Here is a 143,482-nt window from a genome sequence, read left to right on the forward strand (position 1 = left end):
AGGTATTGTAACCTACTTCAGCTATTCCAGAGCATATTCATAGCACTCTGCAAACACATAGTTCAGAATTAGACCACTGGTTTCTCCTGTCCAACCAACAGGTAAAAAGTTTCAGAAAGCAGAGAAGCATAAGGCATAATGATATGGAGCACTGAACTGACATATGTCAAAATCCACTAAGAAATAACCATTCTCCCTGATGATGTCTTTGCATGAAGGGTGTGGAAAGACTCTAGGTTGTTCACCAAAGAAGGAACCTGTGACTTGGGGTCTGTTATTTAATGTTGTGTGGTCATCTTATTTTTATGTTATTGTTAGTAATCAAAGGATTAATGTGTCATCTGCTAAAGGTATTCAATAAAGCACATTTGTCTGTCAGGAAGGACTTTTTCTAAATTGTTTGAAATGCAGTGCCGCTAAAAAAACTCCTATGCATTGCAATGTCTTAGTGATACAGCAGCAACCTTCTCACAAAATCACAAATATAACATATAACAACAACCTCCACAGTTAATTAGTCAATGCAAAACTGGCTTGCTACAACCATTAGCAGTCTGGAGTGGCAACCGGAGAGGAGTTCTCTGTGTGTGCCTGCTGATGATGCAGGCATGAGTGGAGCTTTTAGCTCTCCTGTGCAATAGTCGCTCTTGCTGGTGACCCCAGGATGGCATCTGCATCCTGCCGCACCCACTCCTGCACCCAAAGTGGTGCTGCACTGAGTAAAGCTGTTGCAGCTAAATGCTCTGCTGAAGTACTTGCTCCATTTCATCATATGCAATACCTAGATAAGAAGCAGGGACATTAACTTCCAGGCCCCCAGCCCCTATACTTTGTGGTGGCCATCCCATGGCATACTGCCAGAGAAATCACCACATGCAGAACGAAAGGGTGTATCATCACACCAGGGGCTGTCTTCCCAGAACACCACGCCGTCCAGTCAAACAAGGTCTTAGCTGCGTCAACACAGTGGTCAACAAGGAGGATACTATAAACCATCATGGCTAGGGTATATTTAAATGCCACATAGTTTAATGAGGTTTGAGCAAACAAAGTAACACAACACAATATCTGTGTGCAAACTCATGGTTGCTACAGAAAATAATGCAATGTTACTTCTACAGAGGGGACCTCTGCCTTACCAACTTTCAGAGCAGACTATAAGCTAGTCCAGCAGTTATCCTGCAAACCATCCTCCCGTCAGAAAGAATTGTATGAGCGCACAGGCAATATACATTAGGATATAGCCCATGGAAAATATTTCAGGAGCCTTTTGGCGGAGATCCAGCCTCAGGACAGCTGAGCGTCTGTGGGCTGGGCTCCTCACTGCAAGCATTGTCTTTGGGCTGACAGCATCACAGCTGTTAAAAAGCACACCAAGGAGCCTTGGCAGAACACTCCACATTACTCAGTTGGTGCAAAATATTGGTGTAACATATGATGTTTTGGAGTAACTATCCGAGTTACCACTAAAACTCGATAAATGTGACGATATTCCTCCACTGCCTGAGGCTCACAGAACCATCTGTTTATCAGATATGAATGTAAGGGACTGGATCACACTCCAGAATTTTTTTGTGTTGTCCTAGTACAGGCTGCCTTAAGAAAAAGAGAAATTGAAAAGGAAATTCCTGAATAAAGGCAAAAAGTTCATTCCATATATGGACAGGAATATTTGAGGAAGACGTGCTGATAAAAACAAAACAAAAAAAGACTATAGCTACACAGATTATTGCCAGTTTGTTCTGACGAACACTTTTGGCACGTCTCATCTGATGGTGTCCAGTACTCTTCAAGCACTAAAAAGAACTGATGTAGAGACAATTAAAATAAATGGAATCTGTCTTGTGACTCCATTGGGATTTGAGATTTAAGTGCCAGAATGCTATCGGCATTTTATCACAAGCTTATGCACTTCCTAGTGAGCCTTTCTGTCTCTTGGATTTGAAGATCACACCCCTTGAACAGACCACAGGATCTCCAGAAAGAGGTAGGCAGGGAAACCTTTATAAATATATAGTAAGGGAAACGGATAGATATGGTAGACTAAAAGCATGACAAGCGTGGGCATGAATAAAGATGATATAATTACTGTATGGTCAGAATCATAGTTCTGTTTTTTTTGTAGTTGACCTCTAAACTGCAAGGGGTGACATTCTTGCCCCATTGAAACCAGTGGGATTTGTGCCATTGACTTCAAGACAGCTAGGGTTTTACCCCATGTAATTAGCTATGAAACCAAGCCAAAATCCCAAGTCTTCCTTGAACTCTGGCTGACTGGAAATCCAGTTTCAAACTTCAGAGCTCATGTTCAGCTCTGGATGTAACAGACGCAAAGCAGAGGCTGTCATCTTGAGAAACGCATCCGTAGGGGAGCTAGTCCCGCAGACAACTTTAGGGAAAAAGAAAACCACAAGCAAAAAATCTGTTTTTCATGTTGGTCTTGCTACTGCAGCTAACTGTGTTCAAGTCAGCATGCCTCTCAAGTTCTCTCCAATCCAAATGTCTTTTCCTCCTTTTTCTTGAAGGAAAGCATTTGAAGCACCAAAAGCTATTGCTAAAAATTTGCCTGTTAATGTCCCAATCTAATCAGAGAGATTTTTACTAACAAAAAAGGAAAAGATGATTTATGACCATATTTAGACGATAACCAGGTTCATGATCATTTTTATGGTACGTGGGAGTTCCCCGTGGAGAATTTTCCCATACCCAAGTCTCCATTTAATAGAAGAAAGAGATTCCTCAGTTGATGATTCTGTAACACAGAAGAACTTGGGGTTTAAAGGTCACATTTATAATATGATATGCGTGACTTTATTTGCAAGTGTAACAGCTAATTGTACATAAAGAAAGGGCTTTATTGCCTCATTGGCAGTATGCAATAAATTATTGGCACAAAGAGTACGTGCCCAGTGGCTGCAAATTCCTTTCCAGAGGGAATCCGGAAGGACCTTAGTTTCTAGAGAGAATCCGGAAGGACCTTAGTTTCTGGAGGAAATCCTCAAGTGCAGTAATTAGTAGGCAATTTTCGCTGTCCTCTCTCTGTTCTGGCATTAATCTCTCCTCTCGTGTCCACATTCATTGTATATTGATCTCAGTGGGCTTTAAACTCAAATGAAGAGCTGAGAGTAGTGGGATGAGACTACTATGGGGAAATGAGAAAAATATGCTGCAATCAGAAATTAATAATGGATTTGGGGGCTTGTCACAGACAAATGCCTTCCCCTGTTTCCTTCTCCTACATCTCCCACAAGGCAGATTTTACATCTCCCTCGAGTGGAAGTTAGCAGCATGGAGAATCTCTGCCTCAGAGTAAACCAATGTGTGGAAAAATAAGCCATCTGAAAGTTGGGATGCATCCTGGATGCATTCCTGACTGAGAATATTGTGAAATAGCAGCAGCAAGGGAGGAGAAGACTTGCAGAAGGCTCTTCAACTGATTTGCTGACCAAAGTTAGGAAACCTTGTTATAATCAGGCCCTGACAGCAAGATCATGAAAACATTTAACAATAATATGTTTCCATTATATTCACAATGCATCTAAAGACAGCTATCCACACACTGATGCCCATCAGTAGCATGAGATTATCACTACCCTTTCCCATATGCACAAGAGTAAAGACAGCAACTTTCACCTAAATGTCAGCCCTTTCGCTTTTTAGTAGTTGTGTGTTTCTGTTTAGTCTCTCTCTGGATTTTATTAAAATTGCAGTGGTACAAGCACTCCGCAAAATTTTTGTTCTGTACTATACAGCTTGATAAAGTATTTTGCAAGCAGAGAAATACAAGTGAGATTTTAATGGAAGCACAAAGCTGTATCCTGGATACAGTATGGTCCATTTACCTGTATCAAGAAGAAATGTCACACTGCTATGTGTGTGTTACCACGAGATAACACACGCCTTCTGGGAATTAGGAAACACTTTGCCTTGCTTGTGCCTTCAGCAGACCGGCAGGAATTATCTCATGGTAATAAGTAACCCAAAACGTCTAATTCCTGCAACAAAATGGCAAGGAGAAAATAAACAATTACTTCATTGTTATGAAAGATCACGTTCCTTCCTACTGACAAAAATATTAGTAATTGAAGGAGCCTTGGGAATGTATCTGAACTATCTATATGCCTGTACCTAGTGTATCGATGGGTATGCAGTTTATTATGTACACAGGTATAAATATATAGTGATAGGTACCATTTTCAGATGTGTGTAGTCATTTGAAAAAAAAGTTTATGCCTATATCTAATAAATTATGTGCAGATATTTAACTTCATAACTGTTTAACATGAAGTTACCCTTTAATTGGAATTTAGAATTGCTTTGAACATGTGGCACTATTACACCTTTTAAAATGCTCTAAATGTTAATGCTGCAAGATGAAAGTGGAGCTTTTACTGTAAGGATTTATGTACAGGTTCATAATCAGTTTTGGAAACATTTAAAAATAGCTAATTTTGAAAATAATTTCAAAAGTATGTTTTAACGGTTCTATCAAGGGAATTGTTTCTATAAATGGCAAATATTATTTTTTTCAGACTTTTATAAAGAAGCAGCTTTATTCCAGAAAAGAATACCTTTTGTCCCAAATATTTCATGTTTTATAGGTATCAGGTATTGAACCTCCTCTCGATTGGAGCGCCCTGCAGAATTCCACCACCTTGTAAAGCACTTCCCTCCATACTTAACTTCTGAGCTTACAGCAGGCTTATATGCTTGAAATTGGGCACAGACAAGCAGGCACATGTCTGTCTCATTATTTTTGTCATCTCTGGGCGATATTCTACCACTCAGCCTTGGGTTCTTTAGGAATTTGCTGGAAGCCAAAAAAAAAAAAGAAAGAAGAAAAGAAAAAAGTCAGGGAGGATGTTAATATTTGACTTTAGGATTAGGAGAGATTTATGTTAATTATTGATTTCTATCCTTTAATGTATATGATGTGTTCCTTGAGACTGACGAGATAGCTGTAGAACACTAACGAACTTTCCCTAGACTAACATTAAGCAAAATATTAACAACAAAAATTGCATTCCTTTAGTCCTATTATTGGTAACAGATCAAAGAACAAATTTGTAGCTCCATAAACATGGGCCTCAAGACACATTCCTCATATCAAGGTGCAGGAATCGGCCCCGATCATCCATTTACAAGATCCAGCCTTCGGTGCTCATTATTATTTGATAGATGACTACCACAAACATATTGCAGCCAGTGGCTCACTCATGAACTATGCATTAAGATGATTGCTTAGAATACCAGCTGCCTATAGTTTGGCCTGACTTGTCAGACGGCACCATTTCTAATCCCTGCCTGCATGACTCTTCAAACCATAGGAAGGTTTCGAGATGGTCAAATCATGCAGCTTATGAACTGGATAAACATTTGCACAAATATTTGCAAAACTTTCTTGCTGCCTAGATATGCTTGCAAGTGAAATTCCATTGATCAATGTTGTCAGAGGAAGCAAAACCACATTCTTACTGAACTCAAGACCCAAAGATATGAGAAAAAGAAAAGAGGACCCTGGATTAATATGTAGAAAATATGGCTCCACAAAAAGAAAGTCTCAGTAGCTAGGATAACAGCCTGCATGTGAGAAGATTCAGTGTTTGGGTCTCTCTCTACTGTACACTTTCTGGATAGCCTCATTTATTCTTTCCATGCTTCCCATTAGTATGAACAGCATAAGATTTCCCAAGAATCCTAAAGCAGGTGGGTAAAAATGAATTTTGTCTTTGCACTGAGCAGGTCTGAAGGGAGGAGGACTGGTAAGATCAGTGAAACACAGATGAGGATAGGAAGAGTAAGACTTCACTTACTTTCCCTCTCCAAAAAGCAATAGCTCTTTCCTTTCCCCTGAAAAGCAGCAGTCCCAGCCTTCTCTTCTGTATCTCCCATACTGCTGGGAATAGAAGGATAGAAGGCTGAGACAGTGGCATAGTCCTGCTGCAGTGAAACCAAGAGCAAAGGTGAAGAGAAGGATGGGATGGGACAGGATGGATGGGATTGGGCAGGATGGGATGGCATGGCATGGCATGGCATGAGACAGGGTGGGATGGGATGGGGAAGGCTTGAAGAGCTACTACTAGGTGATGGTACCAGCAGCTGTGTTAGTAGAAGGTAGGGATTAAGCTAGGACAACCCATCGCTGGCAGCCTGCCACCCTCCCAGGGATGCCTGCTACTGTGGGCCTGCTCTAAAGCTTCCCAATTGCATGGGATATGAAGACTATTATCAGAAAGATGCTCAGGTGCCATGGTAAAAGAGGCTATATAAGTACCAGAGATAGGATTATATCTGTTTTCATCTCGTTAAGTAATTGCTATATTAATTGATAGCACTGTTTTGAATCTGTATTATGGGGCCAAATCAGTACATTTCTCTAACCATTCATTAGTGTTTTTCTTATTGCTGGTCACAATAAAAGACTCTACAGTGAGTATGTGATTGTTAAATATTAGTCAATTTTGTTGGACTGTCTTCCTTAAACTGAGCAATCCTTTCCTTGGATTTCTCCCTTGGTATTCCATTCTCCTCCTGCTATTTACTATGCCCATTTATTGCATTGTTTTAATTTTAGACTGCTTTTCCATTTGTCCTCCACATCTTGGCATGCTATGTACTGGTAATAATAATAAGCAAGATCCATATTCTGAGCCTGCTAACAGAAGAATAAACTTGAAGCTTCTGGGTTGGCTTCAGCAGAGGTCTGGAGATCTTGCAAGGACCACGATCTTGACACTGAACGTCAAGCATGTATGCATGGCTTTTAGTGCAGGTCAAGTTTTAACATCAAGGCCTTTGTTTGTATGAAGCCTTAAACACACTAGGCTCCCAATCTCTCTCAGAGTATTAAAACAAATAAGTATTATAAAGAACAAGTAGCACTTGTAATTAATAACACAATTACAATGAGAGTGGAACTCATCACCATGCACTATTTTGATATTAGTACTATACATTAATGTTTGCTTTGGCCCATAAGATGAGTCACACAGAGGACTGTCTGCTGCTTTAATGATGATGAGGATCAGATTGTCTGCTGGGATATACTGGGATAGTGCCAGCGGGGAACAGAGAGGAGCTGCCTTACAGCCCCGGGGATTATGGCCCTGGGAGCTCCACCATGAGCCTCACTGGGAGTCAGATCCAGTCGCTAGCATATTTTCTCTAGGAGGTAAATAAAATGAATAGCTAACTAGGAATGAAAATTAGGGAAAGAAAAATTACACAAATGTGTGGTTCACTTTCAGTGATTCAAGTTTACTGTACATGCTACATCAAAACAAATCTTTGCAATTACATTTTTCTTGGGGGAAGGGAGGTTTTCTTTTCTGAACTCCTACACCCTGGTTAAAAGCTTAAAACGGGAGTTGTGCAAGGCTGTGTTGAGACTGATTAGGCAGGAAAGTGCGCTGTGACACTCCCATCCGTGTGAAAGAAAAATGGACCAGCTCCTGAAATCCGTCTTCGCCAGAGCTTGATCTTCCTCCCACTTGTTCATGTCAGCAGTCCTGACGTAAGAGCAGGAGACACATCCAGTCCTTACTCAGCAACAACTGCTATGGAAATCGGAGGGAAGGGTGCGTGCTCAGCTGCTTTTTATCCATCAGGATTTGAACTACCGTGAGTTCTGTTTCTAGTCAGAGCTGAATAAAAACTGACCAAAAGGCTTTAAGATTTGATCCAGTAGATTTTCAATGTACATCTGTGGGGTAAACATTGGCAATACAGGAGTAGTGCCAAAAGTTAGGCTTGAGACACAAATCTAACCTGAAAAATTTGCATATATGTTTCAGTTTTGCAACTGAAATAAACTTATGGCATTCTCAAAGATAGACTTGCAAACCATACTGGAAAATGATTTGGTACTCTAGTGAGATCTTCTGTCCCATACTTCATTGTAACCATATCAGATCTCTGTAAAATAAAAAAGAATTATTATCTTAAGTAAACCATTAGCTTACCGAACTTATTCTCAGGTATTTTAGCTAGCTTTTTAGTGCTCCTAAAAGGTGATGGACTTTCCAGTATTTTAGCTATATGTGCTTAATTCATTTTACATCACTATCACCAACACTGCTTAGCTGAGTTTTGAATAGGTTATCCCAGAACAAAGACTAGCATTTTCTTCCATCCCTGTAAGTGCTGGCATCATCACAGTGCATTTTCACTTGCTCTAAACTAAGTTGATGAGTTACAGAGGGGAACAACTTTTCCTCTAGCAGCAGAAGCATGCTGGGTGTCAGATAGGAACGACTGGCCATGGTTAACCCCTGACAGATTTGAACAGTGACCTAGATATCAGAAGCAGCGTATCACCTAAGAACATGAAATACAAACATAATCCATAACCTTTATTGAATATAGTGTTGCATTTCATCCCACTGCAGATATGTCATTATCGTGCTGTGGGCAAAGATGAAAATAGCATGCCTGATATTATGCATTTATATGATGCATAATAATGCTTAGCATACATATAGCACTGTTCATTCTCAAAATACTTAAAATCATGTAAAGCTCAAAAAAAAGCTGTGAGGTAGATCAGTATGCAGCTCCTATTTTTTTTTTAATAATTATTTTTCCACTAAAAACTTATGCATAAGTGCATCACATCAAGGAACAATAGATCTATGGCCAAATTCTGATCAAATTACTTTAGTGAAACTACTAATTATCTTTGAAGCCAATGGACAACTTCCAGCAGTATAATCAAAATCAGAATCTGGATCCTATTCCTACATGCCATAAAGCTGAGCTGTTATTGGGTAGCTTGGTACATCTAAAAATAAATCCTTTGGTTTATTTTTAGCTCATTCTGGAAATTGGGTTGACATTGTTTCCTACTTCTCTGGCTAACTTAAAAAGTAAAATCTGACAAAATGCTTCTTTTCTTGTTTGCTGTGTTCTCCTATCTGTTTCCAGGCACCCTCCCTTCATACGCTGGGAAAGCAAGATAACATGGTTTTGCATGACGATGGTACTGGTGGCAGGCTACGTCCCCGTACGGTCAGTTGTCATATCTCAGGGGCGACCAGGTACATCAGAGTAAGGTCCTCCTTCATCTCCCTGCACCTGACTTCAGAGTGTTGTCTTTGTGCAGTCATTTACTCACTACAAAGTGAACCCTGCTGCCGATCATTCTCAGGCAGGTCGTTTTACACTCTTAGGACTCTTTAAAGGAGACCTCTAGAGTCCGTCCTCTTTTAAATCCATAGCTGAAGTTATTGCAGCCAAGGTAATTGCCAGCTCCGGCTCAGCGGCTGTTACAGGAGGTCCAGATGGCCTTTCTGTGCTCCTGATAACCTCCGAGAAGGCGGGACGGATTCGGTTTAGTCTTCAGTCTGCTGTAAGACATGGTCAGTACGACTCACAGCAGTAAGCGGCTGTTTGCCATTTTGTTCCACATACAAATTCTGGGAGGGATAAAATTTACTTTCTCTTGTGGGAGTAATGCGTTCATTTGAACAGGCCATTGTGGCTTAACTGTTGAAAAGTCCAGGAATGCCTGTGTCAGATCTTCCCTTCCAACATTTTATTCTATCCTCTCATTTTGTTAATTATCTTTAAGGCTATTATGCCAGTTCAGTGGCAGTCAGCAGAAAATAAAATAGAGAGACTGCATGTTTTTTTGGGGGGGAGGGAGGGTGTAGGAAATCGGGGGAAAATTGTACCAACATCCCAAGTCATTTTAAGCCTCTGAAATGGTAAAATGGCTCAGTAAAAAATGAAGCCCAGTCTACTCATCAAGGTATGTTAACCAAATAAGATACTATAAAAATAAGAAATGATAGCAAGATAAAAGTTGTCCTAAACAAGTAAATAAATAGTCACTCATAAAGACACGTATGCATGCTTAAATCTTGTAGTCAGGAGTTTAGTTCAAACCTTAAGGCAAGAAATAATCTTAAAATCTTCATTTATGGCCCTTTCCTTGGTCACCTTAAAATGAGGGAGAGGAAAGACCGCTGGAACTGACCCCACACTCACTGAGGATTACATAGGGTCTCTGCAACAGCTAGAGACTTCCCTGTCACAGAATCATTTACTGGATTAACTCATATCAAAACCTGAAATCAGTCCTAGATCAAAAGCTGTTCTAGCTTGGATTGGAATATGCAGTGCTGCTGCAGGATAGCTTTGCACCTTTCTGCATCAACAAGCTCTCGTTGCGCTACTGTAGAATACATCTTTGGAAAAATGAGATCCTGCCAGGGATAGCAGCTCCATTTAGCACAGAGTTTCTGTTTCCACAGAAACCACACCACTGAAGTCTGCGGAGGGCAGATGTAGAGTGAGAACATCTGTGACCACTTAGGTTAATTGCCTTTCCCAACTCTTCCCTCCACTTCTGGTCTCTGATGGCCCTCTGAAGATCAATGGCAGATCACCAGGCATCTTGTTGCAGGCTTTCTGCCATCCTGCCCCATCTCCTGGGGTTATCTAAAGCTGGTTTTAAATCTGTGCCCAGAGGCTCCCAAAGGACTACTTATATAGAGTCTGCTGTCTCCTTTGTCCCTGGCTTCCTCTCTGCTCCTGGACCGACTGTTTACTCTCTCTGCTCCTCAGATCTACAGCTGTAGCAACAGCTAGGGAAGTTTCCAGCTTCACAGGTCTAATGCAGTGGTGTGCTATGTCTTGTGTGATAGGCTTAGATATGGCTATGATAGGAATCATGTAAGTGCCTGCTTTAAATAGTTATTTTAATATTTAACTTGCTTTCACAACAAATATTTTCAGATAAAAGGGATACCAAGGTATTGTATCATGTTACAGATATTTCAGACGTGCTAAGCTATCTAAATATACATTTTATAGAATCATAGAATCATAGAATGGTTAGGATTGGAAAGGATGTTAAAGATCATCTAGTTCCAACCCCCTGCCATGGGCAGGGAAACCCTCCGCTACACCACGTTGCCCAAAGCCTCATGCAACCTGGCCTGAAACACTTCCAGGGATGGGGCATCTACGACTTCTCTGGGCAACCTGTTCCACTGCCTCACCACCCTCAATGTAAAAAATTTCTTCCTTATATCTAATCTAAATCTCCCGTCTTTCAGTTTAAATCCATTGCCCCTTGTCCTATCACATGCACTTGTAAAAAGTCCCTCTCCAGCTTTCCTGTAGGCCCCCTTTAGGTACTGAAAAGCTGCTATAAGATCACCCCGGAGCCTTCTCTTCTCCAGGCTGAACAGCCCCAACTCTCTCCGCCTGTCTTCACAGCAGAGGTGCTCCAGCCCTCAGATCATCTTCGTGGCCCTCCTCTGGACTCGCTCCAGTAGCTCCATGTCCTTCTTATGTTGGGGACTCCAGAGCTGAACACAGTATTCTAGGTGGGGTCTCACGAGAGCAGAGTAGAGGGACAGAATCACCTCCCTCAACCTGCTGGCCACGCTTCTTTTGATACAGCCCAGGATACAGTTGGCTTTCTGGGCTGCCAGTGCACATTGCCGGCTCATGCTGAGCTTCTCATCCACCAGCACTCCCAAGTCCTTTTCCTCAGGGCTGCTCTCAATTCATTCTCCGCCCAGCCTGTACTTGTGCTTGGGATTGCCCCGACCCACGTGCAGGACCTTGCACTTGGCCTTGTTGAACTTCATGAGGTTCTCACAGGCCCACCTCTCCAGCTTGTCAAGGCCCTTCTGGATGGCATCCCTTCCCTCCAGCGTGTCCACAACATCACACAACTTGGTGTCATCTGCAAATTTGCTGAGGGTAATTTTCATTGTTACTACTCTCTGATACATAATCTGAGAATGTTAATAGTTCCAAAAAAATGAATATCAAAAAATATATTGACAGTGCTGATGCGTGCAAATGATTCAAGCCTTTCCTCCTTTGCCAATATATTTAATCTAAACTAAAGCTACAAAAAGGAAAGAAAGAAAATGAGATTTTTAAAAAGCAAGTTTGAAACCACTATTGAAAGCCACAACAGCCAAAAAAAGACAGCAGCAAGTAAAAACAAGGGCTGAAATTCATGCAGTTGCCATCGCCCCAGGTTTCGTTGTGGTTCTACCTCAGTGCTACAGTGGGTTGCTAGTTTCCTTTTTGAAACTCTTCAGATGTGGGATGAAGTTGGCTGTGGCTGTAGAGACTGGGGGCATCAAAAGAAAGATGAGATATCAAAGCTGAAGGAAACAATCGAAACTAGTTATTTTTAGCAATGATTCTTAAGAGCCAGTACAGAGATCTTTAGCAACATAGGACCGATTTATAACGCTCTTCTGTTTTTTTCAGGCCATCAGAGGCACGCCCAAGGACACAGCAAATGTCCTTACTAGCTTCTTCGGACCACTGGCAACCCACAGGTTTTAGAGGTGGTCTTCCTTCTATGAAACAGATCTGCTGGTACTGTTTTAGAGGCCTTGGGGATGTGCAAGAAAGCTCTGTAACTACAAAGTTGTACTACGATTTTATTATGGTCCTCCCAGAGATCCAGGCTGATCAGTGACAAATGCTGCTTTATGTACCGTTTTCATATGAAGTTCTTATGTTCTTATGGCGGTTCCTCAAAATGGCATTGAAACTATAAAAATCTTCAGTTACCTAGAAAATGTGAAGACTCAAACTTAATAAACAAAAGGAGGGCTAAAGATTACCTCCAGCCCCTACTGGACACAGGGGGTATGTTAGTCACTAGTGATGAGGAAAAGGATGAGGTCCTTAATGCCTTCTTTGCCTCAGTCTTTAATAATAAGGTTAGTAGTTCCCAGGTGAGCTAGCCTATGGTGTCTGAGTGCAGGGAGGGAGAGCAAATCAAAGCTCCTGTGATCCAAGGGGAACGGGTCAAGGATTTGCTTCGCCAGCTGGATGCCCACAAGTCTATGGGGCCTGATGGTATCCACCCAAGAGTCCTGAGAGAGCTGGCGGATGTCATTGCCAAACCCCTGTCCATTATCTTTGAGCAGTCTTGGCTCACTGGACTGGAGGCTGGCGGATGTTACCCCCATTTACAAAAAAGGGCAGAAGAGGATCCGGGGAACTACAGGCCTGTCAGTCTGACCTCGGTGACAGGCAAAGTCATGGAACAGGTTATCTTGAGTGCTATTAATGAGCACATACAGGTTAACCGGGTGATCAGGCCCAGTCAACATGGGTTTATGAAAGGCAGGTCTTGCCAATCAAACCTGATCACCTTCTATGATGGGGTGACCCACCTGGTTGATGAGGGAAGGGCTGTGGATGTAGTTTTCCTTGACCTCAGTAAAGCCTTTGATACAGTTTCTCATAGTGTTCTGGTTGAGAAACTGGTAACTGCTGGCCTGGATAGGCACACCCTCCTTTGGGTTAAAAACTGGCTGGATGGCCGGGCCCAAAGAGTGGCGGTAAATGGGGCTAAATCTGGCTGGAGGCCGGTCACCAGTGGGGTTCCCCAGGGCTCAGTGCTGGGTCCGGTTCTGTTTAACATCTTTATCAATGACCTGGATGAGGGGATTGAATGTACCCTCAGTAAGTTTGTGGACGACACCAAGCTGGGAGGCTGTGTCGATCTGCTCGAGGGTAGGGAGGCCCTTCAGAGAGATTTGAACAGACTGGATCGTTGGGCTGAGGCCAATGGCAGGAGCTTTAATAAGGCCAAGTGCAGAGTCCTTCACTTGGGGTATAAAAACCCCAAGCATCGCTATAGGCTTGGGGATGAGTGGCTGGAGAGCTGCCTGGTGGAGAAGGACCTGGGGGTGTTGGTTGACTACCGGCTTGATATGAGCCAGCAGTGTGCCCAGGTGGCCAAGAAGGCCAATGGGATACTGGCGTGTATCAAGAATAGTGTGACCAGCAGGAACAGGGAAGTGATCCTGCCCCTGTATTCAGCACTGGTGAGGCTGCACCTGGAATATTGTGTCCAGTTTTGGGCCCCTCGCTTTAAGAGAGATATTGAGCTCCTGGAGCAGGTCCAGAAAAGGCCGACTAAACTGGTCAAGGGGCTGGAACATAAAAATTATGGGGAGCGGCTGAGGGAGTTGGAGCTGTTTAGCCTGGAGAAGAGGAGGCTGAGGGGAGACCTGATTATGGCCTACAAATACTTGAGAAGGGATGGTGGGGAGGTGGGGGAAGGGCTCTTTACATTAGTGATGGGTGATAGGACAAGAGGAAATGGGTATAAGCTTAGTCAGGGGAGGTACAGGTTGAATGTTAGAAAGAATTTCTTCTCTGAAAGGGTTGTCAGCCACTGGAATAGGCTGCCCAGGGAGGTGGTTGAGTCCCCGTCCCTGGATGTGTTTAAGAAAAGGGTGGATGAACTACTTAGGGATATGGTTTAATGGGGGATTAGGGACGGTTGGACTGGATGATCTCTAAGGTCTTTTCCAACCTAGAAATCTATAAAATCTATGAAATCTATGAAACTTGATTACATTTAGGGACAAATTTCAGCGGAACTGACCTTGAGACAAATTCTGGCCTGTTAGATGTATTTAAATCTTTGTTTGCACATACATGATAAGAGTATTCATAAGAGGTACGTGTTCCCATTAAAATGGGGGAAAAAAAAAGCTCATTATTTTTGAGGCATAAAGTATTTGGGGCAAATTCTATGTTATTTAACTTTTCACCGAGACTACTTCCTACTGATTCTTATGGCAAAATGGGAATCTTGACTGTAACTAATAATATATTTACGAGGTCTACATATATTCAGAGTACCTATAATTTTGTCCTCTGTTCCTCATGAAAGTAAATAATCCATGGAGCCCTGTATCCGTAATTTGTAATGACCTCAGGAGTCCTTAATGCTATTGCAGTCTTATTACAGGCAGGTGGAAGTTTATTACTTTTACATATTTGCCAGGTCTTTCATTTCGTTTTCCAGAACACAGTAGATGTCCTGGTGCAATGAAAGGCAATAAAGACCAAGATTTTGCTCTATTTTGCTCACATCACAGTGGTCACCTCTTTCTGCATAATTTCTGAACCTCTCACCCTTTTGCTGTTGAGAACAATTCAGATTAGTGTCTGAATTTGCTACTACAGTTGTAGATGGGATTCAGTTACTATTAAAGTGGTGGAACATCCACCCTCCCAGTGCTAAAGTTCAAGTCAGTCACTAAATGAACGACAGACCATCCGAGGTGGGTCTAGAGGGAGCACTGGAGCCAGGACACCAGCCTTATGCTGGGCTGGAGGGACTGGGGTTTCCGTGCTCGCCTGGCTGCGCTGCTCCCATCCAGCACATCCCTGCAAATGAAAAGAAAAGCGGGTGTAAGCACCAGCCAGCTGGCTTCGTGGAGGAAGAGGCACACGGGCTTGGCTTCCACAAGGCACAAAGCACAGAGTCCGTTCTGCCTGTGTGCTGGGAAGCTACAGCTGACTCACTGCTGGAGCTCCCCTTGGGAGGGACAAGTGCCTACAAAGCTGACTGACACCTCAGTTTCTTCACTAAACAAAGCTGTCTCATCATAAATAAACATGTCATTTCTGGCAAAAAGCACAGAGAATGAGCACATTTCAGAATAATAATGGTGTAAGAGCTTAAGTCTTGTGCTCTGCATCCTCTCTCTTTGCCTGAACAACCAGCCAGGAACAAAACAACTGGGTACTCGCCCAGGCTCAAGCAGAGGACTATGTAGGTTTCTCAGAGTTTGGGGTAAAAGATCACAACCACTACCCAGAGCTTTTTGTTGATATAAGACTGTCCTTCTCACCTCTGATGTGAGGAGCCAAGGCTTCCTCCAGCCCCCTCAAAACATGGATCCCAAGCAAAACACTCCTGCTAGCTCCTGCCTTCCCAAAATGACAGCCTTTCCCTCGCTGCCTGCTGTTCGCACCCCTCCGCAGTCGCAGAGGCTGTGCTGGTGCTCCCATCCAAGAACTGCTTGTGCTCTGTGACTCATGCTGGGCACCGAGCAGGACTTAATGCTGCTTGAAGCAGCAATAACTTCCTGCGTGTTTTAGTGCAGGTCTCAGGCAGTTCAGAGCATCCTTCTTCCAGGCCATTTTTGCACTCAGCCCATTGCCAATCTTCTGTTTTGTCTCTTTGGAGAGCAGCTGGAGGCCGATGGGACCATCTCTGTGGTCACCTTCTCCTCCATGCAGCTCCTCAGTAGTTGTTCTTGCATTTTCTCACTCAGGACAGATGAGAAGCCTGTAGTAATAACCAAAGAAAATTGAACCGAGCTATTAAACGCATGAGTGACCTTACTAATGTGAAAGAAGATGATAACATGGCCAAAACAACTGCAAAGCAGATCTTCAAGTAACAAGAATTATTACATTATTACACTTTCAATTTCTGATGAATCAACATTTTCCTACAAATTACTGACCAAAACATATTCAAATTCTAAGGTAGCAAGTCTTTCCAAGGTTTCCCTTAGTCAGTGGTGCCACTGAACGCATTTAGAAGACGTTTGAGTCCTTTCTTCTCCGACCACAAGCACATACACAAATCCTTACCACGATGGGCTTGCATCAGTGGGAGTTTTGACCAAGTACGGGTTGCAGAGTCAGGCCCCACGCACAGCCCTAGACACAGTCTTGTTCTTATTTGGGATAAAAGTGAATGCATTTTGATGAGCTAAGCAACCAAACTAGGTTAATATCCAGTTTGTCAACAAACTTGTTTTGGCACGCTGGCTAAACCATGGGTGTTTACCCTGAGTAAACTCTATTTTGGATTATTTTGAAAAATGAAGGAGCTTGAAACTTCCCTTGCAGTCGGTAGTGCCAGCTATGTGAGGAGAGAGCTAGGAGCCCACAGAGGCCCTTGCAAGTATTTGGGAGGCTTTGGGCCGAGGACTAAATGGGAACTTGGTCATTCCAGACAGACAAATCATGCATGCTCAGAGCAACACAGTGCTGAATCCGCAAAGAGTGAAGCCGGTCATACTGCTCATAGAACGTGGGGATGTTCTCTGCCCTGTGTCTGCATCAGCTACAGAGGAAATGCTGTTTTCCCAAACATCTGGCAAACTTCAGTGCCGCCTGACCAGTGCTCAGGAGCTTTTGAGACTAAGGGCAACTCTTCAACCACACCAGAACTAACTCAGCCAGAACTAAATACACTATATCTAGTATATTTACCTAGAAATATAGGCATATATATTTAGATTACCTACAAATATAGGTAATAAATAACCACGCACCTCCTTTCACAAGCACGTAAGGGCTTCCTGCAGATAGACGTAAAGCCCATCAAGTGCCTCCAGAGTATTTTTCATTAAGAAAGGTCTTTCAGAAGAGGGATTGTATTTACAGCATTTATGAACACGTTTACAGCCTCAGCTGCAAAATTCTGTCGAAATATTGCCATGGAAATTCAGGCGCATTGTTTTTCTTTTGGTTTTGGTGCAGAGGAGGTTATTTTTTTATTTTTACAGGTTATTTTTAGAATTTGGTGAAGCGTTTGGTTGCTTTTATAGCAAAAGCTGCTGTCATGTAAACACTAGTAACTTCTCAAAGACAAAAATGCGTGTATGGTTCTAATTTTAAGTACATGAGGTCATCGGTTAAGTGTTCGAGGACCGCGTGCCCGTCGGACACGAGTGGATAGACGCACAGGGTCTTGTTGATCGGATTTCAGCTTCGAGTGGGTGAAGGAGGCTGGCTGGCTCAGGCGTACAGAACGGCTGGATTTACACAGATGCCAACACAGGGCTCTACGAGCCTGCAGAAAGTCTCTCCGTGGACTCGGAGCAGGGCAGGAGGCGGGCAGGCCTGCCCCACCGCCCTTCCTCAGGCTGACTCCTGGCAATGGGCGAGTCCCTGTGGCAACCCACTCGCCAAGCTGCCACGGGCCCCAGCACCCCCGTGGGCTCCGTCCCACCTCTCTCATGCAGCGGGCTACGGGCTCCCCAGGCGACCGACTCCCCGAGCCCCGCTGGCCTCCTCCTGGGGCCCCGCCATCCCGGCAGGCTGAAGGACGCGCCCAGCCCCGCGGCGGGCCTTGACCCGAGGGCATCGGGACGCCCCTTCCCCGCGGCCTCCCTCACGAAGCAGCTACACCTGCCGCGGCCCCCGTCATCCCGGGCCTGGGCCCAGCGCGCCCTCCCGGCCGGCCCCCGCCCCGGCTGGGCCCGGCGAGGCGCCACCCGCGGCGGGAGGGGCGGTGGCGGTGGCGCCGGCCGCCCGCCCTCTACGCCCGCCCGCCCGTCCTCTACGCCCGCGTTTGCCGCGCCCGCCCGCACCGCCCGGCGCTTCCTGCGGCGCGGGGTGGCGGAGCGTGGCCGGCGGGGCCGGGCCCAGCGCGGCAGGGCGGGGGCGGGGAGGAGAAGGAGGAGGAGGAGGAGAGAGACGGGGAAGGGAGCGCGGGGCAGCCGCGGGAGGAGGAGGAGGAGGAGTCGCCGCTGCCGCCGCCGCCGGATGCTGCGAGGAGGCGCCGCTGCCCCCCTGCGCTGCCGGCCGCTCACCTGAGCGAGCAAGAGGGAGGAGGAGGAGGAGGAGCCGGCGGCCGAGCTGCGCGGAGCCCAGCGGCGGCAAGGCGGGCGGGAGCGCGGAGGGTCGGCCGGGCGGGCGAGGCCATGGCGCCGGGCGCCTAGCGGGGCCGGCAAGCGCGGCAGGAGGCCCGCGTCCCGCCGTGTGCGCCCGGCTGCCGGCGGGGGCAGCCGGCGGCCTCCGCCGCGGCCTAGGAGAGCGGGCGGCCTTCCCCTCAGCGCGCCGGGCGCGGCGCCGCCGCGGCCCACAAGATGTCCACTCGGACGCCGCTGCCCACCGTCAACGAGCGGGACACGGAGAACGTGAGTGCCGCGCCGGGACTCCCTCCGCCGCGCCCTTTCCCCCGCCCGCCGCCCACCTCCGCCGCCGCCTCTCCACGGCACCTGGCGGCGGCCCGGCCTGTCCTGCCGCCCAGGCCAGGTGCCCGCGGGATGGGCGGGCCGCCGCCGTCCCCTCACCCGGCGGGCCGGGCGCTCCTCAGCGCCGGGCCGGCACCGCCGCCTGCCCGCGCCTCAGGCTCCTCCATGCGGCGCTGCCGGGGCGGGTCCGGCGCGCTGGGCTCCACGTCGCCCCAGCCCGCCCGCGGCCCCGGGCCTCCCGCGGGGTCGGCTGCCGCCCCGCACGGCGGCCGGGCTGCCCCTTCCACGCGTGGCCGGGCCGGGCTGCCCTTATATGTACGTGGCTGGAGCCGGTGGCACAGGAGCGGTTGGCTTCGCTTCGGTCCCCCGCCGGGGAGAGGCCTCCAGCCCCCGCGGGCGGCAGGCCGGGCTGCCCTGCCTTCGCGCGTCCCGGGCGCCGGGCTCCGCTGTGCCTGGGTCGGGGCACCCGCTCGTGGGCTTTCCAGCTGCCTGGCACTCGGCCCCGTCTCGCCGTCCGGGATTCAGCCGTAGTTGCTCTTTGTTTAGTTTGCACCTCGAAGACGGTCCGCGGCGTTGCTGTTGCTGTATTCCTTCCTCTGTTTTGCTTTGTGTTGCGTCTGAGAGCGGTTGTCGTCCTGTCCCTGGTACCTCCCGAGTTGATTGTTTGTATCTTCCTTTGTGCTCTGTTTAAACATCTTTGCACTCTTCCTCTGCTCCGCCCGGACTCGGTGGAGTAGAAGCACAGTGGTGTTCTGCGTCGTGGTGGTCTTCCCCCAGAAAATAACCCGTCTTGGTTACAGTAGAGGGTCTACCTGAGAAATCTGAAAATCCCGGACCATGTCTGGTCTTGACTATCAGTGGCGACTATTTAAATAGGCGGTAGTGTGGGAGGTGTGAAATTTTCATCTTGGGTGAGGGGACCGATGTTAAAAAACGTATGTTTGGAATACGTGCCAGATATTGTTAGTTGCCTTTGGGAAAGGTGGCAGAGGGTGCAGGAGGGAAAGAGGGGTCATACGAAATTTAAAGCATGCAATTGCATCCAACTTCTACTTGGGTGGAAAGCGGTCAGTAAGAAACGAAGGAAGATGTCCTGGTGGGTTGAAATGGATTGAAGATGATGCTTGTTTATATTGCATCAATCTATAGAGGTTCTTGCCAACGGTAGGAACTCATAATGTTTGTTACTGTACAAGCCAAAGCAGCAGTGTCTGCCGAATAGGTTACTGAATTATATGAAAAGTGACTGTGAGAAGAAAGTTTGGAAAACAAAGGAAACAGAAATGAGATAACAGTTAAAGAAGTGAAACTCCAGCTTGGTGTCTTATTATAATGAGCTTTCAGTATCAGTCACTCAATGGAAGTTTAATTGACATAGCAATATCAGCCTGGTTACTAGTTAAAGCTTAAAGCAAGTGAATGCGTTTGGTCTGTCCTTACTCTTCATGGACTGATGATTCCTGTCTTAGTGTCAGAATGAAAGCAAGTCCTTGAGATGAAAATGAAAGTTTAGATTTGATCATGAGTGTCCATTTCAAATGTACATAGGACTGTAGATGAGAGATAGATGACAGGAAGGCATAGGAAATATTTATGCATGTATCCAGTAACATAGTACGTAAGACTTGCAAAGTAATTTTACACAAGGCAAATGGAAACATCCTCAAACATCTTCCACTTCTATAGAATTAACTACTAACACTTTAATTGAAGTTTTCATTTAGAGAATATGCTACTTTTGAATGCTCTGTTTTGATACCTAGAGATGAGTAAGGATTATCTTTTTATTATTACTATTTCAGAGAGTGCATTGGATATCTAAAAAGCCAGGTTCATACAGGATATCAAAATACTGAAAATTGCACTTTTGCTCCTGAAAATCTTGGTATAAGTCTGTAAGCTAATGCTAATGAATATATATAATCATCCAGTCAGATAAACAGTAAAGAACCATGCAGTAATAAGTTCCCAAATCTGCACAAAGTAATTCTAGTGCTGTCATTAGTATGGCGTCTGCTGGGTTTTGGAGCACAGATCTCAAGGGGGTTGTCGCTTTTGCCCTCTGGGGAGAGCCTCTGGAGGCCCTCTTTGCTATACGTGGTCTCCTTTACGTAAGACCTTTTGCTGAAGTGGCAAACGTGGGATGGAGGAGGAGGTGGTCCCTTGCTGACTTCCCAAACAGCAGCATTCCTTGATGTAAAATGGACTCTCTAAGGGCAAGGTGAGACTCTTAATTTCCTTCTGCTCATAAACGCTAATGGACGGGGGGAGCATTTATGCGGATGGATCGTGGTGCACAAAGTTTAGCTAGTAAGCTCTGCGTAACTGAGGTGGTGAGAAGTTGTAACTAAAGGGAGAAGTTACTGGGAAGACTGAGGAGTTAGAGAGCAGTGTAAGTATGAGTGGGTTTGGCCTGGTAAATAAATTGATCTTTGTAATGCATGTTTCCAGTTCCCGAGTACGTATATTAGCGAAGCTCTCCCAAGTTCTGCAGCTAATGGTGATCTTCAGGAGAGCGCTCTTTTCTTCCGTCTCATACGCGTGGCCGTCTCAGCAATGTTGCTCCATTGTGTGGCTCTCAAGGGACAGACTGTGGCTCTGTATCCCGGAGAGAGCTGATTGATGGTTCTGAGTACAAACCTACGTACGCGTCCAGCTGTGCTTTGCACGTGGCGTGAGGTCGTTGCATGAAATCATGGTGAAATATCCTACCACCGCCACCCCCATCTCTTGGCAGCTGCTTGCAGTGCTCTTTAAAATAGAAAATAAATAAAATCTCAACATGTCCTTTTCTCAGTGAGTACGCAAGCATGTATTCTGTCATTTGAAAAAAAAATTATAATGATTTGATACAGCACCTATTATAAGAGTATACATTCCTTGAGGAATTATGGGAGTTTCTGGTGGGATGAGTGAAAAACGTGCATGTTTCGGTAATTCTTTGTGCCTTTTATGCCACGGTGCCCTTTGAAAACAGTAGAGAAGGGATAAGATCATTCAGCAGATTACTTGATAAGGTCTTATCAGAAAGCTGGAGTGAAAGGTTTGTCTGTTGTCAGCGATCCCTGTACAACAGGTGGAGGGAGAACAGTGGTTGTGAAACAGTCAGAATGTGTGTAACTGATAGGTCTGCCTTATAGAAATTCACACCTTTTTTTTTTTTTTTCTTTCTTTCCATTTTGCTATTCTTTAGGTCTCCCAGTGCTATGTTTAACTTTTCTAGCATATGTCCATAAATATTTTTCATTGAAAATGTTATTTCTCTTTCATGGAAACTACGTTTAAGGAAACAAGATATAATACAATTGTCAAACACTTATTCCAATTGAACGGTTTATTGGCAAGCTTGGGGGAATTAATGAGTGGAGACAGTATAGTAAAGATTATTTTCGTGTCTATTACTGGATTTATTTTTTTCAAGTGAGGGGTAAGAGTAGTATTCAAAATAATAATTTCCTGTGTTTTTATTTTGTACATGTAACTATTTACAGCTTCCTCTTGATACATTTTACGTAGGCTGTGGTAGGTAATGTTTCAGTGGGTTCAGACACTCGCAGTTGGGGTTAGTTTGGGTGAACTGAGCTTCCCATCTCTGCTAAGACTGGAGGAGGAGAAGGACAGGAATCAAAAGCTTTGAGCTAGAGTAGCTCTTTTGTTTTCATTGAGTTGGTATTAATTGAAGAAAGAGGGACTTTTATGTTTTTACCTTCATACTGCATTGTATTGTGTCATGTCATTGAATTGGGGAATGTTGTTCCTGAATTAAGGGAAAAGAAAAGAAATACATTGGTAATATATTCTCTTAAATGTTTTTGAAGAGTTCTGTATAAGAAAAGACTCATAAAGGTTCAACAGTCAGCTGTGTACTACTTGCGTTAGTAAAATTAATAGAAATGAGAGTGCTGTAGTTTGCCTTTTCTGACATAAGCAGCTCTTAGTCTAGCATAAGAATACATTTTTTTTTTCTATAGTAAGTGTAATTTAATCTTTTGAAGGTATTACTATTTACGTGTGTTGTAGCATCACCCATCTAGCTAAGTTTTAAGGTATTATTTTGCCTGGTGCTTTTCAGACACATGCAGGTTGGTTAATTCTGCGGCAGAGATTGTGCATGTTTACAGCAGAAGAAGGAACAAACAAGGCAGGAGTCCTGGACGATAGCACTGGCCGGAGTCAAGGAGCAATGTGGGAATTGTGGTTTGCCTTACCTAGCCAGTGCCATATGAGAATGATTAAGAGATGTCATGGCAGAGGGAATTTTAAGGAAGTATAATAGTGACCTATGATCATGTGATTTGCTTCATTATCATACAAATAATTATAATTTTGACACACACACCCATCTGCTGGCTAGCAAGGGAAGGGTGATGTCTCGGATGCCAGCTACAGTGGGTGTGGTTAAGGATGACTTCCTGATAGTGGAGGCAAGTAGACAGCTGCATTTTAAAAAGGGAAAAAAAAATGAACAGGGCAAGAGATAAGAGGATGGAATGGTCAGGCTGCAGTAATAATAATTATACCATGTTTAATTTCTTTCTGTGTTTTTTTTTTTCCTTCTTCTGGATTTGCTTTTGCACAATAAGAACACATGGTTTTGATTTGGATAGAGGGGGCGTGGGAGAAAGTATCTGACAAGAATTCTTTCGTTCAGTGCCTTAAGCAGAAGAATGGCCTAGTTTCCAAGCCTTATGGGTTCAAGAGGACAGCTGTATCTTTCTTATCCACAGGAGATGGGCTTTAGCAAAGTGGAGAATGCCTGTGTTTTTTTCCTTGTAAGATTATTTTCTTTGATCATAAATACACCATTAGGTCATATGGTTTTTTGAATGGTAAGAACGAGGTATGTTCTCCTAATCTTAATTTGAAGGTTTGTGTTTTCTCTGTGCATGCTTTTTTTTTTTTTTTTTTTTTAGTTTGGTTTGGTTCGGGTCTTGAGCAAGCTCCTATGTTGTGGGGAAAAACACATATTTAGCTAGAGCACTATGCACGGAGAGAGCAAGGTTCATTTTGTTATGAAGTGTGTTACCCATTTTGAAGTTAGCCTTTTGTGTGAATCAGAGAGTCATGGGACAGGTGATATAAACTTCAGTTTGATTTTCCTTCTGTAAAGAGAAATATTTTGGAACAAACAAGTGAATGATTCTATGAAAATGCAGCTTCGTGCTTCAGTGTTCTTTCTAGTCATCGTTAAAGAGTATATAGTGTTAAAGTCCAGAAAGAGTTAATGCAGCTTGGTTGTACTACTTGTTTCATTTCATACTTGGTAGGTAAACGTAAAGTTAGACTGTTTGCGGTTGTCATTCTGGAAACTGTACTTAGGTGGTCAGTGGAGTTAAACGCTGAACTGGAACAAGGAGATTATGCTCCGTGGAGCCTTGTTATCGGTGGGGTCTCTGCCATCATGATTTTTCTGATCACGTGGACTTACTGTTTATATTAATATAGATTTTTTAAATTTTCTAACTCTGCACTTAAAATGTTTTCATGATCAGTAAAGGCAGGATTTTTTTTTTCCCCTGTGGCACCTTCTTATGTTTGGAAATTAATGTTTCTACTATAAACGTGGTGAGTTTCTACCATCACAGTTGCTGTAGTTTAGCAGAGGGAGCTCCAGCTAACTTCTACTTGATATCAGTAGTTTAAATACAGAAAAAGTAGTAACTTCATTTTTTGGTTTAAGTGCAGATACAGTGATTTCTGTAAAATTACGTTCTCAATCAGTGATTTGTATTTGCACTTGCAGAGTTGTTTTCTTGGTCTCAGAATTTAGTATAGACCTAGCCTTAATATCTTACTGAGGTTTGAGAAAGAACTTAACATGCTGTATTCCAGTAGTGCAGATCCGTTGAGAAACTATCCTGTAAAAAAGAGAGATGATTTTACTGTTAATGTGGAGCTAGAAATCTGTGGTGCAACTAAATCCCTAAGATTTCTTACCAGTTGGTCTACTAACAACTGGAGAGTTTGAGCAAACTTTTCAAATGTCATGATATCAGAGAGAAAGCATTTTATTACTTCTGTTTAGATGTTATCTTTTAGTAGCTTTGACTTTTTTTTTTTTCCCCTCCTCTTTAAATTATTGTACGTTTATGCTCTGTGCTGCCCTCCAGGTTAAATGTACCACTTGTAAGTTGCTGCAGACAGTGACATGTTTCAGACTTCGCTTATTTGTGTTGTGGTCATGACACGATCTATTATTTTTTTTTGTTACTGGAAACAAAATGCTTGCTTTTTGTGGTTGTTTTTTTTTTTTTTAATCTTTCTGGAATTTCAGAATCACAAAAAAAATATTTTTTTTTATGACTTCGCAGTTTTTTCTGGGTCTTCATTCTCTACTGTTTATTTCCCTCTAGGTAGTGGTTGAATGTTTCTGAAAACAACTATGATAGCAGGAAAGTTCCACTGAAACATTCAGACTGTTCAGTGTAATCAATATAATGCAACTAAATCTGAATTTTAATAATAAGCTCTTTCTCCACATCAACTACCAAGTCTGTTTAATTGTTAACATTTTTCTACTTTTTTCACATTCTAAATTAACTTTTGCTTTGTGTGTTCTCTCTGCTCAGTGCTAAACTGAGCTTTAAATTGGGCCAGTTGTATTTCATCTAAGAAAGAAAATTCCTCTTTTTTTTTTTCTGTGAATAACTTAGTAAAATAGTAAAACCAAAAGACTGCTGAGGTCTCAAGTTTAAGGCTTCATAGCTGTATGTGATGAGGCAGCTTAGACAGTTTCGGTGAGCATCCTAATGAATCTAAGGTTAAAAAATCCAAGAGGATAAGACAGTCCTTGTTCTTAAGGCAAGTTTTCCTGTGTTTGTTTCATCTTTTTTTTTTTTTCCTAAGTAGTGACCAAACATGCTATAGCTATCATGGTAAAACAGTTAAAGGCAGAAGCATTGGAGAGTACTCTCTGTGCTTATCATAATGCTGCTCCTTCTTGAACTGAGACAGCAGTTGGGAAAAAAAGATTTGGTTGTTTGGAGTTGGTTTTTGTTTTTTCAGATGAGCGTTTTGTCAAGGATTTCTTTATGTATGCTTTCAAAGAAAACACCAACTTATGCTGGAAGACATATGTTCACTGCCATAGTAAGGTGTCTGCACAGTGGAACTCAGCTGGGCTACAATTAACCTTTAAAGCAATGAACCAGACGTGCTCATGGGGCAATGCCACGGCTTAGGCTGTAATAATTGATCAATAGGATGTTTTTATGTAAAACCCAAAAGGCCAGGTTTTCTGTGCATCTCTGTAGAATGGACGATCATTATGTTGTTCTGAAATTCTCCATCTCATCAGGACAGCTGATCGACAGTCACTTTACATCACTGTGGAAAGCAGGCTCTCTTCTGCTGGAACGAATGCATTGTCTGTGTGTTTTGAAGTTCTTGTTTTCTGTTTTTTTGTTGTATATGGATCCAGGAAAAATTGATTTTCCTTCTTCTGTCTTGCCATTCCTGTGCTTGTGGGGACACCTTAGGTGTAGGCTGTAGGTGTCCCAATGAGAAGTGGTCTGCACTCCATTTGTCTGGTTAGCATTCATGTGGCCTACGATCAAGATGACTTTTGTAAATACTCCTGCTGAGCTGTTCAAGATTTAAATACTTAGTACCAATGACTCCCAGCCCTTTGTGTGCAAGCTGTTTCAAGTTTGCAACGTTTTATAAAAATGTAAGACATGTTCTAGAAACCTACATTCATAATGCAGTAATATAAGGTGTTTTGAAAAAAAAAGGATTATTTTTCTTTAAGCTCACATTCTTCAAAATACTGGCAGTATATCAGAAAGAGGACTCTTGGTTACAGTAAGCTTTAGCCAGTTTCATTGTTTTAATTTCCAAGCTGTATGCCAAATCTAAAGAAGCACTTGCAAAAAAAAAAGGCAGTAAAACATTCTTTAAATTGTTCAGTTGTTTTGAATGCCCGATAAGTATAATACCCTGATATGTGTGTTCATAGTCTCAATGATTTCTCAGGTAAGGATTGATAAACATAGTTGAGTTATATTGAGGAGAGAATGAGACATGTTCATGACTTCAAATCAGTGTCTGCCTCGTTCACCATGACCCTAGTGGTGTGTTGGCAGTAAGTAGACTAATAACCCGTTTTACTTTTAAACACGTGGCCTGTAAAATTCACAAAAGTAGCAAAATAAGAGATGTTAATCAGAGCAGAGAATGATACCCAAACTTATTTATATTTTAGTTGATTCAACGTGAGGAGCTTTGTCCAGTTGTGTTGCAGAACTGTGTTTTAAACATACATAGTTGTGATATAGATAGCTTGAATAATAAGACAGAACTTTATTTCACCTCTGAGGAAAGCACTTGTGTAGTACATCAGTGTTCACATAGCTGAACATACTGAGTTACTGGATAGCCCATGGCAGTCTTTCGCAAGAGCAGATGATGATAATATTACTGGTGACAAAGTCTAATTGTTTTTGTACAATAAAGCAATAGTAGTGCATGATAACTTTTAAAATCTCGAGCAGAGACAAAATTAGGCAAGATTGTTGAGGAGAAGTGATATCTTTCATTAGACAGATGTGGTTAGAGAAAATAGATTAGATTAGGATAGATTTGGCTGCAACAGGGCTTGCTGTAAAGGCTTCTGCCCAAGGCTAACCTCGTGGTAAAACCTGTAGTGCTTCTGCTCCGCCGTGCTTCCGTAGGAGGACCCACGCCTTACTCATGGTGCAGTAAAACACGCACCTTCTTGTAAGTGGAGGTACAGCCTTAGTCACTGTGAGAGAGTGCTATTTTCAGCTCTCTTGGAAGCTTTCTTCCTGGCTTCCTCCTTTCCCCACTGTTGGTTCGTATCTTTTTCGTCTTAGCCTGATACTTAGGAAGAAAGTAAAGGAAAATTTAAGTATAACATCTTTTACTTTTCTCCAAGCAGCCTCCTTTTTCAGAGGGGAAAAGGCCATTTATTTGTAATCTTAATGTTAAAGGTTGCTATATAGACCCTTTTCTTATTTAATCCCTCAAATATTTGACCAATTTCATTTTAAACCTGATGATAGACTATCAGCCTGCTGTCACAGCACCTTTATCCTTATGTACTTCTCAATATCTATCTTTCTGAGATTCCATTTACCCATGTTCATTAAGTTGCTGGCCATTTAATCCCTGTGATTTCCTATCCTATCACATTCTTGCCCCCCCACCTTGTTTTCCCCTATACTTTGCTTACTAACATGCGTTTGTGCTTGAGCTTGCGTACTTGTTGCCAACTTCCTTATGCTTCTCGCTCTTTCTGGGACCTTTTCCAGTTTTGCTCATTTAATGACATAAGCAAAGCCAATACAAAGCTTTAGTAAAAGCTATGTAGTTGTAGCTCCTGTTTATCCTTCAAGTAATATCCTTTTGTATGAATCCCAAGGAGCATTTTAGTATGGGAATAATCTGAATTGTAAAGCTAAAGGGAGTGCAGAAATGCTTTGCTGTGGGAGGGTTTGGGGGCCGTTGTTTCCGTTTTGGGGATTCTTCTTGAAATTATTATCAAAAAGGATGGTTACAACTTTAAATACTCATCAGTTAGACTATATCTTCCTCACTGTGCGTTTCCTTCCCTCCCTCCTAGTAAAGTTACTGTTCTTGCTTCTTCCACAGAACAGCAGAGAGTAACAAAAGATTTATAATGATTAGTTAGAAAGGATGTACAATTTTATAATGTCATTTGTAGAGAGAGATTTTCTTTGTAAACTCAGCAGGTACGTGAGGAATTTAATGTGAGAGAATTGCAGAGTTAGGGAAATGAAGTGTTGGGCGTACTGCAGTACGTGTAACAGCAGTGTAAACTACTTGCTTGTGCTTAAACAGTAAATATCTGAAATTCCTTTTGAGAGTGCATGCTTGGCTTCAGTTGTAAGTAAGTATCTTTCTAATTCTTAGATGTTTCTGTCATTACTTAAAATAAGCAGAGGCATAGCTCAAAAATTCAGAGAATCTTGTGCATTAAGAAGAGTCTGATTATTTTTTTTTGCCATGGAAATTACCTTAGCCTGTTAAATGCTACGTTGAGCTCTTACAGAGGATATGGTTGTTTTCCACAAATGGATTACGTGTGTAATGTATTTACTCATATCTCTATTCCACATAATATTATCGATCGAAGGTAATAGAATTGTTTAAAGCATTTTGGTTTTTATTTAGTAATATTTTTTCGACAGCAATCAGATTTTCTTCCCCCTGCAATTATTGTAGTAATGACTGTCTAGCAGTGGTCAAAAAAAATCAGGAAAATGTCATTACTTGGTGAAAGACGAAAATAGTATTTTCTCCTTAAGATCAGACTCCAGAAGGAATAACAATTGTCTTTAAATACAATCAGCTATTAAAAATATTAATAATACTGTCTCTGAGTAGTCACTACCAGGTATACCTATGTATAACAGCTTTCCAAATTTGCTTTTCTTAATTTGATATTAAATGAACAAGGCTGCCTGCTTTTTAGAATTCATTCTTCCAGTGATGGACATAAGACGCACATGAACAAAGAAAATTTATGAAAGCACTTCACAGTGAAACTCTTGCTCCATCTACTGCATAGTCTAGAGAAATCTAATCTACAGAAAGTTGGTATGAGCAGTGAGGATTGATCTAATACAGATTCGGGAATTATTATTATTAGAGAAGATGTGCCTGCAGCAGTGTTCATAGTCAGGCTAAGGGAAATCTAATCTCTTAACCTGTGCAAAGCAAAGTAAACTGATAAAATAAAACCTGCATTTAAAAATCCTTTTTAAGAGAGCTATTCTTGCTTATCCAGTGGTTGCAGAAGTATGGCGCTCATATCAAAATAAAATTTGATGTTTTCTAAATACAAGATAAAATATTGATTATTATTGTTGTTATTATTACTTTGTGTGACCTTTTGTAAAACTTTGTGTTTTGGTATTGTATACAAACCTTTTCATCATTACTTGTTAAATACATTTCTTAATGGTGTGTAATATTCTGTTTAAATAGAGTAATTTTCAAAACGAGTGGTGTCAAGCCTTCTGGAGTAGCATAGAAGAGACAAACTAGACTCCTGTATCCATCTGTTTGTTTTTATTCCCTTCACATAATAATTACTAACCTGGAGAAGCTGAATTAAATATAGCACTTGGCTAATTACACTAAAGTTATTATGATAAAGTGAAATATTAATGGTGCATGAGCCATTTTCCTAATTTTGTCTTGATTTAATTGAAGATATTTCTACAGCTAGCTCAGTGGGTGACAAACAGAAAAAGAAGGAAGCAAACTAGAAGACTGTTCAAGTATATTAGCAGGTAGTACAGTTGTTATATATTGCAGTTAAGTTTACCTCCAGATGATTTTCAAGAAAGGGTAGAAAGCTGTGCCTGGTTTCAGGTCAGTTGTGAGTGGTAGGAAGATGGTAGAAAATGAATAGATTCTTTGTTAGCTGCTTGGTAAAATGACAAAGATGTTTAATGCAATAGCTCTATTTCCTGGGATTGGAAGGATTCTAGTTAGTTCGGTAAATTAAGGAACAAAATTACAGACGGAGTTTCCAATGAGCCTGTGATAATTTAGTGATCTCAATGTTGCGTAAAGGGATGTGTGGTTGTCTCATACAGTGCTGTGGCTTTCCTCATCTCTTATAAGGCAAGGAGCATCTTAGGACTGTGGGTGGGAGAGGGACACTTGGCAGCCTGATGGTGGAAGAGAGAACATAACGTTGCTGTCTGACCCATCCTAAGACTTGGAATAATTTAGTGATGTTCATTTGAAATCTGCAAAAGGATGACTCTAAGGTTTTGAGGACAGATTCCCAGTTGCTGGTAGGGAGATTGATAGTTGCTGTCACCTGCTGCCATTGTCCTCGGGTTCACATGACTTCTCTGCTTTCCTGACTTTCCCTTCTTTAAGACTGAATTAAATTAATTCCTGTTCTAATATGAGAAAGCATCTGATTAGGTAAGCCACCTCAGTTGAGGATTTCCAGACTTTAAGACACTTGGCTCTAATGTTATCCAAACTGTTTCCATGTCCAGCTCAGGACAGAATCAGGAGTTGTCACTACTAGTAGTGAGCTGGAGGTCACCATTGCTGCTACTGGTTATTTGCTGTACCTCACCATCTGGGAAAGTGGTCTCGAAATGCCTGCCTTTGACAGCTTGCAGGCTGGGGTACTGTCGAAAGACCTTAGCTGGGGATCTGGGATTCCTCACCCAGTGATTGTCAAGGACGGGAGAAAGTCATACTACTTTTTTTCTTTTGTACTTTTTTCTTATTCTTGGGTTGGCTGCTTGTTTTAATGACTGTATCATTTTGAATACATATTTGGTTTTGTTCAACCTTTTAATCATAGATTCTTTGGCTTGTATTCTTAAGCTTTACCCATGTATATATATGTACATAATTTCTTCCATGTTTTCTTATCTTTTTATTTTACTGGGCTGGGTAAATCCAGCATCTGTTGTTTTTTTGTTTTGTTTTGTTTTTGCATCCTGTGATGTTTTTTCTTTCACTTCCTTTGCTGACTTGTGCAACATGGACTATTTCATTTGCTGTGTTCATTCTTTTTCTTGTGCTTAGCTTTTACATCTCAGCTATGAACATAAATGGTTTCTCTTTTTGGTTTGAGTTCAGTACGTTGGCAGGTATCTGCAGTATATGTGTGATCATCAGTATTCATTATCTACTGTATAACTATATCTGCCTGTTTAAAGCATATAAAGAAATACATTTTCTAGCTGTACTACATACTTCGCAAAATCTTTGAGGAATGTTGCTGCTGTTTGCCTTCTTTTTTTCTTTTTTTTTTTTCAATTTAGCTTCATAATTGCATATATTTTTAAAGTGCTAAATTGTGTTAGTTTGCAATTTTAAATCGAAGCCCAAAGGTTAAAGTAGCTGATTGCTTGAGTTTAGAAATAAGGGGCTCTGAGGAAATTGTAGTCTGAGCTCTGTGTAGAGCGCACTCTTTGATCATAAGATATGAGCTGGTCCAAGGGGCATACAGTGTTTGGACAGCTTAAAGTTAAGCATAAATGTGTGTAAGGTTGGGAATATATTTGCCAAGTTGAAATGCGGTGTAGCATTATCCACATAAAGGTAAATAGTTACTACAGCCCTGCTGAGAACACTTTATTTGATCTTTAATTAACACTTACATGAAAAACAGGACAGAGAGCACTCCTCAGAAGACTGTCTTCATTTTGCTGTTTTTTTTTTTTTTTCTTTTCTTTGAGTTCACCATGCCCCACTACAGCTGCTGGCTTGGATACATCGTCGTAATCTTAATCTAGATGTAAAACATGGTTTACACTTTCAGAAGACTAACTAAGTTTAGTGATGTCCTTATAACTTTATCTGCAGCTCCTACTATCAGATCAGACTCTGCTAGACTGGTCTCAGTAGACAAAACCATTGTAACCGAATGCTGCTTAAGTGCAGGCTCATTGGTAGAAGTGTCCTACACCATCTAACGTGCTTCTTTCTCTTAGGAAGGCAGCTGATTCTCCTGTGCCCAAATATGCATTACTCCTCAGAAAATTAACCTTTGTATCAATGTTTATGAAAAAAATATGTCTGCAGAATGCTGAGTCTGATTAAATCCTGGCTTAAATATTAAAACTGCATCTTCTTGGCAGATGTGGTCCAGTAGGCACTCTGCACCTCAGTCCTCTGAGGCAAGACTTATTAATGACATCAGAAGGCCCTGCTGCAGAGAGATGGATGTGTGCATCAATTAGGATGTATTGCTATCAGGTTGGATATTTTAATTGATCATCTCATCACTCTTTAGAAGCAGGTGTTACTTCAGAAAGTTAGTAAGACGTTGAGGTAAAGCAGTTTCCAAAATAAGATGGTGATCTGTCTTAATAGATTCATCATTGGATCCTCTGAATTAATCCAGTAATGAGGATGTAAAGACTTTAGAAATACTGTCCAGCTTGCTAAAGGAGTAACTTAATTTTTTCCTTTATGTAGCAGAAATGTTAAGGGTGCTCTGCCCATGCATGTCACTCCTAAAGGGAAGCTCCTTAAGCTCTCGTGGTTTGCTCTTCTGTCTCACACAGCCAGTGCAGGTAAACAACACAGATAAGCAAGTCTACCTATTTGTTTGTGGAGGTTTTGTTTATTTGTTTTCCTCAGTTCTTCTGGTTTTCTACCTTGTTATGGAATGGGAATAAGTATCTCTCAGCTAAAGTTTCACTACTGCTATTGATTTGCCTCTGGATTATCAAGAAAAGTGGTGTGGTCAGTTTTCTTTTTCGTGTTGTTTCTGTCCTGATGGTGTGATTCCATGAGGGTTTAACATGGAGCCGCTGTGGCCCCATCTTCCCTGGGCCAGGTGTTCTCCTTTCTCCTTGGGTCTGCGCTGGTGCTTGAGAAACTGCCCGGAGGTGCACATACTCAGGGAGAGGTGCTGGGTTTCATCTGGCTTGGCCGCCCACCCCGCTGCACCAGTGGTAGTGCAGTTGTAAGTGGGTGCAGGCATGTAAGCAGTGTTGGGTCGGCATCAACAGCCATCATGCCACACGTGGACTCTTCCAGAATTGTTTTAGGTATGCAATGGGAAAGGAAAAAATTCCCATTTCATAACCTTTAAGAGAAAGAATGAGTTGGTACTCAGAGCGTGGTTCCAGTGAGCTGCGTGTATGTTTTCCCTCTGTAGAAGAAACATCAGCTGACCCAGAAGACTGGTTGTTTGATCATATCAGAGACACTTAGCTCTATAATCTGGACACTCTTTTGTGAGTAAACCTTGCCTCTTGCTGCCATTCTCCTCGTCTGGAGAAAAGCCTCAGGTTTCCAGATGGTAGTCTCCAAACTGTAGAAACAGCCTTTCCCCCTCAGTTTTGAAGTTCAATGTTAAAGCATTTTCCGTTTCTTATAGTCCTGCAAGCACTTGAGAAGCTCCATGTGCTTGACATGGTCTTGAACTGTAAGTTGTTTCATGTCTCTCTTCTCTTGCCTTTCATCAGGCCGGTTGAAAAATGACCTGGCTGCATCATTTATAAGTGCAATAAAAACTCCTGCCAGTTTCCTTTGCCAGAAGTTTCGCTTTCTGGGTGTGTTCCTGTTCTTGTTTGGTTGGTTCAATTAATGATCAACATTAGCATTTCGTTTTCTTTTTGTTCTGCTGAGAGTTTTTGAGAAAACTGGGTGCTGTGGCACTCTGCAGCTGCCGTAGCTGCCTGCGTCTCCGGGTGCTGGCAGGATGTCCTGGGTGAGCTGGGAACATGCTGGCGGGTTTGAAGATCTCATGAAATAAGTCAAGAAAGACTGGTGAGGTTAAACTGATCACCTCCTGAGGAAAGAGCAATGGCTGGCAAGAAATGTTGAAAGAACTCTGTGCGAAGGGCAGTGTTTAAATGCATCCAGGAGGCAGCAGGAATAGCGTTTCTCTTTCCTTCCCCTTCCCATAAGTGCGTTTTTTCAAAAAAGCAGGTTTGTGTTAGGTTTCATGGGCAAAGGATGTTAACGATTTTATTTTGACAAGATAGGAAGTGTTTTACTCTCTTACTTGGTAGGGCTGACTGTAGCTTCTAGTACTATACCACATGAAAAATAAAAAGAAGAAAATATAAGAGGATTTTAGGAAAAACCTTTTTTTTTCTTCTCCCCTCGGTTCCACCTGTGGTTCACTGCAGCAGGTTTTAACTGGCTTGTCTCAATTTTCACTGAGGCTACAGGGAGAGTTCAGTTTTGTCATAGCAATTAATGGAGGTGTTATAGGCTGACTGTCCTGAATTAGCCCTGAAAAATCTTGTTTGTGTGTTTGGGATGAGTCAGGAAGGAAAGTGCCAGGTTGAAATAACTGTGCCAATTCTGAGTGAAATGGAACAAAGGCAGGAAGGTTCTGTTCTTCTGCACCTGCACGCCTGGCCAGGCTGAGGGCTTCTGGCCCAGGGAGAGGAGGAAGCGTGTTAGCTGAGTTCAGGTTACATGACCTGATTTAATGCGATGAAGGTATTTGTTTTTCTGAAATGTTTTGACTGACTTATCAGGGGACCACTGATATTGGTTTTTTTTATCCTTTAAATGAAAAGTATCCGTGATTCCATGTGATAATGAACTCCACCTTTCCATATGACATTACTGCTGTTTAAAAGAAAAAAAAAATACAAAAAATGGAGCGCAAACTTACTATAACATGGACAGGATTTATGACAGGTGAGTGTCACCACATGAAAATTACAGGTATTTTGAAGAACTTTGTGTATGAATTTTTGAAACTTATGTTAGCTGTGTATGGCACTGCACTGTTAGATCACGGGCTCTGTTTTCTGTCCTAAATTGCTTAAAGTACAGAGCTGTAAACATTGCACCTTGTGTAGTTTGTGATGAGAAAAACAATTCTGTCTCGAAGGTGGCAAACTTATTTCTGATATGTCTCAGAGCTATGTTGAGCACTTAAAAAAAACAAACAAAAAACTCACCCAAACAAAACAAAAAACCCCACCAAAACAGTTCTAAGGGGCTTACATACCGTAGTAACAAGCACAGCATAAGATTTCCTCAATGCTCAGCCTAAGTTTACCTATCACCAGCGTATATGTATGCTTTTCAGAAAGGAATCTTTATTGTGTATTGACATTAAGGGATTGTATTTCGCCTTGCAATAGAAATGTTTTACTATTTGCTTCGAAGTTGTTTTTTTGAAATGCAGAATATTGCAATTGGGAAGGAAGGGAAAGATACAAAAAAAAAAAAGAGGGGGAGTTATTTTGTTCAGTATCTTTACTTGGTACTATATATTGAACTTATAGTTTAGATTGTTTAAAAAAGTTTTATATAAGGTGCTTTTCAGAGTTACAGCATCAATTGCTGAAATGTTTCTATATGCTTGACTGAGGCCGACTTCCTCCAAAATCATTAGTTTTTATTGCTGGTAGCTTCAAGCTTTTGCAAAAGTTCATGCCTGGAATTCCTACATATTTAGATCTGATATAAACAGAAAGATGTACATGCATGTGTTTGATTATCTTCTTTGTGCGCTTCTGGAAAGCCCATGTAGCAGGCTTGGGGTATGGGGACAAGTTAAAGACAAACATCAGAATTTTGTCTGATTCTCTTCTGTCTCTGCCATGCATTGACCTTAGTGTCTGATTTAAAATCTGGGTATGTTTTTTCCCTCGCTCTGTATGTGTGTTTGTTTCTTGGATTTTTCTGAGTCCTGCATATTAATCCTGTTTCAGTGGAGCAGGTTGATTGCTTTGGGTTTGTTTTTTTTAATAATAAAGTTGCTATCATGCATTCCCAATCTAGTATGCATTTAATTGCTGATAAAAAGTTACGAAAAGAATCATGTGTTCATACGTTCAGTCTTTTTACTTGACCCCTCCAAAGCACTTTTTCACGTCCGAGAGATGAAAAAATTAGAGTAGATAGCGCTCCATTAATGTTTTAATTACTATCAGAGGTGCTTTAGTAATTGTAGTATGATGTGTCAAGAATAAGCTGGGAGTTTGTGCAGATGTGAGGGTTACCTGGAAGGAGGAGTGAATCCCCTTCTTCTGGCACTAGCCAATGGATCAGGTACTACCAACTTGTTCACCATGCTTCATACCTGAACCTCTGGATACGTTTGAGATGTGATGTAGAAGAAGCTGATCTGAACATCTTTGGTCTCTACATTGAGGTTTACCAAGATCTTTCAAAAAAATGGCTCTTCTAGTTTGGTTTGTTTTTTACTTCAGTAAAAGAAAAAAGACTTGCTGGAGGAGTTTGATAGCAGCTCCTACGTCCTAAAGGAATAGTTACAGACAGCAAGCAGTTAAAACACGAAAACAACTGGACATCCAGGACATCGCTTCTCGTCTTTCTCCTCTTTCCTTCCTCTGTATTGTGAATCAAAGCTCTTGCAGATCAGAGCCATTTAGAAGACGGTCTTCTAAACCCTTCAGACTCCTTCTGTCTGGGCTAGCTATTTTGATTACTTGGCGAAATCATAGAATAATAGAATGGTCAGGGTTGGAAGGGACCTCAAAGATCATCTAGTTCCAACCCCCCTGCCATGGGCAGGGAAATCCCCCACTACACCAGGTTGCCCAAAGACTTATCCAACCTGGCCTTGAACACTTCCAGGGATGGGGCATCCACAACTTCTCTGGGCAACCTGTTCCAGTACCTCACCACCCTCAATGTAAAGAATTTCTTTCTTATATCTAACCTAAATCTGCCCTCTTTCAGTTTAAATCCATTGCCCCTAATGTGGCAGCTGGTACAAATGCTCGTGTGTATGGCACATGCTTGAAAACATTTGGAGTTGTGAATACAAAAATTGGCTGCTAGAAACTCAAGTTCAGAACAGGAGATAATATTGAGAGAGGAGGTGTGATGATGGGCCTTTTCTAGCCCCATGTGTGCGTACTTTGCTTTCATGGGCTGACTGTACCAAGGAATTTGCCATGCAGTAATTCAAGAAGGGGAAAATTCAGGACTAAGACACTTGCTTAATCAAGTGAGGTGTATGTGTAGGCAGATCAATGTGTGGAAGTTACTCTGTTACTCAGAAGGACTGTAGAGGCCTTCAGTGTTGTTTGGTTGAGAAGGACTATGTGGTTTGGTGGCCAGAATAGTTTTGGGGACTTTTTAAGACTAAGCTGAAAGAGCAGTTAATACATGTGATGATGTAAGTTTTATTACAGTGTATAAGCCATGGGAACGCTACCCCAGTGGCTAGCTAAGTGCCTAAAGGATGCTGAATAGGTAAAGTACTGGAGCACGCGCTTTGTGTCTACTTGTTGGGGTTAGTTCTTCTGCACTTTCTTAAATGTAATGTGTCTGGGCATCGTGTCTTCTTGCTTTTGTAAAGCTGCCTTGGGTAAACAAGGAAAATGATAGATTTGAGCCTTGGGGAAGCAATGGGTCAGGTTAACTCTTTGGTGATTTTTAGTGCCATTGACTTTCTGTAATAACTCTAATGGATTGTGTCACAAACAAACCTAGTTAGGAATAATAAGTGATAATTGAGCTCTCTTCAGTTGCAATCAAAAATTGAATGCTAGAATTACTTTTTTGAGATTTCTGAAAAGATGATGGGTTTTGTTTTGTATGGGTTTTTTCTTGTGCCTTTTTGTTGGGATTTCTTTAAGACTTACCCGATGTGCAGTACCTAAATGGCCGTTCTAATACGCTCTTTCAGCGCTAAACTTTTGTTTCAGCTACACCTTTTTTTATTAAAATTGCATTTTATTTTAAGAAATGTTAATTTTATGTGTTGATTCCTAGGCATTTTATTTAATTCTGACATAAACTGAACATACAGGAGTCATGTTTATGATGTGCTAGTAAGGCAGCGCTTCCCACTAAATTATATATCCATATTAAGATATATTATTAAGATATCTAGAGAAATATCAGAATCCCTAATTAAAATCCTTTGTAGAAATGCAGGTTGTTAGTTGGAGTTGGTTTTAGATGGCAGTGAACTTCAAGGAGAGTGGTGATTTTTACAGCCCCTTTGTTTCCAGCACCCCAAAAAATTTCTCAGAATTTAAAGACTGTTCTTCTGAAATGGCATTTTTAAATAGCCACGTAGTAGCTGATGCATAATGAATGAATGCATTGTAATGGACCAGAAAGATCTTAAAACTACGTAGCCTGTCTTTCTAGTCAGTGTGGATATTGCAGGCTTCTGTGGAATTCAGCTTTAGCATTGTTTGGAAATAAGCTCTGAGATACTGTTACTTGACCTAACTTGATTTTATTTTTTTTTTTCCCCAACATCTCTAACCTTGTTATGTTTCGATTTCCTTGAATGCTGATTTCTAGAAGTTGATGAGTTTCTAGCTTAAATTCCTCTGTACTTTCCAACAAAGCAAGCTGTTTATGTGCAAAAGAAAGGCCAATTGCAAGATTTAAGAAGAATAATTTGAATTTCATTTAGTGCTGTTCAAATTCAGAAATCATATAAGTATGTGTGTGGCTCACAAACTAAGAAACTTGACCTTCTTTATGCATGTTTTCTGTCATCCTTGGGCATAGCTGGGGAGAACGCTTAACTCTGAAGATAATCTAAGACGGAATAATTAAGAGACTATCTGGAGGGGCTTAGTTTTTCTGTAACAAAAAGGCCAAGTTCCAGAATCATCATGACCATGAACCTTGTTACTTCCCCCCTACCCCCCTGCCCTTCGGATTTATTCTGCATTGTATCATCGCTATGATTAAATAACTGATTTCCCTGTTAAATTTGCATTAAAATGATCTCTCCTGTGAAGCCATCTTTCCCTTCGCCCATGGCACTGGTTTTTCTTGCCTATCCAACTGATTATCTAAAAGATCCCTTCAAGTATCTACTGAAAGTAGGCTAATCCTACAAAGCGTATGAGATTGGCAATTGATATTAGGCTTGCTAATGCTCCTGGCAGGCATTGTATTTCAAGTAGTGAAGATCCAATTGTGTGCACAAACAGGCTCAAAGACTTTCAAAACTTGCTCGTGCAGCATCGCGCTGTAGCTCTGGATACGGTTCTAGGTATGGCCGTAGCATTCATTATTAGCACCATACAAATACTGATCTTGTGGGGTGTTTTCTTAGGCAAGACTTTTATTTGGGCTCTGGTTTATCACATATACGGCTAGTGTCTGATGCTGAAGGAATGTTTCAAAGCCTCTTTGCCTGGAGCTGTCCTTCTGATCCTCTCTTTCCAAGTTCACAGAAAGTATTTTAATTATGTGCTTCTAAAGGATAAATACTATTGCTAGCATGCTATTTTGTGGTTGAATAAATTTGTCTGATATGCAGAATCTAAACATGCCTGGCTTGCTTGGTTCTGCAGTAATTTGGAAAACAGTTTAGCAGTGAGGGTAAAGTCATATTTTTGCAGAAAGACTCGGGTAACGAAAAGACAAACAGAAAATTATATTTAGGACCGTTCTCCTGGCCGTAGTGAATAATTAATAATGCTGGAGGTGATGTAAGCAGAGTTGTGCTACATTTGGGAAGAACATTCTGGTTGTGGTATACTCCTTGTTTTTTCCGGTTGTGTCGCAGCTGTTTGCTAGTTTTCCCAATTCTACCAGTGCTTATATCCTGAAATAACTTGCTCGGCTCAGTGGGACTGTCTGTAAGCCTGGGAGTTTACAGGAGGGGATTGACTTCAGTCTATAATAAATGCACATTGAAGTTGGAAGCACTGCTTTGAATTCCATTTTGTATAGGAAAATAATTACTTGCATAAGGAATGACAGATGAGATCAGCATAGACCAACGTTGGGTTGGGTATTGGGAGAAACAGTGAAACCTCCCGCTGCCTTCTGGCTCTGGTTTCAGTTTACGGTCAAAAATCTAGAAGCCTTTGGTCTGTAAAGAAACAGGCTCAGTTAGTGCTCTATACAAAGATGTCGAGATAGCCACTTTTGGATTGAAGCAGTGAATAATGTGAAAATATTAAGATGTCCCGAGTTTTCTCGGTGCTTTATACTTAGCAGGAACTGAGTGAGCTGGGAGTAAGCGTGCCTTTCTGTTACAAAATCTAAAAACTGGTCTGAGAAGACACTGTTTCTGCCTACAGTATTTGCCTGCCGTAAAATCTGTGACTTAAAAGATTAGAGGCTAAATTTTACCTGTTAAACATTTGGACCCGTCTGCCACTAGTGTTAGGAAGCATTTGAAAAACTGGAACGCTTAACAGCCCTTTGACATCTTCTGTTATTTTGGTTTCTCCTTGGAACGTTTCCAAGTCCCATCTGTATCTTGCCCCTTATATACTTGGAAGTTGAAGAGTACAGAAGCACTGCAGATTTCAGTGACTAACATTTAATGTGGGATAATGTGTTGGCATGCATTAAAAATAACATCCTTTTAGTTCTTTAGACTTTATGGAACTTAAAATGTATTTATGAGATATCATGGGGTTTTCTTTTTAAGAATAGATTATTTTTAAGTAAAGATGTAGATTGTTCGTTACTTGAACAAGGACATCTGTGTCTTACAAAAAGATGCAAACAGATTTGAGAAACAAAACTGACTTGAAAAAATAAAATAATACTAAAATAATGTTATTTGAGATGAAGAAAGTTAAGAAAAAAATAATTTAGTGAAACCTTTTTTCAAAATATGCCAAAATACAAGTATTTTTGTACTGCTTATTTTTAAAAGACTAAATTTGGTTATGATTAGACAAGTTTGTTTGCAACATAGTGGTGTAGTGTGTAGTTTGGTGTTGTTTGATATTAAAAAAAAAAAAGTCTGTAATGGTTTGTTGATTACTGCCTAGGTGTCTCTAGTTTTTACTTTTGGAGCTGGTAAAATCTTTCTGCAGACTTTTTTCTTGAGACGTGCATCAAACTCTGCCCAGAGACACTGTGTTCTGCTTAGGCTACCATCCAAAGTTATCAGTTAAATTGTAGAAATAAATAAATTACTCCCATCTACACCTTTTTATGCTTTTAGTCTATTCTGCTACAACTGTCTAAAATCCAAGTAGCTAAATTCCCAACTGTTTCACCTGCCTTCCAGCATACCTCTGTGGATGGATACACCGAACCGCACGTCCAGCCTATCAAGTCAAGTAGCAGACAAAACATCCCCAGATGTAGAAACTCCATTACATCTACCAATGAAGAGCATCCTCACATTGGAAATTATCGCTTACTGAAAACAATAGGAAAAGGAAATTTTGCCAAAGTGAAACTGGCGAGGCATGTGCTTACTGGAAGAGAGGTAAGTGTAAAAAAGAAAAAAAAGACTGTGTTTATGTTCTCTTTGACTGTCTTTGTAATGAGTATTTCTGCTATTCTTTTACCTTTCTCTTTGGAATAGAAAAAGTACAGGGGGTTTTTTGTCATTATAAAGGAAGATACAAAGAGGCTGTTTCAGGATATAGGAAAAGTTACCTGAGGTGCCTGAGTTTTCTCCCTCTAAGAACTCACTCCTGTTTTTAATATGTAACTCTTTGGTGAAGAGATCAAAAAGTTTATTGTGCATCAAGGGGTATTTTGAGGCTGGAAGGTTGTCTGTTCATCCCCAGGCATTTCCAAAACCCAAGTCTATGATAGATAGATTTCTTTGATATTGATAATCTATTGATAAATAGATGGAGCCTTGATACTGAAGTCTGTTGATAGATCCTGTGTTTGGAGGGCCTGGTTTTGCAGTGGACAGGATAACACTGTCCTGTCCAAACACTGACTGAAGTATAAAACTGATTCCTTGGTCGTACCATCTGGTGGAAAAGTTCTGAGCTCCTGCTGGTAGATCTTAATAGGTGAGGAAAACTTGCTTGATGAAATGCATAAAAGCAGACATAAATGCATGTCTTAATGCTTTTTGTTACAGAGAGTGCGATATATTTTTGTTCAAACATTTTTCTGAGTTTAATAATCCGTGGTGTTTTGTTTTTTTCCAAGGTTGCTGTGAAAATAATAGATAAAACCCAGCTAAATCCTACTAGTCTGCAAAAGGTAAGAATATACCATAACACCTGAAATTCCATAAGCAGTTGAACTGTGATCTTTTATTTACTTGAAAAAAATATTTGGTCCCTTTATCTTGCTAAACAAACATCTTTGTGTATGCATGACCTTGGGAGACAGTGGTATCCTACTGTCTTTGTTATAATGTGCACGTGCAATTTGTCCGAAGGTAGTTACTCTGTGTGATTCCTATGTAAGCGTTGCTGCCTTGCTCTTCTGTCCTCCTCCAGCTTTATCTTTGCTGACGATAAAATTTGTATCTAATTGGGTACACAAGTAGTTTGTCTACATACTAAATCAAGATGTAATGCTGGAAAGGATAGTATTTTTCTTGGATTTGTCTTTAATGTAGTAATTGGTTTTGGGGGACTTGTAAGAGCACCAATTTTTATGGCTTTAACGTGAGAGGTTTTTTACCTTTGTTTCTATATTCTTTCAACTTCAATGAAGTATTTGTTAAACTCAAGGGACCTTTGGCAATTACTCTTTGTGTATAGAATTGACAAAATGACTGAACATAGCTGGAACATTCTTGTTTCTTTGTGCCTGTAGATAGAAATTCAGAAGTTCTTCATAACCATTGTGACAAGTGTTTTAACAAAAGCCTTGGTGTTTTTTTGTTTGGTTTGGGGTTTCTTACTGTGTAAATATGTGTATGTTTGGTTTTGGCTGAAGCACAGAAACGTTGTATTGTCTTACTGGAGATTTCCTGTTATAAAAAATATGGGCTATTTTTTGTTTAGGAATACTAGACTGCTGCTGTTTGTAGCTGTAGAATGGGAGAAAGAGGGTAGGGGTTATTGCTGTCCTTTTATCTCTGGCTGCCGTTACATTTATTTTGTTGTGTGACTTTGGTTATGGGGTGTTATAAAGAACTTTGCTTTAATTTATTTTTTCTTGGATTTCTTTTAATTCTCTATTTGCTTTAATTTCTCTTCTGTACTGTTTTTGTTTGAGTATGGGTTCTTCAGGATTTTATTTTCTTTTTTTAATTCAACCTGCTGTGCAGAGACCATGCAAAAGCTTTGCTATCGTTAAGTCCTATATCCTATATTAAGCAAATCTCTTTGCTAATATTTGAACTAGTGAAGAGGGACCCGCAGAGGTAGTACGCGACACAACATATTGGCGAAATCCTGTGCTGCTCACGTAGCTTGTTTCCTACCTAGCTTGATATTTGCACTTGGAGTTAGGTGGGTTTGTCTCATTGTTGAGCAATGAGAGGGTAAAAATGATAAAACTTTCTGGAAAACTAAGCATGAAAAACTTACTTCTGGGATAATCGCTTTAATGATAAATAAGCTGTATTTCACACAAAAATAATCAATAATAATTCAATAAATCATTCCAAGTATAGATGAAACTTTCATAGCCTACAAAACATGCTGTCACACTGCACAAGTAGTACACAAAATGCTCACGTAATAGGACATTGCTGCTGTTAATTTTTTTTTTTGAGTGGGAAGCTGATAACAAGAGAAACAGAAGCAGCTTATAGCAGAACTAAGAATGTAAGTTAAATTCAGTGATTTAACCACAATTCCATTCCTCTTCGGTATCTTCTAGAAATGTTTATTCCATGCATAATCTGCTTACACTGGGAAGTGTGATAATTTGTTGGTGTAAAGTTTTCCTTTGTGACATCTTGATTGTAATATTCGGAAAAAAATAATCTTTGTTTTGAAGCTCTAAACGTCTTCAGCTTCCTACAATTTTCTGAGAATTTTGAGTGAAACTGAATATTGATTCCCTGAAAGCTTTTAAGTGGGCTTAAGCACAGTCTTTGCACGATCGCTCAAGCAACTGTAGGGGTTTTTTTTTAAAGCAAGTTCATCAGCATGCTTAGAATTACTTCTGTTAGTATTTTGATAGGTCATTTGTGTATTGTACATAAAACAATAAAAAGATTTCTTGTTCTTTTCTATGAAATCAGTTATCTTTATTTTCCTTTCTACACTGAACTATTACATAAAATATGTGATTCTTTATGATATCATTGCAATATGAATTTTTATAATTTGGTCTACTACTGTGCATAGGACTGTTTTCTTCAAGAGATAATGTTGGGAATGGGAAGCAGTGATAGTAGTATTGTTTTAGTAGGAACAGACACTTTTCTAATGAATGTTTATGGCGGATTACTGGAGTATGTTACTGCCACAGAAATACCACTCCTGAGTTTGAGCCCATCTAAATTAGAGTCATTGAGAGGACGGTCTCTAGAACTTCAAAGCTGGTAAATTGCATGCAGGTCAGCAAAACTTTTGGGCCCTCAATCACTATTGATTATTAATCAAACAAGACAAATATGTAGTGATCTTAGGCACACAGTCATTCACAAAACCATCCCCTTTCCATTCACTGTCATGTAAAGGATACCAAGTGCAAGTAGGTTTTGCCATAGCACTTGCTACTGACCTAATTAAGTAAAATGAGTTGAGGCATTGTAGCTTCTCATGCACTGCTCTGTTTTGTAAACAGAAATATTTGAGCACATACTTCAGTTGCTGGAAGTGTCATACAGGCTGGGTCTGTAGTTAGTCACGGGTGTGAAAGCAAAGTGTTTAGTTTGTTCTTAGCCACTCTCCAGTGTTATTTATGCCATATAGCATGGACAGGGTACTTTGCAGACATAGTTATTTTAACTGAAACCATCAAATGTTAGGAGAAGACACAAGTAAGCTGACCTTGTGAATTTTGCATCCTTGTGCATGCAGTGTGATAGTCTTAAGTTATATTTCTTGTTTCGGGACCTTCACCTCTTTAAACAGACAAACAATGTTGAGTTAAGAGCACTGCCTTTTATTTTGTTTTCAATTTTTTCAGTATGTGAAAGGGACCTGGGGGTCCTGGTGGACAGCGGGATGACCATGAGCCAGCAATGTGCCCTTGTGGCCAAGAAAGCCAATGGCATCCTGGGGTGTATTAGAAGGGGTGTGGTTAGTGGGTCGAGAGAGGTTCTCCTCCTCCTCTACTCTGCTCTGGTGAGGCCGCATCTGGAATATTGTGTCCAGTTCTGGGCCCCTCAGTTCAAGAAGGACAAGGAACTGCTTGAGAGTCCAGTGCGGGGCTACAAAGATGATTAAGGGAGTGGAGCATCTCCCTTATGAGGAAAGGCTGAGGGAGCTGGGTCTCTTTAGCTTGGAGAAGAGGAGATTGAGGGGGGACCTCATTAATGTTTATAAATATGGAAAGGGTGACTGTCATGAGGATGGAGCCAGGCTCTTCTCAGTGACATCCAATGATAGGACAAGGGGAAATAGATATAAGCTAGAACATAGGAGGTTCTGCTTAAACATGAGGAAGAACTTCTTCCCAGTAAGGGTAACAGAACACTGGAACAGGCTGCCCAGAGAGGTTGTGGAGTCTCCTTCTCTGGAGATGTTGAAAACCCGCCTGGACACGTTCTTGTGTGATCTGATCTAGGTGGTCCTGCTCAGGCAGGGGGATTGGACTAGATGATCCTTTGAGGTCCCTTCTAATCCCTAACATTCTGTGATTCTGTGGTTCCCATCTTTCTCAGTGAGCACATGTTTAGAAGACAGAGCTGGCTTTTTTGTGAACTTGCTGTCTTGGTAGCAACATATTATGCCTACTTAGCTTTTCCCACTGTCATGATTGTAATTTTTTCCCAAATGTAAGTATTTGGATTTCGTCATAACTAGAATTTATATCAAAATAGCTGTTCTATTTTCTGCATGTCTGCTACGTTGAAAGCGTCTTCTTGTACTGGCTTCACTAGGGAAGTTCCTGAAATAGCATTCTGTTGCTCTTCTGCAAACTGCTAGTGGAGCAGAAGGTGCTTTTTTTCTTAATAGACTTGATTAGCAAGCGGCATTTCTGTTGGAGCGTGTTCAGAGGAGGGCCACAAAGATGATCCAGGGTCTGGAGCACCTCTGCTACAAGGATGGTTTGCGGGAGCTGGGATTGTTCAGCCTTGAAAAGAGAAGACTTCGGGGGACCTAATAGCTGCCTTCTCATACCCAAAGGGGACCTACAGGAAGGCTGGGGAGAGACTTTTTGCAAGAGTGTCCACTGATAGGACAAGGGGAAATGGGTTTAAGTTGAAGGAGGACAGATTTAGATTAGATCTTAAGAAGAAATTCTTCAGTACGAGGGTGGTAAGACTTTGGAATAAATTGCCCAGAGAAGTTGTGGATGTCTCCTCCCTGGAGTTGTTCAAGGCCAGGTTGGATGGAGCCTTGAGTAGCCTGATCTAGTTGAGAGGTGTCCCTGCCCATGACAGGGAGGTTGGATTAGATGATCTCTAAGGTCCCTTCCAGCCTATGACATTCTATGATTCTATGATTTCAGATTTTCCCTTTTTAGGGGTCAGTGGGCTTCTTTTTATTCTTTAAACATATCTAAAGCCTCACCCTTAGGTTCTTTGTTGTTAAGAAAAGCAGAAGAGAAGTGGAGAAGTAGTAGAAAATTTGGAACAAATTCAGCATTACCTATTGAAAGCTGTGCTTTTTTGCAACACCCTTTCTCAGTAATGATTTAGAAACTAGAGAAGCATTCAAGCACATCTTTCAAAGCAAGAAAAAGCCTTGGTTAACTCAGGATTTTTATTTTGATTGTAGTGACTTAAAATAGTAGATCTCAAACATAGATGTCAACCTGACAGCAAGTAGAAGTGTTAGCACTGGTGTGACAGAAGATCTTTGTACTTTCTGCAGTCTGTGACCTGAAATATGAAACTGGAAAAGCAGGAATCAAATTTGTAAGCCGTGTGCCTTTTCCATAGGTACAACTTCTGCAAATTGAGTATGGTGCTGGCTGTCCTTTACGATAAGTGAAGCTCTTGAGGCTACAACCCGTTTTCAACAAGGAGATGTTTGTTCAAGAGGTTTTTTGAATGGTAGCACTTTGTTAACAATGAAGAGTGGTCTTACCTATGTGTGGTGGGGTGGGGAGAGAGAAGTCAGGGAGCACTTAGACCTTCTGAGAAAGCAGTATGCTGCTGCTCAAGAAAGTAGAGGTGTACATACATGAATTCTGAAAGCACTATTTTATCAGTGAAATAGATCATTATATAATCCTGCAGCTCACCTTGTCAAGAAAGGAGAACTAATCTCACTGTTCTGTCCAGATTTCTATAAACTTCACAAACTTGACTTTGTAGGAAATAACTGTGGTTCTGTTGCTTTAATGCATCTCTTCCTTTGTATATCTAGAGGTATCCTGGGTGTTACTGAGGGGTGTAGTGGCTCTTCTTTAAATGTATCTCTATTTGTAAATACGTAGGTATTGACATAACTAGTGTTAATGACCAGCATGCTTCTGCAACAGGTGAGGAGATTTATCCCAAAGTGATGCTCCATGGAATGCAGAGTTGCAATGTAAAATAATGTACTCCAGTACCTGAATACTGTTAATGCTTTTATTGAAGTGTTATCCATTGTTCAGAGGTTTTCTAGATTGCTTCTCTCTTGCGAGAGAAAATTGGAGGAGTGAACATTGGCATTTTCTTAATTTGTATAAATGTGCATTTGTACTGGACCAAATAAAATCCTGAAAACGCACCAGGACTCCAGAGAACGGTTAGTATGCCCAGTTTCCATCCTGCTCCCCCTCTGCTGTTTGAACGTCTGTATTGAAATAAGGTTCCCTGCTCTTTCTCCCTACTTCACGTTTGAGAGACCCTTACACATCCCCTTGCACCATATGGGCCAGGTACTATACAAAGTGTAATGAGACTGTGTGATCTCTACACAGTGCTGTTCCATTATTTCGGTTCTTTCAGCCTTTCAAACTATTTCTTTCTTCCTGGGTTGGAAGATATCTGTCAGGCCAAGCAGCTTTAGCAGAGCTATGTAGCAGTATCATGGAATATGGAAGCTACATCTGTCTAATTTGCAAGATGCCTATACCTGAGTTACTTCAGAAAAAGATCCGAAAATGTTGTTTTCTGGGTAAACAACTGCTGGAAACTTGTCAGAAGCCGATAACAACTGCATAACATGACCTCTCAGAGGAACATGGATCTCCCCATGAAGAAGGCAACGTTGTGTGCTGTAGTTTCAGTGGTGGGCAGGCCATTGGGAGAGGTGTTTTGCAGGGAGTACAACCACTTACAGTTTTTTAATCTTTTCTCAGAGCAAGCCATTTAGTCACCAGGTACCTGCAGGTAGATTACAAGTCAAAATCTCCAAACAAATAAGAAGCCAGCCTCAGAGCCACTAACCAGCAAGAAAATACTCAGTTCACCTTGTGTCTTTGTTGAGTTCATTTAGAATTTGCCTTAGAATAGCTGCTTTCTTTCAAAAGGTTGAGACTAACTACTTCCTCTTGATGTGCTGGTGGTGACTACTAGGACTGTGTATCTGCTTTTGTATGAGAACATACGCTTCTGTTTTCTGAAAAATGTCTATTCAACAGGTTATATGATACAAGATGTAAAAATTTTGTTGGTGTTTGTATGTCTGGAATAATCATACTTGGTGACATCTTCTATTTGAAACCAGAGCAAGTAAATGTTACTTTCATGTAACAAAGTTATCTGCATCAGGCTAGAGGCCGATAATGTTCTGTCTTGAGGAAAGTAGATTTTTATGTCTGTTTCCAGATAGGCTTTTTCCTTAATGGAAGAAAAAATTACATATTATGCGGAATAAAATTTCATGTCACACTGAGATCAATTTGAATCTTAAATCAATTAGTAAACTTCTAAATTCCGTGAGAATATTGAATAGAATAATGCATTTTTTTTTTCAATTACTACGTGCTTCACATTACATGTAAAATTGTGTTTCTTAATGATCTTTATTCTAGATTTGAAATTATTTTATTTATAGAAGTCTAACATTTTAATCCTGTTTATGAAGACGTGTTCATTGCTGTAACTTTTATACCAGCATTAATACTGTTAAGTTACGAAATACCTTTCCAGTCTTCTGTCAGGAATTGCACTTTTCCAGATACCAGCTTAGAAGTTCTTCTGAAGCTTTACCATCTATTGGTTTAGACTTATAGAATCATAGAATGGTTTGGGTTGGAAGGGACCTTAAAGATCATCTAGTTCCAACCCCCCTGCCATGGGCAGAGAAATCCTTCACTAGACCAGGTTGCCCAAAGCCTCATCTAACCTGGCCTTGAACACTTCTGGGGATGGGGCAGCCAGAACTTCTCTGGGCAACCTGTTCCATTGTTAGCTTCTGACTAATTGATACTGATTTAGATGAGAAACTTTTTCTTGTGCAACAAATTCACATACTTTGAACAACAAAAAACGCGCGAAGAACAGCCTGGTATAATGTTTTTTTTTCATGGTAATAACTGACTGTGTGAGGAAATGAGCATTTGCTAAAGTTCATTCTAGTGCATAGTATTACATACCCATGTTACATTTTGAACACGAGCAAATTGCATCATACTGTTCATGTTTTCTCAGAGAAATGCTTTTGTAGTCTTCGCTTCCTTCTGAAATTATTTCAATTATGTTTATAAGGCAAGTGTATAGTAACTAGCTTGAAACACTTAAATACTGTAAATCTAGAACTTGAATAATACTACTTGATCAAAAGATGAATTTCAAAAAGATGTTGCTCTATAATCTTAACTTGTAGAATAAGTGCAGGGTTTTAGAAGTGTTATGGCTTAGTTGCACAAATGGAATAATAAAAAAAAGTAAAAATCAGTGTTGTCTAAGCAAAAGAATTTTAATTTCTCTTAACTTGTAGCCTCAGCCATCATAAAATAGAAACTAAAGTGCTACTCTTTAAGGACGTGTTCGGTCTCTGGCTTTCATCGTTGTACCTTTTGGCAAAGGTAGCATCTGAACAAATGGGACTCATTTTTAAAATGGAGAATGAGAGGTCCTCTGAGACATCAGACAAGCAAAACAGCAACAGTGCACTTCTGTATTGAGTCAGGTTTATCCGTAATGAGGATTGTAGTGCTAAGATGTTTCCAAAATGTCTAAGCATTACACTGAAGCCAGTGAGCTTTTCTTTCTTCATTTCTGAATCCCCGTTTGGCCTAATACAGGACTAAAGAGCATGCAGCACAGTAAATAGATTTGATGATGGGCATGTGCTGTTCACTTTAACTAAAACAGAGCAAGCTTATCAGTATTGACAGCCTCAAGTATAGAGTAACAGAACTAGGTAGTAATTTTGGATTCCTTTTGTTTCCCTGCTTCTCTTTGAGTCCCTAGGTTAGTCTTGCTTCACCTCTTATTTAATCAATAAACCCATGAATGCTAGAAATTTAAGAGTGAAGACCAATCGTATCTGGTTTAAAAAAATAATAAATAAAGTAAACCTACCATTGTCTTAAGTATATACACATAGGGCTATAAGTTTGTTTTTAATTATGCAAGTCAGGATCATAAAGCAGGCTTTCGTCAATCATAAACCTTTAGCCCTTGCTGGGGAGGAGAGGGGACATTGCTCTTTGTGACCCAGTGTAAAGTTTTGTAGTTGTGAGAAAAGTGAACTCGCCCGCTTCACCTCTGTGGAGCATTAGGACTTGGGGACGTCAGGATTCCTGGTACCTAAAGCATCTGTGTGTTTGACTTCACTGTAGTACCGCATGTTATGTTTGCACCCGCAGTTGTGTATGTGTTCAGGGTAGTTAGCTGAGCTTGCCAGTGACCGAAGAAGTCAGAGCAAAGAGCTATAAAAGTTACCTGTGTCTGTTTGTGTAAAGCTTAAAAATTAGTCTGGTTTTGGTATGTAGTTGGTAGTGAATTTTTTATATAATATGTAAGATGTAGATTACATTTTCTGCAGTTCATTGCACTATATTTGTCCATATTTTATGATAATGCTATTTTCTGTGGCTTATGCTGCTCCTTTTTGCCATCTAAAATTGCACATCTTGTGTAACTTTTCCCTAATAAACACACTCTAAGAAAATTATCTTGCTTCCTTGACAGTTGTTTCGAGAAGTACGAATAATGAAGATACTGAATCATCCCAATATTGGTAGGAGCCCTGCATTTCTGCAAGCTTTTTCTTTGTTATACTGTTTACGTTTTACTCTCTTTGGCTTTGTTTGAACGTACTTTACTGCTATGCTTTTGTTCATTAAACTTTTTTGAAGTAATAGGACAGTGAGCATTCAGAAAATGCTTCATTGTCTCACCTCCCTTATTGACTCTGCTTGAAACCAGCATTTTACTCTGAGGAGAAAAACTGCTTGGTCCAGGAAAGCCTTAACACAAAGTAGGAGATGCCGAGTTCTCCGGTCTGTTGAGGGCCTCAACTCCTCTCTTCCATTGAAATCACTCGAGGCCAAAAAGCATGAGTTTCTTAGGTGAAAGTAGCAAAACTCCATTAGTTCAGTCTAGTAAAGACTCCCACTGACTGATATTTCCACCAAATTAGAATTACAAAGTATATAATTTTCCCTTTCTGCTTTAGTTCTTTCACCTACCCCACAGCTTCAGGGCCCTACTTTGTGATGACAATTCTTCTGGCTGAGGAGGGCTGGACAGTCTTGTTCCAGAGACAGTTAATGGTCCTGAATCGGCCAGAGGGCTTGTTGCATACAAGGTATGGATGAGGTGTACAAGTTATTACATGCTAGGCACTCCCTTCTCATCCCTTGAATTGTTTGTTGCTTTTCCAGCATTCTTAGCTTCTGCTGTTTTTTGTTTTCTTTGGGGTGGCGGTGTGTTTGTTTTAAATAAGTGGCTACTGTTACAATCTGAGGAAAGTCTTTCAAACTTAACCTTTCTGGTAACCACTTGGTTTTTAGTTGGTCAGAATCTCAGATTTCTAACTGGGAGCAGTTCACTAGCAAAACAGGGAAGGTTTGTATGATCTTAAAGATGTCTGTGTCAAACACTAATTTCAGCATGAACTTGTTTGTACAGTGTGCATAAACTTCTGAGAAAATTGTGAATTAATATGCTTTATTATCAACTGTGATTTAGAAATTAATTTTGCTTTTTTCCCCCTCAAAAAAATGCTAACCTAAAGGATATAAAGTTTTCGTATGGTGTAATGTTGTCATTGGCCGTAAATTATACTCACTTCATGAGTGCAATTTTTTTGTTTGTGCTGTGCTTTTGCTCCCTGCTGCAATCTCTCTCTCATTCATTTTTCTTGCAGTAAAATTATTTGAAGTTATTGAAACTGAAAAGACATTATATTTGGTAATGGAATATGCCAGTGGGGGTAAGTGGATTCTTGATTCTGTTTTAAGGATAAACTGAAATACAGAAAGCCATGTCAGTTGCATGCCTAGAAACGATCTAAGGATTTTATGGTTGATGGGTTATTTCAGTCTGGCCTTCACAACAGTCCTAGCAGACCCCCCAGGACAGACTTTTTGCTTCCATCACATTGTGTAAAGTAACCTTTTAGATTTGTGCTTGAGAGTAGTTCTGAGGTTTCTGCTGGAAAATCAGGAGATAATCTGATGCTCATTCTGGCGAAAACTTGACTCAGTGTTTATCTGCTATATTTAGGCAAGCACTGGTGCCTCGTTTTATCTTGAAGATGTGTGCCAAAGCACTTGGAGAGACAGGTCCGGGGGATGGGAATAAGGAACACAGGAAATGGGACCAGCAGGATCAAAAAGAGTGAGAGGGATAGTGGGTGCCTGCTTGAGAAGCTGCTTACCATCTGAATGGGAAATGTTTGAAAGTGGGAAGGGAATCCATCACAGGGCTAGTGATCAGCTAGGAAAGGCTACTCATCAGACAGTGCAAAGATGAGGATCTGAAAGGCATTTGAGCAGCTTTATTAGAAAGAGAACAAGAAGGTAAAAAAAAGAAGTAATACATATACTGTTAATTCAAGCTGCTGGAGATACCCAAAACAAATCCAGTACCAAAGTTGCCTGTTTCCCAGTGTGTCTTATGTGCAGTATGAGTGTTGTTCATTATTAAAGTAATTTTTTGTTTGTTTGTTTCACAGTGTTTTCTAAGTAAGTTTATTTTTAAAATTGAAGAAGCCTTAGTATGAAGTGTTCCTTTTTTTTTTTTTTTTTTTTTACTATTACATGTGTGGAATGTTAAATCCAATGCAAACAGTAAAAAGGGATTTTTCATGGCTTCTATGTCCTTGCCCTTCAAGAAGCAAGGGATGAGGGGGTGCTTTGTTTTCAAGCATGATTTGATTGTGTGTGACTTGTCAAAAATAAAACCTGGGCAATAGGGTTGATGTTTTGTCCTTGTCATGGTCAGGAGAAGTATTTGACTACTTAGTTGCACATGGAAGAATGAAAGAGAAAGAGGCTCGTGCAAAATTCAGGCAGGTATGCAATTAACACTTATTCTTTTCTTTTGTTTCTATTTATGGTGTTTTCATATAGATATGATTGTAAGCCTACTTCTTTTACTTTAAAAATATATTCATTGTTGTGATAATGTTTATTAAAGCTGGAGTGGAAAAAATCCCTGTAGAGAAAAGTATCTGCTTCCTACTTACTATCTAAAAATAGTAAGACTGTTTTACATTCTTTTTTTAGTGGATGTTCCCAAGAGCCACGTTTTTTATTGTGACTCACTTGAGGGTTTAGTCCTTTTCTGAATATTTTAGAATTTAACAGGTTCTATCTAGAGATCTTGATATGATATGTATTGCTGTGTCATGTCACACAATTTTGTATGACGGGTATTATGTAACAGGTTTTTATATTCTTATTACAAACTTTCTCATCTTAATATGTTCCTTAGCCTGCTTTTAGTGATTATTTTGTGAAAAGCTTTAATTAGATAAATAAACAAAATTTGGTATTTTGCAGAATTAAGGTATATAATTAACATGTAAAGAAACTGCTTTTAACTTGCTGTTTCAGACTTGTATTTTGTTATACATGCATGAAAGATGTATAGGAAAACGTTGAATGAACTATTCTGTTAAGAATTAATTGCAGAGGTATACTGCACATATTTCTGAAGATAAAATCTGAGATGGTACATCTGGCTGTTGGGTTGGGGGTGGAATAATTTCCTTTTATAGCTGCTGTTGGGTGATCTGCTTTTAAAATAGATGTTTCTCCTATTACCTTGAAGAGTATGTGTTAAACGTTAAAATGAGCTGCTTCTAGGGACTTTTTAGTTTTAGTATCTGAGCTTTAATGAAACTTGCATTAATATTTGCTAAAATGAAAGCTTTATTCATTTCTTGTGTTCTACTGAATCATATCAGGAGCCAAAATTACTAAATTATGTACAAAAACTTATAGTGAGATCAAAATAAAATATTTTACTGATCACCTTGGTGTTTCAGATTGTATCTGCTGTGCAGTACTGTCACCAGAAATGCATAGTTCATCGTGATCTTAAGGTAGGCTGTTACTTATTTTCCTTTTTGCTGATTGAGAGTATAGACCTGATATTCCATTCTATATGCTTATCCTTTCCGCTGCCTCTGCTTCAAATATGTGAATGAGGGAACTATCACTCATATTTTATTCTCAATTTTCTGAAGCACAAAAATAATGTAGCTTGCCTGTTGGAACAGGGGAGAGACAAAAATAGAATGTGTGTTACTTTCATTCCTGTTTTGGCTTTAAGAAAAAGATGTGCTCTCCGAAGAATTATACCTGCTGGCATGTAGATATGTACACACTGAAGCTGCAGAAGTTCAATGATACCAGTCAGCACTACTTAATTAAAATATTTTCAGTTAAAATATATTGCAAGATATATAAACGGGTCTTTTCTTCGTGCTTCATAGGAAATGTGTTTTGTTTTTAAACCATTTGAACTTCTGGTTTGTACTCTAGTGTTTAATTCAGACAGAAAAATAAATCGAAGGTAAGCAGAAATCAGTTGAACTTCCTTTTTTTGATACTTTCTAGTAAACTAGCTGTATAAACATACCAGACCATGTTAAAGAGTTCAGCAATTGCAGGTGCAACGTAAGCCTTCAGTCTGAAGTTGTCTTTGTGCCAAGTTTAGATATCATGGGACTCGGACACCAGATCTTCACTCACTTACAAGTTGGCTTGTGCTCTTGCTTGGATGTCTTTGTATGTTTACAAAGAAAACACTGGTGTAGGTTCTTTTTTTCTAATGTATCTAAATACTTCTGAAAAGCTGAGGTTGAGTATTTCCTAAGGGTTTTTTTTCATCAGTATCTTGTGTCTTAACTTTCTTATAATACACTGCAGCGTGCTCTCAACCTCTTCTTAGAAATCTCTTCCCTAATACCTGTCGATCTGCCAGCTCCTGCATGTGCATATGATGCTGGATAATACATCCTTTTCTGCTGAGTCTTCCCTGCCCCAGGACTATTGTCATCTGACAATGGAGGTGCCTGGCCAGCACTCTGAAGTCAGAATGCAAGGAAGGAAAGGGCTGGATCTCATTGAAGACTTGATTTTAAAAAATTCCTCCCTCTTGCGTGGTGGTGTGGAGCTCAGGAATGTTTGTCAAGCTTCCTGAAGTTTACTGCAACCACTGTTGTTGAGCTTTCCAGAAGGCTACACCTAGGAACCTGTTGGCTTGGCTGGACAAGCCGCTCTCGCTGGTTGTCTCAGCCCTATACTTGGCTGGGAGTAAGGAGCCAGCTATCTCCTTGTGCTTATCTGGCACCAGCTTGCTCAGCCCAGCTATATTATAGAGTTTTACTGCATTAACCCCTGCAATTATTTAGCATTCTGCATCTCGCTCTTTCTTCCAGAGACCATTACAGCCTCCACCCCTCATTCATTTCGTAGCTCCGTAGCACGCACACAGCTCACTGCATTGGCCACAGGACTACTCAAAACTGCTCTCAGTGTTCATGTGGGATCCCTTTTACCATCTGCCACAAGTACTCTGCTGCTGATCTTCCTATTTCCAAGACAGACAGGCAGGCTCCAAAATAATTTCTTTGTTTGCCTTTTTCTCTCCATTTTCTCTTGGATGGAGTTATGCTAGACTCATTTGAGAAGTTCAGCGTTAGGTGTGATTGAGAGCCAGTCAGCCTAGCCAATGAAAAATACAGTCCCCAAAGAAAAAAAGGGCTAAACCTGTGGATTGGAAGAGATGTTCTCACTTCGTCTCTTCTTTCCAAACGTTACGTGTCATCTCTGTCTCACTTAAAACTCTTCTCATGGAGCTGCAGAGGAAAAGCAACTTAAAAGTTGTGTCTGCATTCACATCTGCTTCTGTTGACGTTTTCCGTGGTATCAGCACACTGACCAACTGACATGGTTAGAACTGCAGGGCGGGGATCTAGCACCACTTTTAGAGATTTTTCATAAGCCTTTTTGGCTTTAATAACAGAAAGGGTAAACTCCATCAAATGTAAATTACTTCAGACTAAACTAGGAAGACGTGGAAGAAGATGTGCAAATTTGTCCAGGCTATTTTGACAGAAGAGAAGGGAGTGCAAGGCCCGTGGGATCTTAAACTGTCTCCTTTTAATTTTCAGTGATTATAAACAGCTTGCGTAGAAAGACCTCTAACCGATTCCAACTGCTCATCCTGTGATGCCCAAAACTTATCTTACCTTTTCAGTGACTGTTAATACTCTTTTTTTTTTTTTTTTTTTTTTTTTGCTCTGAACATATAACCAACAAGAACACAGTCTTTCTATTCAGGATATTAAAAAGGGGTTTTTTTTTGGTGTTTTTGTTTGGAGTAAGGAACCTAAAAGCATGGGGTACTTGGGTAGCAGAGTACTGTTGAACTAGGAGGACTATTGTAATCGCAGAGCAGCTGCACTGACAGTGATGTTTTCACCACAAGGAGAATGAAGTCTTTGTGCAGTAATGTAGAAGACTGTCAAATCTGGAAAATATCTCTGTGAGTCTGTCTGCAGGCACATCAGCTGGAACCAGCAGAGACTATGGGTTGTGAATTGAGAAAATAAAATATTTTCCAGGATAGTTAGTTTGTAAAAATGGACTGTATTTTACTCCTGATAAAGGCCACATTCTGTTGCACGGTTATTGGCTTGATATACTGGTACTTAATGGTCTCCTGTTCTGTTCATTGAGTGCAAGTGAAATTATTAAAAATAAAACAAAATGAACAAACCAACCAACCCAAACATAGTCATGTTTACCCTTTCAATCAAAGCAACTAACAAATTGATTGCTGCTTCTCTGATCCTGAACTAAGATATGTTTTTATTTTCTGGGCTCATTTCTGAGCACAGCATCCGACGAGAGAAGACTGTGTTTGCTACAAAACCGATATTTGGGAATTAGGTAAATCCTCAGTTCTGGCTAATGTCTGCCCTCCTGTTGAAAAAGAGGGATTCCTTCACTGCTCAGTGCTGCTCCTGTGTTGCTGATATGCAGATCAGTTAGTTAGATGAGTAAACATTGCCCAGTTCTGCTGCATTCCTTGCACAGCATCCTTGCATTTTGAGAAATGCACTTTATTTTTTTTCCAGTAATGCATTAGCATTTCTCTAACCTTGCTGTTTTAATCTTCTGATCTACCTGTGATACCAAGTACAAGGTACTGTTTACTGACTCTCCAGGTTCCTGAGTACATGCATCTGTGTATATGTGATGCATTGCATTCACATGATGACCGCTGCACAGGCACTAGTATTCTTAGATATGTAGAATACATGCATGTTTTCATACACAGTGTAATACTTCAGTGTTAAACACCTTGGTGGTGTTACTGCTAAAGCAAACACTAATAATAGAGGAGAGAATTTTTTGGTACAGAATGCTAAGATACAGCACGTAGCTTGAAGTGTTTCATCTTGTAAGCAGAAGAAATCTTCCTTTAAAATCTTAAATCCCTTCTAATGTTTACCCCATGAGAATGGTAGATGATGTCTGGGATTAGATTTACACTCCTTGGCATCAGAAGTTGGCATGAGCTTGTCAAAAGCTGAAACTGCTATTCTGAGATGTCTAGCTACTTCAGTCTAAACCTGAACTAAGTTATTTCTTCCAGAAACTAAGGTCTTCATAGTTGATTCATTAGCTGACTTTCAAGTCTGTTTAGCTGCTTTTAACAGTTATATTTTCCTTAAGTAAATGTAGATTTTCAATCTTTTTAATGTATTCAGGGGGATTAGTTTCTTTTGTTCTGCAAGAAAGATACAGATGGTGAACCATTTTAAAAAAATAAACATTTTTGCATTTATTGATAAATGATACACTGTAATATATTGATGTTATTCTGATACAGAAAATGTCCTTTTCCTCTTTTATTTTTCTCTTAGGCAGAAAACCTGCTACTTGATGCAGACATGAACATTAAAATTGCAGACTTTGGTTTTAGTAACGAATTTACAGTCGGTAATAAACTGGACACGTTTTGTGGAAGCCCGCCTTATGCCGCTCCTGAACTTTTCCAAGGAAAGAAATATGATGGTCCTGAAGTGGATGTGTGGAGCCTTGGGGTGATTTTGTACACGTTAGTAAGCGGATCATTGCCGTTTGATGGTCAGAATCTAAAGGTACAGTTACAATATGAAAGCTTGGTGTTTACTCTCTTTAAATCTTGTATGTCATTAGTAGGCTCACCTTCTAAAACTTTATTTTATAGGAACTGAGGGAGCGAGTACTGAGGGGGAAGTACCGCATTCCATTCTATATGTCCACAGACTGTGAAAATCTACTTAAGAAGCTACTAGTACTGAATCCAATAAAACGAGGCAGCTTGGAAGTAAGTAATTTCATCTTGGAGGGAAAAAGAGCATTTTCAGATTAAGAAAAAATAAAATACAGTAATTACTTAAGACTTCTTTATTTTTCATGATAGATACTTTCTTCTTGTTTTAAGGGCCCAAAAGTATTGTTAGAAAAAAAAATAAAAATGAGAAAATGTCCCATAAAGAGTGCAGGTTGAAAATAGAAAGTGTTAATGAAGGAAAGTATAACCTTAATTGCAACTGACTATAGACTATCATTTAAGAGCATTTCAAAGTGCAAACTGCTTCCACTTGTTTTGGTCGGATAATGGGGCTAGTTCAAAATGTGTGGAAAGCAGGACAAGACTGTAAATATCTTCTGCTTGTAGTTTTTCAGAAAAACAAAAACAGTAGCAGGCAGTACAAGAAGCATTTTTGACTTAGGTATGAGTAAGTTTAGCATGAGTTCTGAAAAAGGATAAATAGGAGGAGATAGAAAACGATGTGGATTTTTTTTCTTTCATTTAGTGCCATAAAACAGATAAACACTAAGAACTCTGAGTGATAATCCAATAATTGCTAGCGATTTCTGTTCACTCCTTTCTTTCCTCCCTTAGCTGGAAAATTAACATATATATGCTATGTCTGTCAGCTAAAATCAGTTTTGAGGATTTCTACTGAGTTATGATTTTTTTGCTGTTAGTACATTTAGGTTTTCTCTTAAAGGGATGCAGAGGGTATCTGTGCATAACTTGTAAGGTGTCTAAAATGTTCAGTGTTTTTAAGAGGCTGTTTTTGTTCAAGATTGCTGTATTGGTATGTACTTTCTAGATGACTTGAGCTGATACTTAACAAATATTTTGTGTAGAGCTGCTCTAAATGCTGCTCTGTTCTATTTTGTGAATTCTTTAACAAACAGAGACGTTTTAAAGTAACATCTGCTTACCATAGAGATGAAAGTAGAGCAGAAGAGAAATAGAATGGTTTTAAAATAGTATTTGCATGAGTTAATCACCAGTGACTTTTGTTTCATCTTTCTGTGCATACTTGTGCAGCAGTGGATGGTGTTCCACAGAATAAATCCCATTGAAGCAGCTTTTTATTTGTAATGGCATGACTTATGCTTCCTGGCATGGATGCTACCTGTGTAAAGAAGTATGCATTTACTGAGCTGTCTGAACGCAACTTATTTCAAGCTAATGCTGGTTTGTGACTTGTTATAAATAGTTTTAACTTGAATAAAACCTGTGCTGAAGAGAAAAGTGAATGGTGGCTTCTACTTTACTGATATTCAGTAATTATGTTGTATTTATTACTGTCTAGAGGACGTTATGATAGGAGCCTAGTCACTTGAAGATGGTGAAAGATCACTTTTCTTCCTGCGTTGTGTTTAAGTTTTAGGAAAACAGACTTTCCTTTTATTGAACTTTGCTCTGGATTTTCAGCAGTTTCTCTTCAGATCTAATTTCACTTTCATTCTAGGTATTGTAGTGTTAGGCAGTTCTTCTAAAATTCCCTCCTGTCCCTGGAGAGAGGTGTTGGATAGCAGCCTAGTTGGAATGGTGTAGTCATCAGATTGTGTGGAAGAGAGCTGGTAAACATTATGTGTGACGGAGGGTCTTGAGCCAGTACCAAAATAATGATGATAACAGGCATTGATCAGTGTGCTAATCTGAGGGAGAGAAACATCACAAACTTATTTTAAGATGAATGTTCCTGAAGTCACGTATTTGTTGAATTAGAAAGCTATGGTACATCGTTTAGAAAGAAAATACTATTTCTTCTGTCTGACCGCTTCTAAAAATACTTCTAGTAAATATAAGCTTTCATTCTAAGCTTCTAAAAGTGGAAAGACAACATCATCTCTTAGGTGGGGAGGATTTCTGTTTGTGCTTGTCTTTTAATTATTTGCTCAGTCCCAGCCATACACCCTCTTGGTTCCCATGCATGTTTTTCCTGGACCATCCAATAGGATGTTTGTCAGTGACATTAGCATCAAACCTGAGATTGACACAGGATCAGCACCATATGGGTTAGGCTTGATACTTTTCCTCTGGTAAGGACCAGGCAAATTTTTATTGAAGGGATGTGTCTAGAATTTTCATCATTGGAGCAGGGACAAAACATTTTTAGAAGCAAGAGAATGTTGTTGTTAAACAGTAAATCTTCACAGGAAGAGATGGGAAAATGTGCTGTCAGAAATCATGTGGATTAACTATCAGGATTTCAACAAATTCCTCCTCACCCCATCTTCAGTTCTTTGCAAAGCAACACTGTGGAATTCTCACAGAGAAGATTTATGCTTACAAAGAATATAAAGCATGTAATTTTGAGACAGGTCTTGAGTTAGGCCAGATTTTTATGAGATAGTTTTCCTGAAAACTAAAGAAAACCTCATCAATAATATCTAGTTGGTTGAAATTCAGTTTGAGTTGATCTTTAAGAAACATAGTTTGTGTCAGATCTTTAAATACCCTGACCAAGGCTACTGCTCTTTTAATCAGTTGAGTGGAAGCCCAGCTGAACTTACACAGATGTAATATTGATCCTGGAACTGGATCATTTATGTCACTTCAAAATGCTTGATTGTAAGAGCCTGTTTAAAGAGTTGTACAATAACTCAGTAAACCTATGAGATCATGTATTTAAAAGACAGAAGCTAGCAAAAGTTTAGATATTTAACAGATGGAAACCTAGAGCAGATTACATTGAACGATATAGATCCACCTACTGAAGAGACATGAAAAACTGTAAGTGGGAATTGTTGAGTTTGCCTGTTAATTCAAGAAAGATCAAGAAAGGGAGGTAGGATTTGAACAGTGTTATTCCTGTCATCCAAACACCTCATCCTGCTTAAACTTAACATTTAATTAACAGTATCTTTAAAAAAATCATAATTGCAGATACTCTTTGGGGAATCTATCATGTTACTGCAAGGCTACAAATACGTAAGCAATGTCTATTGTCAAATTAACTCATGCTCTGTGTGCCAGAAATGCAATATAGCAATACGTGTTCACAATCCCTTCTCCTTTATCCCCCCCAAAAGCAAAAAAAAAATCAATTATGTGTCAGAACTTTGAACAAATCTTTAAATCTTATTGTCAGCAAAATGTTAACTGGCCCAAGTACAAAGTTCTGTATTCTTCTAAGGATACAGTTATTTAGGTCTGTAATTTGGCAGCAGCACTGCATACAAAGAATTTGATTATATCAATGGAAAATTGAGTCTTTTGCTCTTTGTGAGAAATTACTTCATTTGGTGTTTGCGAGGCATATTTGGAGCCTGTGGGAAACTTGACTTGCTGGCACTCATTTCACTCTTCTGTCAATCTGGTGAGCAGTATTAGCATCTGTCCCTAAAGAGGCATGTGTGCTGGTTCTTTGGGAGGGAAAATGTTTTAAACTGTTTTAAAAAAGATGTAATACATCCCTAAGGAGAAATTGCAGTAGTGGTGGTGGTGGTGGTTAGGGATTCCAGGCTGATCGATCCAGGCCACTGCAGAAGGAAATTTTCTGAAGAATGCAGGAGAAACTTTTAAACTAAATTATCTGTACGACTTAGAGTTGAGAGGCATTTCTCTCTCCAGCCAAACTGTGAATATATTTAGGTCAAGTGCAGTGAGAAGTTCCATAGGAAAAATGACCAGTTGGCACCACGATCTTGAAACAAATGACTGTAGGAAGCATTGACATGCTCCTGAAATATTCCTTGGTTTCTAAACACTTCCTTTGTTATTATTTGAAGGTGTTATTTATTGTGGTAGAGTTGGTATTGTAGTAACATCTAGGGATCTTAACCAAGATTAGGACATGAGCGTCAGGCACTCAGCAAGACGAGATTAGGAGACAGTGGAAGTGAAGGGTATAAAATGAAAGACTTTTGTGTGTCAGAACTGCAGGGCTTTTTTTCTCTTCAGTTTTTCTGGTATTTTGGGCTAAGGTGGGGTTGTGTTGTAAAAGGTAGGGGGGAGTGAACTGATGGAAACAAAAGAATGCGAAAGATAGAAGAAACTATAAGATGTGAGGGAAAAGGTGTGAAGGAAAGAGCAGCATTGAGATTATTAGAATTTTAAGGTTTTTTTTCCCCAGACCAGCTAGCATGGATTTAATCGGCTATGGTAAACAACATACTGACCTAAAACTAATTTCTTTTTTTAGCAAATTATGAAGGATCGATGGATGAATGTTGGCCATGAAGAAGAAGAACTAAAGCCATATACTGAGCCTGAACCAGATTTTAATGACACTAAGAGAATAGGTAAGACTTTTACAAGGATGTTGCATCCAATGTACATAGGCAATTTTATCTTGTAAGTCAAACTAAACTCTTCTATCAAATTTGAGACAAAATCTTATCGTACAAGTAAAATGTTTTCTTTTTATTTAAATGAGAAATTTCATTACAATGCCCTCATAACTACTGTTGCGACTTCACTGAGCTGAGATGAATCTACAAGCACAGCACAAGACAAATAAAATTACAGAATTCAACAGGCAGAAGGAAGCAAATTTTGTTATGAGGGCAACATTTTTCATCCGCTGTGGTCAGAGAAAGATACTGTGTTGGCCCTGTAGCTATTCATAGTTTCTATTTGCCAGTGTTTTATTTGTTTGTTGAATAACATTTAATGTTGAATAATATTGGACTATGTTGAGTAACAGTTGAGAGTTTTCAAGAAGAAATTAACAATGAAAGAGGGAAGTTGTAGCCTTTGTGGTTTTGCATAGCAAAGATGATGCTGGTTGAGATGAATCCTAGTTACCTGTTAAATTATAAGGTTTTTTTCTATTTTCGTTGTTAAGTTGTCAGTAAACCCAAGCACTTACTCTGCTAATGTATCTAGCTCTTTTTACTTTTAGACATTATGGTCACAATGGGCTTTTCAAGAGAAGAAATCCATGAATCTTTAGTAAACCAAAAGTACGATGAAGTCATGGCTACTTATCTACTTCTAGGTAGAAAACCGCCTGAAGTAAGTGCTACCTAATGTACATCTTCTATTCTGGCCTCTATATCTAGCTGAGTTGAATGTTCTGATCGTTGATGTTTTTATGAACTGTTTTGTAAATTTAAAAAAAAAAACTGTGATCAATAACATTGATATCTTTCCATTTTCTTATCTTCTTGGTTAGCTGGTTAGTTCCCATATGAAGAAATAGATTGGATATAGTATCTTCACATACGCTTGTAAATATATTGAATTTCTGTTTTAAAAAGCTAGCTGTTAATTTGGAGTGGCATGACTTCTAAGTGCTGAGTCGTCTTCCTGTCATGTGTGTTTATAGTTAAAATCTGAAATAGTTAATTTGACTAGAGCAATTATTCTTCTAACTGCTAAGATGTGACATCCTTGATTTCTTAGAAATGTACTCATCCTTTCTCATTCATACACTATATTATAGTATATTTTATTATTTAGTAAGTAATTGCATCATAGCCATTAATAAATTTGTGATAGAAAATCTTTTGACTGTTTTGGAACTGGAGGGATCTGTAGATCTTTTGGGACCGCAGGGATTTTCAAGAAATCAAGCTGAGACCAAGGCTTTCTTTTTGAAGGAATTTTTTTTTCCTGCTGCTTTACTGACCTTCCTTCATTTCCAAGATAGTGTAGATCTGATACGTGCATCCTTGAATGCATTTTCCTACAACATCTCTGAACCAGAATTCCCTTGTGATGGCAGAGCATGGAGGAAATCTGTCTAGAATTATTTTCATTTAGACTGCTTGGGCAAGGATATTTGTGTTTTCTACTGCTCTTACTTAAAACTTCTGCTTCTTAGATATCAACAAACCAGTGGCTGAGTTACATACCTTTATAAAGATGTGTTGAAGGCCGTGAAGAATCCTTGAATCAGTAGTACTTGCTTTTTTAGCCCCTCTGACTCAATCCGATGCATTTTGAAATTGTTCTGAAGCTTATAAATGCTCTTTAAGCAAAAAAAAAAAAAAAAAAAAAGGCAGGGGGAGCCATTCTTTGGATAAGGTTTTAAAATAGCACGTTTTTTCTTGCTGTCAAGATTCTTCTAATTTTATTTTGAGCATTCATTAACTTCTTAGCTTTAGCTGTGTGTTTTTAAAGCACATTAAACACAGATGAAGTCATAAAATTCATCTTGAAGAAAATTAAACTGTGGATAAAATTTCAAATTAAAAAAAATGCCTTTGATTAGAACTCTCTGCTTTATTATGCCATAAAAGTACCAGTAATGTTAAATTTTATTTATTATTTGAAAAACTGTTTTTCCTGTAGTTTGAAGGAGGTGAGTCCTTGTCCAGCAGCAACTTGGGTCAAAGGTCTCGTCCTAGCAGTGACCTCAACAACAGTTCTGTGCAGTCTCCTGCTCACCTGAAGGTCCAACGGAGTATATCAACTAATCAGAAACAACGGCGGTTCAGTGATCATGGTGGGGATGACATTCCAACAAGTAAAGTAACATAAACAATTTAAGTCTGAATGTGCAGTGTTTTGTGAACCTGGCAGATCCACCACTCTGTGCATTTGTTGTGTAGCTCATCGTGCTCCGCTGTGATGCTTTTATTTGTATGAACGCTTCTATGGTAAATCCGGGTCAATGTAATTTACAGATTTAATTTTTTAACTTGTTACTCGGTTGACTCACCGAGTAAGAGCTTGAGGATGTTTCCTGTTCAGGAAGTAATGGCAACATATCCATCTGGATAAACTCAAAGGCAGCAAACCATTGTGTTTATCAGTATGCTTGGAGTTGGGGCCAAATTGTTTGTTTCCAAGAGACAACAATTTTACCGAGTATTCAGGAAACATTTTCAGGTGAAAGAGATTACCTCAAATCAAGTGCATATTTAAAACATTAAATGAAACATGATTTTTTTTTTTGTCTCAGAGAACTATCAAATTACTAGAAATATTTCTAAATGTTTGGCCCTTTTCTCTGCCTAATTTACATTGCTATTTCTGATTTTTTTCCCCCCTTTTTTTACTATTCTTCCTCCGTGTTAGTGTGGTGGTGTTTTTTTCAAGAAAAGTAACCAATATTGTGAAGATTATCAGCTTGATCTGATTTTATTTCAAGGGAATGTAAAATTCTACTGATGCAGGATTTTCCCCAAAGCATTTTAAAGAATGATGAGGGAGAAAGGATTGTAGTTTTTTTCAAGTGTAAACATGCTTTTAAACACAGTAGTTCTAAGGTTTTCAGAGGAAAAAGATCTTTCACAGCGTTTAGAGGTAAAAGATATGTGGCATAAAGTACTAAAAAAAGTAATTTGAAAAGTATATTCTACTTCCTTTTTTTCATAATATTGCACAAATTGCATGGATTTAAAATGAGAATTAAAATACTCTTTTAGATTTTGCATATTGATCTGAAATGGGAACTAATTCTAAAGTGCAAATTGGTAATGAAAAGAGAGTAGGTAAAAAGAATGTAGGCTGTCAAAGCTCAATTTAATAGGTTGGTGTATCTGCTGAGTTTGCAGTCATAGTTGTTCAAATGCTTTTTTTGGACTTGGGGAATTATATTTAGACTATTTTGGCCAAGAAAAATGCAGTGATTATTTTTAGGTATTTATTAATACCGTTTTTACTTGGCAGTTGGTCCCTCAATTCCTCCTGCTGTGTCATACACAAAAAGGGCTCAGGCAAACAGTGTGGAAAGTGAACAGAAGGAAGACTGGGACAAGGATGTCTCACGCAAACTTAGCAGCGCTACAGTGGGATCCAAAGGAGAGATGGCTGCAAGTCCACTTGTGGGTCCAGAGAGAAAGAAATCAACTACAGTTCCCAGTGTGAGTGTGTGTCCTTTTGGCTTGTTACATTTATTTTTCCCTATTTAAACAAAATCTACAGCATAAGGTTACTATAGCCATAATGGTTAGTGAAAAAGCCACTAAGTCTATTTCTGGTGACTTTTACTGGCAGACAGAAATAGACTACAGTAGATGTCTTTTAAAATAGATGTTTCCCTTCCTCTCATGACTTTACTTTTTCTAACAGCAATATAACAGTAAGCACAAGAATGTCTGCACTTGGGCAAACTGAAGATCCATCAAGACAAATAGTGGATATTTAGGGAAGGAACGTTAAGAACAGAGCCAATATGGTGGAGTGCTCTTGTTCTGGTTTATAATGCTTATGTATCGACAGGAAAGTCTAAAGACTTCCCACGTCAGAGATTTCATTTGAATAATGCTACGTAATATCACTCATGAACTTTTCCTCTGTAGAATTGTCTGTTGAGCTTTCTGAAACCACTTCCACATTTTGGATTTCAGAAATGGGGTGAGGTGAGGGGGAGCAACCCACTTGTTCCCTGGTGTGTGTGCCTGTTGGTGTTATGAGTTACATCCTGGTTCTTGTATTAAGAAATTATTAATTTTGTAGTTCTTCTGTTATGATATCGTTCATAGTTTTGTAAACCACTATCATATTACTGCCTCAGACATCTTTGTTCCAAATAGGAAAGCCTGTCTGTCGTAATGTGAAAGTATCTACTTTGCCTTGTGGAAGTTCCTGTGCAGTAGTACCGGCGTTACAGGACACACATGTTACAGGAAGAGTATTGCATAGCATTTAAACAGTTACTTAGGAGCAAGAGGTCATGGGGGCAGGACGGGTGAAGAAAGAAATATGCATGAATCGTAATTTAAGATTCAAGTATACTTTTTGCTATTTAAGAGACGTGCTGTAATAAATACAAAAATTCTGGCCATCTTTTAGTACAGTAGACAGGCAGCAGGAATTCTCATTGTCCTTTGGGATTCTAAGTGCTGGGCCCCATCTTTCATATTCAGGGAAGATTATAGGCATTTCTGCTAGAATTCTCTTTAAACAAAATAAATGCTGAAGTTCATTTAATTCTTAGTGTTCTGTAGGCTGTCTGCAATATATCCACAGATGCTTTAAACATTTTTTTTCAAATTTTAAGTAGAGTTTTACACACACGGAGAGTCTTAGAAATTATGACTGTATGCATTGCATGCTGGAGCTTTGAGTCTTCTAAGATTAGATTTCATATTTGAGCTTTCCCAAAACTATATTGCCCCAAAGCTGATCAGAGTCATGTATGATACAAGCCGATATGTCAAAAGCATTTATCTGCTTTGTGAGAACTAATTAAATGGAGTATCTTTGCTATGAAGAACAAGAAATTTATTTACGTGCTAATGGCAACTTCACTATTTGTACATTTTTAACTGTTACTATTTTGGGGACTTTAACAGGCACGATTAAGGAATAGTGGTGTCTGGTATTGCAACAGTATTTGAGGTTGAGCAGCTTACACAAAAAAAATGAGTTTGTTTTTTAAAACACATTTAAAATGAACAAAGCTAATGTGGATAATTTAAAATTACTTTTGTGTAACTTTGAGGGTAATATGAGGTTGGGGAAGGCAGGGTTTCTTAAAAAAAAAAAACATATCACCTTCAGTCATATTAGTCTAACTTACGAGAGTTTAATTTCAAAAACAGTCACTGCAGGTATTAATCTTCCTTACAAATTGGCTTTGAAACAGTTTATTCAGTAGTCTCTGCGGGGTGATAGTAATGCTGAAAAGCTGTAGGTGGAGACCTGAACACACAGTAAATCTTGCAGAGTTCATCATGTCCTACAGTACCCAAGTTTAGTGTATTTGAAATGTTTTGGCAGCGTGCATCAGAATGTAACGTTAGCACTTTGCAAACCTCTCCCACCCCAAATTCAATATGTACTGTATTAAAAACTGAGAATTGTATGTTGTGTACTGAAAGTAAGTCTTCAGCAGCTACTCTGTGCATGGCAGGGAAGGAGGAGAATGTTTCTAGGTATTTTACAAAGTATGTGCAAATTGAGATTAGTTAACAGAAAGAAAATCCCATCAGTATTTGTTGCTACAAGACCCGTTTGCTGTGTTATCTGCATCATAATTTCTGGATTGACTGACACAGATCAGTAATATTTTCATTTTTCTCTTGAAAACTCTTTTGACAGAGGGCAACAAAGTGTAAGGCTGGAGCTCTAGTTGGCAACTTAATCTGCACAGGGAAGCCTTCCAAACAGCCAGATAGATGTTGAGATTCCAGTTTGTTCCTTTGATCCCAGAGACAAAAAATTCACTAACACATTATGTGGGAATTGGATAATAATACTTAGTAAAGCAAGTGTCAGCAAAATTACATTTCTCTACGTTTTCTTTTAGCATACTCTTGATACAGTAATGAGATGGTGAATGAGCTATTGGAAAAAATTATTTGTGTCAACAGATTAACGTAGTGCATATTTGAAGACATTAGGAATATACATAAACAGCTGCCATTCTGTTTTGATTTGCTTCCAATGCTTACATTTTTGTACAACATAATATACAGTAGAAAAAAGAATTTAATTTTAGTCTTAATTTTCTTCTAGAATAATGTATTTTCTGGTAGTGGAATGACAAGGAGGAACACTTACGTTTGTGAGCGTTCTTCAGATCGCTATTCTGCAATACAGAATGGAAAGGACAACAGGTATTCTCCAACTTTTCTTGCTTATTAATTTGGGTACAAGAACTGAGGCATAGAAGCAGCAGGTTATGCAATTAATCAATACCATTATGAAGCATAACATGAAGTCCAACTGCCTGTTTTCATCTCTTCTTCCACCACAGTTTCTGTGTTTGTGATGAAATTTGTGACTAAATGTTTAGATCTGCCTTTGCCTCTTTTTATGGAATCACATTTATTACTGAGGGTTTACTTGTTCCTCAAAGTAACTAGGCTCACAACTAAGTAGGCAATTCGGCTGTGGAGGCTTCAGATGGATCACCCTAACATGTAGCCTGATCCTTTTTCATTTCTCTTAGTAATCACTCAAAGTTGAAATTGTTAAGACTTGTCCATCCTTTTTGGTATCGCTTTTTGACCTAAATGATATTTTAGTCGTAACGGTAACCAGTTTGTATCAGTATGTGGGATGATAATTGCACTCAGTTTAGTGTGTTTTGTTAAATGCCGTTGTATTTGACACTGCGACAATTACTGTTTTCAAAAATATGTTCTTTGTTTATCCTTGGTGCTAGTTAACCCTACTGAAAAATAAAACATTGACTTTAATGGAGAGTAATAAAAACTGGAGGTTTTTAGTTTAAAGCAATAGATATTACTCTTAATTAAACTATTTAAATAAAACTGTTAAGGTAAAATTAACAAAAAAATCCCTAGCATGAAATAACATTGTCTAGTAAACTGGTTTGGTTTTGTTTTCTGTCTTAGTGTTTGCATTTTTTAGTTATGCATTTAATTTTGGAAATAGGAAAAGTATAGGGCTATTGATCTATAGTAAAATAATGAGCTATGGAACATGTAAAGTACAGCCATTTCAAATGCTTTAAGGAGGTATGTTAAAAAGCAGAAAGCTAATATTCAGTATTTAATTAATATCAAATTATTAGATGGGTGCTTTCAAAAGTGTCTTTCTAAATTTTTGTGTAGAGTTTAAAACATTTGAACAAAGTTTGTAACAATCCTTTTTTAAAAAGAAAGAAGATAACAGACCTTTTTTAGATTTAGGGTTAAAAGATAGACTAAAAGATTTTTTTCTAATTTCACAAAGATGGATAAAGTTTTTCTTTCAATAGATTCAGTACCAAAAACACTATAATGAGAAGGAATTGTATTTCAATATTTCATTTCACAGTTTATAGTTAATTGTTTTTCTATAGCATTGGAAAGACAGATGACTTTTAATCCCTTTGTCTTTCATGAGGGCAATGAATATGCTCAGCTCTTTGAGTATATTCTGAAAAATGATGGAGAAGAATTTTCTTTTGAGTTCATATGCTCGGCTTTCTTACAATACCTTGTGTTGCAGTTGAGTTTGGATTTGGTGTAGCTGAGCATCTTGTGTCATCAGATTATTCATCCAAAATCTTTACCTCTTTGCTACAGATACTATTTAGCTTTGGGACTGTCATAGCTAATACATTGTTAATGCAGTTTCATTTGTGCTTGTAGAAGCAAAGCTGTAGTTTGGCTTAAGTCATTTGACTTTTGTTTTAAAAAATTAATAACACAGTAGTTTTGCTGCTATTTCCATCTCTTCCTTGCCACTTAGGTGAAGCAGAAATAAAAGTACCAGTAGAGGGAACTGTGTTTTGAAAGGGTTGGCTCAGCCTAGCAGTGACTGGGATAGCCCAGGTCCTTTAAAAACAGAGTCACTTCTAACTGATAATGTGACAGCAATTCCAAGTGTTTCAAGTTTTAGGTGTTTGAGTTTTAACTGAAAATAAAGGTATTCACTTCACAAAAGGAGAGTTTATTTCAATCAATCTGTTTGTCTTTTGCAAATTTCTTTTTCAGTATTTTTTACTATTGCCATGTATTCTTTGTAGTCTTTCTTCATTACTTTAAAGCTTACACACACATTATTCAATCTTGGGAGGAATGAAAAGGACTGATTTAACATTTATGGTGATTTGGTTTATGAATGGACATAATTTTCTCAGAATTCTGTAATCTCTACTTTAGCTGACTAAGGCAGTCTGGTCACTCAGACTTCTGGTTATTTAAACAGCACTTGCTATGTTCTGAAAGAAAAAATGAGTTGTTATTTTCCCTGTTTTCTGTGGGATTTTACACTAACCTTTCTTTTCCCTTTTCATTTGTCCATCCCTCCGCCTTGCTGCCATGGTAAAAGCCTAACAGAAATGTCTGCGAGTAGCACATCATCTGCAGGCTCTGCAGTAGCTTCTACTGTATCGACACGGCCTCGACATCAAAAGTCTATGTCTGCCTCTGGTCATCCTATAAAAGTTACACTGCCAACCATCAAAGATGGCACTGAAGCTTACCGACCAAGGTAATAAATTGATTGTCATTTCTTTAACGCTGTGCACTTTAAAAACATTGTTGTTCAGTTCCTGATATACTTCAGTACTCTTGCAATCTATTCAAAACGGTCATATCGTGTTCTGTTTCGCAACAGTAGCTCGCTCAAGTAGTGTGGGTATTACAGATGATTTAAGCTTGATTTTGTTCATCACGCATGTTTGCATACAGTTAAAGTTGTTCCTTGACTGCCTCCCTCTGGAAACTTCTGGAAAATTTAAGTAGTTAAAAAATTTAACTAATTTAGACAGGATGGTATAACACAGGCTACCATAAATTCAGATGAAATACTGAAATGTTAATCTCTTGGTTCTGTAGATTGCCAGGCTCATTTCTCTCTAAAAGCACCATAGTATAGTTGCTCCTACTATTAACTGCCAAGTAGCATTATATGTTTTATCTGTGCCAGATGATTACTTCCTAAGAAATATCTGTTAAGTTTTTGGAGTGCTTGTGTGTTAAAGGTTTATGATGAACATGTTTTTCCGGAAGAGGGCTGGGAGCACTTTCAGATCTTACTACAGACTTTTCTGCCTTTTTCCTTTGTCTTATTATCTGTGTATACTTTTTTAACTGCTCTTAACATTCGAGATAATTTGATTTTACAATGAAAATATCACTTGATTATTTCTAAGTATGAATCATAAAAGCAAATCAGTAGCAGATTCAGTTTTTTAAAAAAAAAAAAAAAATCAAGAGCGGGGTTTTTTTCCTGTCTTTGAGAAATGGTTGTCATGTAGGAGGGTTGCTAGCATAGTCTTTCTCTTTATTTATGCTTCTGTTTTCCCAGCAGTGCAACTCAAAGAGTGCCTGCTGCTTCCCCATCTGCTCATAGTATTAGCACTACCACTCCAGACCGAACCCGCTTTCCTCGGGGGAGTTCAAGTCGAAGCACTTTCCATGGTGAGCAGCTAAGGGAGCGGCGTAATGCCACTTACAATGGACCACCCGCCTCACCATCACATGAAACCGGTGCTTTTGCACATGCTAGAAGAGGGACATCAACTGGTATAATAAGCAAGATAACTTCCAAGTTTGTTCGCAGGTTAGTACCTCGATTTTTAAGAGAAAAAAAAAAAAAAAGCCCAGCCTTATAACTAGGGCCATATTGCAAAGTCATTGAGAATTTCCAGTTTAAGTCTGAAGTAAATGTAAATTTAGTTAGAATGCTGCTTGTTTTGTGTGTTCCTTCCAGAATCTGCCTTGTTTTACTTCTCTGTGTATATTGTAACCATTATGTGTGACCAGCTGTTTCGCTACTTATCTTAAAGGAGCAAGAGAATGCCACTCAAAAGGGTTTTTTGCTCATGCTTTGCAGCTAAAATACAAAGATGCTACAATTAAGTTAAAATCAAATGAACTTAAGTACTGAAATCAGTGACTTAAAAACAAGTCATTTAATGTTAATATTTTACTTTTATAACTGGGTGCAGTTTATTGCAAGGGCTATATTTATAACCATTTTATTGCTGTGCTTAGAGGAACTAGGTATTAACAAATTATTTCAGGGACTTCTAAAATCTGTGAATAAATGAGAAGCTTAGAAGTGGGCAGAAGTCTGGATGTCTGGAAATACTAATATTTCAGTATCATGTAGCCTCTCATATCATGTTACCACCTTCTTCAAATCTAAGTTCAGGATTCTGAAAGAAGAAAACCCACGCATCCTGGAACTGCATTCATTCTTGTGATGATGCTAACAGTCATCATACTGTGAGGAAAGGTGCTTGGAAAGATTTTCAAATACACTTTAATATCAAGTGACTGTTGACTTAGCAGTCAACAATAGCTTTCCCAAAAGGGGACTTAATTTTCAGTTTGCGTCTTTCCAGCAGTGGTTTACGTATAATTCTTAAGCCTACTTATGGATGCGTCCCCATACAGCATTATTGCCAGTTTTGCAACAGAATTGTGTCTTGGAAGCCTCTATTTTCTTTGCAGAATCATGCTGTTATGTACTGAATTCTATAATTTGGGGGAGGGGGGCGGGGAGTCAAAGCTGAGTTAAGCTAGTAGTGACAAATTTGTAAGTAAAATATCGTTAACTGTGTAAGGTGATGTTACAAGAGAAGAGAGAAAGAAATCAAATGCAGTGATTCCTCATAAAATTGATTTAACCTAGTGAGCTGATAGTGTGTCAGTTTGTGTCTAAGTAATACCTCTTACGGTGATGTAAAAGAAAAAAGAAAAGTATGTGAATGATTTTCTTTTTTCAGAAACCTGAGGATACAGGACTATGATCCTCCATTATTGGTATCTCCAGCACATACATAGTTGAGGGGAAAGAGTTTGTTCTCTGGTTTTAAAAAGAAAAAAAAAGTTACAGCAAATTTAATCAACTGTGTTGTCAGTGTAGATTTCCAAATACGAAAGGTATTTTCTGTTAAGTAACTAAACAATTTCAAGAGCACAGGCTGGTTTTTTGCATTATAGCTCATTGTTTTTTGCAAAGAATGGTATCTTGAATTTTTATGAAGAGTCAGATCAAATAATTAATGTTTTCATTATACACAATTAAACTACAATATTAAAATAATATTGTAAACTATGTATTTAGAATTAACATTGTAAAGTGATGACTTTTAAAATGATCTTTACTATAGAACATTTTATACAATTTCCTCTTATGTTTTATAGTGCTACAAATACGTTTTCCAATAGTGAAGGCCTCAGAGTTTTTGTTTGTTTTGTTGCTTGGGGGGGTGGGGGAGGTGTTGGTGTTTTGTTGTAGGGGTTTTTTTTAAACTTTGAGTTGTTTGAGACTTTTAGTGGCTGGGATTACAGGGGTGGAGGTTCAGGGGAGTTATTGCTGTTCTTTCAGTTGGATCACATAACTGCATGCCTTTTAACTTCTGTACTGTTCAGGAAATAATGGTTTAAAGCATACTTTGATTAGAACATGTCATGAAAGACTTTTTTACTATCTTTTGGCAAAGGTAAATGCCTTTTCTGGTAAGTATATAAAATAAGTGCATAATTAGAATGCTTAATGAATAGGGTATTGAAGTATTTTGTATCAATGATTTATGTCAAATCATACTTCTCTTATATTTGTTACTAGATAGAGTATTTGTGTTTTGAAGGTATTTAATTAGCTAATTGAAATTGGGTGCTAAAATGTTTGTAGAGTAGCACTAGGAACATACCTAGGTGGCTCATACAATCTGTGGATATTTTTCAAGTTGCTTCAGACTAAAAAGGCACAATACAGAACAGTTCCTTGGTAAAGTACAGTTCTAATTCAACAAGATATAAAAGATACGTTTAACCTCAAACTCACCGGTAATCTTGCCAAGGTCAATGTAACGGCTGATTTGCTTAAAGTTAAGCAGATGCTGAAGTAACCTTTCTGAACTGGGCTCCAAACATTTGGTCTCACAAACTCTTAGGCACGTCTTACCTTTAATTACTTGAGTGTGCTTAAGCATGGGCATGTGCCGAAGTGCTTTCAGGACTGAGGACTGAAGGCCTGGCCCAGAAGGGTGCAGAGCGGAGCCCCTTTGGACCACCTTGATCTACTGCTCCTCTGTGCTTGCTGGAATTACATGTGGCCATTGCTCTGTCTGCAGTAGGTTGAGAACAACGTGTTAATTTTAGCATCAATTAAAAAAAAAAAAAAAGTTAAACAATTACACGTCGGAGCTGAAGGAAGTTAAGGTATCATAAAGGGGAATTATAATTACAGCTGTGAAAAAAATACTATTAAACAGTATTAGGCTTGACATTATTATACTGATTATTTTTTTTGTTCAGTAGCTATTTAACATTGTTCTAGATGTAGGTTTTCTTAACTTTTATTTTTCACCTTTATCATTGAATCTCAACCTTAACTTTGTTTTGAGGGATCCAAGTGAAGGCGAAGCCAGTGGCAGAACTGACACCTCAAGGTGAGGAGCCACTATTAATACTTCGCTCCTAGGTCTTTCGCATCAAGGTTTAAGTGATTTCTTAAAAATTTTAATCAGGGTGTAAAATAGCATAGTACTTAAGTAATCTTCATTTCAAAAATGTTTTTTATTTGGGGGGAGGGGGTTTTGGTGAGGTCCTTTATCCCTCATTTTGCTTTCTTGCAAAGTATCTAATATAAAACTTCATTTAAGCATATTCCTTTGAATAAAAAAGCCCCCTGTAGGAGTTAACCAATCATTTAGGCTCTTAAAGTCATGTTTTGGCTTATAAATATTTAGTGGTGTTTACTTTTGGTTTCAGTGGAAAATGTAGCATACTTTGTATGTGTGTGAATGTATGTATATATTAAATTTTTACTATAGCTACATACTGTGTTCATTACTAAAGCTAAAGCTGCTGTTTGCCAGAAGTAAACACCTTATAGTCCCTTAAAAAGAATGTCACTTTGCACTGAGAAGTAAAATAAGTGACATTCAGACAAAAAGGGTGGTGACTGCTAAATATTGAATTTGTATGGCAACTGCTGTACACAAATCTATAGATGCTTTGTTAGTAATAAAGCATTTCTTCATATGCTCATTTTCCAGTGTATCTGCTCTCTTGCCATGTTTCAGCATTTGGTTCTGCATTCTTGGTGTGCTTAGCACAGTGCATAACTTTTTATTTTTATGCTCTCTAATGAACAGGCATTGTAGTTTGCATTCTAAACTGGTCACTTACAGAAAGTATTGACTTAGTTTTCAAAACAGAAAGCCTTTATTTAAAAAAAAAAAAAAAGCAGCACATTCTTAACAGGATACATTGTATAATACACAATGCATTTTATCTACGTTAGCCCTTTTCAATTCAAAGTCTATTAGCTGTCGAATTCTTGATGTGGAAAGGGAAAAGAGATTAATGAAATGTTCAAATGAATTGTGAAGTTGCTTTCAGCTCTTGCTTTCATTCTCTAGCTTCCTCTACTTTTTGTCATCCTACAGTGTCTGTTTTGGGCTAAAAGTCGTTTGAGATCTTATCCCTGCCATGCTCTATCCCTTAATATTGATGTAGTTCTCTGGGGATCACGCGGAAAGTTAAATTAAAAATGCTTGTTTTGACTCCTCTCTGAATAGTGACAGTTATAGACTACCAAAATGAGAACAGCACCTTTCCCCAGTGACAGATGGGGAGGCATCAGGCATCTTGAGTACCTGGGACAAGAACGGAAATAGTTGGCCATGGAATTACTTTAAAATAATTAGTGCTGTTTCTCAAAACAATGGAATAAGTAATCTGTTTGGTAAAGAAGCGCCAGAGTAAGAACATTTATTGGAAATTACTCTCTTGAAATTTTGTCCAAGTCATTGTATCGACTAAAACACTTTTGTGTCTACATGTCACTGTTTTTTCTGTGAAAAGCTGCTGGCTGTTTACTCAACTGGTTGACAAACAAGCTGTTTACAACCAAATTACAGCACAAAATTCTGTTTCATCAGTTAAAATAAAGCACTTTATTATAAGGTTTTTTTACACAGAGAGAGGTCAAAAATACATTATAGATACAAAAAGGAAAGATGGAAAAGAAGGGAGGGAATTAACTGAAGACTTGTGAATCGCAGGGTGGGGTTTCTTCCTCTGCTGCTTTTTACAGTATGATTTATGCTTCAGGATTGTGTCCCTCAACTTCAGTTTTGTTGGTGTATGGCATGCTCCAGATCATGAAACCAGCAGAACTTCAGTCATGCTTTTACATAGATTTCACTTTCTTTGGAGCAGTATGGAGTAACGTGTGTCTGCTGCAGTTACCATTGCACATGTCATCAGAACGTTTTAAAGCAGGGGTTTCCAAACTTGCTTTTGCTTGTGTGCCACCACTGGGATCTGTACTGGTGCTGGTGGCAGCTCCCAGCACTGTGCCGAAGCGCACATGAGTGTAGGAGATGGTGCACAACCGTTCCAACAGTATCCATCTAACTCTTTGAATTAGCTTGCGTGTGACTAGCGGTGTGTCAGTCACAGTTTAGAAACCCCTGTTCTAGAACTATATTTCTCTTCTGTCTCTTGGCTATACTGCTTTTATTTTTGACTGTTCTGTATGTCACCTCTTCCAGGAGTGCTTCTGGGGAGCCAAAAGACAGAGAGAAGGAGGATAGCAAAGATTCGAAGCCACGCTCCTTGCGGTTCACGTGGAGTATGAAGACTACTAGTTCTATGGACCCGAATGATATGATGAGAGAGATTCGGAAAGTGTTAGACGCTAATAACTGTGATTACGAACAAAAAGAGAGGTTTTTGCTCTTCTGTGTTCACGGTGATGCACGACAAGATAGCCTCGTTCAGTGGGAGATGGAGGTCTGCAAACTGCCACGGTTGTCGCTCAACGGAGTTCGTTTCAAGAGAATATCTGGGACTTCTATCGCATTTAAGAACATTGCATCCAAGATAGCAAACGAGCTTAAGCTGTAAGCAGAACCTAAATTTTTTTGGATCAGGGAAGATTCATACATGATCTACACTTTGAATGTACTGGTTACGCCTAATGTGATTGGCCTGTGAAACTCCCCATGTAGAAATTGCCCTTATTGCAATAAGGTTATACATAGTTATTCAGAATTGTAAAGTTAAATCCAGTATGACCTATATTAAATAACTGTAGCTAAAGAAGTTATGTTCACATGTACAGGTAAGTATATAGAGCATTCTGTTCATTTTATGTTCATAGAGTTGTATAATAAAAAGATGACTGCTTAAATTCAGATCTTGTATAGTTGTCTAGATTTCTGCACAGAAATGTATGTTTGATGCTTTCAGTTGGAAAAGTTCTTCCCTATCATTTACATTTTTGGTGGTTTTTATAAGTCTTACCTCTATCATGCGTTTTTTAAAAAACTTGTGTCCTGAGTCAAATGCACAATAATAGTTTTCACGACTGTAGCATGACCATTTTTAATTATTTAAAGATTGTTCATGATTTGAACCAAAAGTCGATGAATAATCGGCTTTTGTTCTACACGAGACTGTTCCTGCTTATCTTTGGCTCTTATCCTTGTTATTGGACAGTGTTTAGTTGGGGGAAAAATAATAAAAAAAAACAAAACAAACAAACAAAACCAAACAAACATGTTTACAGTGTTGGCACTTACAGTTTAAAAACTTTGTTCTGCCTTGGGCCAGCTCAGAGCTGTGGGGGAACACGGTAAGGGAACACAGGCGTAAGTGATGTTCTGTCTGCAAATTACAGTGCGTGCTCCCATGGCCCACTAACAAATGTAGCACCAAAATGGAGAACCATTAATTATTTCAGTTGAATATCATGGTGTAAAATATCACTGGTTTGCTGCCTTCAGAATACTATAAATTCCATTTTATGGAAATATATTAATATTGGGACTGTTTAATAGCACAAGGTAATCTGAAGTGTTGACCAATTGTATAAGTTAATAATACCACCTCAGGAATTAGCTTGGCTTTTGGAACATGTGCCCCCAAAGAGTACATGCAATTCCACATAATATTTTACAGCTAAACATACATTGTTTATAATGATAAATTGTTGGTTTATGCTTTTGTGGTTGTACAGTTTGTTCCCATGTAACCTGTTTGTGTTTAATATTTTACCAGATTTCTTGTATTTATTCCACATCATTATGCCTGTAATGTGCAGCTTTGTAATTAGGCACTTGCCTACAGAAAAGAAAAGAAAAAAAAAAAACACACCACATTTTTTTCCTTCATAATTAATGATTATAAACTATGTAAAACCACTAGTACTGGTACATTTTAATACTTGTTATTTTGTACTGAATTAACCATAGAGGTTGGTTGTGCAATGTTATTTAATGTCGTAATTACTGTAATATCAACATATGGGCCCCATCTGCACACTCTCGTGAAGAATAGAAAGTTCATTAAGAAATTGTCACTTTAAAAAATAAAACTTAAAAAAAAAGCTGTGGTAAACTCTGTAACCCTAAGTTAGAAGGCTGTAAGTGTAGTAAATGTGCCATTCTCTAATGGCTTCTTGACCGAGATGGACTTTACATACTGTACTGTGATGTAGCTTTCCTATGTAACGGTTATGTTCGGAAATGGACGTGTATTGTTGCCTTAGAAAAAGGGTGGTGTTTGGAAAGAAAGAACTGTAGCCCCTTTTCTTTTTTTTTATCTGATGTTCATTGAAACAAAATCTGATGCAAGTCATCTTGATTCACTGGTGCACTCTATTAAAACTTACTTGAACAGTTCTCGTACTAAAATACTTGTTGTTTGCCCTTCATAAAAGCGCAATAATTACTGCAGGTAGCAAAATAACCTAAAGGTGTACAGGCTTCGTCTTCTACGTTGCGTGAATTCAGGATAAGCATTGCATCGGTTCTGTGGTCCTGCACTGTCCAGAAAGTATCAGTGGTTTAGCCCTTCTTAGAAAGGGATATCCAGGAGCTATGCCGGAAATTCACCAAAAGTCAGGCTTAGGAGGGGTTTGTGCATCTGCTCAATTTACTCGTAAATGTCCATGAGTGTTCAATTGTCCTTGAAAATACACCACTGGAACGTAACGGTGATGTTAGTCCAGGATCTTGTATGAACTTAGACATGAACCAAAACCCTTTGCCTTTTGAGAAGGTTCAGTGGGAAAAAAAAATAGGTCATGTTGTGAGGCGGTAGATTAAGTACTTAGGATAGCTTCCCACTTTACAGGCCGTGATTTTACCCGGCTGACTTTGCCCTAGATTGTTGCTGGTTTTCAGTGCTTCGTGTAACCAGAGATGTATTGGTGTTCCACAAAGCACAGATAGCATTCCAAGAGGACAGAGGTTACACATTTTGGTTCAACTTTCCCATAAAACGTGGCACCCCCGAGTGCCAACTTAATTTTTCTGTATACGGGCAGTTTGCAAATGATGTGATTTCCAGTAACTGCCAGCACTGTGTAATTTCCCTGATTCCCAGACCCTGCTCACCTCCTTCCTGCTTTTGCCTTGTTGGAAGACGAGCTGTGAACCACATTACACTCTCCATAGTAAGTATACCAAGTGCTTCAGCGAGGGCACAATCCGAGTGCGAAAGGTGTAGCTGCACCCAAACACCTCATTTGGCTTTCCAAATCTCCTGTTCCTGGCAGGAATAAGGCAGGAAGATCTGAGAAAGAGACTTTTTCAGAACTGCTGGTTTTATTGGCAAGGAGATGGTACTTGGTATAGAACTTAGCAAGATGTTGGATACTGAATCTATCCATGCCTGGTTTTTGAGTCTCTCAACAGCTGCCTTGTTATGTAGCTGTTACATGTAAGTTACTCCTTGGGTAAGATTGGGATGAGAACATTTGGATCTGAAATGCAGCCTGACTTTCACGTGGGAGCACATCAGTGTGGCGTTTTATCAGCACGGTTTTAACTTGAGAAATCCGAAAGACTGTTAAATGCCATGTCATGTTCCACAGCTCCAGGAAGGGATAGAGATGTCTCAGATCTCCAGAGGGCTTATGTATTTGATTGTAATTCCTTGGCAGAGTTTCTAGGGGCTGCTCGAGGTGAGGGGTAGAAGAGTGAACAGTTGGACTACCGCATGGTTCTGCTGTTCTGGGTTGAGGTTGGCTTTTTTTGCGTTCTTTAAAGGTATGCTGAGTAGTATACCTTTAAAGGTGTATATGTAGTACTATACAGTACTTCCAGACTGAAGATCCCTTTTTGTGTAGTCCCATTTAAAACACTCAAATGTATTGTTGTGGTTTAGGCCAATCCGGAAACTAAACTCCACACAGCTGCTCACTCACTCCTTCCCCAAGTGAAGTGGAGAGGAGAAAAAAAAAAATAAAAGGACTGAGGGTCGAGACAAGAACAGAGAAAGCACCCACCCACCACCCGGGCAAAACAGACTCTGCTTGGGAATAAAATAATTTATTAACAAGTTACTTGAGAGGATAAAAAGAAAACAAAGCCAGATCTTAAAAACAACACCTCCCCCCTCCTTTCCTTTTCTTCTCGGCTCTACCTCCTCCCCCAGCGGCACAGAGGGACAGGGAATGGGGGAGTGCAGGTCAGTTCATCCCATGTTGTTACTGTCGCTCCTTTTCTTAAAGGAGGAGGAGTCCTTACATCCTTTTTCCCTTGCTCCAGTGGATCCCCTACTCACAAGAAAAATATGCAGACTTCTCCAGCGTAAGTCCTACCTGCAGGATGCAATCCTTCCCCATTAGATTGCTCCAGTGCAGGCTTTTACCACAGTCACAGATTCTTGCGGAGTTGTTGCCACTCGCTCTGGCGTGGGTCGTCCCACGGCCACGGACTTTAGATGCCTCTCTACCTTGTCGTGTGTCCCGTTCTCCACGACTGTCCTCAGGCTTAGGCATCTCTTCTCCAACGTGGCTTCTCCATGGGCTGCAAATGGATCTCTACTCCACCGAGCCTGACCTGGCTGCAGGGGGGCTGCTGCCATCTCGCCACCGGTTGCAGGGGAAACTCAGCTCCAGCACAGCTCGTCCCGTTCCACCTTCACTGACCCGGTGTCGGTGTGGCCATTCTCTCAGGTCTTAGTCCTCTCTGAGTGAACTTGGCCCAGTGGGCATCCTGGGAGCGAGGCGCTCCCTGAGTTCCCCTGGTGGCTCTGCCATCGCCATCCTCAGCGGGTGGTGCCGGCCTGGTGCGGGCAGCCGCCTGGCCGGGAGCCAGGGAGCAGGAGCAGTGCCCTCCTCCCTTCTCTCCTCACTCCTGGGCAAAGCACCTTTTCCGGTTCCTTTGTCCCAATTTAAATAGGGCAATTGGCAGAGGCGCCAATTGGCTCAACCCCGAGGGGGATGGGAGTCCAATCTGGTGGCCAGAACCGGGTCTGACCCAGTTCCGAAACCAGGGAAGTCACAGGGAGCAAATCCCCTCTCCTGCCACCAGAACCCTTTTACACAAACCCATCACATATATGTAGGGCAATGAAAGGACTATAAACGTTTGCTCCCACTTCTGTGGATGAAAAATAATGCGTGAGAACCAAGTGGCGTCATTAACACCATGTAGTTACACGATACTAAAATTCCATGAGCTGTCAGGCCCGAGACTTTTGATACCCGGTGTCATACACCTAAGAGGTACCTTGGACCTCTTAATCTCGGAACGTGTTGTGGTTCCTCTGCCGCCGTGCAAGCAGAGACAGTAAATCTCCACTGAGGTGTGTTCTCTGAGGTTTTGACAGTTGAACTCTGAAAAATAAACTTGCAAGATACAAACCCAGTGTGTGGGAATAGGCCTGTCCCTCTTGAGGAGACAGGTTATCTTTTGCTAACCTTGCACTTGCCTCGTTTAGGGGCAAAGTATACATTCAGTAATGGATCTATAAATAGAAAACCCAGACGCAAACACTTTTCAAAGCCCCAGAAAAATACTTCATGCCATTTTTTTTCTTTAAAATTTTTTAAGGCGGCTTGAGGTTAACGAGATGAAAGATCCCATTCGACAGCTGCTTAGAGATTACTGATGATTTATTTCTCAATGCTGCTACTTCGTCTTTCAAACCATCTAAGGAAGCAGAACATTAGAATCTACAGCAATGTATCGGCGCATGCAAAATTTAACTCCCATACCTTGCTGTTTCAGGCTCTATCACAGGAACGCTGTTCAAATAAGTACCTAGGAGAGGACCTATGGTGCTACTCTGTTCCATTGTCTCTGCAGCGTTCAGGCCATACCTGCACCTCCAGGATGTAGGCAAGTTCAGCAGCCGGCTCCAGGAGGTGGGAGAGAGAACTGGGTGGCTCAGAAGTGGGTCCCACAGGGCTGCCGCAGCTGAGGCCGGGAGGAAGGAGGCGCTCCGAGGGCAGCCCACGATCTGTGGCAGGTGTCCATTTGGGACTGGTACTCGGAGCATGAAATCCAGTCCTTGGTTTAGGTCTTCACCTCAGCCTTCAGGAGATTTAAATTAAAAACCTGACCATGCTTAGCAGGAGTGGTGATGCCTTTAATACAAAATAGGGGAAGAGAGAGAGCACTTTTCTGGTAGCGACAGACCTGAGACCTAGCTCACCTAGCTCACGCCTTCCACCCTTCAGAGGACTTGCCAGGCTCTCCATTACACAGCTTTCTGACTTGAGCTGAGGCGATGGCTAAACAATGTTCCTGGAGCAGAGAACTATGCTAGGTGCAGGATTTACTTGCTGAATGTTAAGGGCACCCCTAGGAGAGACACAGTTTCAAGGCTTTGTTTCTTGGTAAGAAAAATCCACAGTAAAGGATTAGTCTCCCCTTATTGCATCTGCTTATGCGAAATACTGGTACTGCTATCAAATGTTGGTAAAGAGACTAACTGGTTTAATAAATGATACCAATCCTCCCTGTACAATTTTGCTTTTCCTGATCTACCCCAGCTATACGAACGCCACTTAGGAAGTGCCCTTCCTAAACTGCAGCCCACCCACCTGCAGAGGCGCATGCCTGTCAGCCCCCCTGCATCTGGGCAAAAAACTTTGCTTTTAAATGATGGCCTCGCTACTTTCCCCTTGGCCTGGGGGAGCAGAAAGGAGCCCTGCCCATACGTCGGAGATGCTGTTCACCCGAGGCTGGAGGTAGGAACACCTTCGACAAAGGGATTACGAGGGAGTTCGGCTTTTTTTCAGGCGGGTTGCCCAGAGAAGTTGTAGATGCCCCATCCCTGGAAGTGTTCAAGGCCAGGTTGGATGAGGCTTTGGGCAACCTGGTGTAGTGTAGAGTTTCCCTGCCCATGGCAGGGGGGTTGGAACTAGATGATCTTTGAGGTCCCTTCCAACTCTAACCATTCTATGATTCTACGATTCTGTGAAGCCTGCTGCTGGCACGGAGTGGTGCATGCGATGCCAGGGAAGGAGCCGTTTCAGTGTTCCTGTCGCAGGAGGTCCCGGTGTGGAAGCCGGAGCAGCCCGGGTGCACTGAGGGGGGATGAGTCCCGCGAGCGACACGGTGGGTTCCCCCTCTCCTGAGCTGACGGGGGGCGAGTCCCGGGCTTCCCTCGGCAACTCCCCGCTTCCCCAGCAAGGCGAGACGCGGTTTGCCGCACCGGGGCCGGTACCCGACGCCGCGACCCCGCCAGCCCTAACCCGGCTACCTCGGGCCGGTTTCCGCGGCCACAGCCCGTACGGCGGCGGGGGCCGGGGCGCCTCTTCCCGCAACCGTCCCGCCCCGGGGAGGGGGCAGCGGCCGCCTCCGGCCACACCTGTGGCGCAGCGGCGGCGGAGGAAGCGCCCGGAGGTCCGCGCAGACGGGCCGGCGCCCGGCGGCACCATGACGGTGGGTGCGCGGCTGGGCGCCAAGGCGAGGGGCAGGTACTCTCGCCGCGGGCCCGGCGACGACCAGGTCTCCATCCTGTCCGGTGAGGAGGAAGAGGAGGAGGAGGCGGCGGCAGGAGCTGGGGGCAGCGCGGGGTCCCCGCGGGCAGCGGTGGCAGCGGCGCCGGAGGAGGAGGAGGAGGGCGCTGGCTCCAGGAAGGTGCGCTTCGCCCTCCTGCCCGACTCCTACGAGCCGCTGGTGCCGCCGCGGGCCGCCGGGAAGCGGCCCTACGGGAAGCGGCTGAAGAAGTACGGCAAGGTGAGGGCAGAGCGCTCCCGGGCCGCCCGCCGCCGCTGCCCGGGGCAGCCGGAGCGGGAGCCCTCGTGGCGGGCGGCGGGGCGGAGAGGCCGGGCGGCGGGGACGGGCGGGCAGCGGGGTCTCGGCGGCGGCTTTTCCGAGGGGCTTTCGGAAGTCCCTGTTGCCCTTCGGGCATTTGAGGCGCCGATGCTCAGCTCCGAGGCGGGGGTCTGCCCGCTGGTTCACTCGTGCTCTTGCCAGGGAGGAGCCGGTCCTGCCGGGGAAGGCAGGACACCCACCCTGCCCTGGATCAAAGAGGAGAAAATCTGCCGTTTCGGAGTGAAAATGACACTAAGCTGGTCCATGTGACGGGTACTTGGCCTTTCTTTGTTCTGCCTTTCTCTCGGCGTCATTGTTTTGACACTATTCCTTAAAACTTCCAGTTAATTGACCTGCCTTTTTTTTTTTTTTTGATTCTATCTAAGTGACCGAAAGAAAGGATAATAACATCCCTCCAGTAACACCCATTTGCCAGTTTACCTTCTAGTTGTCCCCTGAAAAATCACTGGTAGGAGTTAAAATTAAAAAAGCAACAAGTTCTTCATTGTGTAACTACCATTTTGGATCAAAGTTGTTTTGCTTTCCTGTGTGGAAAGTCACAAGTCCTGCAGTCCGGTGGTTAATTTCGTTGTTTCGTTTTTCGGTTTTGTTTTGGTTTTGTGTTTTTTTTTTTTTTTACCCTGGAGGATAAGTGGTGCCTTTAATTACAAAAATGCTATTTGGAAGAATTCAGTTATTTTTCTGTTACTCAGGTCACTTAAATACAGCTCAGGTACATCTTGGTTATTTGTAGCGAAAAACAGTTTCAATGTTTGCAGGAAAAACCTGTCTGGTGTTGGGAATCCTTTCCTACCAGGGAGATTACAGATGTCGGTACGAGACATGACTTAAGTCTGCTACATTCTTGAAAAAATGATGGTTTTGGTAAAGATATGCTTGCTATGTCTGACATGCAGAAAATACGAGTTAGCTTGGCAAAATTACTTTTGAAATTCACAGAGTTTGCAGATGACAGCATAGTCATGAGCTGCCTCACAAATACTACTGTTTCGTAAAGAGATGAATAGCGTATTTCATTCTTTCATGATGGATTTGATACTTTGAGTTTCCAGCACCGTGACTTCCAAGTCACAGTAACCACATGTAGTATGAAGTAGTCCCCAGTCTGTAGGCTTGATTTATACAGAGCAGTTTTCGGAGCACGGCCGTGTCGCAGCAGCTCATAATTTTGCTATTAGTGCTATTGCTATATGTGCAGTTGCTATGAAGGTGCTTATAACAGTGTTCAGAGCACAGGCCAGTTCTTGGATGCTGTGTATTCCCTTTTATATTGGTCAGACAACATCCTCATGGGGAAGGTTTGCCAGCTTGGCTTTGGCACTAAAGGACAACTCATGAAAAGTGTTGGTGAGGTCCTCTGGGTAGGTGAGTTGCACACGCTGCAGGAAGGAGGCAAGAAGTCACCAGTGCAACATAGTAGGACAAAGGCAGATACAGGAAGGGAAGGTCCTCCGTCTCCTCCTCTGTCCCTAGGCTCAAGCTGCCTTTTTGCTTTGCATCTTAACTCCCTTAAGTAAATTTCTACAGGAGTAAATGCAGCAAAAATCAGCTATGCAGTGGCATCGTGACAGCTGAAGGTTTTCATGTGCCAGTACCGCTGTAGTCCAGCTTTAAGAAATCCTAGGAATGTAATAGATATTGACTGGATTTCACCAATTTCATGATATTTAAAATTATATCCTCTGTTTCGGTGTTTTCCATATTACAAGAGATGGTTCTGATCTAGTCCCACACAGCCATGAAGTGTTACTAACAGTTAATTCTGATACTGCTCCCAAACTGACCACGTTGTATTAATTTCCCGATCATGACCAGCCATATGAGCAAAAGCTATCAAAAGTGAAATTAAAATTAGATTAAGGTTTTTTGTTTAAATAATGTGTAGCAAGTTATCTCTAATGCAGTGCACAGATGAGTTCTTAAACCTGTACAGACTGAAAGGGGTCAAAACGTTCTTATTTTGACCAAAGAAATCTTGTTTTGACAAAAAGCAATGAAATTTCCATACAAGTATTCCTGGTGATTTACTGCCTCCTTGTTCAGCACCAGTTTTAACAGTTTATGTGCTTTTAAGGATTACCAACAGAACATGTGTGTGTGGGAAACACGTACCTGTGCAAGCTAGGTGTGAATTTAAGCTGGTTTTATTCTTGAATAGAAGCCCACGTAAAAGCCTGGCTTCCTGTGGAGGCTGCATCCGTTCAGTTTAACTATACTCTGTGGGTGTGTATTTCTATATAAAAATAGACGGTAAAATGTCGTTCCATGCTCAAGCCCTCACAAGCTGTGGGAGAAGTTCGTTTTCTGGGTTGGTGACATTGCCTGTCGGAACGATTTTATGCGAAGATATTTTCTATCCCCTCTCTCTCTCTTTTTTTTTTTTTTTAATCCCCTTCTCCCGTCTCTCCGCAGAACGTCGGCAAAGCTCTGCAGAAGGGATGCCGCTACTTGGTGGTCGGCCTGCAAGGATTAGCGACGGCCTATTCCGCTCCCTTTGGGTTGGCAGCTCAGGTAGCATCCTTCATCCGCTAGCGCAGCTCCGCGCACCCCACCGGGGAGGATGCCAGGCTGTTGCTGCTTTCTTAGGATTAAATCTGAGACCCGCATCTGAGAAACCTCTCGGCCGATCAGTCCCAGCTCCAAGCACCTCTGCCAGCTCCTTCCCCCGGACTGAGCGCTCTTCCCTGCAAAAGCTTCTAGCGCTTTATAAAATCAGATCAGGTCAAAGAAATGCAAGGATGAGGAAATTAATCTTCAACTAATTGAGCTGAAGTTTGTTCTCGGACATGAGTTGGTTTTCTAGAGTTTTGTTGCTATGTGTGGAAGGGAGCCAAAGACGGATGGAAAAGCAAGTAGATGAGGGAGAGAGGAATGAAGGAAAATAGAGGATATGAGGGCAGCTGGGGATGTGGAGATTCGAGTCTGGATACTGAGAGGAATTGTCGAAGCAGTGGAGGAAACAGCTAACAAGGGATCAGGAAAAGGTAGTCTTTGGTTTTCTGATGTCTTTTTTATTTTCCCCCTGAGAAGGTTAAGATGATGAGTATACTTAAAAATATACTTGGATATAAATGGAGTATCGTCTGAGACACAGAGACCTTTGTTGCATTGCAGTTGTTTGTGTCACAAACACTGGAAATAATGAGCCTTTAAATTTCAAGACTGATGTAAAAACCCAGAAAGAAAATGAGATGTGTTTGTCTTCTAATTTTCAGGCATTAAAGGTTCACTGTAATTAACATTTTAAATTTTTCCCCTGCTACTGTGAAACTTCCAAATACTTCTCTCACTGAGAACGGAGTTTATATCTGACATACCTGATTCTGGAAGCCGGGGCTGCAAGAACACCCAGTTCTGTGGTGTTCACTGGAAAAGAAAATGGATTACCTGCTGCATCTGAAAAAAAAAACAAACCAACAACCATACAGCATTTGGTATAAGAATTTACAACTGTTTTGTATAAGAATGGGGCCAAATAACCTGCCAGCTCCATCTTCATTTCCGTAGGTGGAAGTTGTAACTAGAGAATATCAACATCAGATGGCTGAGCTCAATGGTGCGGATGGAGCAGCTTCCGTGTCACACCTCCAGGGATATAAATCTTGTCTTGATGACACAGGAACGAGGGGGTTTGTTGGCCTTCCAAATTCTGTGGGTTTTGATTTTTTTTTTTCTATCAGTCTTTCTTGGTAGCAGTAAAAGATTTCCCTGCTAGCACTTTCTCTGTATTATAGATCTTTCTAGTTTTGATAGTGGTTTTGTAATCAAGGAGTTGACTTATATTCTGAAAAAAAATGCTGTTGCATTTTGCATTCTGGAAAAAAATGCTGAAATTTGCTTTCTTTGTCTTTTTGAATGAAGTGGCTTGCATGTCTTAGCAAACCAGACTGTTTCTTTTAAATGCAGCAAATGAAACAAAAGTGGATTTTTTTTTTAAAAAATGCTCTTTTCTAACTGTACTGTAAATAAAAATAATGTGATCCGTGTCTTGTGATTACCTACACACACAAGTAACGCACAAAGGAGGCGTTTCTCAGCAGTGGCCCGAGCAGCGAGGGGAAGCTGCAGTGTAAACTTCCCCATGTTGTTCTGCCCGTGTCCTTGGCGCTTTTCTAGAAGAACACAGTTGTAGCCCAGACTGCATGGAAATGGTCAGGAAAGGCAAGGTGTGGAGATGAAGCTGTAGAGGATCCAAGGTTGTACAATTTGGGGTAGGAATCACCACAAAGGGATTTCGCTCATTGATTTCTTGCAGTTAGTTGTTTCTCTTGAGTTTCCTTGTGAGGACAGACCTGTCCCTCCAATCTGCCCCACCAGCGTGCTGGAAGGTATTGATGTGACACACAACCGCTGTCTTCTGCAGTAAGAACAGGGCTGTCCTGACACCCACATGCCACACCAGCTTGCATATTTTGGGATTAACTTCAAATTTTGTTACACCACTCTATGTTTTACAGTGCTTTTACAGTGAATCATTAGAGCTTTTTTTTTTTTTAATGACTAAAGCAATGCAGGGGACATTTGTGTCTCCGTGTTTCTGTGTGAAATGAGTGTCCATCTATTCATCCATGTGTCCTCTGAATAGCAAGGCTGCTCCCTCATTGCAACACCCAGGTTTCAACCTATTCAATGCAGGCACTTTCCACAAAGGTAAACATGAACTTTAGCTTGTGGAACCACTCAGCAGGCAATGGTTACCACTGACTTTTGCCTGCTGACCTATGGTCTCTGCTTGCCTGGTGCAGCTTTATGGGAATAACCTGTTTGCTGTCCATACAGAACCAGAACCATATCTGTGTGAGCCTGAGAAACTAAAAGCTTGATGCATATCGGCAAGTCAGCTTCTGCTCAATGGTGTTTCTAAAACAGACCAAAAACAAAGAAAGAAGAAAGAGAAAGGAAAAGTAAGCAAGTAACCTATGCTTTTGCTATAGAACAGCTGGTGATTCATGCCAGCCTGTTTTCCCTCCTCAGAATGAACTGATGGTTCTCATCCAGGCTACCAATTAGTGCTGCTTATCAGTACTCCTTGAGCAGTAATTCACTCCGGAGCTGGTGGAGCAATCTGTGAGGCCAAGCCTTGGCCTGAGGCTTTGCTACTCTCTTTACCAGCCCAGCTGACACAGCTGGGTCTGGAAAATCTGAATTCTGGGGCGTGAGGCTCATTGTTCAGCAGGGTGGATGGCAGAGGGCTGCAGTTCCCGCCAGTCACGGCAGCGTCCCTGCTGTGCCAGGTCTACGATGCGCACAGGTGGGAAAGGGCACATCCTGCAGCGCTGTTCCTAAATATTGCCTCAGGGACGAGACAGAAGAGAGGAAATATTCCCGACTCAGCGCACCAACAAGAAATGGCAGCCCCCATCTGAAGCAGAGCTGTTGTGCTGGAAGTCCACAAGTGACTCGGAGGAGAGCGAGCCGTTGGTGATGGTGAGGTGACCAGGCTCTCCAGGGCAGCCCTGACAGCCTGCCAGGGCAGGAGGGCAGGCTGGGATGGACTCAGCTTCTGCACAGGCTTTATGTGCTCTTGGCAAGGCTGGCCTTGGAGGAGCCACCCCAGCAGGCTCAAGCCATGGGTGCAGCCAGGCTCTTTTATTAAAATGGGCTTATCTGCAGCCTGTTTCCAAGGTCCTTTTAGGAATAAAATGGACATTTTGACCCTTTTGTTGGCAGAGGTGGGATGTGGTGGATATTACTGCTGGATGACGTGTTCCTCCCTTCGGGAACTTGCTTGGCATTGCTCCCCATCGCTTCACCTTGCAGGTTTTTATTTTCAGTGATGTCCTACTGTGGTGTCTGGGTCCCTTCAGAATTCTCTCCGCTTTTCACCATGTTTTATAACAAACAGCAGAATAAATAAGTTCAAGAAGCTGAATACATGAAAGAGAGGCAAGAAGTAATCAACTTGTCCAGGCTTCTCTCAGGAATGAACTCCACTAACCTGACAGCCTGGCAAATCACTCTTAAATTAAATCCCTGGCCATTCCTAGTGCCTGCTCAGTGAGTCACAGAGCAGAATAAAGCTTATTTCTGCTGTTTTTGCCAGAGTGTTTAATTACTGCTCTGGTTTGCTGTAGGCTCTGAGGAAATGGCAGCGACTCACAGCTATTGTCCTTTATCCTGCAACATTAGCAGCAAAGGAAGCACTCCTGCACAGCTTGCTTTTGAGGTGCTGTAGCTGAGGAGAGCTGTATCACATCACACCACATCACTTCGGTGCTTCCAGGGCTTTGCCAGTCCCAGGCCAAGGTTCACTTCAGGGATGAATGATCTTTCTGTCCTCTGTCTGTCTGTAAGACTGGCAAGGGGGCAGGTTTTGTGTTGGGTTGCTGTAAAACCAGTTGTCTCTTTTTCTGTATCCTGAATCCCTTGTTATCTGGACACTGGCCTTTTCTGAGACAAAACTGGTCCTAAAATGTGTACCAAGTTGCTGCAGTTACCTGTACAGAGTGTGCTTTGGAAATCCTTTTTCTTCAAGGAGCAGTGGACAGCCTAAAGATCTTGTAAATTACTGGAGGTAATTGAATTAAAAGAAAGTAAAGGAATAAAATTCTCTCCTTCCTTCTTGTAGGAAGTAGTCTCAGGCTGCCAAGCCTGTTTCAGAATAAAGTCTAGCCTGAAGTCAGAGAGGGTGGTGCTCCTTCCTGAATCCTGCATCATCTACCAGAAGAGGTTCAGGACTCTGGGCTTGTTTAGCTGGAGGAGGGAAGGCTTCAGAGAGACCCCACAGCAGCTTTTCAAAACTTAAGAAGGGGTTGCCAACAAGATGGAGCCAGGCTCTTTACTGAGGTCCACAGCCAGACAGCAAGAGGCCATGGTCATAAATTGAATGTAGGGAGTTTCCAGCCAGATACAAGGGGGCAAAAACCACTAATAGAATAATTAAGCATAAGAAGAGGTTGCCTCAGGAGGCTGGGAGTGTCTGGCCTGGGAGGCTTTCAAGGCATGACTGTACAAAGTGCCGAGCAACCAGGTGTGAATTCAGCGCTGACCTTGCTGTGAGCAGAAGACTGGAGGAGAGACCTCCTGGAGTCCTTCCAGCCTGGGTGACTCTCTGAGGCTGAGTGGGATCTTGCCATGATAAGCAGAAACCTTATATTTACCGAATATATGGAGATGTCAAAGACAGATATCCTGACCCTTGCTAAAAGCACAGATGCTAAGAATCATAGAATCATGGAATAGTTTGGGTTAGAAGGGACCTTAAAGATCATCTAGTTCCAACCCCCTGCCATGGGCAGGAACACCTTTCCCTAGATCAGGTTGCTCAAAGTCCCATCCAACCTGACCTTGAACACTTGCAGGGATGAGGCATCTACAACTTCTCTGGGCAATCTGTTCCAGTGCCTCACCACCTGCTGAGTGAGGAATTTCTTCCTTATCTCTAATCTAAATCTACCCTCCTTCAGTTTAAAGCCATTGCCTCTTGTCCTATCACTACACCCCCTTGTAAAAAGTCTCTCTCCAGCTTTCTTGTAGGCCCCCTTTAGGTACTGGAAGGCTACTGGAAGGTCTCCCTGGAGCCTGCTTTTCTCCAGGCTGAACAACCCTAACTCTCTCAGCTTGTCTTCATAGGAGAGGTGCTCCAGCCCTTGGATCATCTTCGTGGCCCTCCTTTGGACCTGCTCCAACAGGTCCATGTCCTTCTTGTGTTGGGGACTCGGAAAATACAAAGCTTTGCTTCTGACAACGAGGAGGATTTGCGAAGTCGGCAGCACACGCTGCCTGAGGAACAGTTTGGCCTCCAGCGAAGTTTCCACTGCATCGCACGATACCCGCTGAAAGGCAACTGTCCTTTAGTGCCATCTCCTGGGAAAAAATCAGATTTCCAGCTTTGTCAGTCTGCCTCCTTGTTCTGCCTCATCTCCTGCAGGGATTTCCTGCCCTCCCCTGGGCTGGCCTCCTGGTTTGTCCAGACACATCTTCGGAATGTTGGGTCCCAGCATTGTCCTATGTGTCTCTGTATACGAGTTTTTCTACCCAGTTGAATCATGAGCCTCCTGTTTGCCAGCGTTTCAAATGTAAAGCCACAGGAACGTTATCCTTGTATTGATTTGTTTTTTCCTTCAACACCCAAACATACATTACACTTTGCCCTGAGGTTCTTGCTGTGCCTTAAAAGCATTCATTAAGGATGCTTCACTGGAGGAGAGGGGATGAGCCACAGCCACATCTTGTTTCCGAATCTCATCCTCTGCTGGAGAGATTACAACTGCTTAAGACAGGACGTGTAATTTCAAACGCAGGAGGTACGGAGGTCAGCAGATTGGAATGACCTCCCCCAGGAGTTGCCTTGGACCCCAGCTCCCACATGCCATGTGTACTTGCCTCCTCATGCTCTCTGTATTCCCCTATTTCTGCTGCCCATAACACAGTCCTTGCTCCTTCCTTTCCTGGGACACTAAACTAGCATCAGATGCTTTTTCATCTGAGCCTGAAGTAGACTGGGGACTTTCCTGTCCTTGGTGGATCCCATCCTCCCCTGTGCTGGCTCCTAAACCATAGCTGCAGAAGTGGGTTAGTCCTTATGCTGCAGAATAAATGCATTGCTGCCCAGTAAAGCCTCTCCTGTGGTCCCTACTTGCTCTCCTAGATGACATGCAGCAATATCCCAACTATTCAAATTCCTAAAGCTGCCTGACTGATATTAAATTCACCTGGAGAATCACATTTACGGAACACTGGGATAACTAGTAATGTCATAAGGTTGCGTTAGTTAATACCAGGCCAAACTTTTGCCTGGAACAACCATTTCTGTATTGTCCTGGTGAATTTAGAGAAACTTAAGTTTAGCATTTGACTGGGGAAAAAAGACAATTTTCAATTGATCTTCCTATATGACTGGACAGTGAACGAAGTAGCCTGCCAACCTGCCTGGCTTTTATGTGTTTATGACTCTCTCTGTAGGAAAAGCCTCACAAAAAACATCCCTTTATTTCATTCCTCTGGCTCCATTAAAAGGCATCCATTTTTAATTCTATCATCACCAATTATTTGCCTGAAATTTTTCCGTACATGAATTTCACTGAGCTCATTTCTAGTGCATGACTCACTGAACTCTGATTTCCTTGAAGATTATAAGAGGAAACAGCAGTGCTTTTATCCTCTCCCTTCTCTCTATAAAGGAATCTTTTGAATTTATTGTTTGTTCTAAGTTTGGAAGAAGGATATAATTTGTGTGCATGTAATATAATTTTTATCATATCTTGCCAAAATCAGCAGAGGATGGCTGCATTCTCAGCCATGTCATCCCCTCATCCCTGCCTTTTGCTGAATTACCAGAGAGTCACTGGAAAAATACCTGGCACATCCTTGGTGTGGGTATTTAACCCCTGTTCCTTCACTGAGACAAGCTCAGTCTACATTTAGCTCTATCCTGACACCATATCACCTAACCTAGGCCAGCATTTTGCTGTCTTTGTCACCAGGATGTTTTTCGCAATGTCTGTCCGAATCTCCCCCTCTGCCCCATATTTTATACCTTTCCAAACTACAGCACTGTGCACATATCTGAAGACCTACATGATTCCCAGTCACTTGTCTTTTTTAGTTGAAACAAGTCTTCAACTCTTTCCTCATCATTCACCTTTCTTAGACCTCTGATTAAGCCGCTGGTACAAGACAGTCCAGGTTTGCCTTTAGAAGAATCATCTCTACTTTCCCACTGCATCTGAAGGCAGATACATCATTAATTTTACATAAAATTTGTTCCACCTGAAAAGGTGTCACATGGATGTTTCTGAGCTGACACCATGCTTTTTGAACATAAGCCAGTGTCGCCTGCTTCCACAACCGAGACACCCCAGCCCCAGTTTGCTGTGGGATTGTCGTGGTTTTAGGCTGTAAACCAGCAACTAAAACTCACACAGTCTCTCCTTCTCCAGAAAAGTAGAGAGGAGAGAAAAAAAAAAACAAAGGGACTGAGGGTTGAGACAAGAACAGAGGGAGCACCCACCAACCATGGTCCTGGGCAAAACAGGCAGAGCTTTTCTCAAAGCAAAACAGTTTATTAATGATTACTTAGAAGGACAAAGGGAAACAAAAACCGATTACTTGAGAGGACAGAAAGAAACAAAACCAGATCTTAAAACTGACACCTTCCCCCCCACACACTTTCCTTTTCCTCTCAGCTCTACCTCCTCCCCCCAGCAGCACAGGGGGCAGGGACTGGGGGAGTGCAGGTCAGTTCATTCCATGCTGTTACTGCTGCTTCTTTCTTAAAGGAGAAGGAGTCCTTACACCCTTTTCCCCTGCTCCAATGGATCCCCTACCCACGAGGAAAAATCCACAAACTTCTCCAGCGTGAGTCCAGCCCACTGGAAACAATCCTTCCCCACAGATTGCTCCGGTGTGGGCTTTACCACAGTCTCGGGTACTTAGGGAGCTGTAGCCACTCGCTCCGGCGTGGGTCATCACGCAGACTCCAGATGCCTCTCTGCCTTGTCGTGCACCCCAACACGACCATCCTCAGGCTCAGGCATCTTCTCCCCACGGGCTGTGAGTGGGTCTCTGCTCCACCGAGGCCGTCCTGGTTGCAGGGGGGCCGCCTGCTATCTCACCATCAGCCGCAGGGGAAAGTCGGCTCCGGCACACCTCCTCCCGCTCCATCCTCACTGACCTGCTGTCGATGCAGCTGTTTCTCTCAGATCTCAGTCCTCTCCAGGTGAACTCAGCCCAGTGGGCACCCCGCGAGTGGGGTGCCCCCAAGTTCCCCAGCTGGCTCCGCCGCCGCCATCCTCCATGGGCGGCGCCGGCCCGACGCAGGCAGCTGCCCGGCCGGGAGCCAGGGAGCGGGGGCAGTGCCCTCCTCCCTTCTCTGCTCGATCCTGGGCGAAGCACCTTTTCCGGTTCCTTTGTCCTGACTTAAATAGGGCAATTGGCAGAGGCGCCCTATTGGCTCAACCCCGAGGGGGATGGCAGTCTGATCTGGTGGCCAGGACTAAGCCTAACCCGGTTCCAAAACCGGGGAGGTCGCAGGGAGCAAAACCCCTCTCCTGCCACCAGAACCAGCCCCCATCCACATCAAACCATGACAGGGATTGACACTGCGAGTCCTCCCCCTGGTCAGACACATTTTAAGCAGCCTGAGGCAAGGACCTGGCGGCACAACTGTCCTGAAGTTTGATGAAGTTAAAAGCGATTGCAAACATGGCAATTTCCTGTTGAGTGCAGGTTTACTATGCCTGCTCTGGCTGCAGCAGATAAAATCCTTTCGCGTGAGAGGCTGTGGATTGCCACAAAAGAGGTACCAATGTTTTGTCTGAATGGCTCTATTCACATTGCTTTGTAGCAGGAGGAGTTGGTGGCTCCTAAGTAAGCAGAGGTGTGCCTGGGATGGAGGATTAAACAAACCTGCTGGTCAAGCTATTTAGTGGAGTCTTTTTGAGAGATGCCTGGTGTAGGGGTGAAAGTGGCTTTTCTCAAAGGCTGCAGTATTAGATCTGAAACATTAAGCCACAGCCATGCTCTCTGCAGCTATTTCTAATTTTACATTCCTTGTATCACAGCAGGAGGGGAGAGATTATGCAGATGCTGCCGCCTTCTGTTATTCCTCTTTAAGCTCCTTCATGCCATAGTCTCCAAGAAGTCAGGGCTGAATGTAACAGCTGCTTTCTGTGGCTGATCTGAACAAAATCTCCTTAGGCTCTGGGCTGGTGGATATAGAGAATGAAAGTTTAAGGTCCTTCTTGGATTTAGAAATATTTTTTTTTCTCTAAATTAATATGCAATCATTTGCAAAGGTGAGTTATTTCTGAATTTAGTTAACAAATCCTTCAAACTGAAAGAAGGTGGTTTTGTACACCATCGTGCTGCCCATAATGTATAACTAGGGAGGCGCTGTAGCTATTCACAACACCATCACACTATTCCATACTTCTCCAAATGCTCATGCTGGTGAAGTATATATACACTCCAGACCTATTTTCTCTGGCACCCAGAAGAAGGGAGCAAGCAATAAATCACCCCATATTTTTTCCTCTTTTTCCAAATCCTGTCATTCTGATGCCTTGTGGACTGAAGTTCAGAGGGCAAAAGCTTTCTGCATTTTGTGATTTACACAGTGGAGAATACTGCCTGTGCCTGAGAAATCACAGGAGATAGTCACTTTTGCCTTAAGCTTGTGAAAATAAGCATCCATGTTCGTCAGGAATGCCCATGCTTTTTAAAAAACTTGTGGCCAGCATAAATACGAATATTTTTTCACTTACTGCATTTGATGCATTGCTTTTATTGTTAGATTCTAAAACCAGTTTGCGGTTTTGTGTTTCTATCCCTTTAGTACTTACATTATTTTTTTTTCATCTAGGCTTGTAAGCACTGCTTATCAGACAGTGCTTACTAATTAGACAGTCATTGCAGTTTTGTTCAATGTTTGCTAATACGTTAGATGTCTGGTTCCCCTTACAGCATTTTTCTGCTCCTGTGGGTGCAGTTGCAGATTAAAGATCTCTGTGTGAATTCAATTAAATTACAAAATATTGACTCCGTGTTAAATTGGAAGATTAACAGTTATCAAAGAGCGCACAAGTGCTCTCAGTCTGCTCAGCAGGGCTGGCTCTCCTCCTGTGTCTGTGGTAGAGTCATAAAAATCATCACCAGTAATTGCTTTTGACTCAGTGGGCCGACGATTTGAAGGTGGTGGGGAAGGAGGGAACACCAGGGCTTCAAACCAGACCCAGCAGCTCAGTGTGTGTGATCTACCTGGCGTGATGGGGAGGGATCCCAGGGGTATGGAGGGCGGGGTGTCTCACCGTGGTGAGTGGTCACAGCCCACCTGTGCTGCAGCAGGGCGGCACGTGGTGGATTCAGGCTTGCTGCCAAGAGCAATGGTGCAGGGAAAGCCCGCATGTGAGGAGATCAGCCCTGACGGAGATAACCCTCGAGTCTTCCCTGTGTAGGTCCCATCTCAAGCGCACCAATTCTGCCTCATTTCAGACCTGCTGTTTAGGGTTACAAGTGGGAGCAGGAGAGGAGGGCTATGCTGGTGAATGGAGGAAGAAATCTGCAGCGCTTGGCACAACTCTGTGTCCTCCCAGGTGTCCTGGGAGGCTTACAGGGACTCCCGTGATCTTGTGGCCAGACAATGTGACAGGACTGAGCAGGACGGAAAGGAAGCAACCTCCAGAATATCCCCATGCCACAGACGCAAGACAGGTAACTTATCTTGTAAAAAACCCTATTTGCTCAGTGGAGTAGTGTAAGAAGGGGTGTCAAATGATGTGGAAGGTGAGCAGGTGGCAGAGTGCCTTGCACACAAGCTAACAACAGCACAAGGCTCTGCTGATCAATAGTTAATCTCCAGAACAAACTGGGCTTGTGCCATGGGCAAATCCAAAATAAATAGTAAGTACTGTTTATCCTTAGTGTTGTTGCCTATTTGTAGGGGGAGAAGGATGTTGTTGCCTATTTGTAGAAGGAGAAGGGTCTCAAAAAACATGACTGGCAATAGGGTGTGATTTAAACTGCAAAGTGGTGAACAAGAGGGCAAAGGGATTGCACTCCCTCCTGCCCTTTCCCAAAGCTAATGTTATCAGAGACCTTCACCCCAAAATCTGTCAGTAAAATAACAGGGAGAAACTACTCAAGCTGGCCAGGAGACCACTCAACTAACAGTAAGCATCCTGATGAGGGATGCAGATGTTACTCTCTTCTGCACCACAGCTGGTCAGGTAGACTGTTAGTGTCCCAGCACTGCTGCCTGCCCAGCACTCCCCACTCCTGAAAGAAGCAGGCAAAGACATGTGCAACAAAATCAGGTTTATTTCCCTTCTCTGCTACAGCAATTACTGTGCCGCTGTGCTCAGGCAGAAGATATTCATCTCTTTGGCTCTATTTGCTTCATGCTTTCATGCCCGCAATCATACCATAGGCCTTTTGGCCGAGGGCTCCTCCGTGGGCTCCCTGCTTGTCCATGTGGAAGATCAGGGCTTTGGAGGTCTTGCCAATACAGATGGATCTGCTGTCACTGCTTTTGCATCTAACATCCATCATGTTGTCTTTATCCACCAGCAGGTTGTCACAAATCACACTGCACTTTTTGCCAGCTGTGGTGATTCCTGTGAGCAGGAATGTTTTCTTATCCTAGGCCATAATCAAGCCTACTTCTTGAGGCAAAATGGCTGCAAGGAGCCTTCTGGCTTGACTGCCCACACGCACTTGTTGTCAGAGAGGCCCACGACAGACACATCTTCAACATCCCTGTCCACCTGGATGCCGTTGATGTACTACTTCCAATACTCCGTTATGGCCCGGCTGTCCGAATCTCTTGGAAATGCCCGACACTGAGCTGCTCCATCTTCTGCCTGCTGGGACTTTGGTCTCAGCACGCTGATCCTCAAAATTTCCATTTGTGAATTTGACCTTGAGATCCCTGCAAGCCTGAAGGGAGAAGCTGGGGGCATTCGAGAGGCAAGGCTCTGGCTGTGCCTGTGCCGACAGACCTGTGGCAACCGCTGCGTGTGCCACTCCAGCTGTTCCTCAACGCCACGTTTGCCCTGCAGCTGCGTGTCCCGCAAAGCGGCTTCCCTGCGACCCTGCCAACCCGAGGGAAGCTCTCGGAGGGGTTTGGCATCAGGCAGCTGGCACAGGCACACACCCCAAGGCAACCAAACAGTGTGGAACCCCCTACCCCAACCTCAGGCGCCACTTGCCATCCCCCACCCCGGCTCTTTGCCTCCAGCCACCTGTTTCCCTTTCTCCGAGTCGACCCGAACGGCTGAATTTCGCGTACTCGTGTATTTCGACACGGTTCATACTTTTCTTGCGACGTTGCTTTTAACAAAAGCCCAGACGTTAAAAGAAACGCATTCGCTGCCTACGTTTGGCCAAGCTGGTCACCGACGGCGCGCACCCGCTCCTCCATTTTCCGCGCCGGGATCACACTCCGCTTCCCAGCAAAGCTCTCGGCCCGGCGGCGGCCTCGGCCCGCGACAGCGCGCAGGGGCCGGAATCCCCTCGGGCCTGCGGGCCGCAGCGGGGCCCGCTGGGCGCCGGGCGCGGCGGGGCCGGAGGGGGGCGGCCGCCGGCCCTTGCACCGCCCTCGCAGCGAGGCCCCTCCAGGCGCCGCCGCCGCCGAGGCGCAGTCGCCATGAGCGGGGCGCGGCACCCGCTGGGCCTGTGGCTGCGGGCGGCGCGGCCGGGCTGGCTGTGGGGGGCGGTGGCGGTGCTGGCGCTGGGCGCGCTGCTGGGGGGCTGGCGGTGGGCCGGCGGGCGGCGGCGGGCGGCGAGGCGGCGCGGCCGCCTGCAGCGGGTGGGGACGGTGCTGAACCTCTTCGTGTACCCGGTGAAGTCGTGCCGGGGGGTGGCGGTGCGGCAGGCGCAGGTGACGCCGATGGGGCTGCGGAGCGGGGAGCTGCGGGACAGGTACGGCGGGGGCGGGCGGGGCGGGGCGGCGCGGTGCGGTGCTCACGGCCGGCCCGAGGGCCGGGCCTCCCTTGGCGCCCCGCGTTTGTTTGATGGCTTCTTCAGCGCCTCCGCAGGGGCACCTGCTGTGCTGGTACCGCCGCGCCCGGCACGCCGCGGGGCTGCGGGAGCGCCCTGTGCCCGGTACCGGCGTGTAACGGTGCTCGAGGCGTTTCTGTCCCCCGTCGCCCCTGCAGGTTTTGGCTCGTGACCAAGGAAGATGGGCACATGGTTACGGCGCGCCAGGAGCCGCGGCTGGTCCTCATTTCTGTCAGCTGTGAAAACGGGTACTTGACCTTGGATGCCCCAGACATGGAGAAGTTGTGCTTACCCATAAAGCTCCCCAGGAAAAATCCTGTGCAGAACTGCAGGTACTGAAGAAGAGGTGTGTCCCGTCGTCCTGTCCTCCCCCCCGTCCTGTCCCATCCGGTCCTGTCCGTGCCCCCCCAAATACTGTCTCTCACATGCTTTGCTTTTCAAGACTGTATGAGGGTTTGCGTTTTGTTATGCAGGAGTTGGAGGGCGAAACTTTCTGCCATGTGTTATTCAGGAGGCTGGGATTAATTATCATAACCAAAGCTCTAGTTTTAATCTGCTAAACTAGTGGAAACAAATCTCAGGAAAAGGTGACACAATATTAAAAGACGATACATTATTCATCTGCCAAATGAACTATGATCTTCAGTGTTCATGGACTGTCATGTTTACTCATTCGTGTTTGCTTCTAATGTTTTCATTTTGCTTGGGTGAGCAGTTGCATCTCAGAGCCTCAGTCATGCATATTGGCATTTCTTGCTTACTGCTAGTATATACATCAATATTTTTGGACACACAGTGGCCGTTTGGAATTGGTGAGGTGTTGAGGCTTGCATTTCCTCACTGCTATCTGTAGGCATTTAACTGAGGTGTCTAAATTAGTAACTGTTGCCAGAGGCATACTCTGTGGTCGCAGAGGAAAGATGAGGATCCCAGGAGCAAGTCATTCCTTGTACGCAGCATCTCAAAGGGGTTTCAGGTGAACAGGTTACAAAAGTAGTTAGTTATCTGTGTGCCTAGAGTTATGCTGGATGAATTCAGGGCTGGTTATTTTATCGATGTATTGAAATCTCTGCTGGAAAATTGCCAAGGGAAAGCAGAAAACCTTTTCCCTATTAAAATGTCAGTTAATATGTAAGATGCCATTGCAGTCACATCCAAATGGAGGAGTAGACCCTCTTTTGCTTGAAAGTACGGCAAACAGGTAGGTTTGTTACTGGTCATTGATGTGACAGTTTAATAACTGTAAATTATGTTAGCCCATACAAAGGTACTGAGAAGTGTTTTTCCTTTGGATAGCAGAGATGGTTAATGTACCAGCTGCTATAATTAGAAGAGTACCAGAAAAGAACTGCATTAGCTAGCTTTTTTTCATTGCTATGGAAACCCTTGATCAGCATAGCTCGGTATTTCTGTGTATACAAGGCAGGTGCAAGTCACAAATCATAATAGAGAAATAGGACAGTCTTTTAAAAATAAGCAAAAGTTAGACACAGGTAAATAGACTTTAAAAATTAGCAAGTTGTCAGGTATTGTAGGTGGTGTCGTATGATGTGAAATTAGCAATACCTGTAGTTAGATATTGCCTTCACTTTTCAGGAGGAATCCTATGGTTTTGTATGACTCTGCTGTGCTTAAACTATTTGCCAGTTGTCACCTCAAGGCTGATTCCTTCTGATCCATTCAGCCATTCCCAAGTATGAGGTTTGGGAATAGTACTATATTCAGGCAAATGAAGATTTGGCTTTCGCTCTGAGGTTCTTCTCTTCCAGCTGGTGAGCGGGAGTCGCTGCCTTACTGCCAGGAACGCTCTGCCGACAAGGCCCTTCTGCACAGACTTGTATTTATTCTGCCACTGGGCGAGCACGATGCCTTCAGATGGGCGCTGGCTCGTGCCCGGTAGTTGGGAGCTAAAGCAATGCACTAGTGCGTCTGGCGGCAAAAGGCTGCACAGACTTTAATCTTCAAAACTGGTAAATTCAGTTGCAGAGTTTACTTGGATATTTTAAAAGCCAGTATTTTGGGGAGTTAAATGTAAAACTGAAGCTATTGTGTAGGCACAGTTTCTGTTTTTGCAAGTGTTAGAGGGTTTCTGTAGCCCTCTGGTTAAGAAGCCTCCTAGGTCTTCATTTGTGCCCTTTGTCAGTATATGTTGCCTTACTTAAATTGCATGATCTTTTGTTCCCGTGGATCCATATATCAGCGAGTGCTCAGGATAGATCTGCTTCGTGGGTGGAAAACAGTAGCGTTGGAAGCTGTTAAGACCCTCACCTCTGTTGTCATGCCAGCCAGAAGACACGCAGGGACTGAGGACGGAGGGAAGAGAAAGACAGCTGAATGCTGTCTGGGGCAATGGCATTTAATCCCAGCCTGTGCCATAGAGTTGATACAGGGATCCCAGCAAACAGAGCAGGGATGTTGCTGCCGGCACCCTACTGATTCACCTCTTCCCCTGGATGAGTAAAGGAAGGCTCGTAGGAGCTGGGCTCAGGCTAGATAAACCGCTTGGTCTTTTCTATGCTTTAAGCTGCCCTGGGTGTGATTGCAGAGGTAGAAGAAGCTGCAGTGTGTTTGGGTCAAAGTCGCTACTTTGAAGAGCGTGGTAAAACTATTTGTGACTGGTGTTGAAGTTAATTGGAATGATAAGTTGAGGTTTACTTTTGCTTGCCAGGAAGGTGTTCTTTGCCTGAACTTGTTTGTATTCTGATGCCAATGGCTTTTTATGTCCCATGGACTTTGCTTCCATTATAAATCTTTAACCTCTCAGCACTACAGAGTAGCTCTGTATCTAAGTTTGAGCTTAAGAGTTCTGCTCAGCTCTGGCTAAATTTTTACAGCACTAAAGTCTGAAGGAAATCTTCCTTAACAATCAGGGACGTTTACAATTAATAACATTTGTAAATGTCAATTACAGTAACTAACCACATCCTTTCAAGCTGTCTCGTTCATTTTTGGAAATTAATTGCCATTCAGCTGATTTCTGGGTAGAAATCTTTTGGCATTGCAGTCGCATGCAAAAGCAGGACTAGACCCTTTTTTTGCTTGAAAGTATGGCAAACCAGTTGGTTCGTTACTGGTCATTGATGTGACAGTTAGCTCTGGGAACCTAAAGGCTATTTCATGGCTCGTTCTTTCACCAGCTGGTATCCTGTGGCCATGTCCATGTTACTTAGCTTTCCAAACAAGGTCACCACAAGGAGGCTGCACACTGGGAATGATCCTTTTGCCAAATTCAGAAACCAGTTTCCACTCGTTATCATCCAGGCAGTTTGTTTGCTGTATCTTACTACTACTGTTAGAGCAAGTTGTTTGCCTTTGAACAATAAACGTGCTTGAGCCTTTCCAGCTAACTTGCTGATGTGTCCTGTGACCCTTCAGGGTGTTTGGGCTGGATATCCAAGGCAGGGACTGTGGAGATGAAGTGGCTCAGTGGATCACCGCTTTCCTGAATTCAGAGCCATATCGACTGGTGCACTTTGAGCCTTCCATGGTGCCAAGAAAGTCAAAGGACATCATAAACCTTTTCCGAACCACGGATGAGGTAAACGAATGTTGTTTCTCTCAGAAGTACTTTCTTTTAACCGTTTGCCACCCACCCACCAAAACCTGCCCGTTCGGTCCTTGGTGATTTGGCCCAGTTTAGCAAGATGTGTAGTCATGTACTTAAACCACGTGAATATTCGCCTCTTCTATGACGAAATGACTTGCTTAAATTTGACTTTAAATCTGTTCGAAGCTATTGACCGTTCACAGCTAAAGAGTCTGATATTGATCTCCAAAGAAGAACTATTACATTGCAGAATTTAATAACATTCCTCTTCTGCCTCAGTGAATAGAAAAAAGTTACGTTTTTAAAGGTATTTTGATGGTGTGATCTGTGTTGCATAGAAAACCTCTGCTCTCTGTTCTCTCTGTTCTAAGTTTTTTAAGCAAATGCAGATTGTGAGTACCTTGCCTTACTGATGTGATGTTACTATCTGTAGGGCATCAGTGTTTTGCTTGTTGCACAAAGAGAAGGTGGTACATTCAACTATGGACTTCTATACATATGTATTTATTATGTAAGGGCACTGAAACCAATATGGAAGACTAGATTTCAGCAAAAGGGGTGTCAGATTAGGAAGGGTGACATTCAGGAATCATAGCATGAAAAGAGGGCAGAAATTTTTGTATGCTTATTTCAGCACTCATCTTCTTTTGGTTGTAAATGTATATATAAGAGAGGGAAAGGATAATGTAAGAGAAAGACAGGAAGAGGGCTATACACTGAAATTCTTGCCAAAATTTATCTTCTTTTTTTTTTCTCCTATTGAACTAGCATATATAGGAGTTTTCGTTTAGTACTGTTCATTGGCCTTGTTTGCTAAATTGGCAGCCCTCCCACTTCCAAACAGACTTAGACTGACGAATGAACAATTGCAATTTAGTATTGCTATTCTGTATGTGAAAATCCCTCTGGTGTTGTGATAAGATAGATTCATTATATAGAAAAGTCCAGTTAGTTGATTATAGTCAACAAGAGAAGTTCAGCAGGTCCATAAACGTCTTTAAGTACCTTTCATGACTTAACATGTTTTACTGATATACTTAGTTCCATCTATAACACCTAGAGTAAACGCCTGAGACATTCATACAGTATTATTTTGTGAGAAGTTGTGGTAGCTTATATAATTTTGGTTTAATTCTATAAGTAGAGGTTTAATTTTACAATTTGAGCAAATGAAACTTGGCACGGTTACTAAAATGGGAAAGGGTGTGTTGTTTTACTTGAGAACGTACTTCCAGGAAAACTAAAACCTGAATGCAGCAGCCTAACAGTCAGGCTAATATGTGGCCACTGGTCCCAACGTATCTGTCCTTTTGCCATTCAGTAATTTTGCTCCTATGTTCCTACAGCAGCCTTAGGATTTGTTTGTGTTTGTTTATGTAGGTTGCCTATCCTGACTGTAGCCCAGTCCTGATCATCTCAGAAGCTTCATTGGAAGATCTAAATAGCAGGCTGGAGAAGAAAGTTAAGATACAGAACTTCAGACCAAATATTCTTGTGGCCGATTGCAGTGCTTTTGAGGAGGTAAAATAGCTGTCTTAAATGTCTTTGTGAAGGCTTGGTTATGTTTCTTTGTAACTCAATTTCCTTGTGTGATGTAGCCTACAAGGATGAGGAAAGCTGCTATTCTGTGATTTTTACAACTGAGTTCCAGAGAGATATGGTTTCTGCTTACGTCAGTGCATATGAAACACTGAGGGAGGAGACAGGTCTGTGAATGCTTACTTAGCTTAGCAAAGGATAAAATATGTGTATTCAAATGGCAGGCTGCTACTGAAAGCTCATCTTTAAGTGTAAATTAGGGAAAGCTATGCATGTTATAATTGATCAATTAATGACACAAAGGAACAGTTTGTAAATCAGCTGTGTGATGTTTTATAGCCTTTGGCACAAGAGTAAAACTGACTCTTGCAATACTGCAGTCTGTCACTGCATCTCTGGCAGTATTCTGGTAGTTCAAAAAACACTATCTAGAAAGGTATCTTGTTTTGAAGTGAACTGGTGATAAGGGCTTTTAAGTGTATTTATGTCGTGTTGCCATTTTTCCAAAGGATTTGCTCTGGATAGATCTGATCATTTCCTAGATCTAAGAAGTTCCTAAAATGGGAATGGGTTTTTGTCTTCTAAGAAGGTTTGCAATCAGAAACTTGTGTAGACAAGAAGTGAAAACTTATTTCCACTAAAGATTTCCTTTCTGCAAAAATGATGATTTACCAGAGGTTACAGATCAGATTATCACACATACAGTAAGAACAAGCTTGCTTTAGGTTCCGACAAGCACACGCTGCAGAACAGGATTTACTACTTGTGTATCTTTCTTTCCAGATATAATTACTAGTGGATCCTGAATTGGATGAAAGCAATGACTGTAGAGTTTTCATTAAAATAGTACCATAATGTAATTATTTTGAAGTTGCAAGTAAAGGTGATCGTCTGGAATGGTGCTGCCTTTTCTAGGAATGACTTTGCTACTCCTGGAAAAATGGTTGCAGGTGGATAAGCCTAATCTGTGCATAATGTTCCCTCAGGACACGTGGGAGGAGATTCTTATTGGTGATGTGGAGATGAAGGGGACAGTGTGTTGTGCCAGGTAAACGTTTGAGACTGTGATTTTATATAGAAGTATAGAGATTTATAATAAGAAGCCGTTATTGATTCAGCACTCTGTCATTGCAGATGTATTTTGACGACTGTTAACCCAGACACTGGGGTCATGGACAGGAAGGAACCTCTGGAAACATTGAAAAGGTTGTAAAAATACCAGTGCTTCTTAAGCTGTGGGAGTGGATTTAGGATAGATCCGAACAGATGTGAGACTAGTGTTTTAAGAGTGGTTTGAAGTATGTGTGGGACATAATAATGCAGTGTAAAGGTCTGTGTATATTGGCTTTCATTCTACTTTCTGCAATTCTTTATGGTAAGAAAATTCAGGAAGTTCTCTCTTCTTACTTGCAAACTTTACATTCCCTGTCTCTTTCATCTCTGCTAGGGTGAATGCCTGGGATAACAGGTATTTAAAGTCTTTAAAGGTCTAACTTTGCAACTTTGGCATTTCTTTTTATAAAGTCTTTTGTATGTGTATTATACAGGATGTGTGAATACAATCAGGCTTTTTTTCTCCATTTTATCTGCTTGATTCTCTCAATTGTAATATTTATTTCATTTCTAATCTATGGTAACCAAAACAGACATCACTGTTCATATGTCCTCTCCCTCATCACTAGTATTTTGATGTTTAGAATTTGCTACCACTGATTCTAAAGAAGTGCTCTCTCTCTGCAGTTACCGCTTGTGTGATCCATCCGAGCGACACATACACAAATCTAGCCCTCTCTTTGGAAGATACTTTGCTGTTGACAAAACTGGAACGATTCAAGTTGGAGACCCTGTGTACAAGATGGTCGAGTAATGAAAGAGACTTTGATCAGAAGATGCCTTTTCACTTTGATAAGCAAATTGTTTTCCCATTAACACAGTCACCAGCATAACTTTTTCTTATTCCTTGCAATACTTTTTGTGCTATGTTGCTTTGTAAGGTGCAGGGAGTCTTTGAGGCTGTGAAGTGTCAGTCATTTCAGATCATGTCATCTATTAGCATCTACTAAACCACATCTTTAGTTTTTCTGGAGGCTGTAATAGAAGAAACTCTAATCCAAGGCAGACTTCACTGAACTACTGTGAGTATCACACCTCCTAAAATTTGATGTCATCTTGATATCAGAATCAAAAATTATGTACAAGGGCTTTGCATCGTGTATTAGATACATTCAGTGCCTATAAAGAACCACAAAAACAGTCATGCCAAGTGTAAAGTAATATGTTGATCACAGAGCTGCCTTTACAGGTGAACAGGAAGTGCAGATGGCAAGACTCTGTCTTTGATTCCACCCTTCTTTGGTCCTAAGCATCTTACCCTACCTATGTCTGGAGGTACTTTTTTGCGGTGTTTCTTATCCTGCAGTCATTTCCTGAAGATTGCTACTGTCTTTCAAGATTGGAGCAATATCAGAAAGAGAAGGGTTTGTGAGCTGACTAAATGCTACTCTAATCTAGAGGCGGGAACACTGGCTAACGATGTGTAAGACTGAGCAATTCATTTAGTTTATGACCTTGATAGAGTCTGAACCATCAATTTTTTCTCCTGTTAAACATACTACAACAGCTAGGCTGTGGAGTAGTGATGCTACTGTATCAGTAGAACTTCCAGTTTGACTGAAAGAATTAAGTGTTCATTGGATCAGAGACTTTATGCACATTGGAGAGGAAGAAAAGCAACAGCTTTTCTGGAGTGATCTGATTCCAAGCCTGCCCCATTCAAGCTGATGTCCAGGCCAATGTTACAGGGCTCTGTGCTCATGCGTAGTTCCTCTCTGGCTCAGTGAATCTCTTGCTATAGAAAGTTAAGCTGCTAAGCAGATGCTTGGGAAGCTGGGGTTTTAAACTGGGCATGTTAACATCCTTACTGGTAACGCATTTAGATCTCTAGTTGCCCCCTGCCCCTATTCTAACCAAAAAGTCAGCCGTTTATATGAAGCTGATAATTATATTTTCGGCTATATTTTATACTGCATAAAAGAAGTAGAGGAGGAAACTAGTTGGATGATAGATAGGATCTTTTCTTTAAATATTATATGTTGAGGTTTTTTAAAAAAAACAAAAGTGGACTTCAAGACAAAAACCAGCCATCTTGACTGCCGGTTGCTTTCTTGTAGATTACTAGATCTACAAAGTGTTGAACTAGCCAAAAAGAGGAATCTGAAAGCGTGAAGGACAAATCATGACCCAATTTGGTGTTTAGATTCTTTGTTTTCTGTTGTGAGTATGAAACTGGAATTTTGCTGCATGTTCACAACTCAGACCTGTGAAATGAAGATTTGTTGTGCCTTTCAGCAAATTCAGATGGATGTACGTGGCCAGCCTGAAGCAGGCATATGGGGAAGGTAATTTTCTATTATTTGTGAACTCAAGAGCTGCTGCGAATATCCTTTTCGTTAGCACAATGCTCTGTAAGTACTGAGTTTTCATGTGACAGACAAGCGCCCAACTAGGACTGCAGGTTGCATGTTGCTGCATCAGGCGTAACAATGCACAAACTAGTGGTTGGAAGTGAGAGAAAAAGCATCCTTTAAAAAGGAAAATAATCCTGAGGATCACTTTTAAAAAGCATATGTTCAAGATCCTTAATATTAGAAGCTGAAACCTCGTGGATTTCCTAGTGGTATTATTAAGCAAAGACAGCCTGCTGACCTGTCAGAGCAATTAGTTAAGCGTGTGTCTCTTCATTAAGGCAGAGAAGCGGAAGGAAAGAGAGCTGAATTTTTGCCTCTAGCCAAACATATTTTTTCACTGTTTTAGCACTGTGTTAGAAGTTATGTAACACAAATTGTGTGATATAGATCATGTTGCTTCTCATTAGGCTATTGTCGATTGGGCTAATTTGGAAATGAGGCTGTCTTTCCAATGAGAAACTGCATCTGCCTTTCTGTTAAGAAATCGCCATAGATCCAAAACCCTGATTTGTCCCTGTAAAAGCCCCTTAGAAGAATTTGGCTATAGTCCTAAAACAGGTACATGTCTGAGTACAACACATTTCACAAATGACAATTAAATCACTTGCATGGTAGAAGAGGAGCATTCGGGAAGTGGAGAGATCAATTTATGAGTGTTACAATGTCATTATCTTCATGTGAATGTTCAACTGCTGTAACTGCAGGAATTGTATTTGATTTTGCTAAAGCCTTTTAGGAAATTGACTGAAAACATGTCAGAATATGCTGGTTTTGGCTGATAGACTTAATTTTCTTCACAGTAGCTGGTATGGGGCTGTGTTTTGGATTTGTGCTGAAAACAGTGTTGATGATAGATGTTTTAGTTGTTGCTGAGCCGTGCTTGCCCTGCATCAAGGCCTTTTCTGCTTCTCACCCCACCCCACCAGTGAGCAGGCTGGGGGTGCACAAGAAGTTGGGAGGGGACACAGCCAGGACAGCTGACCCCAACTGACCAAAGGGATATTCCATACCATATGACATCGTGCTCAGCATATAGAGCTGGGAGAAGAAGGAAGAGGAGGAGAAGGACATTCAGAGTGATGGTGTTTGTCTTCTCAAGTAATCATTACATGTGATGAAGTCCTGCTTTCCTGGAGATGGCTGAACACCTGCCTGCCAGTGCGAAGTGGTGAATTAATTCCTTGTTTTGTTTTGCTTGTGCGCATGCAAAAAAATGGCTTTTGCTTTACCTATTAAACTGTCTTTAAACTGTCTTTATCTCAACCCACAAGTTGTCTCACTTTGGCTCTTCTGATTCTCTCCCCCATCCCGCTGCAGGGGAGTGAGGGAGCGGCTGTGTGGGGCTTGGTTGCCAACTGGGGTTAAACCACGACACAGTCATAAAATAATGTTTTTTAAATTGTGTACTTAAAAATGTTAATTGCTTTTTTTTATCTCTAGAGAAAAGAAAACAAAAGTATAAACTTCTATTGAATGCAAACTCTTGTTAAGGTGTAAAATTTGTGAATCTTCTTTTTTCTTGGTTTTCTGTTTCAGCATTTTAACTTTTGCTGCTGTTTCCAGGACCTCATATATAATTAACAGTGGTGATTTTTTTTTTAATCTTACCTCTAAATTCAGGAAAATATGCAGTTGACCAGAGGAAGCCATATGCATAAGAGAGCAGAACCATCACATGTAAGTGGTCTTCAGACTCAATTCTACAATCCTTACAATCTTGATGATGAAAAAGATGTTTACAGTCTATCTGCTTTTCTCCACAGACACAAGAAAATGGGGAAAAATTGATTTTAAAGTAGGAAAGTTTAATACATTCCAGTCAATGCAAGGTCATGTTTTCTATTTCAGGTATCTAAGTATAAAGCCAAAATTTGTTTTACAGCACTTACTTTACCAACATAATTCTTGCAGAAGGCTGTGTGAGAGAAGGACAGTCCTTGCAGGCAGAAATTTCCTGGTTGCTTAAGATTTGAGGTGGCTACATCTTCAGCCAAGACTGCCCTCCTAAAAAAAAGAGAAAGATCCGTGCTTCTGTGTCTGACGGATGAAAAAAGCCTTCCAAAGACATTGCTCCACTTCTCCATAGGAAGAGATTTCTGGCCCTTGACACTCCAAATGGCAAAGGTTTCAAAAAGGGCTGCTACGGGGTGTTCATTTCTGGTCTGTTCTAGCACCTTAAATTGCCTGATTCTCATTTTGAGATCCCTAAGAAGTTCCCTGTACTGCGCAGCTGCAGGGCTGAGGACTACACCTGCGAAGTCTTTGTTTCTTTTGTACAGAAGATTCTTAAAAAATAATGCAGGCATCAAACCCACACGTGTATCAGTCTTTTCTTCAGCTGGAGGACAGGCAGCATTTATACCTCATAAAGGTTCCTGGTTTTACATATTCTACGTAGCCATTGTGTTGATGTTAACAGTCTCTACTTAGAATGTCACTATTACTTGTAATTATTTTTGTGTTTTATCCAGAGGCACTGGTGAAGTCAGTAAGGGTTTCAGACACTGACTCTTCTAAAACCAATCTACTTACTCAGCATGACAATATTTGGATTCTAGAGCCAGAATCTTCACTTTTATTGACTTTCCTCATGTGGGACAAGGGTTGTCACTGTAGATGTGCTTCAGATTTTCTTCACTTTTATTTATTGGTGTTCATTTTCAAGTGTCTTGAAACAGTGCCATGCCGGCCTGCTAGCTGGGCTGTTCTCTGGGCAGTGTGTGGAGGACACTCACAGTGGAGAGGGGAGTACTGGACGCTGCTGTGTGATGGCATCATGTTGCGTGGGAGCACACAGTTCTGCTCAGTGCTGGTAAAGCAGAGATTAACTCTTCTTGGCCCCTCAGCTGCTAAATGCATGTTTGGAATTGTATAACCAGGATATGGGCGGTCAAGCCTAGCAGCGAAGCTTGGACTGAACTAGTGGTGAAGGTGGAAATCAGGTGCCGAAACAAAGACTGACATGAAGCGAAGAGAGCTAAGGAGGTGCCTATCCACAGCGAAGGGAAGGATGGTGTCAGCATGGCAAGTGGCGGTTTGCTTGGTCAGGTGGACCAGGGAGCAGGAATGGTTGGAAGAGGAAAGGAGGTGAGCAAGGCTCGGGTGTGTAGAGGGTGTGTGTCAGGGCTGGAGCTGCAAGAGATGGGGCTGTGAATCGAGGCAGGAAGCTGGGTGGTTACACGTTCTCAAGGCATTTCTGTGCAGAGAGATTGAAAATGAACCTTAGTTGTGGGGTAGGGTCAACTTCCAATATTCATCACAGCCACTTGTAGCCTGGCCTGAGAAATGCCACACTCTCCAGTAGGCAACAGCTCATCACAATGACTTAAGGAAATCAAATCAAAATTGTAGCCTGAGCTAAACAGCAGATAGAGACCGTCTTCTACCTGTGCAGACCATAGACACAGAGAAGGCTGTGGTACGTCATCGTGAAGAGTTGGAGTGGGAACCTATCTCATTTTTCTGACCCTGTGTAAAGCTAAAGCATCTTCCCTTTGTTCTTGGACCATCTTGCATTAGGCACCTAGCTGACTGAAATCTCACTTTCCTCCAGGATCAGTATTGCAGAGCAGAATTGCTTCTCTACTGCACAAAATTGCTCTGACAGCTTATCACTGCTTGTTTACCAGCTGTCTGTTCTCGCTTTCTTTAGGGGCTAGATAATAAGTGCAGTGAAACTATCATACTTCATTGATGTGCTAACCCTCATAGCCTCTTTGCTGTTGAACTCCAAAAAGCAGCTGTTAATTGAGGTTTGTGTTCCAGAGATTATGAAGGATGGTGATTCTTCAGTCATAGCACGGACGATTACATGCACTGACTCATGAACAGTTATTTTTGACAGACCTACCTATATCACCTTGGCATAAATAGAAGGTGATGGCTAAATCCCTTGATTTTGTTAAGATTTCACTCATAGAAGTGTAGGACTGAAAGAAACCAGCTGAGTCACAGAGTGTAATCTTCTCTAGCTGCAGAAAACAAAGCAATAGACATTAAATTCAGACTCAGAGAATACCTGCTTCATCTGTCTTCACATACTGTGGGCCACAAGGTACTTCCCATTATGTTTCGAAAGCTTCAGATTTTTAGTAAAAGATTGAAAGACACACTGATAGTTGGACTGCAAGAAGATCATGAGAGAGATCAAGAGTGCCAGCAATGTCCTAGATCCTTTCAAAGGTAAAGACTGAGCTCCTCAAAATAGAAATCTTCCACTGTGTTTACGGTTGTGCCGTGTGATGGTCGATATTAACTCTCCATTCCTTGCGTTCATGTAAGGTAGAGCAGAGTATCAACCTCTTTCCAGTTTGCTCAAGAGATGTGACATAAACTTTCGTATCCCTCAGTTCTTTTTTATTCTTTTATTTTTGTTTAATAGACCTAAAGCTGTCTGATAAGAGTTTACTGCATCTCAGGTTGGGTGACTTTTAGGAGAATTAACTCTCTTCCAGCTCATGTTCATGTGTTAAGAAATGAGAGTCACAAACATCCTTACTAGGGGTGTGAGGTTTGCTATGTAATTAAGCGTGGAAGGGCACCAGAAAGCCAAATAGGTACATCGATCTAAACTTAATTGTAAAAAGTTTGGAAAAATGCCTGAACCTTTCAGACTTCTGTGAGAAGTATCTGCTCAGCCCTGGAAGTGCTTGTAGGCTGAGCTTACTTGAAACGCAAAGGCATGTAACTTGAGTTCTTCAACAACCAGTTAGAAAAAGTGAAGGCTCTTGGGCAGTGTGTCTGATGGAGCAGAAGGTCTGTGCTGAACCTCGGTCTGTGCTGAACCTCACTCTGTGCAACCCCACGTGCAAGTACTCTCTGTAAGTGGGCAAACTGTACCGTGTTGTGTGACCCATACAGCTACGCAAGCAGTCAGCTGGCATCTCCCTCATTGCGGGACTCTTCATCTGCTAAGTAGGGTGGCAGTGTTGGCTGTTCCTTCTAGGAGGACCTATTCTGGGAGCAGCTGCACTCCAGGCAGCCACTGTGACTTACCAGCCCCTTGGAGGATACTGAGAGCAGATACAACTTGAGCAGCTTGCTAGGACTTTTGTGGCACTGCTGAGAACCTGGCTCAGTCTCTTTTCTGGACTCAGCTTGGCCTTGTGGAGTCTGTCTTTGGAAGCAGTGGCGGCAGTGCTGGAGTCAGCCTTGTGCATCGGTGAAGGGGTAAGCAGCGTATGTGCTTATTTTAAGATTGCCAACAAGAGCAAAGTCCATATGATTTCTTTAATTTGAACACGTAGCTGGACCCAAGGGAAGACAGGCAGCGCAGCAGGCAAGGGAAAGCCGCTAGAGTAAATAAAAAAGATTAGCATGCTTTTCCCCTCTTTATTCTGTTGCATTTACCAACTGTAGAGAAACTGCAAATATGGATGACATGGCTAAATATTCTCCTTGCACGGTGAGCCGAAGAGTTCAGCTCCTGCACCTAGAGAGGTTAGACGTAGCACTGTGCTTCCAAAGCGTGCCTGCAGCTCTAGTGCTGCTGGAAATGCTTTGGAGCCTCGGTGCCCATGGCCCTGGCTGAGAGCTTCTGAGACCCAAAGGCCACAAGAGCTGCGAGCAGGGTGTGTGCGAGGCAGGTCCCAGCCGGGGCTTCTTTGGATGCTTTGAGTGTAGCAGGTTTCCTCCAGAGCAGCAGGAAGCTGAACTCTGAAATAAAAAGGGACAGCCTGGTACACTCCTTTTCCCATGGTATCTTGCTTCCACACAAAGCCTTACTTACTTTTGACGCAGTCAAAGTACACATACCTGTGCTACGTAACTAAAGCACTGCCATTAAAGCTTTTTTTTTTTCATTTGCTTTTCAAGAGGGCAACATAAAATTATCACTTCTTTATTTGCACAGGGATGTTAAAATATGATTTCATTTAACTTGGAAAAACCCACAACAACAACAACAACAAAAACCCTAAACCAAAAAACCTCTGTATTTGGGGTTTTTTTTTGTTACAGAAAAGGTTTCCCACACCTCATCTCCAAGCAGTAGAAAAGCTGCATTGCTGATCAACAAGTGGAGTCTTTTACTTAGTATGTGTAATTATGAAGGCATCTACCAGCATCTCTTTACTAAAAATGTATTTTCCTAAAAAGCTCTGTCAATTTTAGCATCCTTACAAGAGCCTTGGAATGCCAATGCTTGTCTTAGATTCCTTTGACCTTTCTGCAGCCCAAAAATAGCTGTTCCTACCCCACCGAACCCTCTACATACATAAATACATCTGATGCCAGCTACATTTGAATAAAATAGACTATATTTAATGCTATTAGTTAGCATCACAGATAGTTCCTGCCCTCCCTGGTCCCCCTGGGATTATTTGCCTTTTTGAAATGCAGTAAGTTTGGATAAAGTATGTGTCTCTGGCATGCTTATTCCAAAGGGGCCTCCCACAGATACTATTTAATAGATCTCTGCAATAGACGTCAGTGTATTTTATCTATGCATCTAGAGGGAACTGTCACAGTGAATTTGGAGCTGAATTAGAAGACATGAAGATATATTAAATTTTAAAGAGAGGAAAGAATGCCCACGGGTGAGTCTGAATACAGCCACACTTATACTAAGTTTATTCATTAAAAAATCCTGACATTTGGGCAGTATTTATAATAGACTTCAGATAATGCTTTTGGTTTTATTTAGGGTTTATCTGTGGTGTGTCAATCTGCATGTTCTCCCAAAAATTACAAAGTCCTGAAATTCTCCACAAAAATCACACAAAACAAGTGTGTTTTCAAAATTGATTCGATTCCTCCTGTCCTTCCTCAATTCCATTATGGAGTAGAGCAATATGGACATTGCATTTCCTTTATAGTGTGTCAATGTGTGTCTGTATATATATGTATGTATGTATATAAGCATATTTATGCTTGGATGTATAAGAAATCAACCTTTGTTTCAGAATGGCGTGGTTTGCATTTAGACTCAAATACTTTGTTTTGTCAGGCTCCCCTGCCCCAAACAAATGTCTGAAGGCATCTCAAGTTGGCAAGATGATCAGCTCTGACCACTTTATTTCCATTCCTGATTGCTTGCTTTTTCCCATGAGAAAATCCTTTTGAACGACATATTTAACTTGTGTAAGGGAATGGAAACTCCATTCCTGCAAAACATGAAGGATCTCTGGGTTGCCATTCTTATTTCATGCTCACCACAACCTATTACAGAAGTGTGCATGGTTTCTTTATTTTCTTCACTGGCTGGTTTCCACTGAAAAATGGAAGCCTCACTTTTGGTGCATCTTCTGGACTAAAAGTCTCCTAGCATCAGTGAAATGAAGCAAGATGGTACACAGTGACCCAGCCCTGATGAAGTTGTGATAATTAGCCTTTGAACCTTTAAAACTTAGGGGTTTATTTATCATAGAATGGCATAGACTGGAAGGGACCTTAGAGATCATCTAATCCAACCTCCCTGTCATGGGCAGGGACGCCTCTCAACTAGACCAGGCTACTCAAGGCTCCGTCCAACCTGGCCTTGAACACCTCCAGGGAGGGGGCATCCACAACATCTCACAACTTCTATTTATTTGCTTATTTTTCTTGGCTTAGTTTTCTTTCTCCTTTCTTTCTTCATCTTTAGTGACTGGAAAGTGAACTGATGTCAGGGACCTTAAAGGGAGCATTTTCTAAATGTCCAGCCTTGGTGCTCCCTGCTGCACTTCAAGTCCCTCTCTGTCACAAGGATGGTGCATCCCTTAGTGTATTTGAGTACTTGGTCACCTTTTCTGCAGATAGAATGTCTTTCCTAGACCTACAGCAGCTCTTAGTCCAGTTGCTCGTGTAGCCTTTCAGGGTGTAGTGCAGCCAAATGGGAAGCAGGCGATGGGATGGCATTTGGCCTCTCTGCTCGCCTTAGTGCGTAGTGAGATCATGGAAAGGAAAGATGGAAGAACAACTATCTTGCACACTGATTGTGCCTGTGCTGTCGCAGAAGCTTTTGATTAATGTATCACCTGGCTTTTCCGTAGATGCATGCCAAATATATAACCTCTTGAAGATGATATACTGAGGAAGAAAGATGCAAAATCAATTTGGGATATAGGACGTCCCAGGCTTACTGGGTTAGAGTGGATGTATTTATGTCTAATCCCGTTGGTGTCAGGAGTTCTGCTTCTCTGTTTTGAATCTTCACCCTGTATTGAAAGTAAAACTCTTGGCAGTCAGCAGTGCCAAGAAATAAATAACTAACCAAGAATCTCTCTTCACACCTGTCCCAAGAGAAGTTTTGTGCATGATTATTTTTGTTTCGGTTGCATTTGTGACTGGAACCAGTCCCTGCCAGTCGCATGGCTGAACAGCAGCCTGTGCTTTAGGGAGCCTTCCATCAATTGCATGGGACAAGCCCAAGCCAGGTGGGAACACAAGGGTGACAATAAGCACACAAAGGTTTCACGCAGATCAGCTTCTTGAAAATGCTGTGCACACTATCAGTCTCTGAGAAGGAGTAACTACCTTAGGCAAAATCTTGCAAGCTGCTGCTCTGCTTTAAGATGCCCTTGCAAATTCTGCAACAGTGACTAAACAAGTGGGAAAACAATCACCTAAGAAGTGAATCTCTAGGAGCCACTGTCAAGGCATGCATTTGTGACATCACAGAAATGATGCTTCATTCAACAAAGCGGTTCTTTCAGGGAGTCTTTTGTGAAGTCAGGGCAGGGTTTATCTGTAATAACCTGTGATTGCTAAATTGACACATGAATAGTCAAAATAACCAAGAAGCTGTCTGTGAACACGTGGGTATGTGATGACTGGGCAGCACACTCTGAGTGAGGGTGCTGCCATAATGGTGCTCCTAGGGTGGGCAGTACCGGTGAGGGGGAGAGAGGGGGCTCCTGTTTTCCAGAACATGGCTTCTTGGAAATGGTTTTCCTTCTTGTATGCCTTCCTTTTGGCCAGAAGTTCAGTATTTTTAACATCTTTCTTTTAATGTCCTTTTGATGGATCAGAACAAATGGAAGAAAGCACTCTTCATAGGTTACAAAAAAACAGGTGCACTTCCACTAAGTTTTGGAAGAGCATTAGGGAACCACTACGTTTTGGAAGTGCATTAGGGAAATCCTAACGCAGCTGCGTGTGATGGAGGTGACACCAGCAGGTGGTGGAGGTCACTGGGAGTCTCCAGTCTCTCTCGGTTTTCATCTCAGTGATAACAAGCTTGGGAAAACGTTGCTGAGGGTTGTTTCTGTAGCCAACTTGGTGGAGCAGGAAACTGCTTCAGAGCCAGGAGTCACTTGTAAAATACTCCGGTGGCTGCCCCACGAAGGGCTTGCAGTGCCTCGAGCACGTTAATCGTTAATTCAGCACCTGGCAGGCTCCAGGCCTCTTGCAAATCCCACGGGGAATGGAAAGTGGTCCTCTCGTTCTCGGAGAGGAGCAGAGTGAAACGGTAGGTGAAATGCATGATAATGACAGTCGTGCTCCTGTCAGCCTTTTGCAGTCAGAAAGCGGTGGCTCCCGGAGGGCTGCCAGGTGTTTTTCAGAGACAGGCAGGAGCCTGTGCATGCCATGCAGGGATCCTGCAGCTTCCAGAAGCTCCAGCATGCTGGCCAGCAGACAACACATAACCCAGGTCCAGGAGCCCTATGGTGGTGCTGGCCCAGAGACCCGAAGGCAGTAGTGGGTGAAGGCTGGCATCAGGGCTTTGCTAAGTTGAGTTCAGAACAGAGGTAACACATGAATCCTCCTGAGGACTATCTCTGCTTGGTGTTTGGCTGTGCTGTATGGACCTTGGGTTGTTGCTCCAGGGGATATATTTGTCTTGTCCTTGGCTTTGGGGTAGAGACACCTTTAGCTCCTCTTCCCTTCAGGTATGGATTGTAGCTGTCTCCTTTTCTGAATTGAAGGCTGGTGATAATGGTGTATTGTCTTTGCGGGTAGCTAGGGCTGATCCACATAGAGTTCCATTTTATTTCTTTGAGGAGGAGGGCAAAAGGCTTATCTGGGATTTAATGCTGCCTGCTGGAGCAAGAACTGGAATGGCTTCTCTGCAAGGCGTCCTATCCTCCTGACTTTACTGCAGCCCAAGCAGTCTGCTGTCATAACAAATAGGATTTACGCAGACATGTATGTATGGCAGCCTTCAGTTTGTGCGTAGCTGAGCAGCAGAGCCCATCCAGGTTAGACATCGGGAAAACGTTACTGAGTGACAAAGATGGGGAGAAGCCGGACTGGATTGTGCAGCCATCGGGAGAGGCTTGGCTATTGGAGATCTTTAAGGGCAAGTTGGGCAAACTTTGCCCAGAAATAACGTACATGGAGCTGGTCATGCCTTGGGGCAGGGATTAAATTGAATGATTTATCACAGTCCTTTCCAGTGCCCTTGTTCTGTTTCTTTTGCTTTGCTACTTCAGTCTGTAAATTCTTTCTGTATGTGCTAGTGCAGCAACTACCCTAGTGATGCCCTCTCCCAAGGGTGCTGGCAGCATAGACGTGTCATGACCTCCCTCTTCCCTGCTTATAAAAACATGTTTACCTGTGCTGATGAGCTCTCCGAAATAGAAGTGGTCTTTGGGGCATGTAGGTAAAAGGAATGCATAGGTATAGGACAGCTGGCAGGGCCTGGAAAGGTGCTTAAAACATTGTAGCCTATGGGTTCAGCCACTCACGTTACAGACCTGGCATTTTAAACCATTAAAACCAAATGCTAATTCCTACCTATGCTGGAATAAATAACTTTGAATAGAAAACTGTGGACGAAGAATAGACAGACTAAAGGTGATTTAGATTGTTACTGAACTCTGCTTGCGCCTTCTGGGAAAAACAAAGCACAAAATAAAACAACCTAGGACATGTGTAATCTGTGGACACAATGGAAAGCTGAATTAGCCTTGCATATCCAGAGAGCACAACAAACCTATGTGGTTTCACTTCAGTTTTCATTTATACTTGTCAAAACTCATAGCACAATATGGTACATTTTCACCCTCGATTCCACTGGAAATTGCTTTAGAGTGACTCATTCCTTATTTCTGTTCTTTTTGTGCTTCCTGACATGTTCCACCTTTCAGCAGCTCGTCATTTGAATACATACAGCCTTAATCACTGGCATTTTTAGTTATCTTCTTTGCACTGTTGAAGTTAAGGGTTTGTAAGCCCTAAGAAGCCATGCATCCAGCATTTCCAAGAGTGAGACCTGAAACTGAAGAATCATGCGGTGAGTAGGATTTGACTTGAGATCTCAGTGAGCTACAGCTATCTTTGCCTTTTGCCTTTCTTCAAGATATTTTTGTTCAACAATAGTGCAGGGATTTGTGCTGCTTCTTCAGAGCTCTGTTTTTTTTTGTGTGAGCTGTTTAGCCTGATAAACTTACCACACAGGAGCATCGCTGTTTCTGTTACCATGTTATTTATATACAGAAATGCAGCACTGGAAACGAACCACTTTAGCTGCGAGACCTGTTCCAGCTGAACTCCATGTCCAAGAAGTCCTGATGTGGTCTGCTGCCATGTACCTGCTCACTAGGATGTCTGTGTGGATAAATGAGAACTGTGTCCATCAGGGATTTCAGTGCAAATAAACTGACCTCTGCCTGGTTTTTACCATCTTACAAAACTCATAAACTTCTCGCAGATAAAAGAATTCAGCGTGAGCTCTCTAGCTCGTCTTAGGACTGTGCATGAACTTTAAGCTCCCATAAATATAACAAAACGTAGGTTTCCAGGAACGGGAATCGTTAATTTGAGGGACTGATGTCCTTTGCTGCATCCCGGAGGACAGATCCAGCTGAGGATCCTTCACTCTTGCCTGAAGAGGCTTTGCATTTGGCAACGCTGGATCCTAAATCTGTGCTAGCTCTACAGTTGTCAGCAAACTATTCTCCTACCCCTATCCTTTTCCAGATGTTCAAGAAGTAAAGCTGCATTTTACTCTTATTGTCAGCTGTTTGACAGTGCTGCTGCTTTTTAAATAAATACAAAAGTTAAGATCTTAAATCACTGATAGAGTATAAATATACTTTAAAACCACATTTAAATAGAGTTGCTGTTGCTCACCTGTCAGGGCTCTGTTGCTATTATTGGAGCTCAGAGCACCCTTGGCTGAAGGTTTCAAGGAGCTAGCTTTGCTTCCCTTCCTATTAGGTGTTTCGGTATTACTGGAAATGCAACTCTTTCGGCTGGGATCTTGGGAAAGAGCTCCCTCTCCTATGTGCTGCTTGTGGTGTGTCTACAAGCACAGCCCTGATTGTTTTACTGTGGAATTGCCTGCCCTAGGTGTCAGAGGAAGAAGTTTTGCTGTTGCTTCCAGAAAAAAAAGGATCAAGTCTTTAACAGTTAAAGATTGTATGTGCTTTCCTTATTTTACAGCATTTCAATTCATTCATCGAACCCTAGGAAAAATGTATAATAAAACTGGTGAAAGAGGCCACCCATATTAGGCAACCTGTAGCCTTACTAAATATACTTCTACTACTACTTACTTACCAAATATACTTCTCTGCTCCTTGCAAATCCAGAAAGCACCCAGTGAGGGGTTTCCAATGATGAGCTGGAAGAGAACGCAGAGCTCTGCATATCCACAAACAGGCATAGCAAACACATTATACTGCAATATATTTTACTCTCTTTTGTTGCTGCGGGGGGAAAAAAGTGCTGACTAAAAACTGTGTTTTAAGAGTTTCTGCATTTTCTGATGGTGAGTTTATTTTTTCCTGGTACTTGAGGCACAACTTAAATGATCCTTTTGTGAATCATCTTAACAAATTGGTTTCACTTCCAGTGAGAGTCTTTCTTAAAGCATCGTCTGCTTGGAGATGGATTTCAGTGTGGAGATGCCTTCTTGAAAACTTCCCACCTGGCTGCAGAGTCCAGCAGAGGAGTCTGGAGTTAGCAGGGCTGAACCACCCTCAAGAGATGCCCCCGTCTTTCTCCTAACTACAAAGAAAGCAAAGACAATCTGGTACATGATGTTGGGTGGGAGGAATCCAGGCTCCCACTTACAAACTGAGCAAGGGAATACACTTTCAGCTAACTGACAATATTTTTTTCTGAATCCACGTTCCTGAAATAAGTATCATATTCCCTTCTGATTTGGGTTTTGCATCGCACAGATCTCTGGAAAAATATTGTCCCTGTACAGATCTTATGACTTGCCAAACTTTATTTATTCTTTCCTGTCATATCACCAGGTCATATATTGATGTTCGATCTTCAAGTTTCTTTACAGCATGAGCTTACTTCTTCTAGTAGCCTAACAGAACTGAAATGAGTATGATGCATGTTTCAGACAATATCTTTTGTCTGATCAGCAGAGTAATGAGGCAGAAGGAATATGACGAGGAAGGCAGTCTTGTTTACTGTATTTTTTTTAGCAGACCAGTGTAACTAGAACACATTTGGGTTAGATGAGAGGAGTGGGATGGGATGGCTTTGCTTGCTTTTCTGTGCCATTATAGTTTGGGGAATGTCCTGAAAACTATTTTCAAGCAGAAGGAATGTTGTAAAATGGCTGCAGTGAGTCATTTTGTCATGAGCATCACTACCTGTGTTGCAGTAGTATTTATTCATTTGGTTTCCTCATTGCCTGTCTGTTCTCCCTACGCTAAACTGTCCGTGTGGTTTTACTTCATTTTGGCTCACCGGTACTTGTGTGGTTGTTCCTTGCCCTTGCTCTCTTTCCTAATAACACCCAGGAGTTACAGTAGCTGGTAACGCATGATTCTTGCTCAGGCTCCCGTTGGCTTCAACAAGACCTCGCTTCTGTGTGCTTTTCCTAAAGGCACAGCTACTCTGGTAAGTGCTAAGGTGATGAAGAGCAAGTGCCACAGTGCTGGGCTCTGCAGCCCTCTTAGGGGTGCCGAGCACATCCTCTCTCAGGATCTGGGGACCTGGAGCTTGCTGTGCCTCTGTGCAAGCGCTGAGAGATGTGCCCTCCCGCCTGCTTGTAAGACCCTAAAGCGATAAACGTGACTCTATCTGTGAGTGCAACCACGTGCAGAAGAAGAGAGGGAAAAGGCAGCGTGATTTATCACTCGGATATTTAAACAAGAAATGCTATGTCAGCATTTCAAATCTAGTGATTCTGCTACAGGATCAGCTTTTATCAAAAAAAGGGGCTGGAAACTGTTCTGAGAAAGAAATTCAAAATCAGGCTTTACATGAGGCCATAGACTTGGGATTTCCCAAAGTCAGGAACGAGCACGCAGCGTGGTGGTAGGTGTGGGTGTCAGTGCCAGTCTCCAGAAATTAAGAGTATGTTGGGCCAGCAATTGTCTACCGCTGTATCGCTGATGTGCCATGTGTAGGCAGCCCTTTCTTGAACTGCGCTGCTGGAAGAAAGAGCGGTCAGAGTGGCAGAGAGGTGTAATCATCTGGGTATGGGAAGGTGAAATAAATCAAAATATTATTTCATTTACATTACCCCTAGTCAGCCTTTTTAGGAAAAGAAAGTGAAGGCAGCAATTTAACCTTCATGCTTGTGTAGCTACATTAGTGCAGCATTACTGGGTTCCGTTAACTTATTAGAATTATACTAGAAATAATATTATTCCATCATTGTTACCACTGAAAATGAATTAATATATGAGATCAATTTTCCAGCTAACTGCATAAAGTGGTATACTATCTGAGGCAGATAGGACTGTAACTCAGATATTCAGAATGTGGAGACTCTTCTGAGGGTATGTGACCTAGGGAAGGTTCAACCATTTATGACTACTCCATCCTTTGATCTGAATAAGCAGCTCAGACCTTGTGCAAATGATTAGCATTTCCAAGAAGTGTGTATATTTACACTGCATTTCATGTGTAAGAGCTCAAGGCAACCGAAATGCTAAAAAGTTTGTTTACATCAGATTATTTTTACTTTTTTTAAAAAGGAATATATACATGACTTCATGTTGTGGTTTTCATTTTGATCAGCTCCTGATCTTTATGTTGTATGTATTTTGTACACCTCCACCTCTAAGCTCAGGTATGCAACCACAAAAAAAACCAAACAAACCAACCACAATTCCCAGGTGACAGTCACACACTTGAAAGAAGAGGTGATTGCTCTTAGAGGTCTGTCTATCAAAAGCAACACTGACTATATTCCTTCTACACAGGCTTTTGTATTAGATGGTTAAGTATCTTGAGAAGTAGCTCAGGGTAATAGAGATAAATGTATTGGAAGGGTGCTGGTGCACATTTTATCTGTCTATTTTCTGGACATAATTCTGTGACAGGAATCATGATTTCCTTCTTCTTCTGAATTTCCTCTTTGCAGTGGCTAACGCAGAAGAGCCGTTACTCTTGTTCACTTTTTATTTTGTTAATGGCTATCTCTTCGTTTGTGTTAGTGAAAGTAGATGGGTGGGATTTTACCTACAGGCAGCCTATAGCTTACAGGATTGGCATAATCGTTTAAGGGAGAGTAGTGGAGCAAAATGGATGAGGCCTTTGTTTAGACAGGGATTCTGTTCCTAAAGTGACCCCGCGCAGCCTTTCTGAACCTCCTGGATTTTCTCTCTGACGTGGGAGGATTTGGGAGGATTGATACTCGCTTTCCTCACAAAGTGGGAAGATAGAGCTGTGCTTGGTAGTAAACTGTCTGAAGTGTCCGTATCGTTAGGCGTAATTGAGGGAAGAAGAAAAAGTAGGACTCCTGGGTCCCCTCCAAGCCTTTCCCTGGCTGGCGAGGCACTCCAGCAATCCCAGCTGTTCTTCCAGTAAGTGCTAGAGTTCGCTGGTTTTATTCGGTTGTTTTTATAAACAATGGAGGAGGGACAGTGGGTTCAAGAAACGTGTGTAAGATGAGCAGACAAAGCCTCTTTAGAAGTGCTAAAAAAGCATACAAAAAGTGAGACTTTTTGCAGTGGGTGGATTTCACAGCGGTGCCACACCACCTCTCAAATCCTGTTGGGACTCTCGTCTTGCCAGAATCTGAATCCTTGCTACAAACCCTAGAAATACAACAAGCATTTTAAAGGTATGCTGTTAAAACTGTAGTTTTTACTGCCTCTATTTCTAGAAGTAGATGAAGGTCAATGTAAAGGGTGAAAGGTTTCCTAAAGTATGCACACATTTTTTGCATTCAGTCTGAAAAAGAAAACAAAATTAAATTGAGGCTGATTGATCAGGGTAAGTATCTAAAAGGTTAAGGCACGATTTTTCATTTGCTAGCAATTTTGAAAAACCAAAATCTCCAACTCTGTAATCACTTCTTTTTGGTATCACAGATGCCATCTAGCCTGAACACAATGGGGATGCCAGCATGAAAGATTCTACCATTTCAGGTTTTTCTGTTTTGTTTCATCTGGAAATATTAATGGTGTTCAGATGTAATCCTGTGGATTCCCATGTATAAACATTTTTATGCTGTCTCCATTTATCCTAAGCTTTAGTGTTCCTCATCAGCTTTATCATGTAGAGGAAACTGTTAAAAAAATCCCACTTTTAGCTCCACTCAGATCAGTTCTTTTTATATGCTTGCTTTGCACATGATTACACTGTGTTTATGTCCAGATTTTCTCAATTCCTTTTGTATGGCAGTTTTCCCTTGTTTGGATGGGTCTTGCAAACCAAAAAAGGCAAAAAGAGCATCGATTAAAGAGAGTTGAAAGTGTGATATTTAAACCTCTTTAAATCTTTCTCATTTGTGATTGAAAAAGATTTCAGCGTAACAACTTTGTTAGGGTCTAGGGTAAACAATCACTACAAAATAAGAAAAATGTAATTTAATCAGTTAGAGCAGTTAAATTACATGTATTAATGTGACCAAAATATGTATATTTGTCCTCGATATGCCATGTATAGGAAAGCTTACTTGGGATTTCATGTACTGAATTTTGAGCAAGAGCTAGATTTTGGTTGCTTGAACGTCCTGTTCTCTGCCTCAGTCTCCCATCTTATCATCACCCCAGCCCTGGATCTTTGATATTTTAACACCTGCTGGGTCTCAGGTTGAACTCAATCAATTAGTCCATATGTTGTTGTTTATTTCAATAAAAATACCAGATTACTTACAGAGAAATTAAGCAATGTTTTCAGCCTCGGAGCATGGCCTCATGGGACAGCCAAGGACAGCTGTAAAGTTCTTTGGTGTTTTTTTTTTTTTTTAAGAAGTTCTGGTTAATGTCAGCTGAGAAAGCTCTCAGTAAACAAATGAATAATTGATTGCTCAGCTTTCACATAGCTACTGCGTTTCTGGGCTCACATGACTCATTTGTGAACCATTCCTGTCGTCCTAATGCCATAACATTGGAGAAATGATGATTGTTTCTTGGAGGATTCTTCTGTGGACATAGTTGCCAAGACCAAAGCTGTAATGGTTTGTTATTACGACCTTTGTTATTCCATTAGGCTCAATAGCTTTAAAAAAAATGATGTGTGCATACTTTAGGAAAGTTTTTACCCTTTACATTGACCTGACATCATAGTTTATACTACAAAATGTATTAATGACAAAGTAGTGTTTTCATGTCAGGGGGACAAATTTTAACAACTATAATCTGCCCTTAGTCATCATAAATACAAATGTATTGGTAAAACAGACCTTGTTAATGCAGCCAAGACAAATGCTAGACCATATTTCAAATCAATTGAAGCACTAGTCTATACACTCCGCAATTTTTTGTGCAGCTTCAAATACATTATTGTCAAACCACTCTTAACATGCGTTTTCCAGTGAGTATTGTAGAACAGTAATGACCCATCAGATGCAATCTAGGTTGTTTTTCTTGATTGCTTGAAGATATGTAAATGTCTTTGACGATATGGAAGGGCATAGGGAGCATTCAATTAATATAGTTTTAATTTTTTTTTAATACTTGAAAAATCAACAGTAAAAAAACCTTGTGAGCATGACAGTACTTGCAAATTGTCTTGTACAGTAAACAGTTTAATTTGCAATAAATTCTGTGCATTATAGTTAACTGAAGTACACTCTGTTCAGTACCCCCTGCTCGCTACAGTGATGACATAAAGTAGGCTCGCTGTTTTTCAATCGCTCTATCACTTCAAAGCCGATACACTGCCCACAAGTGCTCCTTTCTGATTCTGCTTCCATAAATTCATTGACTATATGCAAAAAGCAGGTTTGCTTTCTTCCTCAGCTTACGCCCTTCCTTGGGCTCAGGGGGCGGAATGAGACCCTGGGAGAAGCTATGAAACAGAAGGGCTACCTGCTTTCTTCTGGCTCCTGTTCGTGTTCTCTAGCTAGTGTTTGAGCAACTCTTGTCATGTGGATAGATCTGTTCTGAGAGGTCCTGAGGGAATGCATAAGGAACTCCTGGTCCCTGTTTTTTCCAGTGCCTTTCTGGAGGGAACCTGCCTGTCAGCCTGCCTTTCTCTGACACCAGTGTGCTACCTGCACAATTGAGTCTCTCTTTGTGGAGGCTTTGCTGTAAGGCATTTGTGCAGAGAAAGGAAATAACGAAATTTCTTTTCGTAGACTTGCAAGGAAGCAGGTTTGAGGCAAATCTGGGTATCTGTGCATGGTGTTGGGGCAAAGGGAAGTTTCTTTGCTCTGCTTGCTGGAGATGTTGAGCTCACCAAAGAGACATTTACAGGAGAAATGCACCAGAAGGTCTCACTCTTGTTAACAACTGTACAGAATAAATGTTTCTATTGCTTAAACCAATGTTGCAGTAAGGCAGTGAGAATAATTGTCCTGTCCAGAAAGTAAGCTGAGGAACAGGTATTTACTGCTCAAAAAAGTGATGAGTAATTCCTAGTGTCAGGGAGCAAGAAGAAATTTAGCTCAGCATCTCTCTGCAAGGATGAAACGTCCAGTGCTTGTTGTTATTCTGTGCAAATGGATAAGAGCACAGATTTAGAGACTCATCTTTCTGGTTTTAGACCTAAATCCTTGTGGAAAACAATATGCATCTTAGAAATCCGGGATGCAAAATTATCATGCTTCTGCTTGGTGCTGTTTAACTGCTGAATTAATCAAGTACAATTGCTTAAGGCCTTGGGGGAAGGATGTAATAAATCTTGGGAGTATTTGTTCTGGTTTATGGCTGGGAGAAGCCGCGTAACATTAAATCAGATGTCAGAAACGTTTACAGTGGCACATTTTCCTTACTCGGGGCATCGTGGCATGCGTCTTGACAAACTAAAGAGGGTATGTCCTAAGGGCTGGATGCGTTTCTTCTTCTTTTTTTTTTTTTAATAGTTGACGGCACTGCTTCCCGAGGGGTGGGATGGGGCTGTGCTGCTGAGCGAGCCGCACGCTGTACGTCCCGCACCATCGGGTAGAGGGCAGTCGGATACAGCAGAAGGTGCTGAGCCATCTGCCTGCTCCCCTGGTCTGCCCGCCCCAGGCTGGGGGTAGAGAGCACGCCCCCATCCCCAAGTAAACTTTCACTTCGTTTGAGAGACGAGAGAGATGGGTTCATTGTGCGTGGACTCTCGATATTCCTCTGGAGTTGGGCAAGTTGCTGCCGGCATGTGGATCTTCTCCTCCACACCGGGAGCAGGAACTGCAGACACACGTAACAACCAGTTGCAAAATTGCCCTCCTTTAAACTTGTGGCTTCCCTGGTTTAAAATGGAGCTGCCTTGAGTTGTTTCCCTCGCCGCAGAGGGGGAAGGTCCCAGCGTGCTGCACCGAGCAGAACGTGTGCCGTTCTCACGCGCGGCACGTCCTGCCCTCTGGGACCTCGGTTGCTGGAAGCAGAGCGAGGAGGCAGATCCTCTTTCCCCAGAAAAGACACATGCCTGCTAGTCCAGCAAAGGCAGCTTTGTCTCCAATTTAGGCGACAATGTCCTGATACAGTTGTGCTGGGTTTTTTTTCCTCCTCATTTACGAGTACCAGAACAGGCTGGTTCCACCATGCGTGCTTTGCTCTCAGCCCCTGAGGGCTGCTTAGGACGTTTGGAAAGTGTAAATGTTGTCAGTCTGGATGAAGGGCCAAGGCTGGACCCCTCTTCTTGCAATGAGGGAAGGACGGGCTGAAGTGTTGGTGTTGATGCCTGAAGGGCCAGCCCTGCTCCTTCTGCTGCAGCCAGCGATGGGTGAGGAGCTGCTGCTTCCACCCCCTGCACCCCAGCCTCTCCCCACAGCAGTCTCTTCCTGAATTGCTGGGTGAAGCAGGGAGAAGGGCTGTGATTGTTGTCTTGCCCTGGTAGCCCATGGCCCATAGTGCCAAGAGCTCGTGGTAGCTGATGGTCCAAGGTCAACGTCAGAGCTGTGAAGACCTGGGCTGTTCCTCAGGGAATACTGAGAAACAGTATACCCTCCGGAACCATACTCCGTGGTACAAGGTCTTCTTGCTCAGATATTTGAGGGCCTCTGGATGACAGGAGGATGCAGCTGCTTGAATTGCTGGAAAGGGTCACTTGTGAAATGGCTGCAGAAGTTGCATGGCAGAATTGAAGCTTTTATTGTTCCACTTGTTTAACGGAAGGCAGAAGAGGAAAGGAGACCAGGCTTTTGTGGTGAGGAAGAACATGGTGATCCCAGTATAAATCAGTGTGTTGTCATATGTCCAAGTCTGCAGCCAGCCTGAAACTAGAAACGATCAGCCCTGTTTGCTTCAGGGCTATTGAAACAAAAAGTCAGTGCTGTCCCTTGGCTTCCTGCTGAAAGTCGAAGCTGTTACTTGAAGTGTTTTGGTATTTCATGGCCACGTTGTTGGCCAAAAGGTGGATGGTGGGCTGGGTGACCAGGAACAAGTGTCTGCTGCTGAGACTGAGAAGGTACCGTACATCTGTTCCCCGTGGACTGTAAAAGCCCAGCAGGGACCAGTGGGCTCGCCTTGCTTGTGCCCATCTCCAGTCTGGTCCCAGTGCTCCTCCATGTGCCAGGCCATTTCATCCAGCTTCTGCAGGCTCCCCAGACCTTCCCAGTAGGAGCTGTGCAGTCACCAGGCAGCATATCGACAGAGAAATCAGCTGCGCTTTAAAAATGCAGCTGAAAACATAAACAATGCAGGATGGAGCTGCATCTGGGGAGGGGGCTGGGAGCTCTTCTGCTTCCCATCTTGCAGTGGCTGCGGCGTAAAGCACGTCCCCGGAGCTGTGAAGGCTGGGAGCTGCCTGCCGCAGCCGCTTTGCAAACAACCCAGCTGGCCGGCTGCTTCCCAGCTGGTGGTGGAAATCTCATTAGGAAAGTGCTCCCAGCTGAGGGTCTTATACTCATCAGAGTGATATTTTTGTCGTATTTCCTATGGGGTTGGTGAGAGCCCAGCTCGCGAGCATCTGGACGTGCTTGGGCAGCAGAGGAACCTTCCCCTCTTGGGCAGCAGGGATGCTGAAATGCCTCAGTTTGCCTATCAGCTTCAAATCCAAACAAATAAATTCCTGGCTCTGATTCTGGCAGTGCCAGGGATGCTGCCAGTGCCCACAGGTGCAGCCTCGGCCAGTGCCTCTGTCCCTCTGTTCCCTGGCGCCTGCCCTCCTCGTGCCAGTGCGTCTGGGATGCCTGGACCACACGTGTGCATCTCACACATGGCGCCTTGGTCCTGACAGCTCAACACCGCACCGGTTTTGTTTGCTGGAGAGAGCAGCATGGCCACACCGTGAAGTATCATCCTTTTTTTTACTAGAACAATTTCCTGGGGAGCTTTTTTTTCTCTTTTTCTTTTTCCTTCTGTAACGTTGCCTTAGGTTTTAAGAGGGGAAGGAAAATAATAAATAGTCTAGAGAAAATAGTTCGGCGGGACCGTGTTGTATGATGCTGGAACAAAGGGGCGTTCCATGAAATTAAAAGGTGGTCAATTCAAAACAGATCGGAGGAAATATTTTTATATGAGGTGCATTCAGGCGGAGGAGCTCCCCGCCGCAGGAGACAGTGAAAACCGGCAATGTGACGGCTTTTGAAAAGGGCTGACGTTTGGATGGGCGGTGTGAACGCTGAGACTTACCGAAGTCAAGAGAAGACGTGTTGTATTAGTTGGGTAAAAATACTAAGCCTGTGGGCAAAAGATGCTACCTCTGCTCATCACAGGCCAGGATCTGAAGTGGGACAGGTTACTTCAGCACTTGGTGGGGTTTCAGGAGCAGGGCTGGACATCCCCAGAACGAACCAGAGAGCCTGCGGCAGCACCAGAATACAAGCACAGGTCCCCTGAGTGCCAGCCATGGGGCCATCCTTCCTCTCGCAGCCAGGCTCTGGCTTTCAGAGGTGCTCTTCACATGAATAAAGTGAGCAGGGCTTGGCCACAGACACTCCAGACTTGCCTCTGGTGAGAAATCATAATTGCAAGTGTCAAGAAACTTGGGTTTTATTCCTCTGCTTCAACGTTGTTATAACAATAAATCTTGTTGGAGATATTCTTAAAGATTAATGGAAGTCTTGAACAGAGCTGCTTTTTTTTTTTTTTCTCCTCCTACCAACCTAATAAAATGTCTTGCTTTTTCTCCCAAGTATTTTTATATTAACAGGTGGTGGCTGCCGCTGGAGGAGAACCGTTCTAGTGCTATAAAATGACTCCAGATGGAGACCCTCTCACTGGCCACTGACTTCAGGCCCAAGCAAAGCTGAAACGTAATGCTCGTCCTGATGGTCGCCATCCTCAGCCAGGAAATACAGGAATGTGTTTGGCTCGGGGAACAGCAGCGTTCTCCCCTTACGACATCTGATTTATTGTATGGCTGTTGAAACAATAGTTTTGGAATAATTTTTAGATTTGCTTTAAGAAAAGGAAGAAAATGAAGATGAATGAAATGGGATTGGTGCCCTGGGCTTGACAGACGTAGCACGGAAACCAGTCCCCAAAGTCTTGGTGCTAAAAGTCACACTGAATGTCTGGATCCAGTGCTCCTGGCAGACCATTTTTCCGTCTGCTTGGGAAAGTCACCACCACTCTCTCCCAACAGCTGACGTGGGGATGCAGCCAAAGCTTCCTCCTGGCAGGCTGAGCCAGCAAGGGCTCTGGGTGCCCACTGCCGTCAGGACCGAATGCCATCAAAAAATATTAAAAATGTAAAACTTGAGTGGTGTCGACTGGTCAGGGAAGGAAAACAAATCTTTTTCCTGTGTGCAGAGGTACATCAGTGCTGCGGCAGCAGCGAGGCAAGGGGCTGAGCAAGCCCAGGGCGAGCTCAGCCCTGCTCAGGATATCGCCACAGAGCATCTGGTGTCCAAATACGCTTCTGCAGCACCAGGAGGTCATCCAGGCTGGAAAGACGATACCACCGCCGAGCTACGCGGCAGCAGTAATGGAATAAGGATTTTCTGTGCCTTAGCACTGAAATGCTTCGGGGTTTACCTATCACAGTCTCAAATCCAAACAAAGAAAATCCTGGCTCTGGCGAGGCGGCGAACAGATGCTGCCTCTTGTTCCTTCTGCTCTGGAGAAGGCAAAGGAAGTCATCTATTAGCTGATCCAAGCTAAAGCATGTAGTACAAAGGATCCTTGCGTCATCCCGCATTCTCACTCTTGCAGAACCCCCCTTTCTCATCTAGCAAATAAATTGTGCACGTCGTGCGTTTTCTTTGGGAACAGCTTGCGCTACGCTAACTTCTGATTCTCTCTTTTTCTGTGGTCTGCCAGGTTTTCCGCGCTTCTCTAAGCGACCCGCACTGAAACGGCTTGTCCTGGCTGCCGTGCTATTGTTCGGCACACACGTGCTATTGCCGCTATTGCTGCCAGACTGTTTTGTCTTTTAATTACGTGTGGCTTGAAGATTAAGCCTCAATGAGCCACCACCGTTAAGTTCGCATGAGTTGTCCTCTCCTGCAGCAGCTCGGCCTGGCAGGTGACTTGGGTATTGTTGTGCCATGGTGGAGCTACGTATGCACGTCGGAAGTCCACCGAGGAGATTTTTCTAAGCTTTCCTTTCCTGGTGAGTGATCTGTAAACACGCTCTCCAAGCCAAGCATTTGATTTTTCTGTTGTCCTCGTGGCTACACGCTGAGGATCAGCTGTGCGCTGCGGGTTTTTTTCCCCCCTTCAGAAAACGCAGAGATTTCAAGGAGATGAATTGTAATCCATTGTTGGACACCAGTTCTGTCGGGTTTCCTTCTCCACCGAAAACAGCCGACAGGAAAGTAATTACAGGAGCAGATGTGACTTGTGACGTAAATGTTACTTCTGGCTTTTAAAATTTATTTATTTATATTTCTTTTTAGTCCAATGGGCGATTCAAAAGCAACGGGCAACTGGCATGTGAGACACATGGGCCTATGGTGGTCATTTCAATCTTTTCCTTGACTTAATCATGTCCAGGGACTATTTGCAATACATTACAAGTCACTTTTTAAAATAAATTGGCAAGTAAGACCAATTTTCCAAGCAGCTTCGATACGTGCGTCCTGCTTAACTGCCTGCATGAATCCCACCACTCTATCCACTGACTTACTGATGTCTTTGTCCTGAGCGAGATATTAAAGTGCTGCTTGTAATTCCTTTAGAGTAATAAATCAGTTAAGTATTTTGCATCTCACATTTCTCTTGAAGACAAGTTAATTCCATAGTCTAAAGTCTGGAAATAGAGCTGGATTAAACTGTTTAGGTCTTTTAAATCACCTCGTTTTCAGGATGTCAAGTAATTTCTGCTGAATCAGATGCAGCTGTAACAGAGTTAAGCGTGTTTGTAACCTTCCTAGATGCTCACTCATCTGGGTGTTTTCTAAGGATAAGCCCAGTGAGTAGTCACGTTTGATGTCCCTCTGTGCCTGTGTCGAGGAACAGGGACACAGACAGTCCAGCCGTGGCACAGCCCCTTCCCTGAGCGGTCTGGTGTCAGTGGGTCACCCTGAGGCTGTGAACAGTCCCCCCCAGGCTGATGCAGCCCCAGAGCTTGTGTCTTCCTGCACCAACAGCCGGATGCGTCCCTGAGCTTGGTGCCAATGCAACAGTGCCTCGCTGCTGTCCTCGAGCTACATGCCAGTCTTGGAGGCTCAGGGAGCAGTCACCACAACTGCTGGAGTCCCAGGAATCAGGCCCTGAGGATGCTCAGATATCTTTATGCCTGAAACACTAATTCTTCCCAAACTCACCCAGCAGCATCTGCCCAAAGCTCACATATCAGCTGGAAAATGGAAGCACAGGCTATTACTGTCTGGTGTACCATCAGCTGGTGACAGAACCAAGAGTAATGGGCATGCGCCTCGTGGGTGCTCGTATCCGCGCTTATCCTGGAGGAAAGAGCATGCCTGCAGCTTGCCCTGCCACTGCCTGGCACCGCGGGGTCTCTCCTGCCTGCAGACCCTGAGCGCTGCAGCAGCACAGAGACATTACAAACAGTAGTGGACATTATACCGTCCCAAAACAGGGCACTCTGAAGCTTAGTTGATTTCACAGAATCACAGAATGGTTTGGGTTGGAAGGGACCTTTAAAGGTCATCTAGTTCAACCATCCTGCGGTGAGCAGAGACATCTTCAACTAGATCAGGCTGCTCAGAGCCCCGTCCAACCTGACCTTGAGTGTTTCCAGGGATGGGACATCTACCACCTCTCTGGGCAACCTGTTCCAGTGTTTCACCACTCTCAATGTAAAAAATTTCTTCCTTATATCTAGTCTAAATCTTATCTTCTTTTAGTCAAAAACTATTACCCCTTGTCCTATCACAACAGGCCCTGCTAAAAAGTTTGTCTCCATCTTTCTTGTAGGCCCTCTTTAAGTACTGGAAGGCTGCAGTAAGGTCTCTGCGAAGCCTTCTCCAGGCTGAACAATCCCAACTCTCTCAGCCTGTCTTCATAGGAGAGGTGCTTCAGCCCTCGGATCATTTTTATGGCACTCATCTGGACTCACTCCAACAGCTCCACAATCTTCTTATGTTGGAGACCCCAGAGCTGCACGCAGTACTGCAGGTGGGGTCTCACGAGAGCAGAGTAGAGGGGTAGAATCACCTCCCTCGACCTGCTGGCCACGCTTCTTTGGATGCAGCCCAGGATATGGTTGGCTTTCTGGGCTGCCAGCGCACATTGCTGGCTCATGTCTGTTTCGTGCCCTTCATTGGCAAAGGTTTTGCTTTTATGTCCTGGAGAGGTGGCAGAGGACAGGAGGTGGATGGCTTGTCTGGAGCCGGAGGAGGGTGGCAGCCGCAGCCAGCAGGAGTGGCCACCAGCTCCAAGTGGCACCTGTTTATATGAGGGCTGATTTTGTCTCACGTTAAGTTATTCATATACTCTTATTTCTGGCCGGAAAAACATTCTTCCAAAATGTGCCCTGCCTCATTAACAGTCCCCACCCTGGGACCTCCTTTCAACTTCACCAAGCTTCCCAGCACCTCGCCGCAGGGACTGCTTGGGGACACAATAGCTCCAGCGTGTTTATTTCATTTCACTTTTCCTCTCCACTTGGCTGTCAGCCAGCAGAGATGTTCTTTGCAAAGATAATAGTTTCAACTTAATCATTCACCTCTTATGTGTCTAAAAGGAGTTAAGGAGACTGGAAGTTTCCAAGAAAAATAAATGAACCGAACTCGTTCAAGGGGGCCTCTTTAAGGCTGTTTTATTGATTTAAAAAATCAAAAAAAAAAGAAAAAGGAGAAGCAGCAAGCTGTTCCTGCATATCACCCATGCCCTATTTATTTTTCAAATGTGTGTTTGAATTTGGAGGGACGGTCATGAACAGAAGGATCATGAAGTGCTTCCCATCGCAAAGGGATTTGCAGTGTGTTTGGAGAGACAGCTCCAAAATGAAATTCTAGTCTTGTTCATTTTGGGAGTTGTAGAGCTGTATCTGGACCTTGGGGGATTCCTTCCTAGGCCTGCATGTGGGTGACAAGCAAAAACTCAGCCATTTTTAAAAAATCATTATTATTGATTTGTTTTTAAGGAGACTGTGATTATGTCTGTTTCCTTTTTGGGTTGTTCATTTTGTCACACCTGGTATTTCAGAAAGTTGTAGGACCCAGTCCCGTAATGATGCATCCCATTGCGTTGTCTCTAGTTATGCAGTTGCTATCACAAATTTCTTTTAGAAATGAGGCCTTCATTTAAGCCACAGAAAAAACATCTTCTTTATACTTGGCCTGGCTGAGGGATGGCGATTAAACCCCGTATCTTTCTCACTCACATATCCTATCCATAGAGCTGTTGAGAAAATGCCTGTTCTTGGGAACTGTTGATGAAAGGTTTCTCTTTCAACAGCAATTTAACATGGACATTCCCAGTTTTACTGAAAACCTGAAAAATTGGACGTTTTTGGTGAAGAAGGAAGAGAAATCCCTGCTCACTTGTAGCTGGGGGTGAATTAAGACACCAGTAGCAAGCCTGAACCTAAAGAATGAACTCCTAAGTCATACAACTTCAGGGGAATCATCTGGACTTTCATTTAACCATCAAACCAATAGCAACATTACAGTTGAGCCTAAATCATAGGAACGTGCCCTGGGAAGGAACAAATGCCAGCTGGAAGGACCCGTGGGCTGCTCAGGGCAGGGAGCCTGGCTGCTGGAAGCTGCTTTTCTCCCTGCTCAGGTTTCCTGGCTCTCCAGAGTGAAGTGGAGAATGGCTTCTCCCAGGCATCTCAAAGGCCAGGAGAGATTGCTCCTGCTGTCAGTATCGTTTCAGCTGGAGATAGGAGAGGCAGAGCCTGCTGCTGCAGAGCCATGGCAAGAGAGCAGGTGTGTGGCCCACAGCAGAGATCTCCTGTAATCCAGTCGACCCATTAATGCGAATGGATCCCTCCTCCCCTGCTCTATCTCTCTCTGTGTCTTTTCCTACCTTCAAAGCAGGTTTCTGAAAAAGAATGACATGCTTGACTCCGTTTCTCCTCTTTCATCACCCCAGCTCCATCCTCCAAGCAAAGCATCCGTGCAGTGCTCTGGGCTCTCCAGCGCGGTGCTGCCCTGTGCACGCACGTGTGTATGTGTATGTGAGCACATGTGTACTTAGCACCCTCTCCCCGCAGGTGCGGAGGGTCTCCGCCTGATCTCAACTTTGGAAAGTGGGCTTTCTTGTGGGTACAGATGGGGGGACTCACTTAAATCGCCATACAATAGTGGAAAAAGGAATAAAGTTGTAACTGTCATCACCTATTCAGAGAAATTCCTGCAGCGCAGACACCCATTTTCCAGCCTTTGATGACAAGGGGGAAAATTATCTTGCCAGGTGGAGTGTGATTTCTACTTCTTGTCTTCGGCCAATGAAGGGCTGAATTTAGCAACTTTGGAGTGAGATGGAAGCGAACCTTCCCTCCTTCTCCTCCCCCTCTTCTTCCCTCTCCTCCTGGGCTAGCAGCACCCTCCTTGCTAGAGAACACGTCTTCACGGACGTGTTAATTTTTGTAAGGCCGTGATGAGGCTCTGGGCTGGGAGCTTGTTTCCCTTCCCCCTTGCCAGCGCTCCAGTAACCACACGTTACCCAAGCCGAGTCCTTTCTGCATGACTCAGATATTTTTTTTTAAGAACTAGAATCCAATGGACGTTTTCCTCGCTGATACCTCTGGGACTAGAAGGTCTTTTTTTTCCCACCAACCTTAAAAACATGCTGATACACTGCATTTTTTTTTTCCTTTTCAATATTTTGTTGTTATTATTATTAAAACAGCACCAAGTCCCACAGCACCAAAGGATGGGATCTCTCCTGCTCTTTTCTCCCTTCTTCAACAGCTAAGGGAAAAAAAAAAAAAGGATAATTATCCATAAAAGAAAGCATTAAACGATACTTGGACCATCCCTGATGGGCCGGGCTGAACTGGGGGTGCTGGCAGCGCAGGATGAGGCCACAGCATGGTCCCCATCGCCTGTAGCTGAGCCACCCTCACCCTGGAGTGCAAACACAAGGAGGAGAAGCAGCCAAGGATTAGTGCCCCATCATCACTGCCCCATCACCATCCTGAGGATGGGTCACGCTGGACACAACCTGCACTTTTCTTAGAGCAGAAATTGTCTTAGTGAAGGCAACGGTAGCGATCTTAGCACTCCAGTAAGCCAGGACCTTGATCTTGAATACAAATAAAAGTGCCAAGGGGACGATTAGGTGGAACAGCAAGGCAGCGAGCTATGGCATCAAATCATTATTACCCAGCTGGACTGAGTTAAAGATAATGAATTAATTAACTAACTCAAGGTACCGACCCTGCCTACAAGAGGCAGGCCATTTCCTCCTGGCTGTGGAAGATGCAACAGTGTCCTTGGTGCTGCAGCCCAGGCTGGTGAGCAACAACTGGTGACCCCAATGTGATACATCCAAGACCCTGGGAAGCCCCGACTCCCTCGCCGAAGCCGGGAGCCTGAGCCAAAAGAGCCGGAGCCGGGAGCCCGAGCGAGAGTCCTTTGGAGAAGAAGGTAAAGCCGCAAGCCCCGACGTGGTATTCGCGGGAGGGAAGCGTGCTGGAGTTGGATGAATGGACCGGGTCTCTGCTCACCGTAAAGCCTTTGTGAAAACAAAAAGTGGTAAAACAAAAAGGGGGAATTATGGCATCCAATCATTATTAGCCAGCTGGATTGAGTCAACTCAAGGTACTGACCCTGCCTACAAGAGGCAGGCCATTTCCTCCTGGCTGCGGACGATGCAACAGTGCCCTTGGTGCCGCAGCCTGGGCTGGTGAGCAACAGCGAGCTCCCATCCCAAGGTGTCTGAAGCCAAGGGGAGGCGTTGCACAAGGACTGCAGCCAGCTCCAGTGGCAACGTGAGGCAGCACGTACAACTGGCATGGCCTCCCATGCTGGAAACATAGCTCTGTGGTGGATGTCCGGTTGGGAGCATGCTGGTGCCTGCTTGGCAGCAGGGATGGCCCAGCCCTGAGCTTCCCCTGAAACTGCAAACGACATGTGGAGCCAATGTATGTTTTCTCATGTGAATCCGGACAAGTTCAAACGAACAGGTTTGGGGCCACGGTTCCCATCTGACGTTGACCGCTGGACGTGATTATTCAACCCTGAATTCCTTCAATCGACAGCCGTGCTATTTCCAGTCGCTTAGTCAGCATATACCACTCTGCTTCCCAGTCTGATGAGACCTGGATTTTTCCCACACTCCCCCTTAAATGAAAACATATTGTTCATCTTCATTTTATTTATTTATTTGGTACAAAAAAACAAGATACTGCTCTAACTTTGAAGTGCTGGCTCTACAATGGTTGGTTCCTTTTTGGAGCAATGGGTTTTCCTAAAAGCCACTCTCAGCAAGATCCTTATCAAACTTTCCTTAGCAGGAGACAATGAACATTTCACAGCATGAAGAGGAAAAAAATAAAAAGGTCGTCGAGAAGACAAATGCTCTATGCGAAGAGATAGCCAGGGTGCAGATGAGCTCCCCCAGCCTTGTAAACACAGATTATTTTCTGTCTAACCTACAGTTTCTCAATGTTTCACTCGTTGAGTCAGCTCCAGAGTTTATTGAGGGGTGAAAATGGGACCTGAGCATCGTCTGAACACTTCCATCTGGGACCCATAAACCTCACCCTGCTGTGTCCGAATACCAAGGGCCTCACTATCTGCAGCTGTCAGGGGTGGCAATTAGGATGGGATCTGGGGGGACACATGTGCCAGCTGCTGGCAACAACTTTCCGTGACAGGTCACACTGGAATTGGTTTATTTCCTACTGGGCTGCAAATCCAGTGGGTGATCTGTGTGGTGGCACAGGACTTTGCCATGGCTTGGGGCAGCAAGGAGAGAAGGGGATGGAGGAAACCTCCTGGAGGAGCCCAGCTGCCAAACCTCCCGGTGAAGGGGCACTGTCTTCTCCCATCGCCTGCCCAAAACCTCCCCCGTGTCAGGTGCTTGCCAAAGGATGGTCTGAGCCGGGACAGTCTGGGGTCAGCTTCAGACCTGACCTCTCCTAAAAACACCAGTGCCACTGGAGAGCTGATCTGGGAGATGAGCAAGCACAGTAGGCGGTCATCCCCACCCAGGACCTGCCAAATTTGAACCAAGCCCCCCAGCTCGCCTCGCTGAGGGTGCAGCACTGGGATTGGCCCATGCTCTGGGTCTAGGTAGGAGCTCGGGTGTTTTGCTGGGAGCGATGGCTGCTCTGCTCTTGCCAAGTCAGAGCAGCTCCGTGCAGCGGGTGGCAGCTTTGTGTAGAGGAAACATGTCGGCTGGTGTCTGCCGTGGATTTTTTTTTTTCTTTTAGCTTAATTGTATTTTTAATTATTTGGTGGATGGTTTTGAGCCAAGACTATGCAATCAGTCAATGTTTGTTGGTTAAAATAGAAATAAACACTAGGTTAATATAAACAAAGGAATGCTCTGGTTTATTGCCCAGGGATAACGCCGGCATTGTTGCGTGGATCCTCATCTGAAGGCTTTGAAGATCACTTGCTCTATTTATTTTTCTGAAGATGGGTAACTTTGTTCTATTTGCTCAACTTCTTATGGGCTTAAATAGACAAGGGGCAAAGTGTGGTAAAGGTGGGTCTGGCTCTGAAAGAGTCTGGAGGGAAAATGTGTTTTTGGATTCTGATCCCATCCAAAAAATGTCCTGCATTTCAATATCCTTAGATAGCTTACACGTTGGAAATACCGAGGAACCGGAAACTTTCGCTCCAAAGTCAACTCTGCTTTCATTAATAATTATTTTAAGACGGCATTCAGAGAACAAAACAGTACTATGTGGAGCAGAAAGAGACCCGTGGGGAATTCGGGGCTGAGCAAGAGTTCAGCCCATCATCCCCACTCCCACACTAGCTGTGGAGGATCAGCATCCTGAGATGCAGGCAAGGTGTCTGGGCGAGGTCACAGTGAGGGGCACAATGAAGAGGAGAAAGCAGAGCTGCTCTCCCAACAATAACAGCGACGGCAAAACCTGGCCACTGACAGGGGAAGGCAGGTGGTGGGCTGGGCAGGGCTGCACGCCACTGGCCGTGGAGGTGCTGAGCCTGGCTCAGAAGACCCCAGCATCCGTGAAGGCAAAGTCCAGGAAGCACGTCCTCCTGATTTTTTTGAGTGGTAAATATGTGTTCTTGACCCCATTTTACAGATGGGAAGACCAAGCCTCAGAATGTGAAGATGCACATTTTACCAACAAACATGGGACTTGGCTTTCTCCTTTGGACCTGACCTGGTATCATCCCTCGCCTTGTTTTCCTGTCGTAATGTCACTGCCTGTACCTGTAATCTGTGCCTTCTACAAGTCTGGTAGATCATTAAAAATATTATTCGATTTATCACCTCTGTACGTAACGTGCCAATCCTGGCAGCAAGTTTTGAAAGCACAACAGCAACAAGAAGCATATGTTCTGAGAGTCGAGTTAGTGGGATTTTTTTTTTTTCTGCCAAGGACAATAATTTTTTTCCTTTTTTTTTTTTTTCAAAATAAACATCACGCTGGAATGTGCTGCAGCAAATGGCTTGGGCTCTATTATATTTCATGCAGCTTTCTAAACAATTTTCAACCCTGCTGGCCCGGTGTCAAACAGAAGGCAACCAACAATAGCAAAATCCCATTAAAGCTGAGAAGGTTCCTTCCTGAGGTGAACACGGCCAGAAATAGTAATCTTGGCTCTCTTTTCAATTTGGCATTGGGGACTAATAATGCCTGTTCTCCTAATGGAAATTATCTAATTTCATCCAAGTGCAGCTCCAGAGAGAGCTGGGCTGACGCACAAACAGTCAATATAACAACATTCTTCTTGAAGAGCTGAACAATGGGGCTTTGGTGGGACCGTGATTAACAACGTCAAACTAAGAACAAACAGAAGGTGTAAAAATAGGCATCTGAGGAGTTGACACAACGGACTATTTTTCATCTATAAGGCCAGAGGAGAATAGCTTGTTAAATTGTATGCTTGGAGCACTTCATCAGATGTTGTGTGGAAGGCCAAAAAAAAATTAAAAAAAAAAATCCCATTTCCCATCTGGGTCTGAATGTACTAAGGAACTGCACATGCCTTATTAATATAAATCATGCTAGGACTATAATTCCCATTAGCATTAAAGAACCATTTTTCAATGCAGTGGTCTTGCTCCAGGAACACCTAACGGGAAATAATGATGTTTGCTTCATTTGAAGAGAATAGTAAAACACAGTGTGGAGACAGAGAAGGGAGAGAGCCGTTTCTTCTCTCCAAAGCTACGGGTTTTCGTGGCTGTTGCAAGATATCCCCTTCCCAGCTCAGCAGGGCCGTATCCAGCCACGGTGCGAAGGGCCCCAGAGGAGGTAGGGGATGGGGGCCAAAGGCTGCTCCAGAAAATCAGAGCATCGCTACAGCCCAGGGGCAAAGCACCATTGCCCGGGCTGGGCAAGGGAAGGGGTCCAGCCTCCCTCCACCCACCCCTGCTTCCTCCCCAACGCAGCCTCAAATTTGGAGAATGCTAGGATGGTTTCGGGCCACCTCCACCCCCTTACGCACACGGTCCAACCTCACCCTGGAACTCCTTGTCGTCGACCTAAAAATAGCACTCCCCAAAAACAAATCGCAGCCCCGGCCGTTATTTATCACGTCTCGAGAAAAAGCATCGTTCCCTACATTTCCCTTTAATGCTGAAGCCACAGCTGGACTCACAACGTGCCCGGTACATTAAAAAGCAGAAGCATTAGAGGTAGGCGAAACTGCCGCATAGCTCATTAGCTTTGGTGCCTCGCCTGCTTTTCCCAGGGCTCTGGCTTTGGTATTTGCCCCATAAGGAGCCACGTGTGCCCGGGGCAAATGCTCACCCCTGTGTTTGTGCGGGTACGGGCTGGCTCCCGAACCTCAGCATCACCTTGGTTCAACACTGAGGGATTTATTCTCCTTCCCTGCCTTAAGCACCGCAGCTCCCTTCTAGCTCTTAATGAAAGGAAAGTCTAGCCTTGAAACGTTAGACAAAATTTCCACTTCAGGTTAAGCAGGTATGTTTTTTTTTAATTTTTACGAAATCTCGAGTAGCCGTTTGCTTGCTGTTATTTCTAGAGCGTGAGAGGGGAGCTCTGTGTTTTTATAAAATCCCTCGATGTGCGCTTGGCAATGGGATTTTGAGTAGGGCAGGTGTGATAGTTTGATGTGTGGGGGGGTGTTCTGGTGGCAGGGGAGGGGGTTTGCTCCCTGTGCCACCAGATCTGAGTCCCATCCCCCCTCGGGGGGTTGAGCCAAATTGGCGCCTCTGCGAATTGCCCTATTTAAGTTGAGACAAAGGGGCGGGAAAAGGGGCTTTTTGCCCAGGAGCGAGGAGAGAGCAGGAGGGCGCTGCCCTCGCTCCCGGCTCCCGGCCGGGTGGCTGCCCGGGCCCGGGCCGGCGCCATGTGCTCAAGATGGCGCCGGGGGAGCCGCATGGGGGGGCTCGGGAAGCACCCCGCTCCCGGGGTGCCTGCCGGGCCGAGCTCCCCTAGAGAGGATTAATATCTAAGAGAAGACAACCACAACGACCGGGTCAGCAAAGATGGAGCAGGAGGAGGTGTACTGGAGCTGAGGCTTCCCTTGCAAATCGGTGTGAGATGGCAGGCGGCCCCCCTGCAGCCAGGGTGTACTCGGCGGAGCAGCGACCCACTCGTGGCCCGTGGAGAAACCCACGTCGGGAAGGAGATGCCTGAGCCCAGGAGAGGTCGTGGAGCAGGGGATGCGCGACCAGGTACTGTTGATAATGGGGCATGGAATGCACGACGAGGTCGTGGAGGCATCTGGAGACCGTGGGACGACCCACGCCGACGCGAGTGGCAGCAGCTCCCTAAGAGGCCAAGACTGGTAAAGCCCGAACTGGTGCGATCCATGGGGAGGATTGCAATCCTGCGGGCAGGACTTACTTTGGAAAAGTTTGGGGACTTTTTTCTTTGTGAGTAGGG

At 42.4% G+C, this 143,482-nt stretch overlaps 3 protein-coding genes across 8 annotated transcripts; all 3 read left to right on the plus strand.

The window, feature by feature from the left end:
* Positions 1–18,620: 18,620 nt before the first annotated feature.
* MARK1 (microtubule affinity regulating kinase 1) lies at positions 18,621–78,428 on the plus strand. 6 transcript variants are annotated; one of them, XM_086631733.1, is made up of 18 exons: positions 18,621–18,671; positions 41,161–41,364; positions 42,051–42,104; positions 50,998–51,046; positions 52,178–52,243; positions 53,257–53,327; positions 54,305–54,361; positions 58,199–58,435; positions 58,525–58,644; positions 62,771–62,870; positions 63,473–63,585; positions 64,867–65,041; positions 66,190–66,383; positions 68,983–69,083; positions 71,251–71,412; positions 72,232–72,486; positions 75,284–75,328; positions 77,441–78,428. In XM_086631733.1, the coding sequence occupies exons 1-18, from the start codon at positions 18,621–18,623 to the stop codon at positions 77,793–77,795; spliced, it is 2,409 nt and encodes an 802-aa protein (XP_086487859.1). In that variant the 3' UTR covers positions 77,796–78,428. The 6 variants fall into 6 exon arrangements, with proteins under 6 accessions (XP_086487859.1, XP_086487860.1, XP_086487861.1 ...); XM_086631734.1 differs by having other exon boundaries at positions 72,235–72,486; XM_086631735.1 differs by having other exon boundaries at positions 64,867–65,020.
* Positions 78,429–84,568: 6,140 nt separating this feature from the next.
* C2H1orf115 (chromosome 2 C1orf115 homolog) lies at positions 84,569–87,502 on the plus strand. The gene is made up of 2 exons (XM_086629581.1): positions 84,569–84,871; positions 87,383–87,502. Exons 1-2 carry the CDS (start codon positions 84,569–84,571, stop codon positions 87,500–87,502), a joined length of 423 nt encoding a protein of 140 aa, XP_086485707.1.
* A 12,553-nt stretch (positions 87,503–100,055) lies between these two features.
* Positions 100,056–107,361, plus strand: LOC104377138 (mitochondrial amidoxime reducing component 2). The gene is made up of 7 exons (XM_086629591.1): positions 100,056–100,330; positions 100,567–100,740; positions 103,784–103,946; positions 105,336–105,476; positions 106,481–106,542; positions 106,629–106,700; positions 107,235–107,361. Exons 1-7 carry the CDS (start codon positions 100,056–100,058, stop codon positions 107,359–107,361), a joined length of 1,014 nt encoding a protein of 337 aa, XP_086485717.1.
* Positions 107,362–143,482: the final 36,121 nt, after the last annotated feature.

The sequence above is a fragment of the Tauraco erythrolophus genome, chromosome 2 (genome assembly GCF_009769465.1).
Source record: "Tauraco erythrolophus isolate bTauEry1 chromosome 2, bTauEry1.pri, whole genome shotgun sequence".
Classification (NCBI taxonomy): Eukaryota; Metazoa; Chordata; class Aves; order Musophagiformes; family Musophagidae; genus Tauraco; species Tauraco erythrolophus.

Coding starts and splice junctions, on each gene's coding strand:
- MARK1 (XM_086631733.1), top strand. CDS start 18,621: ATGTCCACTCGGACGCCGCTGCCCACCGTCAACGAGCGGGACACGGAG. Junction 66,384..68,982: donor AATCAACTACAGTTCCCAGT/GTGAGTGTGTGT, acceptor ATTTTCTTCTAG/AATAATGTATTTTCTGGTAG. Junction 69,084..71,250: donor CAGAATGGAAAGGACAACAG/GTATTCTCCAAC, acceptor CCATGGTAAAAG/CCTAACAGAAATGTCTGCGA.
- C2H1orf115 (XM_086629581.1), top strand. CDS start 84,569: ATGACGGTGGGTGCGCGGCTGGGCGCCAAGGCGAGGGGCAGGTACTCT. Junction 84,872..87,382: donor GGCTGAAGAAGTACGGCAAG/GTGAGGGCAGAG, acceptor GTCTCTCCGCAG/AACGTCGGCAAAGCTCTGCA.
- LOC104377138 (XM_086629591.1), top strand. CDS start 100,056: ATGAGCGGGGCGCGGCACCCGCTGGGCCTGTGGCTGCGGGCGGCGCGG. Junction 100,331..100,566: donor AGCGGGGAGCTGCGGGACAG/GTACGGCGGGGG, acceptor TCGCCCCTGCAG/GTTTTGGCTCGTGACCAAGG. Junction 106,543..106,628: donor GGGACAGTGTGTTGTGCCAG/GTAAACGTTTGA, acceptor CTGTCATTGCAG/ATGTATTTTGACGACTGTTA.